The sequence below is a fragment of the Dysidea avara genome, chromosome 8, assembly GCF_963678975.1.
Source record: "Dysidea avara chromosome 8, odDysAvar1.4, whole genome shotgun sequence".
Taxonomy (NCBI): domain Eukaryota; kingdom Metazoa; phylum Porifera; class Demospongiae; order Dictyoceratida; family Dysideidae; genus Dysidea; species Dysidea avara.
In genome coordinates, this window is record NC_089279.1 from 30008109 (window position 1) to 30152287 (window position 144179).

General features: G+C 38.3%; 6 protein-coding genes and 2 long non-coding RNA genes across 14 annotated transcripts; 3 read left to right on the plus strand and 5 right to left on the minus strand.

Annotated features, from left to right (window-relative positions):
• Positions 1–30478: 30478 nt before the first annotated feature.
• On the minus strand, positions 30479–82864 carry LOC136263679 (uncharacterized). 2 transcript variants are annotated; one of them, XM_066058313.1, is made up of 4 exons: positions 82688–82864; positions 63399–63635; positions 40988–41146; positions 30479–30737 (listed from the first exon to the last, which is right to left on the minus strand). In XM_066058313.1, exons 1-4 carry the CDS (start codon positions 82766–82768, stop codon positions 30618–30620), a joined length of 597 nt encoding a protein of 198 aa, XP_065914385.1. In that variant the 5' UTR covers positions 82769–82864; the 3' UTR covers positions 30479–30617. The 2 variants fall into 2 exon arrangements, with proteins under 2 accessions (XP_065914385.1, XP_065914386.1); XM_066058314.1 differs by lacking the exon at positions 82688–82864 and adding an exon at positions 81258–81398.
• LOC136263681 (uncharacterized) lies at positions 34808–36078 on the minus strand. The gene is made up of 2 exons (XR_010704743.1): positions 35635–36078; positions 34808–35331 (listed from the first exon to the last, which is right to left on the minus strand). It is a non-coding gene; the product is annotated as an uncharacterized lncRNA (long non-coding RNA).
• Positions 82865–83175: 311 nt separating the features above from the next.
• On the plus strand, positions 83176–84946 carry LOC136264113 (ATP-dependent DNA helicase Q1-like). Its single transcript, XM_066058806.1, has 4 exons — positions 83176–83291; positions 83340–83670; positions 83730–84012; positions 84067–84946. The coding sequence occupies exons 2-4, from the start codon at positions 83448–83450 to the stop codon at positions 84899–84901; spliced, it is 1341 nt and encodes a 446-aa protein (XP_065914878.1). The 5' UTR covers positions 83176–83291; positions 83340–83447; the 3' UTR covers positions 84902–84946.
• LOC136264112 (uncharacterized) lies at positions 84902–89027 on the minus strand. Of its 3 annotated transcripts, XM_066058804.1 has the most exons (8): positions 88374–89027; positions 87893–88324; positions 87705–87836; positions 86790–87511; positions 86371–86473; positions 86012–86317; positions 85448–85952; positions 85265–85401 (listed from the first exon to the last, which is right to left on the minus strand). In XM_066058804.1, the coding sequence occupies exons 1-8, from the start codon at positions 88806–88808 to the stop codon at positions 85397–85399; spliced, it is 2640 nt and encodes an 879-aa protein (XP_065914876.1). In that variant the 5' UTR covers positions 88809–89027; the 3' UTR covers positions 85265–85396. The 3 variants fall into 3 exon arrangements, with proteins under 3 accessions (XP_065914875.1, XP_065914877.1, XP_065914876.1); XM_066058803.1 differs by having other exon boundaries at positions 84902–85952; positions 88374–89026; XM_066058805.1 differs by lacking the exon at positions 88374–89027 and having other exon boundaries at positions 84902–85952; positions 87705–87847; positions 87893–88031.
• Positions 89028–100903: 11876 nt separating this feature from the next.
• On the minus strand, positions 100904–138537 carry LOC136263693 (uncharacterized). The gene is made up of 4 exons (XM_066058329.1): positions 138383–138537; positions 117154–117384; positions 111668–111829; positions 100904–101269 (listed from the first exon to the last, which is right to left on the minus strand). Exons 1-4 carry the CDS (start codon positions 138461–138463, stop codon positions 101141–101143), a joined length of 603 nt encoding a protein of 200 aa, XP_065914401.1. The 5' UTR covers positions 138464–138537; the 3' UTR covers positions 100904–101140.
• Positions 132052–133934, plus strand: LOC136263453 (uncharacterized). The gene is made up of 3 exons (XM_066057981.1): positions 132052–132518; positions 132566–132692; positions 132743–133934. Exons 1-3 carry the CDS (start codon positions 132103–132105, stop codon positions 133565–133567), a joined length of 1368 nt encoding a protein of 455 aa, XP_065914053.1. The 5' UTR covers positions 132052–132102; the 3' UTR covers positions 133568–133934.
• On the minus strand, positions 134884–137062 carry LOC136263474 (uncharacterized). Of its 2 annotated transcripts, none has more exons than XM_066058000.1 (2): positions 136853–137062; positions 134884–136739 (listed from the first exon to the last, which is right to left on the minus strand). In XM_066058000.1, exons 1-2 carry the CDS (start codon positions 136971–136973, stop codon positions 135214–135216), a joined length of 1647 nt encoding a protein of 548 aa, XP_065914072.1. In that variant the 5' UTR covers positions 136974–137062; the 3' UTR covers positions 134884–135213. The 2 variants fall into 2 exon arrangements, with proteins under 2 accessions (XP_065914072.1, XP_065914071.1); XM_066057999.1 differs by having other exon boundaries at positions 136796–137062.
• A 50-nt stretch (positions 138538–138587) lies between the features above and the next one.
• LOC136264161 (uncharacterized) lies at positions 138588–141962 on the plus strand. Of its 3 annotated transcripts, none has more exons than XR_010704989.1 (7): positions 138588–138843; positions 140206–140337; positions 140981–141060; positions 141130–141177; positions 141224–141274; positions 141720–141779; positions 141841–141962. It is a non-coding gene; the product is annotated as an uncharacterized lncRNA (long non-coding RNA). The 3 variants fall into 3 exon arrangements; XR_010704990.1 differs by having other exon boundaries at positions 141720–141775; XR_010704991.1 differs by lacking the exon at positions 141720–141779.
• The last annotated feature ends 2217 nt before the right edge of the window (positions 141963–144179 follow it).

The window sequence follows — 144179 nt, forward strand, 5'->3', positions numbered from 1 at the left end:
GATATCCCATTTTGATTTGTACTTCCACTTTGCAACATATTCAAGAACAAGAAGCTACCACACTTAATCTCCAACCACTGTCATTAATTAACCAAGATCTCACTAGTCTGTAATTCACCTTACTGTAGTGATTTTATTGATTCATCTGTATGTTTTCTTCATTTTCCTTTGAAGTTGTACCAAGAGTTCATAATAAGGTGGAGAGTGTCTAACTTAAATGCATTCACCAAACACCCTGCTTAAAGTAACACCTCGGCCTTATTTCAGAACAAAGGCTTTACCTTCTTCAGCAACACTAATCAACAGTTTTCTACCCCCCAGTAAAGGTGTTGATTTGATGAAATGTGAACTTTACGCAGGGTGTTTGTACAGGCCATACTGGGAGTTAGACACTCTCCCCCATACAAATCAGTATTACGAACTCTTGGTTGTACAGTATAGGTAAACAAAGATAAGTTTCTCTCCCATCTTATTCTAGGATTTCTATTGACAAGGAAAATTCAATTATTTGTATACAGGCTCAAAATTGTGAAAATATAAAGAAAGTGAATTAATATTATAGTCAGTTTGCTTTTGGATATTTAATGTCTCCAACCACAACAAAAATTCGATGAATCCATGCATCTCATCACTGGTCGTCTGAACATTCTGAAAGTGATACCTCACTCAATCAACCATATATTCTGTTTATTAGACTGAATAAAGTCATGATTATAAACAATCACTTAATTAATGTTTTATAATTATCCTATTCCATTTTCCTGGAGGTTCCACTGATAAAATGCAATTTCAGCAATGATAGCAGCTAGCCAAGCTGCAAGTTGATTCAGAAAGCATTCCATTCTGTAGAATAGACCCCATCCAGAATTCAACTCAGTACTCAGGCTGAGATATCTGACAATAGTCCACTACTCTGTTAATGAATCATTGATGTTCACACAATATAGCCTCCTTGAGGTATCTGAATGTTTGCTCCTCACACACTGTACAAAATTCCTTTAGATTCTGCTTAGACTGAGTTGATTCAGCTTGTCACCATACTTGTTTCCTTTGTAGTGTAGCTATACACATACTGATTTATGCCGATTAGAAAGGCTGGGCCTCAGACTGTACATTCTAAAGTCAAGTAAGTAAAAATAACTCACATACTAGTCATGCATTAAGTTCCCTACTTGGTATATCCGAAGATGAACACACCGAGTCAGCTATTCCCACAATTAGTACTTCGTTACTAATGACAACCAACAAGAACCCACAATCGATCCTTAAATTCGTTTTATCTTTCTTGGGGTACGTTTGATTACCTGCTGGAAGTGCCACTGATAACTTGTACAGCAATGGTAAGCTGCAAGCTTCAATCTGAGAAAGCATTCCGTTCCGCAGTTTAGTCCATCATTCCGTTCCGTTCCGTTCCGTTCCGTTCCGTTCCTTTCCGTAGAATAGACCCCACCGAATATCGCACCCAAATCACTAAAGAACTGGCGCGTGTGTTCAAGACACTTTTTATCCAGAAACCCAGCAGGGTTATACGACGTAGCTAATCCAGACTGGCTGCCGCCATCGTTACGTCTCGGCAAAGAGCCTACGCCAGAGAGCACGGCAGCAAGCCAACTTAAGATTCAATCCAGTAACGACCGATATAAGAGAGCCAAAGGAAGGAGGGAAAGCGTAAATGTATTGAAGAACTTGTGCAAGTGCTGCCAAATGTTTTGGATGACTTAATGCGAGACTTAATGGATGAAGTATGTGAAGAAGAAGTAGTCTGGCGTAGCCGACCCGCGCGCGTAACGCGAGGGTCTGGTGACAGCCGCATTCAGTACCTGTGCCAGCCTTACGGAAAACTGGTGCGTCCAATCAGATCGCTTAGTGACCAATTAACAACATTCTATGACGTTATTCCGATTTGGCCACTGATTATGGCGAGCTTCTTATGTCTTTTCTACAACCAGCACAAATGTAAGGATTTGTAGAGGAAATAGACGTCATTCAAGTACAAGTACAGTAGCTGTCGCGCTCTGTTACTGGAAATTGTCCAAGTGTTTCGCGCGTATTTTCAAATTTAATTGCATTCCATCTGCACAGGTACTGAATGCGGCTGTCACCAGACCCTCGCGCTACGCGCGCGGGTCGGCTACGCCAGACTAAAGAAGAAGTGAAGGATGTAGCTATAGAGCAGATTAGTATTGGAACGCAATACATTAATGTGTCAAGAGCTAAAGAACCCACAGTGTGTACTTGCTGAGGTCAAGATGCTCCAAGAGCAGTTACACCAAGTTAGGCTTACAATCCAGAGCCTTATGCAGCAACTAGGAGAAAACCCACTACCATTCTGTGAGGATGCATTTGTTGATGACGAGTTTACAAAGTATCATACTGGCCTGCCAAATTGCAAAGTCTTGTTGTGTTTATTTGAGCATGTTTCAGTTGGTATGTTACATGAAAGAGAGACCAAATTAACACTCTTTCAACAATTTTCATGTGTTATTGAAGCTAAGGACCAATGCAGACATTGAAAAATTTATTGCATCGCTTTGGTGTCTCATGTGCAATAATTTCAAGGATCCTCAACAAATAGTTACCACATATTGATAGATGGTTGCATGGCTTGATACTTTGGCCAGACAGAGAAACTTTGCAAAAGACGAATGTATGTGATACTGTAGTACCTTTTGATTAGCCTGATAGTTATTGTAATGATACTGTAGAGAGATACGTATATATTATGCAATTAATATTCAAATTGTAATACTTTGACAGTCTTTGCAATACCACCTTCCAGTTGGAATTGTCTTCATTTTAAGGCATTTTGTGTGGAACCACTCAATCTTGCAGTCGGGATTGTCACAGCCTATCATCTCACCTTCACTGGGTTGGTTACAAAAACAATACAAATGATCCTCATCACTAGACTCAGATTTGCAATCCTCTTCTTTCTGTGCTCCACATTCTGGACGTGTGTACCAGTGTCCTAGCAGTTCAGGTAGTATACAGGATGAAAAAAATGCAGTTGCAGTTTTAAGGCAATTGTCCCACAAACCATTATCTTGTTCAACAAAGATGTCAACACTTGTACCAAATGTGCACACAACAAAATCACAGTAGCTAACACCACAAATATGAATTTGGTAATAGTATGTGTGGTCTCTGCGTAGCTTCAATTTACCATCATGCTCCATTAAGCAAGAAGCGTTGTCCTTGGTGACTGCATCCTTGATGGTGTCATCCTTGTGACTGTAAGGGCACTTGAGCTCAATAACCCCCTTTCCATGACATGTACAGGAAACAACACCATCAGGAGATGCTCCAAGATGAGGCCACTTTGGATTGATGACAAACCCCACATCCGAACTTCAAAATTTTCATGACTGGGTCCAATTTCTTTGCGGTATAATTCCCTGGCACACTTTTCCTTCTTAGTACCCCAGTCAGTTTGTTTGCTGGAAAAGGAACAAACATCAGGGTAACAGATTGATTTAATGAGGCTTCGTGATGGATTCTCAATTGCTGTACTGCAGACAACTTTCATACGTGTTGCAGTGACCCTACCACTTCTGTACTTGTACCACAATTTGCATTTAGCCTGTGATCTGGTTGCTTTTTCAATAGCAAGGGACATCTCTTCAGTCAAAGTAATGAATACTGCATCACAAGCACTTCTTAGCTAGGTCATCAAACTCAGCATCTATTAAATTTGGATTATAAAATTCAGTAAGTGGTGTTGGAAAGGTGTCCATTAAGGATTTTGGTACATAGTTGTCTGAATATGGTGGAACAAGAGACAAACACCAGGATTGGTTCCACATATGCTAAGCTTTGCAAAAAGGAGTTCCATTTCTATTATCTCTTTATGTATGTCTACTGGGCTATCCACTGAAGCTGTTGCATCTAGTTGCTCTGGTGATTTCATGTTGTCAATTGTTTCATCTAATTTCCTCTTCTTGCCTTTGGGTGATGTAAAATCGATACTTTTGATTGGATGGTACTCTGCTGACTATAGAAATGTTGGCATAATCCAATTACATGGGCCTTCTGTTGGTGTCTTAATTCTGGTGATCCTGTAGAATGTCTCTAGGTAAAACAGAATTGCAGCCACATGTGTACAGGTCTCGCCCAAGCCAGCCATGCAAGTACAGTGAGCACAGCATATATCCCCATCCTCCTCCAACACTATCCAACTGCTCAAAGGAGCTTCACTCAACTTCTGTGAATGAAGAATCTATAGTATTATAAAGAAAAACGGTCAAGTAGTTAAACTACTCTATTAAAACAGTCACAAGAGCAATATTAGGCTTGAGTCAAATATGGTCAAAAATTTTCCCAAAATGCTTTCAGGATTTTCCCAAAATTTTCATCCATTATGCTGTTTCAGTGTTCCTATTATACATTATGCTCCTAAGTTAGCAACATTTGTGACAATTATTATGGAACATTTTAATCAGTGAATGCTCTATTAGAGTATTTTACTATAAAGTGACTGTTCTATTAGAGAGTATCGATCTAAGGAGTTATGATGCATTTGAGTGTTCTCAGTTTGCTGACTGCTCTATTAGGGAGTATCGATCTATTTTTAACTCCATAGTTTGAAATATCCACCTAATATACCAGGCTACCAGCATCATGCTTGCATAGTACTCCAGCCTACGATGCTTTTTATTATGCTGGCAAATTTGACGCAGGTCTAAGCAATTATTATTACAATGATTTTAAACAAGCCAACGATAGCTAGAATATATAACAACATACTACATAAATGCATAATATATAAACATACTCGGCGAAAGATATTATCCAAGCACCTTTCGAGTACGCACATCCTTCACCCAGCCACTGACGAACTGGTTATAGGCTTCCAGTGCCTAAACTGCTTCATAGTCAAAACGCTCGTCCTCAAAACGAGGTACGAAGCCAAGTCACACATTTCCACAGGTGGTACATCGCTAGTGGAAACTCCTAGTTCACCAGAGGAAAATGGGTCCACTCCTCCAATAAACGAAATTTTAACCTGATATCGAACCTTTGCTTCACATGGCAAGCTGTCGGCATATTTAGACAATATAGACATAGAGGCGTCCTTCGACATTGCAAAAACAGCTGTACACCAATAGCTACGCCCTCCGTAGCAACCTGTTCACCAATATGGCAACTTCCTGAAAATGACGTAACGAAAATCACGTGCTGAAACATCTCTATATTATTGTATAGAGTGTGAACATACGAATCAGTAATATTATTATTATTAATTTTTTTGTTGCGTTTATAGATAGCTACTTGGTTAAGAAACCAACAACAACATGGTACATACATTATCTAACTACAACACTACAGACTACACATACTACCTATAATTATTAAAGAGAAAAGTACATTTGATTTATACGTCCCTTTGGGTTGAGACAATAGGAATAAGGAGCCTAGACGCAGGGGCACCAAGAAGCTGTAAAGCAGCTGGAGCCCTGGCGCAGGCACGCACGCAGGCACGCACGCACGCAGGCACGCACGCACGCAGGCACGCACGCACGCAGGCAGACAGGCACGCAGGCACGCACGCAGGCAGGCACGCAGGCACGCAGGCACGCACTCACACACCAAAACACACACATACATCAATTATTAGTTAATTTAATTAGTTTAACAGTTTTCTCAGACCCCACAGTTCTGAGGAGCGAGCGTTGAAAATTCAGTATGAGCAGGATATTGCAATTGATCAAACAATGGCTTAATAGCTCTGGATGGTAACTTACTTGCATGAGATACGTTGGTCAGTGTCACAGGTGTAAAATGTCCTAAGCAACCAATCTCAATTGTAACAAGCTGAGCATACAGGCCAGTACATTGAAGGTCCAATAATAATGAGCTATATATAGCGACCTACTTTTCTGCTGTTAGCAGCTGACTACTGAGAGGTTAGGTGGAATATATAGTACTTTACGGACTAACACTTGCATGATAACCAGGGAGATCAGCATAAAGCTTGTAAGATGGTAGAACTCTCTTAACCCCATTAACAAAGACCTGAAGAACAGAGTCATGGTGTCATGTGTGTCTCCCTTGATCTAGAGCAGTGGAGCAACCAATTAGAATATGATTAGATGTACTGTAAACTGGGATGAGTGGAAAAGAGCACATTTGTACTAACAATGACATTTGTACTAACAATGATATTCCATCTTGCCAGATTCATCGGAGTTGGCAATGTGTCACAACCAGCACACAATAAGAAAGGCAATTGTTTCTCAGGAAGTCCATACATCAGCTTCCTTCATATTGCTCCAGGGCAACTATATCCAGGAATATATTTTGAACGGACAGAGATTCAAGTTTGGTATTCCAGTAACTAGTGTGAGAGGAATGCAGATTGTTATGAGCATTATTCTTAAACGTGGTGGAGTGAATGTTGGCTACAGATGTCTTAGCAGCAAACAAAGCATCAAAAACAATACACCTTGGCATTCAGAAGTCAGAATAGACTGACGCAATTCAACAATCAGTGTATCCACCGAATGTTCAACTGCCTGACAGTTTTGCCGAGTTCTGGGAGTGTGGTAAATGAGGCAGATCTAACACATCTGGATGGAAAACAGTTCCAGGAGAAAAAATTGCGAGGGAGATTCAGCCATCGTTTCACTTCAGCATTGACGACTGAGCTGAGGAAATGGATGACACAGAAAGCCTCTCCACAGCTATATGAAAATGGAGAATGAAGGTAAAGTTCTTAAGAATCCACACTTTATACTCTCCTCTAATAGGACAGTTGTCAATATTTTGCAGGTATAACACAATTTGCTGTTTCAGATTGTTGCAGGCTAATTTTATGGGTGGCCGTGAATGAAATGCCAATAGTTTTGCCCAGAAATTTAGTACAATTAATACTACAGATGTTCATAGTATGTCCACCAGACTTTGAAAACTGAGTAGATGAAACAACATGTCATCCATTAAAATTAAGAGACACACAACTTGGCAGGTTGAAATTCAATACAAAGGTTTCCTGCTTTCAACACCAAAGATGTAAGAGCTTGCTGATGAGAGTTAACATTACTGTTATATCGTCAGCAAAACCTTTCACCTGATGTAGTGAGGAGGAGCACAGCTTTTGATCAGCAGCAGCAGCAGCAGCAGCAGCAGCAGCAGCAGCAGCAGCAGCAGCAGCAGCAGCAGCAGCAGCAGCAGCAGCAGCAGCAGCAGCAGCAGCAGCAGCAGCAGCAGCAGCAGCAGCAGCAGCAGCAGCAGCAGCAGCAGCAGCAGCAGCAGCAGCAGCAGCAGCAGCAGCAGCAGCAGCAGCAGCAGCAGCAGCAGCAGCAGCAGCAGCAGCAGCAGCAGCAGCAGCAGCAGCAGCAGCAGCAGCAGCAGCAGCAGCAGCAGCAGCAGCAGCAGCAGCAGCAGCAGCAGCAGCAGCAGCAGCAGCAGCAGCAGCAGCAGCAGCAGCAGCAGCAGCAGCAGCAGCAGCAGCAGCAGCAGCAGCAGCAGCAGCAGCAGCAGCAGCAGCAGCAGCAGCAGCAGCAGCAGCAGCAGCAGCAGCAGCAGCAGCAGCAGCAGCAGCAGCAGCAGCAGCAGCAGCAGCAGCAGCAGCAGCAGCAGCAGCAGCAGCAGCAGCAGCAGCAGCAGCAGCAGCAGCAGCAGCAGCAGCAGCAGCAGCAGCAGCAGCAGCAGCAGCAGCAGCAGCAGCAGCAGCAGCAGCAGCAGCAGCAGCAGCAGCAGCAGCAGCAGCAGCAGCAGCAGCAGCAGCAGCAGCAGCAGCAGCAGCAGCAGCAGCAGCAGCAGCAGCAGCAGCAGCAGCAGCAGCAGCAGCAGCAGCAGCAGCAGCAGCAGCAGCAGCAGCAGCAGCAGCAGCAGCAGCAGCAGCAGCAGCAGCAGCAGCAGCAGCAGCAGCAGCAGCAGCAGCAGCAGCAGCAGCAGCAGCAGCAGCAGCAGCAGCAGCAGCAGCAGCAGCAGCAGCAGCAGCAGCAGCAGCAGCAGCAGCAGCAGCAGCAGCAGCAGCAGCAGCAGCAGCAGCAGCAGCAGCAGCAGCAGCAGCAGCAGCAGCAGCAGCAGCAGCAGCAGCAGCAGCAGCAGCAGCAGCAGCAGCAGCAGCAGCAGCAGCAGCAGCAGCAGCAGCAGCAGCAGCAGCAGCAGCAGCAGCAGCAGCAGCAGCAGCAGCAGCAGCAGCAGCAGCAGCAGCAGCAGCAGCAGCAGCAGCAGCAGCAGCAGCAGCAGCAGCAGCAGCAGCAGCAGCAGCAGCAGCAGCAGCAGCAGCAGCAGCAGCAGCAGCAGCAGCAGCAGCAGCAGCAGCAGCAGCAGCAGCAGCAGCAGCAGCAGCAGCAGCAGCAGCAGCAGCAGCAGCAGCAGCAGCAGCAGCAGCAGCAGCAGCAGCAGCAGCAGCAGCAGCAGCAGCAGCAGCAGCAGCAGCAGCAGCAGCAGCAGCAGCAGCAGCAGCAGCAGCAGCAGCAGCAGCAGCAGCAGCAGCAGCAGCAGCAGCAGCAGCAGCAGCAGCAGCAGCAGCAGCAGCAGCAGCAGCAGCAGCAGCAGCAGCAGCAGCAGCAGCAGCAGCAGCAGCAGCAGCAGCAGCATCAGCGGAAATAGATGGTTGGGTCAAGTCTTGTGGTATCGGCCAGCATAGCACCACTCCATTGAATGTAGGTCTACTGATTGCTCTATATCACCATTATTATAGTGTAATCTACATGAGCCATCACAATGGTAAGAGGTCATGCTGGCTCTATACCAACCAGCTGGAGAGTCATCAGATGAATCAGGCCAAAAGCACTTGTGCTGTAAAGCCTTAATAAATAAAAATAAAAACACATAGATAGGAATGTCAATTGGGGGTAAATCTACCCAGAAGCTAGCCACATAACTCAGACTTCGAGAGGAAGGCCAGTAGAGGGTTGATAGCTATGTTGAACAACAGTGGAAATAATGGATTGCCTTGAAATACTCCTCTGCGGATATGAAAAGTTGTGGTGTTCCAATTGTTAATTGAAACATGAACAGAGAGCTGAGAGTAGCAACTCATAACACAAGAGACAATTGCACTAGGTATTTTAATGTATTGTAAAACCTCAAAAAGATACTGATGACAAACTGATCCAAAGGCATTCTTAAAATCCAAAAATAGCCTGGCCAGTGGATCTAGCGTTAGCTAACTGAGAGTCAATACTGAAGATGTGCTCCATTGTACCATTAATACCATAAAGGAATCCCTTTTGAATTGAGGAATCCAACAGATGATAATCTAGGACATATCTTTCCAAATAAAGTGATAATATGTGATGAAACAGCTTTCCGACCACAGAAGTCAGTGTAATTGGTCAAAAATTCACTGACCCGATTTTTGAAGCAAAGTTGATGATGAGAGATGTCTCATTGTGTAAAGACAATGATAAAACATACGTGCAGGGGTCTATAGGCTCAGGGGTACCATGCACTGATACCCACAGGGTGTACAGTACAGGAACCCTGGCAAGTCTTAGTTAATTGCACTATTAAATTACAATACAATAATAATAATTATAGCATAGTATTGTACTATTCACAGTATGTCTTATTCTCTTCGTACTGTTTTTGATGTTTAATGTTCCCCTGTTGTTCATCAGACCATCGTCTTGACTTAATTAAATTTATAAATCATTTCAAACCTCTACTGGATGCATATCAAGGTCCATACAGAGACAAATTTTATTACTGGACTGGATTACAACTTACAATAAGAGCTGTATTTTTTGGAATATCTGCCTTGGACAGAAGTATCCATTTGATCATTGCATGTATGCTGCTTTGCATTGTTGCTTACCTGCATGGACAGTTCAATCCATCTAAGAAGAAAGAGAGGAATAGTCAAGAGGGATTCTTCTTAGTAAATTTACAGGTTTTATTTTTAATAAGGATTTTGCAGCTACAAATGATGTTATTGTTGACATACTGATTGTAATAGCAGCAGCACATTATTGGAGTAATATTGACCAAACAAGTTAAAACAATTATGCCACGTGATAAAGTTCCACAATTGGGGAACATTATTAATCTAAAGTTCAAAGGAAAGCAAACTCAAATTCAAAACATTGAACTAACAAGTATGGTGCCAGAAAGAAACATTTATCATGAATTTCAATGTTTCAAGATTTCTGATTGTGCTTACAGTTGGAAATCGATTGATCATTTTTGGTGTACTCAATGTCACGCATGTACATATTACAGTTAAGATTACTGTACCTATTATAACAGTGATTTTAAAATGATTATTCTTTATATGTAGTACATAAAAATTACCATTTGAACAGACAGCTCTATGTACATTGACACAGCTCTATGCACATTGACAGGTATATAGTACCCTTCTAGAACAGAACGATATAGAAGTAAGAGACCCAATAAGTCTAAACCACAGGTATAGTATATATATACACTAGTGTAAAAATAATTTAGAAAATTAAAACATGGGAATAGAGACCGCTGAAAAAAGTAAAGAAACAAGAGCCAGCTCAACATGTTAAGCACACACAGATCTCTATTTGGACTCAATGGAACTAAGGGAAAAAAACAGTAGTTTCTCTATAAATCAGGGGCAGATAAATACTGAGAATGTTTCTGTATATATGTTTATTTGAGTCCAGATAGAGATCTCTCTGTGTTTAACATGCTGGCTTGTTTGACTCTTGTTTCTTTACTTTTTTCAGTGATTCCTATTCCCATGTTTTAATTTTTTACGTTTACTTTTTATAACATGATAATAAGAGGTTCTGGTGGTGACACAGTACTAAACATGTATATCAAGTCAGTCATCATGTGCAGTAGCTGTTTAGTAGTCAGCTAATAATATCAGAGTTAGCAAACACCATGGCCAGTGTATGACGTGCCATTTGTATCAAAACTAACAAATCTCTCTTATTTGCTAAATAAGACACATTTTTAATATGTATCCATTTGATGTAAAAACAAACTGAACTTATTATATGTTAATAACCAATCTATGGTTTACTAAATAATCCATGATTTACTAAATAATGCATGGTTTATTAGATTTACTAAATAATTTACATGCTTTACTAAATAATGCATGGTTTATTAGATTTTGATCTAGCCCTATTGAAAAAATAATAAGAAGATGAATATTTCAGTTATATAAAAGTATTTTTATTGGTTCCTTTTGACTTCATATTATCCAGTGGAGCTATGCTTCTTCCAAATTAACTTATAAGCTAAGGCTTCTTTTGTGGTTGGGGAGCTACCTAAGGTGGTGTTTAGTTGAGTGTTCTATTAGGATTTTGGAAAAAAAAATAGACGATCTCTATTATGAACCACTACCATAGTTCATGATATAAAAGTTATGTGTATATCATAGTCCATGCAGCTACTCCGTGCCAATGCTCCTTTGTTTTTGTGCCATTATAGAAACTGCATGATTTCCAAAATGATGGTGTATGATCATCTTGCTGGTTGTCACCCTATGCATCTTTCCCAAAAGGGGAAACGCTGAATAGGGGAGTGTAAATCTTTCTGAGGAAACTGAAAAGCCATAGCTGTTATGCTCAACATCAGTTGCAGTCTGCTAGGCAGTAAAAATTGTAGCTTGATTAATAAACTAGCTACTACTGTAAAACTTATTGAAAATATTTCAAGATATTTTGTCAAGGTTACATGTTTCAGCTTGACTGTATCCAACCACATACCACCAAGTTTAATTTATTATGACAAAAATCTTTAAAGTTAATATATATATATATATATATATATATGCAGTGAAACGAGAGCGTTTTGTGATGTGAATAGGTACTATACCATAGATACTTTTTGAGACTGTAAATGTTTTCCAAATCTCTTGCTATTATTAGGGACCCGCCGATTATGCTCATATTTTTACCTATTATGCTATGCTGCACTGCTCAAAAATTTACCTATTATGCTTAAATTTATGCTCAATACTTACCCATTAGGCCAATGAAACTTGATTAGCAGTTTCGTGTCATCGCCCGCATACTGTTTATATACCCACATGGAATTTCATTATTGGTAATTCTGATCGAAATACTCTAATAGAGCAGTCACTTTTACTTTAATAGAGCAATCAGCTATACTCTAATGGGAAAATCACTTGTTTAGATAGCTGAATATTCTTATATGGAATAGTAACGTACTTTAGCAATTTAATGCAATGTAGATCTCCCTATTTTTTTTTGGCAGAAATCTTCATGTTTGGGGTGGGTGTTGTGCTTTTAGAAAATAATGAATAATGAATAATAACCGCCCGCCCGCATCAATTTTTCAAAAATCTGAGCGAGAAACTGGTAATCAAGTTTTATTGGCCTTATGCTCAAATTATGCCCAATTATAGTTCTCATGCTCTGCTAATAATTTCCAGTTTATGGATAAATAATAAGTGGCTGAAGCAAAAACTTACTTGTCAAAATGCATATCACAGAAAAGATCGATATACTCTAATAGAACAGTCAGCTATGTGATTGTTCTATTAGAGTATATCGATCTTTCTGCGATTGCTATTTTTATAAGCAAGAATTCATACTGTTACAAAATATTCTACCTATTATGCTAGCATTATGCTCAATGCTTTCAGGCACCTATTATGTTCATAATTATGCCAGCATAATCGGCGGGTCCCTAGCTATTATCTTTATTTGCTGGAACAAGATGTTATTCTATTACCACATTTAAATATATATTCAAATTATGATAAGTAGAGAACTTTCCCTTTTTATAAACTCATCCTCACAAAATAAAATATTCTCAAGTTGAGTTGAGAACTGGAAGTTAAATCATGAGAATTAAAGCATTAGCAAACTATACACTGGTAATTGTAATTGCAACTTTTACAGGTAACCGTATGCATATATATAACCCATGCAAAGACTGTGTTAACAAACCATCATCATTATAAAAGCCCTATTATAGTGATCAGCATTTTGAATGAACAGAAAAGTAGTGAAAATCATAAATGTGTTTGCTTTCCTGCTATACAATTAAACTGCTTCTTTTTTACCATTTGTTATTTCTGACCATGACAGTAATTACATTTGAAAAAATATCAAACATGATAAAAAGTTGATTTGAGTGTTAAACCAAAACAACTATTATAGTGTACAAAGTGTGTACACTATAAATAGTGTATGTGTACACTTCAGCTGCACTTCAGCTGCAGTGTACACTTCAGCTGCAGTTCCATGTTTAATAAATATGTGTATGTTTGTGTTATTTGGTTGCTTGAAACTTCATAGGTACATTAGGCAGTCATGGCTGTACAGTTATATGCAGGTAAAGGATTTATAATTAAAGGTTTGCACGTTTAAAGTTAGTTGATACAGCTGACTTATATCCAAGTAAAAGACTTATGAGTATACTTGGCTTTATTATTATTATGCAACTTGCATAAACATGTTATACTGACACTCCATTTTGATTGTCAACATTGTGCATTTGGTGTTCATTTTATTGCATTTGCTGTTTGCAACAAACACTTCTTAAAGGTAATAATTTACACCTTACTGGGCTGTATATATGGTAGTAGGCAATAACTACCATATACAGTTCCAGTAAATTCTTTGATGCATCACTTCACTGGGATATTATCTTAACATCTGATGTTAGTATTTAGTCTTCTTTCTCTATTTGTAGTATGTCCTACTGTACGTGTGTGGGACCAGCAATTCATAAAAACTCTTTGTCTTGCTTGCCTCATCTCCATAATCATGGAGTTTGCTTGATGTGTGACATGATACTGTATGATCATGTGTCACAGTATAGAGCACATCTATAGGATGGCTTATTGGCTTTCTGTTGATTCCCTTGTAAACAAACTTTCCTACATTTTTTCATGATCATTACACTAGTGGAGGTGTTTCTCTTGACCCTTCCTTCCAGTTTGAATGTACACAAAACATTTTGTATTAACCATTATTGTCTAAAAGGAGCATTCATCCAGAAGCAGTTTTGCCATCATACTCTTCCTACTAACTTAATAATGTTTTATAGTAAATTACACACTAAGAACCATAGGCATGACTATATAAATAACAGTATCAGAAAGCAAAATTTCAAGGTATTACTGAGTTTTGCAGTAGCCTCTTTTACAAGAGACTTTTGTTTGATTTTAAATTTTTGGTATGTGATTTTGTATTTTGGTGTTATCAGGTAGTTTTTTTGTTTGTGGTGTGTTGTGCTGTGTTACTATACTGTTTGTTTGTTGTTGTATTGTTCTCTGTATTATTCTTATATAGTTACAGTTTTACTGTTGCAATATTCTGTATATACTCTAGGTATGGTAGACCAAGTAATTGATTGATCAATCCAAATTGATCAATCAGTCGATCATGTAATTATAATTAATATCAATATGTGTTTGATTATAGCTATTATATATGCATAAATAAAGGTTATCTATACCATAACAGGCTTAGAGTAACCCTAGTGAGATAGTGGTAGCATTCACCTACCTACCTAGATACTCCAATAGAACATCAATTCAAACATAAATAGGGAGATCTAGATGTGTGAATATTAGCTGGTACTATGCTAGCTATATAGTGCCAGCATATGTGCCAATGCAGCTAGTTCTTTTCTGCAGAGGGCGTTGAGCTGCAGTGGAAGTATCGTGACTATCTAAGAGGTCATTCATAACCTGTTGTGCTTTTTGGCCTATGTTATTCTTACATGTTTATTTATTTATTTATGCCTTTATGACTCTTGAATGTGCATTGTACGTAGACCATTCATCCTAGCTATGCACATGCAAATAGATTTGAAACTATATTCACCTTGAAAGCAAAACAACGTAAATAACACAATTGCAAATGATCGTAATTGACTTGCCCTCTATAAGTGACATACATTCTGAACCCTAATTGGCTAGTGATTTGGTCACCTTTCTTCTCTACTTGGGTTATTGAAAAACAGCCAAATTATAGGTAATCAGAGTTCAAAGGAATTAGTAAGACTGCATGTACAGGACAAGTCAATGACAAGGGTCCAATATTATATTTTAGTTATAGTTGTATTAACGATTTTTCTTGACTGGCCAGATATCAGCTCTTTCAGTTGCCATTTATAACTTTCATGGACATGCCTTTTAGTACAACCAAACTGGAATCACTGACTGCTCTATTAGCTAGAATAATAACTGCATGACTGTTCTATTAGAGTATCTCCAGTGACAATAAAATTAAGTGTGAATGCTATCCCACTAGGGACCTGTGAGAAGGCTTAAAGCCTGTGATGCAGGGAGTCAGAAACATGTGACTAAAACATGAAGAATACCCAGAAGAGATCTAGCTAAAACTAAGGCAGCCAGACCACCCATAAGCTGCAAACAAATTTAATTGCTTACACCCAGTTCCTCCTCCCCAGATAGTGACTCTTTAAAACTGCAGCTGTTGTTTTTCACAAGTGTCATATGTGGCATGGTAAATCAGTTGTGTGGTACATTCAAGAAGTGGTGATAAAATTCCCAGCAATATTTGGAATGTTTATCTGGTAATTGACTACAACATGATTTTACTGGCTATGTATAAAAGGGTACATATAAGAGAGAGAAAGGGGTATACAGCATGTTGAAATGATGCAACACTCATGAGGTTGTTTCATACAACACAACAGTTTAGCTTGGGGTACAGTATTGGGTTGTATATAGCTATATATTAAAATATTTCAGCATAATATTATGATGATCAGTGGGCTTGAATGATTTTTGTGTTTATAAACTTCATACAATTGTACCAAGCAAGATAGTTTACTTGTCAACCAAGTTGTATTGCTGTGATAAGCTACTAAAAATTTTTGACTATGTAGCTTGCCAAACTAAACAGTATATAAATGTTCTGTTAACTACTGCAATATTGATAATTCCAAGCCTATAATTAATGCTCAAGTTATAGTCAAATGCTTGTCTGCAAGATCATGACAAGTGCAATGCATTTACCCTTGCAAACCACCTGGCCTTGATATGATTGTTACCTAAATACAATGAACAGGTATCACATAAATACAGTAGCAATATTATTTTAAATGCTAATTCAGCACAATTATTAAAATCAACTTAAACTGTACATGTGTGATTTACATGTTTGAGTAACTACTTAAAGTCAGAGGTACTTGAGACTAAAGTTACCAGGTGGTACAAATCAATGGCAAGTTATTTTCACAAGTTACACAGTGGCAAGTTATATATTAATCTGCAAGTAATGGTTCCCAAAATTCATTGCCATCATCTGATTCATCTCTTTCTGCTGCTTGATTGTTTAGTTTTACATTTCTTATTGGCTTATATAGTTGCCTGTAAAGTATACTGCAGCATGGAGAGGTGTCTATTAAATGCTGTACTTTTCTTGGCAGTACATGCACTTTTATTTGGTTTGCTATTATTAATCCAAATTGTACAGCTGCTATAGTAATCAATATGTTAACTGGAATAGTGTTTGTAGCTGTATACATTCTTGTTAGAAACAATCCTTGAAGGTTTAGCAGGAAGAAAATTTCTGGAATAGCTTTGTCTTTTGTTTTAAATGGATGTAAATAGCCATGCACACTTGTAATAATGCAAAGTAACATTGTTGCAACAACCAAATGTATACTTTGATCCAATGCTGATATTCCAAAATATATAGCTCTCGTTGCAAGCTGTAGACCAGTCCAATAGTAGAACCTGTCTTTAAATGGACCATGACATGCATCTAAAACAGGTTTGAAGTTATTAATAACCTTAAAACGAGATAGGGGTCTGGAGAATATGAGAACCAAATTGAACATCATGAGGATGAGGAAGAGACTAAGACATAGTATGAAAAGAAAAATAAATTTTATTTCAAAAATTTTGATGCTTGTATCAACTGACCACATTACCATATTATGCTTACCAGGAAGACGGTTAAATGAGCTATAGAAGAACAAGGCCATGCAAACAGTCTGTAAGATCTTTGTGTAGGACAGTGTGAAAAGTGTGGCTAGTACTGGCAAGGCTCTGCGTGCTGTCAACCTCTGTATTCTGGTGGAGTAACGACTTGCTACTATGAGCAAGATGGCTATTGATATCAGATAGAAAGGAAACACTAATTGTAAATATATTTTAGCATAGCCAGTCATGCCATGATAAAAACATGTTTCAATCCCCAAATCAAGGTTTGCAATTGATACAAAAGCATATGTGAAGTTGCTAAACAGTGAATGATGTTTAGGAAAAAACACAGCACCACTTATGCTTATAATGTTTGCATAGTAAATAAATGGAGTAATAGAACCATCAGTCACAGTGAGGTTGAGAATAAAGAGTAGAAACACCAGAACAATTCCTGCTATTGCAATAGGAATGATAATCAACAAATACACATTTGAACAATGTTTACACTGTGATGAACCAAACACAGCGCTATGACCTGGTGGACAATGTCCACACAATACACCATATCGATTAAACTGACACTGTAAGTTAGGAGTGGCCAAGTTGATGTATGACTGGTGAGGCATACAGTAGTCAAATGGACATTCCAGTGACACATCATATGTGTATGAGTTGTTGACAGTATGAGCAGATATCCAACTGTTAGCAGGACGTAATATAGTTTGATCATTAATGTTGCAGTCAGTGATAAATATTATATTTCCTTGTAACAGAGGATGACATTGACAAAACCCCTCTAATGCATTCAAGATAAATCCAATGGGGCATGAAAACATTGATATATGATATACATTTAAAATCTGTTGATTGGATTCCATCTGCAAAGTATTGAATCCATTAATAGCAATGAATGATGATGATGATTTGCCTCGTAAATACAATTCACAACTCATTCTATTTCCAAATTTAATAGTGAAGTTAATTGTAGTACAGTTGTTCTGAAATATGTTAATCCTCATCAATTCAGTTTGAGTCCTACATGATGTAAATGGCAACTCATCAATCCGGACATCGACAATCGATGATGATACATTTTTAGCTATTAGTCCTAATGAGTACTGTTGACCAGGATAAGCTGGCTGTAGCTCATCAGCAGTGCAGTTGTAATCTTGTGCATTTGTACAAATACAGATTTGATTACTGATCAGGCTGTCTTTAAATGAATTATTTGAATATCCAATAAGTTGATTATTTATCTCTTGAGGATCTGATCTAAGAAATACTGATTGTTCTATCCAGTCACAATGCGAGGTACTGTATCTTTTGAAAAATAACATATTTCCTGAATTATTTTTAAAGAGAACTGAAAAATTACTGCTTTTATATGTTTCATTTACAATGATATGATTGTTCATTGAATTAACATATTGAAATGCACACACTAAGTAAAGAAGTGCATCCTTGTTTTTTGGAAAGAGTATGCCTACTTTAAATTTATTTGATGTGAAATTGATTATAGTGTTAGTCTCCAGTACAATGTAATTGGTAGATATGAGTACATTTGAATTGGTAAAGGAGAATTCTGCATGGTTTTCAATCTTGATGATATCTTTGCTTACTTTTATGAGTACACTAGAAGTGCTATTTATTGTACAGAAGTATACTGGACCTTGTATTATCATACGTGTATCTATCATATTTATCAAATATGACGAATAAATGTGTTTAAATGTTGAGTTTGTTAGGATTAATGTAACTAAGGGTTTGTTTTTTGTTAGATCAGTTCTGCCACTAAATATAATATTGGTTTTGCTTATATTGTAAAAGTTGGAATTCTTAATGTGGATAATAATTGGGTATAATATGTTCGTAATTTGCTGTGCTTTTATGGAGATAAGCCGTGTGTCTTTATTAATATTGGTAAACCGACAGTTGTTAAACTGAACGTATGTAACAGAGTTGTTATTACTTGTAACTGCTGTGCAGGAGACACCAAAGGTTAATTCAATTACATCAGATATTTTAGGAAGATGGTTCTTACTCCAGTCTTTACTTATCAGTTGTAAGTTATCAATAGCAATGGTGTTTGCACTTGCACAAGCTATTATATTAATGGCAACAGCTGCCTGCTGACAAATTTTGGTTTGAGATAAAGAGATATCGACTTCTCTGGAATGATCATGAATAACAAATGATATTATATACTTATTGGTAGGTTGAATGAATTGAAAGTGATGAAATTGTACTATTCTTATATTTGTGTTCATGGTAACATTGTGCATATGAATGAAAAGTGAGCTGGAATTAACTCGAAGCAAACTTGAAACTCCAATGGGATCATGCATACTCAATCCAAAGCCATTATAAAACTTGGCTAGAAAGCTTGAGTTTTCAATGAGAAGTTTTTCAGTCATAACAATCATCAAATTACTAACAACAACTCCTGACTTTGACTGCACCTTAAAGCCATAATCACAACATTTGATGATAATGTTCTTTATTTCAATGTTTACACTGTTGTTTATAAGAAATCTGTCCTGAGATGTTTCACAGATTATAACAGTTTCACCGTTACTACTGCCAATAAATGAATAATTTGCAACTTTATTAATTATCAATGGTTTCCTTATGTAAAATAATCCTGGCTGAAAATATAGTTGTATATTAGAAGAGAACAACTTGCCATGTTCTTGGTAATAAGTGATGGTATTTGTGGCATTTCCAGCATCAGGATTCACATGGTAGATGACAGAAGTGACTTGTGACATCGCCAAAATCCATGCTAGTACTGAGTAAGTTACCATGATCAGTGAATGTCCAAACCACGTTTGCACATATAATTATTAGTGTAGAGAACTGTCACTTTATTTGCACTACACTATCACACTTCAAATTCCTGACAGCTGCCAATATATGACTTTATATAGAACAAAAATCATTGTGTAAGCTATTATGGTGACTGTTTACAATAAATTCTTAAATAATTATTTTGCTTCTATTCAGGCATCTATTGTTCATAGACATGGTATCAAAATGTACATCACAAAGGATAGTTGTAAACATTGTTCATCTTGAAAGTTTCACTTCTATTATTGCCGTCACTAAACACAATGTAAAATGAAAAATAATTATGTTTTAGCCGTCGTCAACTTGTTATTACATTGTAGGTTCCCATCAGTACAGTGTACAGCAGCTCAGACTGCATTGTATACTGGCTCATGAGAGTACATGCTGCTTACTTACTGGAATACAATAAGCTTTCTTTCTGTTGTTCTGCATCTCTGCATATCAATTTTTATAGTGAGTTGCATGACCTTACACAATTAATCTAATGTCTCTTACCTGTGCATATTACCAAGGAAAGATGAATCATTATTGCAACAGCCTTGACGACTTAATATGTTGAACAAAATCATATGCATGCCTCACTCAACTACAGTTTAATCTGTACTGTATACTAAATATAGCTTTAAAAGCACCTTTATCTGTTTTCATGGATTTTGCAGATACAACACAGAACTACTGCTTACTCAAGATAATTCAATGCTGATTGTTAATTAATTGTTTGTACTTTAAACGTTTTTTAAAACTATTTAGTTCCAGTTTCTGTTACTTTAATCCTTTTAGCATATATATCTAGGACCAAAGGCCCAAGAATAGGATGCATGGCTTTTTTTGAAAGTCACAAAGCGCAACTCTGCTGTATATATGTATGCATGTGTGTAGGGTTAGGGTATTTATACCCTACCCTAACCCTACACACATGCATACATGCATATCTTAGTCCTAGTATTGTATATTATAGACTTAGTAGAAGTATTTGTCATGTGTGTGCATTGATTTGAACAGATTAAAGCACCATATTTAATAGACTTAGTAGAAGTATTTGCAATAATACAAGGACCAATATATTTTACAATGATTAGTGGCACTGCAAAGGAAATTCTTATAAAAATTACCATGAATGTTATTAGGTTTCAAAATTATGTGGAATTTTCTTTTATCAATTTCAATACACTCTTAAGAGCTGATTATATTACACTTGAGCCACACACAGTGGTCAATTTCACATCAAATAAGTTTGAGATTGGAATTTCAGCTCCTAAAGATATGTACAGACAGCGGTTTTTGCTGTGTGCATTTCATTACACTAACACTCTGAGTGATTATATAAGAAATGATAAAGGTTACAGGAATTATTATTTTATCATGTTTAAAAACAATTCGGGAAAATTGTTATTCAGTAAAAAGCATAGCACATCACATTGTGAATGGATCTGGCAATCAGTATTTCTGACATTGGATCCTGCAGTGGTTAACAAGCAGGTAATCAATTATTCAAACAATTCATTTACTGGGAGCCACAATACTAACCAGATTTGCATTTGTACAGATACAGGAAATTACAATTGTATAGTTGATGAGTTAAGTTCAGTATATCCTGGCCAAAACTACTCACTAAGGCTTACAATCAATGACATAAAGTATTCACCTCTCAGTGGCCGAATTGACGAGCTACCAATAACATCATGTAAAACTCAAACTGAATTAATGAGAATTGACATATTTGAGAACAACTGCACAACAATTAACTACACTGTGCAATTCAAAAATCGAAGAAGCTGTGAATTTTATTTACGAGGTGGAATATCCACAAAATTTTTAGGCAGTAGTAAATTTAACATGATACAAATTGATGATGATATACTTGACGTGTATCGTGTGTCAATGATACCCTGTCCTTTTGGGTTTGCCTTAAATTCTGTGGAAGGAATTTGTCACTGTGATCCTTTATTAAATGAAAATTTAGTTATCACTGACTGCAACATTAATGATCAAACAATATTACGTCCTGCTAACAGTTGGATATCTGCTCACACTGTCAACAGCTCATACACATATGATGTGTCACTGGAATGTCCATTTGACTACTGTATACCTCACCAGTCATACATCAACTTGGCCACTCCTAACTTACAGTGTCAGTTTAATCGACATGGTGTATTGTGTGGACATTGTCCACCAGGTCATAGCACTGTGTTTGGCTCATCACAGTGTAAACATTGTTCGAATGTGTATTTGTTGATTATCATTCCTATTGCAACAGCAGGAATTATTCTAGTTCTTCTACTCTTTATTCTTAACCTCACTGTGACTGATGGCTCTATTAGTCCATTTATTTACTATGTAAACATTATCAGCATTAACAGTGCTGTGTTTTTTCCTAAACACAATTCAATGTTTACTCAATTTACAAATGCTTTTGTGTCAATTGTAAACCTTGACTTGGGTATTGAAACATGTTTTTATCATGGCATGACTGGCTATGCTAAAATATTTCTACAATTAGTGTTTCCTTTTTATCTGATTTCAATAGCCATCTTGCTCACAGTAGCAAGTCGTTACTCCACCAGAATACAGAGGTTGACAGCACGGAGAGCCTTGCCAGTACTAGCTACATTGTTCATACTATCCTACACAAAGATTTTACAAACTGTTTGCACTGTCTTGTTTTTCTACAGTTCAATTACTCATCTTCCTAGTAAAAAATCTACTACAGTTTGGCCAGTAGATACGAAAATTATGATTTTTGAAGCAAAGTTTATTGTACTATTCACAGTATGTCTTATCCTATTTGTAGTGTTATTGATGTTTAATGGTCTTCTGTTGTTCATCAGACCACTGTCTCGCTTTAAATTTATTAATCATTTCAAACCTCTACTGGATGCATATCAAGGTCCATACAGAGACAAATTTTATTACTGGACTGGATTACAACTTTTAATAAGATCTGTATTTTTTGGAATATCTGCATTGGATAGAAGTATCCATTTGATCACTGCATGTATGCTGCTTTGCATTGTTGCTTACCTGCATGGACAGTTCAATCCATTTAAGAAGAAAGAGAGGAATAGTCAAGAGGGATTCTTTATACTAAATTTACAGGGTTTATTTTTAATAAGGATTTTGACAGCTACAAATGGTGTTATTGTTGACATACTGATTACAATAGCAGCAACACAATTTGGAGTAATATTGGCAAAACAAGTTAAAATAATTATGTCACATGATAAAGTTCCACAATTGGGGAATATTATTAATCTAAAGTTTTGCAAGCGAAAGCAAACTCAAATTCAAAACATTGAATTATCAAGTACAGTGCCAGAAAGAAATATTTATCATGAATTCCAAGAACCAATGCTTCAAGATTTTTGAATGTGTTACTAGTTAAAGAACTTGTGCATCCATGTTGGTTCACTCAACCTCATGCATGCACATATTTTATAATTATTAAATGATTATTCTTTTACAGTACAAAATTACCATTTGAACAGACAAGACTATGTATAGTAGTAACCTTCTATAACAGAGCATAAACAATTTCAACTATGGAAGCTCTGGGTGCAGTGAATTGAAGTAGCACGGCAGTAGTATACAAATTCACAAAATAAATTATTTGCCTTACTTTGTATAACAAGCTTCATAGTTAAACATTTAAAGCTAACAACATTGCCTACCACCTCTGGACCAGTCCCTTCAAAAGCTCACTGGCAAGCATTAAGGACTTCAACAGCATATAGAAGTCCCTCCACAAATTAAAGCAGATTTATTAAGTTTAAAGCAAGGGCAGTGTGAATAATAGTTGTGTGTATAGGTATTTGTGCCATTATAAAAACTACATGATTTCTAAAGTGATGGTGATCATCTTGCCAGTTGCCACCCCATGCATCTTTCACAACTAGGGGAAACATTGAATAGGAGAGTGTAAATCTTTCCGAGAAAACTGAAGAGTCATAGCTAACCACATAAACAGTATAATTAATAGTTATATAACAAATACAGAACTTTTATTCACAAAATAAAAATATATTCTTAAGTTTAGAATTGGAAGTTAAGTTATGCATGAGGAAACATTAGCAATATCATTTTCCTTTAATATAAGTTAATTTAATTAATTAGCAAAGCCCCTAAAGGGATAAAATGCTAATACAAAAATTAAGTTAGTTATTAGTTAATACATGTCTAAAATCTGCAAGGGATAGGTTATTATTGTTATTGATTTGGATGACTATTTCTTTCAGGTATCATTCTGGGGAAGAAGGAGAATTTGTAAGTATCACAAGAGGTTTGAACGTGGTAAAATTTACAAGGATGATTTGATCTAGTTGTCAAAAAGCCTATATGTGACCGGGCCTGTATGTGAAAACAGGGCATGTGGGCACATAAAATTTGACTACTTTTTCAAACCTTCACGACTCATAACTTTTATTGTTGATTTGCTATGGCTATAAAATTTTCTAGCGACATTAAACATTTAATTGGCTAAATAATACAAGTTACAGAATACAAATATTCAGTCTGTTGCAGTACTGAAATATGACTTGTTATGTGATGGGGTGTAGTTTGTGCCCACATGCTATGTTTTCACAGGCCCAGTCACATATGGTGATTAGCATTTGTAGTAAACAGAAAGTCATGAAAATCATAAATTTGTACGGCCACTATATGGTATCTCGGATAGAAATAACATTTGTGATTTCTGTATGACCATAACAGTAATGTATTTAAATAAAATTGAAACACCAAACACGCTAAGAAGTTAGTTTGAATGTTAAACCAAAACAGCTGGTGTAGTGAATGTTGTGTTTATGTACTTTCATTGTATTCTTTCAGCTGCAGTTCCATGTTTAATAAATATGTGTGTGCATGTGCTATTTGGTTGCTTGCAATTTCAGTAGGCACAGCCTCTGTAGCTCTGTAGTTATAAGGTAAAGGATTAATTAAAATACAGAAATAGATATTGCTGAAAAAACAGAAGTAACAATAGTAAAACAATTAAGTCAGCTTGTTAAACTCTAGATCTAGATATGATGCAGCATGTTAAATAATTATTAAAGCCTATCACTTGGAATTGTCACACACAAAGCTAGATGTCTATTTGGACATGAAGGATATATGGTACATATTCTGCTATCTGCTGATGGTGATACATAATCATTGAATAAGTGAACTCTCTACAGGGTGACTTGAAATGTAATTAAGCACTCTACAGGGTGATTTGGAACTCTCTATACAGGACGATTTGTTTGTAGCTGAACTCTCTTAGTCTACAGGGTGACTTGTTTTTTTTTGTTTTTTTTTCCCGGGGTATCCATCACCCCTTGCCACCACCCCTAGCACTAGATGTTGAAGTGCTAGCTAAAAGAAAGACTGAAAATTAATTGGGAAAGGATTGAATTAAGGGAAAGGCACCTGACCTTCTATCAGAGCAAGGTGAAGAGCCCTATGGCTAGCCACTATGGGAGCGTGCTCCCCTGAGACAAGCAATCACCGAACGCAGCAACGAAAAACTAGGGTGACAGTGTAGCCAGGCCATAACACTACTGTAAGGAACACCCCTTTTCAAAGACAACAAATAGGCTAGATGCTTGTAAACAACATTAGTACACCCACTCATTCCACCAAAAGTGGAAAATACTAATGGTACAAAAGAGCCCATCTCAACTTCTCTGATCCTTTGCTCATACTGTACTTTCTGCGTTTCTCCTTCTCAAATCGCTGATACAGTGAAGACACTGGAGTGGTGCGGTACGATGAGGCAGTTGGGTTAAAAACCTTGACATCAAAAAAAGCCCTCTGGTCTTGGCCACCCCAGAATCCATCAGCTGAGACGTCCAAATGAGCCCCATCCTCAGCAATTGCCATTGAATATGTGCATGTTTCACCTGAAAGGGTCTGTAATGAAGGTTCCACACACATACCAGAACACACTTCTGATAGGGCATCAGCAGTAAAGTCCCTTAATTCATTATGTCTTAGGGTGGGTTCATAGCATGATCCATGGAGAATCCCTTACCACAAATGCACTGTGTAGGCAATCCAGATAGAAGCCACCCATAGTGCAAGCAAAGGGAATCTTGTTTCTAGCCGAACTCTCTACAGGGTGACGTGAAATGTAGTTAAACTCTCTACAGCGTGACTTGTTTCTAGCTGTACTCTTTACAGGGTGACTTGTTTCTAACCGATTCAAGAGTTGCAATTGATACTTCATTATGTGAACTGAATTTGAATTGTCTTGTGTGCTTAGGAAGGACTGTTAAGTTAGGAAGGACTGTTAAGTTTGTCATGTGTGTTTAGGAAGGACTGTTAAGTTGTGTGTTTAGTTAGGGTGCATTAAGAGGACAATGGATGAAGCATTCTTGTCTCCGGATGCCAGTCAATCGAAAAAGCACCAAGGAGCTGGATCTCCTGAGAATTCTGTCATTCAGAGTCTCCCTTCATTATCAGATAAGTTAACTGCAGTAAACAAGATATCAGTAGATATATGTGGTCATTGTAATGAAACGTGTGATGCTGATGATGTAAAGGGTGAAGCATTTCAATGTGATTTGTGTGAGGGTTGGTTTCATGTTTTGTGTGAGAACATTGGTATGCATATAGTAAACATTACAAATCATTTTCCTCCCTTGCAAAGTCAATACCAAATATTGCATACTATTGCAACTATAACAAAATTTATGCACAAATCAAAATTAATGCATATATAGTTGCTGAATTTGTGAGATCATCAGTAAATGGATCAGCTAAAATTTCCAATGTATATAGTTGAAAACTCGCTTCAAAGGTTTGACTCAAGTCTCTTGCATCTACCCTGACAGCTAAAATCGGAAAGTATATTGAAGATCTCGGTGTAAAAAATAGAGAATCTGCCAGCTTTCAAGTCAATCTGGTTACAGATGGAAGCAAGTTTCAAAGTCCCTCCAGGATTCCGCTGTTCCTGTTGGCAGTTCTATTGTGAGAACTACTCCAGCCACAGCTAACACATCTGTGTCAAGTGCTGCGTATTGTAGATGAATTAGCTGACAGGGAGAGAAGGAAAAAGAATGTTGTAATGTATGACTTACCAGAAGCTAAAGACAGAGAGGCGGAAAAACTCTGTTTTAGTCTTACTCAAAACTGTGTATGATCTTGAAACCCCAATTAATAGAGTTGTACATTTGGGAAGAAAGGTTGATAACAAGCACCGACCTTAGTTGTTAGTCTGTTTTGAGTCTGCCGGCTGATGACAAGGCTATTGTTGTTTCCCGTTCATACTTATTACGTCGTCATGATTCAGATTAAAAGAGTTTTTATAGTCCCAGATAGAACTGTACTTGAACGTGAAAAGCATCAAAGATTGGCCCGTAATTCAACTCAGAGAAAGAAAATGTCGACGCGAAACTGGTTTAATAATTAGAAATGGTAGTAGCTATAATTACAAGACACCCACACACTGCTGGACAGTAACAGTAATTGTTTATTTGATTTTGTATCATACACTACAACTGATAGTATCATACACTACGATAGTATAGAGACCACAAAAGGAGTAGGCGTGGTCCACGAAATAACATCACCCAAAACCAGCCTCAATTTTCCCTGACGACGATGAGGCAGTATTGGTTAGGTAAAACTAATTAAGCCCAAACAAGCTTTCAGATCGACCCGAAACGCTTTCAACAAGTTGCTACGGAATTTTTAAAAAAAAATTATTTAACGGAATTTTCTACAGATTGACTGACTGCCTGATGCCTCCAGACAAGCGCAACTTGATAATGGCTAAGGCTACGGATACGGACTTGATTTTTTCACTGTTCGACGTCGCTTCGCCTTTTGGCATACCGCAGTACGTACAATGCATTCTTCATGGACTTACCAGTGTCCTCCTTTGTGTCCCATTCATCTTTGCTGACAGCAAAAAGTAAGCTTATCGATTTGGCGATAGCATGTGATGGCTTCCCTTCGTAACGGAAATCATCCGTATTTTTCATAGTGGCTATTTTGATTGCAGAGGTGCTTTTCGAACAGTTCTCGATTCGTACTACTGTGTAACAGGTTGAACACAGCCGACAACAAAGCGTAATGGATATTTCACTTTTCAGACGATAATTGATATAGCTGGGGCGTTCCGGCGGCACCGTTTCTTTCGGTACGCATGGATTGCAGTGGTGTTTTTCGAACTGTTCTAGATCCGAAATGCATGCTGTGTAATGGGTTGAACATAGCTGACAACGAAGCGTAATGGATACTTCACTTTTCAGACGAATAGCTGGGGTGCGCGGCGCCATTTCAGATGCGGTATGCGTGGGTTTAGCTACCAGTCATAATAATAATGAAAAAGTTTACAAACAAGTGTAGCTACACAGAAAAATTTGGAAATTTTCAACTAGCCTTTATCCTTACAAATACAAATAGATTTGAAAATACTGCAATTTAGCGTATTTTTTGTAATTATGTTTCAATTAATATGTATTATATCATAAGTAATAATACTACTACGTTACATAGGTTAAGTATACAAATTTATAATGATTCATCTTCTCTAAGTCTCAGAGTACTGGGATGGCCAGTTTAGCTATAATTTGGTATATTTGGGCTCCTGCCTCAATTATACTATATGTATTTGACCAGCCTGGAAACTGTGCATATATATAAGCAGTTCTTCAGCTAATCCATGGTGTCCTGAAATATAAATGTAATATAGTTGCATTTTATTCTCCAGCTGCACAGGTGACAGTCCAAGGTAAATTCCCTTGTTCAAGTGAACAACAGCAGTACCCCAGCTCCAAAAGTTGCAAACTGTGCTGGATTACCAGGCCAAATGATTAACCATTGGACCACTAATTATCTGCTCATCTCATCCACCCTGAATATATTACGTAAATCTTGTGTTATGCCCCGGCCCTATGCTAACATAAAATTTAAGAATTTTCTATAATACAAGACAAAATGCAAAAGAATAATAACATATCATGTAACAGATAGCTACATTTCCATGTGCAGACTAAACAATAGTGAATTTAATGTGTACTGCAATGCTAGTGTTTATGACATTCCCAACTCTAAGCGTTAGTTCAAGGTTTTGTAATAAAGGAAAAGTGCAGGCAAATTTCATACCACAGACATAGTTATTTCCAGTTGCTGATAAAATACAGGCCAATTTGGTGTGCACTGCAAAGCAAGTATATATGGTATTCCCTAAATTAAGGTTAACACCAGGTCTAGTAGGAATGACCTGCATCAAGGGAAAGGTGCAGGAGGAAATCATGTGGTATGTAGGTCCAGTATATCTGCTAGAAATCTGCCACTTACCTGTCCTGCACATTTCCTGAGCTCACAGAACTATATATGTGACCGAATTTTGGAAAATCACCCATATGGGTGCGCGTGAAATAATTAGAAATTTTCGTGTTTAGTGGGTTGCTAATATGAGCAGGACACAGTTTTGAAAATATTTCAAGAATTTTCTTGTAATTTAAGGTATTGAGAATGGCTTAAACCCATCAACAAGTAGATTAGCACTATAAAGTTTGTGATTTTAGCATTAAATATTTTAGGTGTCAAATGCACCCATATGGGTGATTTTCCAAAATTCGGTCACATATATATATAAGAAATTAGATTTTTTTCTAGTGCTGGCAGTATATTGGTTAGGTATAACCAAGCCCAAAAATGTCTTCAGTATATGTAATAGTTGTATCATGGGCCCGAGTGATTTGCCTGATATGTACACCCCGGCCCAAGGGCCGCAGCTAGACCCAAGGGTGTGGGTGTATCATATCAGGCCTAGGCAAATTATGAGGGAATGTGATACAACTGATATGTACCATGCAGGCTAATAGCTTGCTATGGTGGCTGACTAATCACCCAAGCCAATACAAAGCAACCCACTAGATTTATTATATAGACAGTCTTGTAAAATTCAATTATGGGTCAGCAGCAAGTAACGTTGTAGTTACGTTTGTTAGCATAAACAGGCAAATCCTACGGATATCACGGAAACGCTCAATTTAGCGATTTTACAAGTGTTTCAAAGTTGTTACATTGCTTAAACAGTGTTTACAAAGTTTTATAAACATCTAGAGGGGTAAGCATCACTGTAGAATGGTTACATCACGGTATGCAAAAAGTGGATGTGGTTCACAATCAAACACATGGACAAGCACTTGTAAATTATCCATGACACTAGTTCTCACCTTATACTTCCAATAGATTGATATGATTTTCTTGGGAATTTTCTACTCAGTGAGTAGCTATGTACCTGCCTGATACCTTCAGTTAAGTGTAACTCGATAACAGTTAAGGCTATGGGTTTGATTGTTTCACTGTTCAATGTCACTTAAGCTCTTTTGACTGTGGAACCTGCACATAGCTACCCAGAAAGTATGGCACCAGAGATAATGTTTTCATCCTGAACACTACGCATTGAAATTTCACAATTCCAAGACTCTAGGAACACAATTATAATTCATTAAGCATGATTTGAGTATTGATTGTGGAGCAGTACAGTACTCAAACATAGTAGACAGCATCACGGTAGTCTACATGTAAGAAAACTATAACTGATATGATGTAATATTCAAGCTGACTATATATTAATAATAGTGCAACAGCATGGTACAGTATAGATTAGTGTAATGAGCCACCTTTCATATTGAGTATGGACTTGTCTGACAACATAATTTGGCAACTGCAGACACTGAAAAATGATGTACACTTCAGAAAATTAATGGTTTAGGCTTTTAAAAATACCAAAAATCCTCCTGTAGATCAGATATACACATGTACAACACCACAGCACATATGTAAAGGTAGTACCATTTTAGCAACAATATAATCATCTCAAAAATGTAGCAATAGTAATCTCAAAGTTGCTAAACAGATACACTACATAATATAAAATCATTGCAAACAAAAATATCCTAGCTAGTATATGCAGTAACTGAAATAACTAAAGTATAGCATGTTCTGTTTCCAAACACTACTGAGTAGTATCCTCTTTGTTATCACTGTTTCCTTGGCCTTTCCTAGTAAGCAGTATCGTCAGAATTACAATTCCTGCCAATATTCCAAATGCTATCATGGCAAAGAAGGAGAATGCCTAAAAATATGTATCCATGCATACTAAGTATGTACATGCAGATGTAACATCACTATTAGACAGTTACCATATTCAAAAGTTTGTGATACCACTAGTATAATGTACATACATGCATGCATGCATACATACATACATACATGCATGCATGCATGCATGCATGCATGCATGCATACATACATACATACATACATACATACATACATACATACATACATACATACATACATACATACATACATACATACATACATACATACATACATACATACATACAACACCTGAGAGATTTGTATCTGATTTGCAAACATGATGTCTGAGGCCTGCAGGCCAGTAGGTAGAGTGTTTACAAATCCATTAGATACAATCTCAATGGTGACTGTTTTGTAGGGACCCACCTATTATGCTCAAAATTTTACCTATTATGCTATGCTGCACTGCTCAAAATTCTTACCTATTATGCTCAAATTATGCTCAAGCTTAATGCCTCATTTCCCATGTTTTGCTAATAAATTTGCAGTTATGGACACATAATAAGTGGCTGAAGCATATCTTTGCTCTTCAAAACTGCATGTGATAGAAAAGATCGATGTAATCTAGTCAGCTGTCTGGTTGTTCTATTAGAGTTATTGACTGTTCTATTAGAGTATATCGATCTTTTTCTGTGATATGTAGTTTGACCATCAAGAATTTGTAGTGTGGCTGAAATATTTTTCTTATTATGCTAGCATTAGGCTCAATGCTTTCAGGCACCTATTATGCTCATAATTATGCCAGCATAATCGGCGGGTCCCTACTGTTTTGTTACGCAGTAAGCTTAATTGAGTCTATATTATATTAATATTATGCTCCAAAGTTTGCCTATTGTCCTTTTGGGAATTTCCCTAATTTTCTACCTGTTATGCTTGCTTTTATGCTTTTGAGAAATGCATTACGCTTTATTTTGTGTGCTTTTCTTCTTTGTGTAGATTTCTTCCAATGAATTAAATGTGAATTAAGAGGTGTTACATGAACTGCAACATACTGATAATAGAAATGGCTTGAAAAGGGTTTGGGCACAAGAGTTACTAGGCATAATAGCAGGGATCTGGAGGCACCACCAGAAGCTACCGTATAGCCTAAATACTTTGAGGGAGAACAATTTCGCTGATTTTGAGGTTTTGAGGGTTAACAGTGAAAATTTTATCCATTTACACCACCATATTATAGTCTAATACATTGTGGGAGTGTGTAAGTCCACGAAAATTTAAATTAAACAGCATTGCTCAACCTTGAAAAATCTGCCCTTTGAATTATTTAGGCTATATGATATAGGCATTTTATTGTCTAATACTAGATATATCTTATTAGTTTTGTATGCAAATATGTGTAAAAATATTATGCATCGTTTCTGACTGATCTCATGGAATTCTAGCAATTGATATTCAAATGACAGCAATTGCTCAGTATATTTTGCAACTTAAATGCAGCACCATGCCATGAAGGTAAGTTACTGTTTGTGATGCCAGCTACTAATGCATTTAGTGAATGTAACTTCTCAGCAATGAGGAGAATTGAGACACATTTCCTGGCATGGGACCGACTCCTAAGCTTTAAGGCAGTCACTAGGAGTGAGTGGGTCAGTTCATCTTCTGATTCAATTCAATCAAAAATTGCATTTCTCTTAGGTGAAAAATGGATCAACTTAGTGATTTCAAAAGCCACATCAAGTGCATCATCCTTTGATTGCTTGATGGTAGAAGCAATAGCCATTTTGAGTGCATGGTAGTAGCAGTGTGTGTAAAGTGCTTGTTTCTTAATATCTGTAGTTGTTTTGCGACTCCATTTTTAGTCACATTCATATTGGATGCTCCATCATTACTCTGTCTTCTGCAGTTGGATAGTGGAAAGGTCATTCAAAGCAAAACATCCTTAGTACTGAATGTTAGCAAATTAGCATCAATGGCATCCATCACATATAAACCAATAAATTCTGTGTGGTACTGCAACTTTGAATCAACCCACAGTGTGATAGTGAACTGCTTACATAATTCCTGGTGCACTAAAAACTTCAAAAAGTTTTCAATATGTGCATAAACATCTTCCTGTTATTTTTCTTTTCTTCTTGATGGCCTTGGTCACACCTCTCACCAACATCACCTTGCAACTGTGATGGCAAAAACACGAGAGATTCATCAGTGAGTGGCACTGAGTAGGTATGTTTCAAATGCATCCTTCCAGTTTGTGATTCACTGCTTGAAGTTTCTTAGTTTACTACAGTGGTATATCCCCAGGATATGGAACAGTTAATTGTTTGTTATTTTAGTAGTTTTTCAGTAAACCCGCATTCACTGATGTTTTACTGAGAGTTTAAAACTTAGTAAAATAATTATGTTCCATATACTTAAAGTTACTGACACTTCACTATCAGTGTAACTACAGTAAAGCAGCTTAGCAAATTAGTAAACTAAGAACCTTCAAGCAGTGAGTCTAGTCAAATAAAAGCTGGCCCACATGTTTCTGGCTAGCTAAAAACTTCTTCTCATGTTCAGCTTGCACACATAAATAACAAAATGTGGCATCCTTGTCAACATCGTAATGGAGCCACATCTAGGTCTGGCACCACTCAGCTCAAAATGATCATTTCTGTCCATTCACACCATTTGCACCATTCGTTCATTCACCATTCGCATTCGCTTTCGCATTCACCTTCACCATTCATTCATTCGTTCGTTCATTCATTCATTCGCACCATTCGCATTCGCACCATTTTGGAATTTAAACAATCGTGATGGACGAAATACTGTATCATGTAACAAAAATTACAAGCAACTAGAACTACAATAACTACTTACAAAACAGGTACTACAAAAACTACTTACAGTACAGAAACTATACAATAACTGCTTACAGAATAGAAACTACAAAACTTAATAAAGTTGTTTCCATCCTCTGGACACAGAGCATGGTGCCTGAGGATTATTCTGGCATTATATCGCCATAGAGTAACTGACAAGCATTGCAGCAGTTGCCTCCTAGCTATCTTTTAGGACAAACCATTCTTAACAGTTGAACGATCAGCAATTGTAAACAATGTAGACAAAGCAAAAGGTGCCAAATGACTTGCAAACTAAAGGAATAAAATCACCTCCGTAGTTGTTAACAGTTTCTAAATAGTGGTTATCTCTTTAGCCTCCTCACCAGCAGCAGTATCCACTCAAGCCTGAGAAGCAGCACAGGAAATAAAAGAAGACTGAGTGGTGCATCTGACAGAGAAGTCAAAATAAGATGGACGACCTAAAGAGGAGTCAGGGTGGTAAACCAGAATTATCAGAAGAGGTGATGCCTTGTTCCCGAAGGACACCAGGATGGTTCTGGAGCAAGGCATGGTAAACAACAGTAACTAGAGCAATATGATGTTGGATGCATAATGGGCCATGTGAGGAACCAAGAAGATGGTCACCAAACTGGTCAATGGTAGGTACAAAGAGGTGACAAGGGAAACAGAGGAACACCCAAACACAAACAAAGGGCAATGATGAAGTCATGTGAAGAAAAGGTCAAGCCTAATGATGGTTATGGAATTGCTTGAAGCCAGCTAATGCTGGTACCAGAAGAATGGGAGACTGTATGCAGGTGTGATGGTTGAGGTGTTCAAAAGCTGTGTAAATGATTGATCATCCAGGGAAGCTTCAATTTGGAAGGATACTCTAGAAGTAGGTATGGAAAAATTTTCAAAAAAAGAAAGCACATTCCTTTCCAGAGTAGCATCAAGCCTTTCTACTAAGCAAGACAACAATACCCAGGCTGAAATACACAATTCTAGAAATATTGGATGAGAAGAGCACTGCGAGTCATGCAAACCCAAGCCTCCAAGACGAAAAGGTGTAGTGGCTTGATACCGAACAGTATCAGATATGTTGCAGCACATAATCCTACTAAGGGGTCATCCATAATTTTCAGCATTTTCACAAGAGTACAGAGAGTACTCTTTTCCATAACCCCCTCCCCCCCACCTAAAAGCGTACTATTAAAAATGTTGATATCGATCGTGAATTGTTGTATGTATGTATGTGTGTATGTCACATATGAAATTGTTTTTAGGAGTTATTGTTGCTGTTTTTACACTGTAGGAAATGCAGACAGATCAATCACGCAAGAAGTTATTTACATGTGTGAATTTGTGTGACAGTCATATACTTATTTCTTTTTAGGTCTTCCCTTTCCCATTTTGTAATTTTGCTCAGTCTGGTGTTTCTGAAGCTGGTATTTGGTAGGATAAATTTCACCATAAACAAGACATTTTATCTCAACTTTGGACTTCTTTGACTGTGAAGTAGATTCTGATTCCTCTCGTGACCTAGTTCCACTGTGTATCAGGCATGTGTGGCGCTCCTTGTCAGCTTCACTGGTAAAAACATAACGGAAATGTGCACATCACAGAAATGGCTATCTATTGGCTGTCTTCAATATAATGCATCAAATTATCATCAGTACTACAACTTGAAACACCTGTACTAACTTGCTGAGTTACAACACTTTGTACATTATCATGAGCTTCAGCACCACTACTGACGTCGTCTTCTACTGCTACAGTTTCTTCATTCACTGTGCTTGTCTGCAAAGAAAACAAGTTATAGGTAGCTGTCGTTCAATACATTGTGCAAGTCACCTATTTGTAAACACTACTTCTATAAATTAAACCGGCTATCTGGCAAGCTACAATCCTGCATGTATGAAATAGTGCTAAACCTATCAATCTAGCCATTTAGTACTGTACAGCTACGTGCTTTTAGTACAGTGAAAACAGTTTTTTACTGAAAGCGATCCTGGCTATTACCTAACATGGCCTAGTCATGGCTACCTGCATACCTAATGTACAGCTAGCTACGTGGTTTTATAGCCTGTTTATATATTGTACCTTGAAAAATGAATCAATACGCCTTGTCCTGCTCCACTTCAAGTGTTGCGCAGCTTTTTTCAGTGCTGCCACATAGTGCTCTTTGCTGTAAACAACTCGCTCCTTCCACTCTATTTGCGCGCTTCACAGCATCTGCCCTCTTCATTTTCGTATCGTTCGTCACAACAAAGGCGTTCACGAAATGCTGGTAATGATTAGTTGGTGACTTGTGTACACTATCTGGATGCCTAGCGAGTTCAAGAAGAAACTGCCTTGCCTCGAGCTGCAACTCACATTTCGCCATCTTGATACTGAAATTGTATGCGCATGCTAAATTATTTAGAATTATTTTTATATAGCGCTACTAATATCAACATTATTAAAAAGCGTACGCATTGGATTTACCCCCTCCCCCCCAGCGTACGCTCTGTACGCTTGCGAAAATGCTGAAAATTATGGATGACCCCTAAGGCAGTTGCATAATTAGTTAGAGTCAAACAAAGATAATGGAGTGCTGCTTGATATGTATGTAATGTTTATAATCCCACCCACAGTGTCACATCTTTACTGCAAAATCTCTCCTGGAAGCCATTAGAAGTCCATTGAATGAAAGCTCGGTTACATATGTTTTATAAAATGTTTAACAATCTTGCAGAAATTCCATACCATCGATATACTTTACTATCAACAATAACATCAACAAGATATCATCACTGCCACAAACTGATTCAGCTGTCCTGTCAAAAAAGCCATTTCAAATATTCCTTCATCCCAAACACAATCCACATGTGGAACAAATTACCCAGCACCATGATTGACTGTAACTCATTAAATAATTTTAGATAATTACGTTGATAGCACAATAATTGTATGATCTTGTCATATTGTACATTTGTGTATAACCTTCACTGAACAAAGTTTCACAGTAATGGTAAATAATAATAAAGATGGAAACCAACTGATATTGGCTGCACAGACTGACTAGAACTAGCTGATAAACTTTTCAAAAACTAGAGGACACTGCTGCACCATCACCAAGGTACACATGTTTCTATCACTCAAGTGAAGGACAAAATGTGGTCTGGCACTTGCCAGTAATGTTGGACCTATTCCACCACCCCTGTTGTATCTATACCAAGTAACCAGAATCAGGAATGTATCAGAATGACCAAACTTTTATTTAAGCTCACTGTGTAGCTCATGTCAGTAATGCAGCTGCATGTGTTTATTATACTTTACGTATACCATGAGGACTTTATGTATACTGTGAGGCTTATAGACATGGAGTTTGTCTTAATTACTCTAATAGAGCAATCAACTATCAGTGCAATATTTTCTAATTAAGTAGTCACTATGTAGTAGTACTTTCTGTTCTTTTATTGTTGGATTCTCCTCCTGTATTTTGTATGATTGTAACTATAGTGTTCACACAATACAACCATAGATAATATATCTATGGTATGACTTATGCTAGTGTATGTGTAGGATCCCCACCATAATGATCATAGCTTTAGCTACTGGGCCTCTGGAATAAATCCAAAGAAGAACTTAGCAATGCATAAGAGTGATTCCACTATTGTAGTCACATTGTCAACTACTACTTCACACGGATACCTACATAAACAGTTATCTACTTCCCTATAGAGCAAAAAGAGAATGAAATGACCTCCCACCACAAGCATTGGCTCAGACTCACTTGCAAGAACAGCAATTAGTTATTAGAGATTAATGAATACTGTACCTAACCAAGTAATTTATTGTGAATTGTAACACAAGCTAATCGCCTGGGCATAATCAACTGGATAATAAATAGTAAATATGGCTCAGTATTCAAACTAGCTAGTTCATTAGTATGCCATAACTAGCTAGTTTTAATGAGTCAGTGAACACTGCATGCACAGGAAGAGAATCCAAAAATACTGTTAACTCTTACTAGCTAATTGCTCTATTAGGGTAGTTTGATCTTCATAACAAACAGCATGTCACAGTAAGTCTTGAGGAAGTGAAGTACAATTAAATTATATGCAGCTGCACGAGTGAGGAGTTAAACAGTGCACACTATACAACTAACGTTTGGTCATTCCATTCCATTCCTGATTCCATTATGGTTATTACAATTGGCCCTAATAGCATAATCAATAACATTAAGTATACTAAATGCTTCATGCATGTATGTGCTATAATGTGACATTGGCTGCATGTATGTAGCTATGTACATAGCTACATACATTGAATATGGCACAGAATCTGATGCAGTGATGTAGTGGAATGGCTGAATTGTCTCATATATTATTGTGTAACCACATTCCTGATGTAGGGCACAAACAAGATGCTCCAGTAGACAATTTTGCCACTACAAATTTGAATTTTAGTGGCCGAATTGCCAAAAGAACTTACAGCCAACAAACTTCCAGTATATGAGGGAAAGTTTCGCAGCACAAAAGTTTCGCATTTCACAGTTTCAAAGTAAACCGTAAAAGTTCCCCACTAAATCAATAATTTTACAGTGTACATTATATACTATACTTAACCACAAACCCTTGGTAAGATAGTTGAATAGGGCAATGAGCTGTGGTTTATCCTATGCACAAATAAATCAGCCCAGTTTATCTTTTGTAATGCAATTATGCAGCACCTTTAAGGTATAATAATTTATATAGTTTGCAACCATACCAGCTTGTTATAGCAAGTGTGCCAGTCCCTTTTACAACACATAATAGCAAGCATGCATGACCCACTTGAACAACACCTATTGGCAGGTGTACCAGTTCCTATTGAGTAACACGTAATAGCAAAAGTGCTTGATCCTCTTTAGTAACACATAATGGCAAGTGTGTCTGTCTCTCTTGCTTTCAACCTGTTTGGTCACTACTAGAAGGCAAACCGAAAATGAAACATATGATTAATGTGGTATGGCCTAATGGCAAGTGTTCCAGTTCCCCTTGAGTAACACACAATGGCAAGTATAGCAGTCCTTCTAGTGTGCCTGACCAACACTGTTGTGGGCTTTGTGGCACATGAGGTTGCCAAACCTTGTTAGAAAATTAGAAAGAAGAAGACAGCCAGACAATAGTCAAATTTCTGATGGGAGGTAGAACATAATATTTTCTTTCCATTACTTTTTCAAGTCAGTGGAGTTTCTCAAGAGATAATGTTTAGTAGATTGCATTGGAATTCATTAAAACCCAGAATACGGAATAGCGGAGTAAGCATTATTGACATTTTATGACTATTTATACCATCTGTAACATTTATACAATACTCACCGCGTAGCAACTTCACCGAGAATGCAATCACGACGGCAGGCAGCACTAAGTCGATCCTTAGGGCAATCTTTAAATAGAATACGCACAAAACTAATCACTCTAGAATAAACTAACTAAGCTAAGTTACTTTCTAATACACTTTGCTACATAATCGCTACAAAACTATTAAGTTCTTTCTGCTATAGCTACTTGCTTCTACCAGCTATCACACTAGTAACTGCCTGAATTTATTAGAGTCATGAGGTGTAAAATGATGGGAACTTAAAGCAGCACTTAAACCTTTTAAACTTGTTTGGCGATAGATAACTAACAAAGTTGAAGAAGGTTAGCTAAAGTAGATTATTTCAAGGTAGATTTTTGGGGGTGGAGTTTTGTCACTAATAAATTTGGGCAGTTACTCGTGTATGATAGCTGGCATAAGCAGGTGTGGCAAATAGTTTTGTAGCAATTATGTAGCAAAGTGTATTAGAAAGTAACTTCGCTTAGTTAGGTTATTCTAGAGTGATTAGTTTTGTGCGTATTCTATTTAAAGATTGCCCACTTAGAGCTGCCTGCCGTCGTGATTGCATTCCCGTCGTGATTGCATTCTCGGCGGAGTTGCTACGCGGTGAGCAGACTTGATAGCACTGCTGACACGTGAGCTGACATGGTTTCAAATGAGCCTGTCAGTATGCAGCAATAACCGGAAATAATGGAAGAATACGGAATAATGGAATATAATAGAGCTGACACTAACTAGATGCGGGCGGTGGACGGGAAACAGAGAATTTATTTGGAGTCGCCTTATAGATGTTATAAATAATCATAAAATGTCAATAATGCTTATTCCGTAATTCCATTATTCCGTATTCCGGGTTTTAATGAATCCCGATTGCATTTGGTTGCTTGATGAGTCAATCCAGTTTTGATTGGATTTGTATAGTAAATAAAGTCTAGATAATGCTGGGAAAATATTTGACATTGAGGAAATTAGTTGTATACACATTCCATTTAATCAATTGTAATGTAACTCAGATCTGCCATAGTGCTCTTGTTTGTATATTTCCTGCCCAACATTTAATATAATAGAATTCCTCTTGGAAGCTCCATGCAACAAAACAATTGCATGCATACTAGTGTTGCACCGATAATCAGATCGGTTATCGGAAAAATCATATATCGGCTTGTTTTTTGTATATTGGTATTGGATCGGCACCACAATGAAAAAGGCGCAGATACAGATATGTGTATGTGCTCAGGAATACATGCTCATGTGCACCAAATGATTTTTCTAAATGCATTGTGTTGCATTTTCCTGCATCACAATGTTGCTATTACTGCTTCAGTGTACTGTTAGCTGTTGTTGTAGCAATACTGTTGCTATAAACAAGCTAAATTGGTCCTTCACAATCAAATTTCTAGTAAAAATTGCTACAAAATAGACATTCTCTGCTATATTGGATCGGCTACATTTATCGGCTTGAAAAAATTATCCAATATCGGTTATTGGAATATCGGCTAATTCTTATATCGGTGCAACACTAATGCATACCACACAATAACAGAATGGAACACCATATTAAGTGACAAGTACCCGCTGGTTCACCACAGTAATGTCAGGAAGGTGTGCAGGCTGTTCCCACACTATTTCAATAGGTTGTAAATATTGGGTAAGGGAATTTTGAAGACACAGCTCAAGGTGCTGCCCAAGCTTCTACACTGGACCCACATACCTAAGTCTACAGATATACGTACATCATATCAACTAGCATTTGTGGAATTGTTGGTTGAGGAGAAAGGAATAATTACTGATGTAAGCAGTGTTTTTCACATAGCAATTACAAGTTTGGGGCCATGTTTTTATCAACACCTCCACCCCAAGTCAAAAACTGATCTACTGTGGGAAGGTCTTTGAGAAAGCAACCAACATCCCCTACAGTTTGCTTGTGCAATGTCACTAAGTAACCAGTTGGCAGGTAGCAAGTCTGTTGGTGCATGTGGCTTCTCACTGTGTTCTTACTCAGAATTACCATGTCAACAGTGTTATATGAAGTTGAGAAGAACCTTCTAGTTAATACCGTTTAACCACTTGCATTAATTATTAATCAAATTACAACTGCTAAACTTACCGCAGATGCTGCTTCAGAATCTCTCACTCTCTTTACATCATTACAAATGTCACTGTCACAGTCATCCAGGTCATCGCTATCAATATCATTGGAATATACTGCACTAGCAACCCCTCCAGAAAAGTAGGATATTGCAAATACAACACTGATACCAACATCCTGTAAATGCAACATTTGGTGAATAAATAATATGCATGTGTATGTGCATAATTAAACATGCAACACTTATGTATGTGGTGTAAGTGCATTACTAATACTGTACCATACATGCAAAATCTGTAATAATTGAATTTGACTCTTCTATGTTTGCTGTTTCCTACACACTTTACATACAGGGACAGTTAGGGCTACAGGTTTCTCTTCTAAAGCAATAAACATTGCCAGACTTCTCCAAATGCAAAGCAGTGTAACCACTACTGCACCTTTTCTGATTATTAGATATTGTCAAGACAGATGATGGTGTGCGAAAGGAATAGGTGAGACGGATGACAGATGATGGAATAGGTGTATGATCTATGGTCCCTTCTTGAAAGTACACAGATTTTTCCTTTCATTGTATTGTCGATACCCCAAATACCAAATTTAAACAAGATCACCTGTTTCTGAAATATGAACCTCAAAATTAGGCTTTTATAATTTTTTTTTTTGTGGGGACCTAATTTTTCACATTTTTGCACACTTTGCAAAAACAGTATAAAGCAAATGCACTCAACTGCCATGAAACTTGGCGTATATTATGTATTGAGGCAAATTCACATACAAGTCTGGTACAAATCTGATATCCACTCATAAAGTGATTGTGATATCTTTATTATTCTAATTGATACACACTCATTACATGACATACTATTACATCATCAATATGCTACAGTGATTATTTGTGTAATAAAATCAATTTTTTGCCACATGTGCAGGGTAAACTGTTTACAGGAATAAGTTGAGAATTAGCCTTGTATAGGTTAACCATTAAAGCTAAAATGCTTCTGCTTAAATGAGTCATAGTGACAGCTACAGAGTTACAAAGAGAAAACCAACGTGGTGAACAGTCCTGGAGTGAGATTAAATCATGGGCCTCTACATCAAACTCCCAAACCCTTCATTTTTTGATTTCTACCCCATAAATGAAAAGTCTAGCTCAGCTAAATAATAATAATACTAATAAAAGTTTAGAATTCTGCTACATCTGCCAAATGGGAAATCTACGTTGTTCTAGAACATTCTACGTTTGTTCCTCGGATGTCTTCAAAAAAAGTGCACTACATTAGAGCATTATAAAATAAGTGACATTGGCTTAATTTATTAATCATTATTATTGTGGCTGTACATAAGTAGCAATTTGGTAAAAAAACAACAACCCAAAGTCAGTTTATGGCTACTTTGGGGTATTTACGTATAACACAAAAAGAAATGAAATTAATGAAAATAGTTAAGTTACAAAAAGGATGCGGTCTTCTAAAGCTTGGGTGAAAAAGTTGGAAAATCAAAAGTGGCAGCCAAATAGCTGCAATGATGTTAATGCCAAGTCAATCAATTGTTAAAATGGCTGTATGCATTATTAAAATTGATTGACATTAACATCATTGCAGCTATTTGGCTGCCACTTTTGATTTCACATCTCATTTGCACCAAAGATTTTGCAGGCTGCACTTTTTTACAGTTTATAATTTCCAATCGATAAGCGCTGTGCCGAGAAATAGGGTCTGGCAACGTTTGACAATATATATGACCAAGAGTTCATAATATATATATATTTAGATAAATATATCTAATCCAAAACAGCCAAGCTGTAAAAAAAGAGTGCGGCCCTCAGAAAGACTATGGTGAAAAAAGATGTGAAATCCAAGGTGGCGGCCAAGAAATGGCTGTGATGGTAGGTTAATGATAAAAATTTTACTAACAACAATTCAGGTGAATTTTGGTGCCACTTGGTCTTGGCACAAAATTCACCTGAATTGTTGTTATTAAAATTTTTACCATTAACCTACCACCACGGCCATTTCTTGGCCGCCACCTTGGATTTCACATCTTTTTTCACCATAGCCTTTCTGAGGGCCACATTTCTTTTTTTACAGCTTGGCTGTTTTGGATTAGATTTCACTTCTTTTTGTATTTGTATACCCCAAAGCCGGCCTATGGCCGGCTTTGGGGGCTTTTTTAACCTATCTATTTTTCTTTACTACAGGAAGAAGAGAAAGATGAAAAAGTTTTTAAATACTTTAACTAATTCAGATTTTATCAGTAAATGTACAAATTATATATATAATAATACATTTATTACATGTTAATTGTTCCCTACAGATAATTTGTTTGCAACTCTCTACAGGGTGATTTGTTTGTAGCTGAACTCCCTACAAGGTAACTTCTTCTAGCTGATCTTTCTACAGGGCGATTTGTTTGTAGCTGAGTTCTCTACAGGGTGATTTGTTTGCAGCTGAACTCTCTACATGGTAGTTTCTTTGTAACTGAACTCTCCACAATGTGACTTCTTCTAGCTGAACTCTCTACAGGGTGACTTGTTTCTAGCTGATCTCTCTACAGGGTGACTTGTTTCTAGCTGAACTCTCTACAGGTGATTTGTTTGCAGCTGAACTCTCTACATGATGGTTTCTTTGTAGCTGAACACTCTACAAGGTGACTTCTTCTAGCTGATCTCTCGACAGGGTGATTTGTTTGTAGCTGAACTCTCTGCAGGTGATTTGTTTGTAGCTGAACTCTCTACAACATGATCCTTCTAGCTGATCTCTCTACAGGATGACTTGTTTCTAACTGAACTCTCTACAGGGTGATCTGTTCATAGCTGAACTTTCTACTGGGTGATTTGTTTGCAGCTGAACTCTCTACATGGTGGTTTCTTTGTAGCTGAACTCTCTACAGGGTGACTTTTTTCTAGCTGATCTCTCTACAGGGTGACTTGTTTCTAGCTGAACTCTCTACAGGTGATTTGTTTGCAGCTGAACTCTCTACATGGTGGTTTCTTTGTAGCTGAACTCTCTACAAGGTGACTTCTTCTAGCTGATCTCTCTACAGGGTGATTTGTTTGTAGCTGAACTCTCTACAAGGTGATCCTTCTAGCTGATCTCTCTACAGGATGACTTGTTTCTAGATGAACTCTCTACAGGGTGACTTGCATGTAGCTGAATTGTCTATCAGATTAACTGTTTGTAGCTGAATTCCGTACAGAATATCTTGCAACGTAATATAATTCTACAATGGAGTAAGTTATAAACGTAGCTGAATGCTCTATTAGGGTGACTGTTCTATTAGAGTATCTCAATCTCGCATTTGCTACACGTAGTTGCCTTTCGAATCATAACTCAGTGGTTTGTAAACCGATTCTTCTGTACTGTAACAAAATATTTGGTCCGGGTGCATAAACTGTCCGGCCGGACCAAATATGTTCGACATAAACGGTCCGGCCGGACCAACTATGACGACAAAAATGGTCCTACCCAAGCATAAATGGTCCGGGTTACAAATTTCAAAATAGCTAAGCGAGAGTGATCCCTCCTCGTGAATAGCTAGCCGTATACCGTATATATTACCGTATAATAGCTAATTATGTTAGCTAGCTAAATGGCGGTTTTAGCCACATCTCTTTGAAGTAATGTCTTCACAAAAATCTCTCAAAAATCTCTCAATATGCCGCTATAAAGTCTTTAAACCGGCGCCAGTGCTCAGTTAACTACGTATGTGCAGCTCGCTAGTTGATTAGTATATTTTGCAAGACCCGCTCGCTTAGCTATTGACGTGGCCAGCTGGCAATACAGCTACTGAGTTTGTGATCCTGTTTCAGAACTGAGCTAGTGCTTAATCGTAAAGTAATCATGGCTTCTGTGGATGAAGAGGATAACCACTGCGGAGATGTCACAGATGAAAGTGAGACTGACTTGTTAGAAGATGTATATCTCTACCTTACAAAGAAGCAGTATCTGCATGAAGGTATTACTCAAAACCAGAAGCGCGTTATCAGAAGGAAAGCAACAAACTTTCACACAGCTGATGGAGAAATGATGTTTAGTAAAAAGAAAAAGGGCAAAAATGAGGTGCATGAACTCAGATATACATCAGAGACAGAAAGGAACAGCTGAGAATTGTACATGCTTGTCATGAAGATAAGACTTCTGGCCATCTTGGATATCGAAAGACACTGGCAAGAATCACTGAGAGATTTTTGTGGAAAGGATTATCCAAAGATGCCAAAGAAATTGTACAATGATGTGATATCTGTCAGCATGTGAATAGAAAGTTGGAAACTATTGCTCCTGCATTGAATCCTGTTCCAGTCAAGTCTCCCTGGTATCATCTGGGAGTAGATTTTGTTAGCCCAATAGCATACAAATCTCCAACAGGAAATCGCTGCATATTGACAGTTATTGACTACTTCACCAAGTGGGCTGAGGCCATAGCTACACCAGACAAAAGTGCATTTCAAGTGGCTAATAATCTATTTAAGGTATTCATGAGAATGGGGATTCCCAAAGTCATCACAACAGACCAGGGAACAGAATTTAATAACCAGTTTGATAAGCAGATGATGTCACTGCTCCAGATTGATCATAGACTAACAACTGCTTACCACCCTCAGGCAAATGGCTTGGTTGAACAATTTAACCAGACACTGCAGAACATGATTGTGAAATATGTTGATAAAAATAAAGAGCAATGGGAAAACTTTTGTAGATACCATATTTGATTCACCGAAAGCAGTGGATAAATGTAAAAGACAGTTGCAGTTTTCTACTCCCAATAAGAATTATCTGGCTCCTGTTAAGTAAAAGAGGAAGCGCAAATTGTTGAAAGGGGTTGTTTATAAAGCCAATGAAAATGTCTCCAAGAAAGCTAAGTGTGACACTGTAATGGACAAGAATGATCATGAGAAGGTTAAGGATACAGGCTCTACCAATATTGCAAAACAACAGCTAACTAAGATTTGGAATGGCAAACCATGTCATGTAGTGAAAGCATGGATAGGTAGGTATGCTGTTCACCATGGTAGTTTCCACACCCTTAAACCAAGCCAATATGTAAATGACGAAGTCATGCATACTTACCTTAAGCTATTATCAAACATTCAAGGTGATACCTATGCCATGGTTTCTCAGACATTGTCTTGTATACTCAGTCATACTGCTGCAGAGAAACATTCACACTTTTTATCCAAGGAATCACTGAGTATGTATCAGTACATTGGAGGATGCTATAACAAAAATGGTAACCACTGGGTTTTTATCGCTGTGGATTTAGAACATAAATGTTTTTATTACCTCGATCCTTATGGACCTTCACGATCAGCTCGTGGTGCATTTACTGCTGTAAAGAATTACTTCAAAAAAAGGAGTGAATTATTAGGGAAGGACTATGTAGACATTTGTAAATTTGAATTGAAGCATCTGAATAAAAGGATTCATTATGATACCTATAATTGTGGTGTATACTGTATGAAGATGGCTGAGCAGCTGTTTTTGTCAGGAAACATTGATGAAAATATTCTGCGCAGCTTGAATACTATACACAAGCACGTGTTGACATAGGCATTACATTGCTATTCCACTCAGTTGATATGTCCGAAAGATGCATAATGTGTGGGACAAGTGAAAACAGCTTAATTCACCCACAGTATGTTCATTGGATCAGATGTGATAATTGTCGGGCAATGGACTCACACCATTTGTATGAACATGAAACCAGAGGATGCCGGCAGAGTTGAAAGATTCCAGTGCCATGAATGCTTTCAAAACCTTTATAAAATTAATGATTTTGAATGATTTATGCTTTGCTTTTGTTGTATGTTATATTGTTAAATGTTAACAGGGCTCAATTACCAGTCATTAAACTTAATAATACAGGTACAGCTAATATCTTATATAATTACGCATGTCAGAGTATTTTTGAGTCAACTTTATTTTAATAGCTACCTTTGTTTTAATTGGCTACCTTTGTTTTAATTGGCTATCTGTAGCATCAACCATGATGCTTCAGATAGCTATAATTTACACTGCTAAATTCACGCCAGCAATTAGCGATTGCATGTATGGCAAACTGGAGGCGGACCGTTTATGTTCAGCCCGGATCATTCATGCACTGGCATGGGTGGTCCGGGGGGACCAGTTATGTAAGCACAAGTGGTCCGGCCGGACCATTTGTGACAGCATAAATGGTCCGCCGGGACCTTATATGCCCGGACCATTTGTGCGTTGACAGTACTACTGCAAGGACTTTCTATGATGATTATTCCAACTACATACTGATTTTCAGCTCATTGCTCTAAGCGGTTTGCCTGGTAGACATGAAAACTAATAGTTTTTTTATTCATAAAAATCGATCGCGTAATTTTGACACAGGTTGGGTTTTGTATCATATCTCCATGGTCTTTATCTCAATGCCTTTTAAACCACAAAAAGCACTCCTACGATGGTTACTCCATCTACATATCAATTTTCAACTCATTCCTCCAAGGGGTTTACCCTGTAGACGTGACAGACCTTCGACCTTATTTTACGCACATAATCGGTCATAACTCCGTGAATGTTCATCGGATTCCTACCAAAGTTGGTACTGCGATCCGCCGTAATGTGCCCTTTATGTGTGCAAAATTTCAGCCCGATTGGAGTATGCATTCATGTTTTATGGCAGCTTTTGCGAAGTATGCGAAATGAAGAAAAAAACGAAGAAATTAAAATGAAAATGTGTTCGCTCGTATCTCGGAAATGGCTGGACCGATTATCTTCAAATTTGGTATGTAGACTCCCATAACTGGCCGGCACACCTGTAGCAAATTTGATTCCAATCAGATAAGGGAGCACGGAGCTACACAGGTGTGAAAATTGCGTTTTCTTTCTTCCTGTTAATATACTCACGGTGTGGCGCGCCGGCTGCTTGTGCCGCACGACACACTATCGTGTGTCTTGATATATATATATATATATATATATTATGAACTCTTGATATGACTCAAGACACAATGATAATTTGGAGCAATTGACTTCCAGATGTTTCTGTGCTAAGAACACATGATCTCTTGATAGTAGATATAGGCATTCCAGTATCCGAGATTTTTAAATTAAAAAATTCTCCGTATATTCCCCAATAGAACCCTGGCACAAAATAACAACTCGTGTTTAACTTGGGATTGCTCCGTCGTCCGAGCTCCAATGAAGATGAAAATCGCTGTGGGGTTTGTCCACATGCTGATCATTATGAAAATCTTAGTTTTATCGTGCGCGTTACATATAAGTAAGTTTTGTGTTGTTTTGTAACCTTTTCAAGCCATGCAATGTATGTAGAATACTTTAAAACTTTTAAAAACGTACTGTTGGGTGGAAGGTAGTCACTGGTGCTTACTTTAAAGTGCGTAGTTACTTTGCTCGGGTTAGCGATTTTCAGCTCCAGAACAATTTTCTGATGGCTGTGTCATCAGCTCAAAAGTATAAACCACTTCAAAGTCGGCCAACAATGCCATAATTGAAACCACAACTCCACCTTAGGTATTGTTACATCATTGTGGCACCTCCACTTTAGTTGTTTACCTTTATAAGTTGTTAACGTGATGGTTTTACTTACTTGAGATAGCCACTTGCCTATGGGTATACACCATTGTATTGAGAAGTGTGCAGTGGGTGAAACATATTTACTCACCACAAAGCATACAAAGATCACTGAGATCCGATACTATCTGAAGTTACTCTCATTACATGTACAAACTTGCAGCTAGAAGCAACTATAGTTTCAAGATAGTCCAGATTACTAGATGGCTTCTTGATTCGATTGTGCCATTTTTCCCTTTAAAATGTATGGGGAGCCCCAGAGAAAAAATGTACCTTTTTTCAGTTTTTAAGCACTGTGCATGCCAAAGTAGCTAATTCCAACCCAACAAACTATATATTTCTGAGATCAGCAATCAATACTCTATCTATTGAGCATATAAAAAGCCCATTTTTCCAAAATTTAAAAATCGGGCTGGAATGCCTAGTAGATACTCTACAGAAAACATTTTAGTAAAAAATTAATTATTGTATATGCAAATATTTTAAAATTTTAAAATTGGATTTTGTGTGGTTGTTGTGTCCCTTTGGGCAGTGCACAAACATGAATTCTGTACAGTCTATGCTATAAAAGTACACGTACCACATTGTTAAACTAACATGTATGACCATGCTGACAATCAAGTATATATCACGTGTAGGGGAAAATCTCTTGGAAAACCCCTGTAGGTGGACTCGTGTGATATGTGGTTTAAATTGAATCAATGACTGAATGCCTGTTTGCTAACTGGATTTCATTTCATGATATTGGAGTGGTGAGGCACACTTTAACAAAGAACTGAAATGCCGTACAGCACTGATGAAGTTGAATGGATTACACTCTAGCGAGCAGAATAGTGATATATGAGTAGAGGTTAATGGAACGAGAAGTGAAGAGATAAAGCCATGTATGTAAAGTGCCGTATCCACCACACACTAATTAACCATGTTTATATAATTGGTTTTTCGACCTGTGCAGTGCCACCAAGCTGAAAACTTCTGTTAATTGTTACTAAGTAGAAGCTAATGCCAGTATTATCGCATAGTGGGATTGTTGACAAACTGTACAGACCAAATAACTATCTTGTCACTTTTGTTAGGTGACAACGGTGGCAAGAGAAGCAAAACGGTAATACGTTAACCACTGATCATTAATTATACTCGTAATTATCACCAGGAGCTCATCAAATCCTGTGGACAAGGGAGCGTGTAACTACCAATATGCGATATTCTTAATATCATGTGAATCACAGGATAGTTATACAGCAAATATACAACTCAACACAACACAACACTACTAACTACATGTTACATGAAAGTCTGTATGCACAGTCACGTGTGCACATGGGTGTTAGTGTTACATCACTACAGTCCTCCCCCATTAGTGAAACGATGAGGGGGGTGTCGGATACGATGTGATCAACGCAAGGGTACAGTGGGCTGAGCATCCACAGGATCATTCACACATGGCAAAATTGGAAGAAAGTCATCAATGTCATCCGAAGATTGATTGTCCATGATAACAGTATTGTCTGTACTGGCTCTATAGCGGATATGGTCTTGATGCCTATGAACTTGACATTTGTCTTCCGGTTCTACAAGAAAAGTAACTGATCCTGTCTGCTTAATGACAATAGCAGGAAGCCAATGTGGAGTACCATGAAAATCATACACAAAAACTGAGGAACTTACATCAAAGCTACGGTGTTTGGCATGTTGGTCATGTGCCGCTTTTTTCTGGGTCTGCTTCTGATGGACTTTTGCTGCAACATTTGGTTTCAATAAGTCCAGTGTTGTACGTAGTTTTCTACCAAACATCAACTCTGCAGGGGAAGTACCAGTAGTTGACTGTGGAGTCACACGGTAGCGGGACAAAAATCTTGCCACTCTAGATTCAATGGAACCTCCTGTGATCTTTTTGAGACCATCTTTGAATGTCTGTACGTTTCGCTCCACCAGCCCGTTTGAAGCAGGGTGGTAGGGAGGAGTGAGGACATGTTTAATGCCATTGGCCTTCAAAAACACTTGGAATTCATCACTGCAGAAAGCTGATCCATTATCTGAGACAAGGACTTCTGGTAGTCCTAATGTTGCAAAGGTTGTTTGTAATTTATCAATAGTAACAGCAGCGGTTGAGGATGACGTGACATGAACTTCTATCCATTTGGAATGACTGTCAACAATGAGCAAAACATTCGGCTAAGGAAAGGACCAGCATAATCAATGTGAACCCTTGACCATGGCCTATGTGGCCATTCCCATGGATGTAAAGGGGCTGTGGCTGGCATCTTTCTGTTACTCTGACAAGCTACACATGACTTCACTTTGGATTCAATCTCTGTGTCCAGGCCAGGCCACCACAGGTAACTTCTTGCTAGTCTCTTCATTCGCTCAATGCCCAGATGTCCAACATGTAATTCATCCAATAACAGATTGTGGGCCTGTGGGGGTATAATAACACGAGTGCCCCACAAAAAACAATTGTCATCAACACTCAGTTCTTGCCTACGGTTGAAGTAAGGTCGCTGATCGTCATTATCTGGCTTCGATGGCCATCCATGTAAGACATACTGTGTAACTGTTGCCAACAGAGGGGAGCGTTGGGTCCACCGACTAATCTGTGCAGCTGTTACTGGAGTAGAATTGAAATGATTCATTAACAAGATAGTGTCTCCTGGAGCTGGTACAGTGGATGGCACCTCTGGCAGTGGTAAGTGACTACAAGCATCAGCATGGGCTTGCTGTGGACCTGGTTTGAATTGAATTTCATAGTCATAAGCACCAATTGTTAGGGCCCAGCGCTGTATGCATGCAGATGCCATCACAGGAATAGCTCTAGCTGGATTAAAGATGTGTGTGAAGGGTTTGTAGTCAGTGTATACAATAAAATGTTTGCCATGAAGATAATGATGAAATTTCTTTAAGCCAAATATAATTGCTAACCCTTCCTTGTCTAACTGAGCATACTTGACTTTAGCGGGTGCCAGAATGTGAGATGCAAAGGCGATTGGGTGTTCCACATCATTAGCTAGTCTATGCGACAAGACTGCTCCTACTCCATTAGGAGAGGCGTCACAAGCCAAAATCAGAGGCTTTGAAGGGTCAAAGTGCATCAATACAGCATCAGACTTTAACTGGTCTTTGATCTTCTGGAACGCTGACTCATGTTCAGTCTTCCACATCCTGCGAGCATGCTTATGTAACAACTTGTACAGAGGGGCTAGGGTAGAAGCCAAATTGGTCAAAAATCTGCCGTAATAATTCACAAGACCCAAGAAGGCTTTAAGTTGTGAAACATCTGTCGGAGGTGGGACAGCAACAATGGCTTCAATTTTGGAAGGTGATGGTTTGAGGCCATCTGGAGTGATACAGTGACCCAGATACTCCACTTCTGATAGGAAAATGAGCATTTGCTTTTCTTGAGTCGCATACCAGCTGTCTCTAATCGGGACAATAGAGTGCTTAAATTGTCTAAATGATCTTTGTCTGTCTGACCTGAGACCAATATATCATCTAATAAACTGTAACATTAGGAATACCTTTCAACAAAGTGTCCATTGTGCGTTGAAACACTGCCGGTGCTGTGGACACACCGAAGGGTAATCTGGTGTATCTGAACAACCCTTTGTGAGTATTGATTGTAGTGTATTTACGAGACTCTTCAGAGAGTAGCAGTTGTTGGTAGGCGTGACTTAAATCAAGTTTCGTGAAGTGTGTACCTCCCCCTAATGTGGCAAATAACTCTTCTATTCGTGGTAGGGGATGCACCTCAGGTCGAGCTGCTTCGTTCGCAGTTAACTTATAATCCCTGCACAACCTGATACTACCATCTTGCTTAGCTACTGGTACCACTGGAGCAGCCCAGTCAGAGTACTGAACAGGTTCAATTACACCAGCTGTCAACAACCTATCTAATTCATCTTCCACCTTGGGACAAATAGCAAAAAGTACAGGCCTAGCCTTGTAAAACTTCGGTTGAACTGCTGGGTTCACATGTAAGGTAACAGTTACCCCTTTTGCTGTACCTAGCTCATCAGCAAAAACTGAACTGTGTTTGTGTAACAACTGGGATACAGTATGCTGTGTTTGTACATGATAAACACTTGACCAATCAATGTCTAATCTCAACTGTGTAAGCCAGTCCCTGCCCAACAATGTAGGACTATCCCCTTTTACTATCAACAAAGGTAATTGTCTAGCTTGCTGATTATGTTGTACAGACACATACATCATGCCCAAAACAGGAATTGTGTCACCTGTGTACATATGTAAGTGTACCTGGGAGGGTTGCAGAGGTGGTAGATTCTCAACATTCCAAACTGCCTTGTAGGTTGCCTCACTCAACAATGACACTGCAGCACCAGTACCAACTCCATTTGAAGCTCACGACCATCAACTGCTAAAGTTACATAGAATGGTGCATGTCCTGGTCCATGAATACTAAACATTGTATAAACATCTTCTTCTGGTGTGGCAGTGAGAGTAAGAGCTGCCTTAGGTTCAGACTGTGTGGATGACTTAGAAGATTGACTGGCTGAGGTTGAAGTGTTACTTTTTGTACCTCCTGTCTTAGTTGTGTTGCCTCCAGCTGCGGTGGTTTTCCGTTTACTTCGGCACACCTTAGAGATATGGCCTGTCTTCTTGCAAGCATGACAGATAGCATTCACAAAACGACAAGATGATGGATGATGTCGTTCGCCACAATGGTAACAAGGCTTAGTTGTTGTTGATTTGTCTGTCAACAAGTGCACAGAAGTGTTGGATTGTAACTTGCGTGTGTCCCGGTCTGCAGACTCCATGGTTTGAGCGAGTTCAAAAGCCCTGGCAAACTTCAGTTTCGGCTCTGCTAGCATGGCATGCTGCATTCGGCTATCGGCTATACAACAGACGAGACGATCTCTAAGCATGTCCTCTAATGTGTCGCCAAATTCACAATGTTCTGAAAGAGCGCGCAAGTGTGCCACAAACGTCGATACAAATTCACCGGCTTGCCTCACGCAGGTATTGAACTTGAACCTCTGAACAATGATGGAGGGCTTGGGAACAAAGTGTTCGTTGATCCACTTGACTATAGAAGCGTATTCCACTTTGTTTGGCTTCTGTGGCACCACGAGACTTCGAACCAGTTCGTAGGTGGCAGAGCCACATTGACTAAGGAGTGTTGCCCTCTGCTTGGCGGAATCAGTGATTTCGTGTGTTACAAAATAATTCTCAAGTCTCTCTATGTAGCTCACCCAGTCTGCCGCTTCTCCTGAGAATTCACCAATTCCTCCGCGTGTTGCCATTTTTACCTTGTCGCCAATGTGATATTCTTAATATCATGTGAATCACAGGATAGTTATACAGCAAATATACAACTCAACACAACACAACACAACACTACTAACTACGTGTTACATGAAAGGCTGTATGCACAGTCACGTGTGCGCATGGGTGTTAGTGTTACATCACTACACAATACACTACCAATACTATGGGCGAAATTCAAGCATGGTGTCCAGTGTTACTATGTATATAATTGTAGGCATTCCAGTACCCCAGATTTTTTAATTAAAAAATTCTCCGTATATTCCCCAATAGAACCCTGGCACAAAATGACAACTCGTGTTTAAGTTGGGATTGCTCCGTCGTCCGAGCTCCAATGAGGATGAAAATAGCTGTGGGGTTTGTCCACACGTTGGTCATCATGAATATCTTAGTTTTATCATGAGTGTTACATATAAGTAAGTTTTGTGTTGTTTTGTAATCTTTTCAAGCCTTGTAATGTATATAGAATACTTTAAAACTTTAAAAATGTACTGTCGGGTGGAAGGTAGTCACTGGTGCTTACTTTAAAGTGCATATAGTTACTTCACTCGGGTTAGCAATTTTCAGTTCCAGAGCAATTTTCTGATGGCTGTGTCATCAGCTCAAAAGTATAAACTGCTTCAAAGTTGGCATAACAATGCCATAATTGAAACCATAACTCCACCTTAGGTATTGTTGCATCATTGTGGCACCTCCACTTTAGTTGCTTACCTTTATAAGTTGTTAACTTGATGTTTTTACCAACTTGAGATAGCCACTTGCCTATGGGTATACACCATTGTATTGAGAAGTGTGCAGTAGGTGAAGCATATTTGCTCACCACAAAGCATACAAGGATTGCTGAGATACAATAAGACCTGAAGTTACTCTCATTACATGTACAAACTTGCAGCTAGAAGCAACTGCAGGTTCAAGATGGTCCAGATTGCTAGATGGCTTCCTGATTCAATTGTGCCATTTTCCCCTCTAAAATGTATGGGGAGCCCCGGAGAAAAAATGTACCTTTTTTTCAGTTTTTAAGTACTGTTCATGCCAAAGTAGCTAATTCCAACCCAACAAACTATATATTTCTGAGATCGGCAATCAATACTCCATCTATTGAGCATATAAAAAGCCTTTTTCCAAAATTTAAAAATCGGGCTGGAATGCCTAATAATTGAATACATCATTCTTATGCACAACAAGGATACACTGAGTGGGCTGCTACTCCATCGTCTTGTGTGAAAGTAGCAAAGCTGCTTCGATAGAAGTATCGTCGAGTTGAAGGTGAAACTTGGAATAGTCAAGCGGAGTAATTTTGCGTGATTATCGACTGTAGAAAGACTGTCTTGCTAAGCCTGTATTACTATTCCTCTGTTGTGCCATTGAACTTTGTTTCCATAGCTTCGCTTTGTCGCAGCAGAAACGTGACGTACTTGAGCAAGCGCCTTCACCTAATATCCTAATTAGGAAATTAAGTTACTTATTATAGTACATGGCAGCCGTGTTTGGATTTCGCTGTTTATGGAATTACATGCTCCCTTCTGTCTGCCGGTAGGATTCGATGCGCTCCTGTTATCACTAACATGCATGCGCAATAGTATACACTGTAACACCTTCCACTTACATCATCAGAAGTCCAGAATATTGGCTGCAGGTGGAAAAAGTCAGTAAACGAATGTGTAATACTTGTATGAAAAAAGTACTTGTTCGCACCAGATACTGAATGGATTTATGTACAGTGATCAGATCTCTCTGTAACAAGGTCAACTTTTTAAACCAGTAAATCCTCAAATGCATCATTCGCATATAAAGTTTAGGTGTTTAATGTCTGCCTATCAGTTTTTACAGGTAATCTGCATGGTCATAGTGATTTACCCACTAACAGTGGATGTGGTCATCGTACATAACTCCAGCCCCTTATATATTAAGATCAAAGAGTGTTGTAAATTTCATGTCATGTGCAGGCCATCTGGTCATAGAAGTTCACCAACTAGCAGTCGAATGTGGTAATTTGGGACCAGGCAAGAACTAAGATCAAAGAGTGTCATGAATTTCAGGTCAGTGTATACATAAAGAAAAATTGTATGTGTTTTTTGTAGTTCGCAATTGTTAGTGTAAGTACATAGACAATCAAGCTAGGGTATCATGAATTTGTATCAGATGTCTCCTGAATTCCCAGGATTGTGATGATGGGAACAAACTAATATCAGGTCAGTTTACATGTTGCACTGATATTTTCCAGTATTGACTACCGAGATTTTAGGTATATTGTATTTAATTAGCCCAGTAGTTGTGCACTTTTTTTTGATAAAACTATGCATAAAAGTTGTACTCCTTGTGACATATAATTATTTTTTGATATAGGGCCATCACATATTTGACCTTTGGTGACCTTTCTTTGCATTGAAAATTAATCTTTTTTTGTGTTTATAGTATCTCCCTGCGGCATCATATTGCACAGTTCCAAATTAACGGTGCTGCTAAAATGAACTACTTGACTTTTATTCGAAGTCAATAGGTGATTGCATTGCAAAGATACGATCATTTATATTAGCCATGAAATTCTATGAATTACTTGCCCATTAGTAATTTACACCCCAAGGGCAAAGAATTTTATGACTTATAAACATGATCATGACTTTGTAGTTGAATGAGACACTAACTTCAACAAAAGTCAATACAGTTCTTAGATCAACACCTTAATTTAAATAATGCCTCAGAGAGATTAAAGACAAGAATGATTTTCAATTAAAAAATGGCTGTAAGGGTCAAATCAGTGATGGCACTATATCAAAAAATGTATGTCACATGGAGCACATTTGTGTGGAAAGCTTCATAATTGTATCACAATGTGTACAAAATGCTTATTTTTTTGGTGCTATGCTGCTCTATTAAATGTGTAACACTGTACTTAACTTTTGCTGCATTGTAAAACCTTATGTAATAAAATATCATGCGTGTATAGCTACATCTTTGTGTACGTGCGTGTGCATGTGTGTGTGTGTGTGTGTGCGTGTGTGTGTGTGTGTGTGTGTTAATAAGAAGTGCCATGTTGTCACTGCAAAGGCTTTCTGAAATGACCTGTTACAGTGGAGGTCTTACTGAGATCACTTGATAATGGAGACTAAGAGCACAAGGCCACCCGGGTTGGAGGATGCCGAAACATCACTAAGTGTAAATCCCACTTCGACAGAGCAGCACAAGGACAAAGTTCCCAAAGTAAGGACTTTCTCTCTTAACAAGTACTGGATTTGTTCAGGTGGTGATTGGCCAATAGAATGGACGACTCTACTGAGGGAATCATTCAGGCAGGCCCAGACACACAGGAGGAGAGATCAGTTAGCTACATGCAACCTTGTTACAGTTACACAATTGCACATGTGATGAATAATAATGAAATTGTACAGACACCACACAAATCTGTAGAGTTGCTCCGCAGTGAGGTGTCTTGAAAGCAAGAGACTCCAGTCGGTCCTTGATAAGCTCAAGTCTGAGATTGCCAAGTTGCAGTCCACTGTATTGCTTGAAGAGGTGGAACAATTGAGAGTGGAGGTACGTAGCCAGACCACTAAGGTGAAGCGATTCTGGACAATGAGATGCCAGCAAATGCTAGAGAAAGGTGAATTGATGGAACAAAGGAGTGTCCTTATGTGCTCATTTGGCTGCTGCACCAACACATGGTGACACTGCTGTCATTGCCGCTGCATGAGCAAATGAAGTCATGTACCTTGCTGCATCCACTCCAAAGTCTCAACAAGGGAATGGGGAGGGGAGTCTTCCCCAAAGCTGCAGGATAATAGTGTGCTGTCAAATGGTCAGAAAGGCAAGGCTCCCCTGTTGATCTGTGTACAAATTAGAGTGACATGCTTTGGGAAGACTGGCTCCCCACATTTGAGTTAACCACAGCTCGGAACAACTGGACAGAAGAAGAGAAGCTGTGGCAATTAGCAGGCCACACTGTTTCCGGCCACTGACAAACTGGCATTCACATCAGCCACTAGAACCCATTTCTGAGGGGAAAGTGATGTATCACTGTACACAACTTTAGCTACATTGTATAATCTTATGTAATAGTGTACATATACTTTTGTGTATGCGTTAATAAGAAATGCCAATTTGTCACTGCTAACTTTGTGGGCTCTTCTAAATTGACCAGTTACATACATGTTGGCCATTTAGTCATTGCAGTTCTCTGTTACCCACTAACAGTCGGATGTGCTCATGGTACATAACTTTGGACCTATATTTTATGATGTGGTTGTGCTTATATTATAATCTCAGCTTGAATGCATCTGTCCACACACCCACATGAGCAAACAAGCTTCAAGCTACAGAACATTAGTTTCATTATATGAATATAAATAAAAGTTGCTAATGGACTGTATTGAACATTTTCTTTATTATAAACCAGTTTACTTAAAGGGGTGTAGCCCGTCACTAAAACTCTTAATGCAGGCTTACCTATGTGTTACAATAACTAAAAAGCACAATGTGACAGACCTTAATAGAAAGCTACCAGATATAGTGTGTTATTATGTCCCATTTAGAAATTAGAAGGTTTGTCTAGATAATTCGCATAAGAAAACATGATAGGCAAACTATAAAAAAATGTTGAGATACTTCTGTGAGCAATTTTTGGTTTAAAGTGGTTTCTGACTGAAGTAATTGAGTAAGTGACTGCTCTATTTGAGTATCTAGAACTTTTCCCTACAAAGTTTAGACCCTTTTTATGGTGGATTTGGTGATTTTGGAGGTGTCTAAGTTACTTAGACCCTTTCCATGTTTACTTAGACCCTTTTCATGTTTATTACGTGCACCTGCACTGGTAGCATTGGCATTGCATTGCCACCTGAAAATTAATTTTAAACCCATAACTGTTGTTACGGGTGGAGTAATGGCTTGTTTCTACTAATGAACACAGCATTTCTCTGTTACAAGCAGCTGTCAACAGTGTTAAGGTCCTACAACTACATAAAGGGTCTAAATAATATAGACTTCAGACCACAGGAGTCTAAATAATTTAGTAACCCTCAGGCCCTGTAGTAGCGTCTTCACTTCGCTCAGGCGGGTAGTTGGAAAAGGCGGATTTGATTGGATGCGGACACGGACGCAGACATTTTCAAAAGGCATTTTTACATTTATATAACAGTTATTTTTCATACCTAAGGCTGCTTTTACAGCAGCATTCACTTCCAGACCCAGGCGTCAATCTTGTCATAGCGCTTATCCATTTATAAGTGCACATGCGAAAGACTAGACCAGCATTCCACAGCATGCCAAAGACCATATAGTGTTGTACACATGCTCTAAAGTCTAATACAGAGTTATATAGTTGTAGAGATTAGCTTGTATGCCCCATGCAACTTAGCTCAGCAGGCCAAATCCACAATCTTACGCCTTTTAGTATAAGGCACAGGCGCTTATACCAAGTGTGGAGGGTTTCAAGGACCTGGCCTACAAGATTAGGTTGGGACAAGCTAGATTAATCTCTATGACTCTGAATTAGACTTCTAGAGTCCGTATACAACACTATATGGTCTTTAGAGTGCTAGTGTATCCTTCGCACATGAGCTTATATATGGATACGCGTTATGACAAGATCGACTCCTGGGTCTGGAAGCGAATGCTGCTGTAAAAACAGCATTAAGTATGAAAAATAACTGTTATATAAACGTAAAAATGCTTTTTGAAAATGTCTGTGTCCGCGTCTGTGTCCGACCGTATCTGCCTTTTCCAACTACCCCGCTCAGGCACCACAACACAGGACCATCAGGTTACTAAATTGCATAAACCCCGTGGTCTGAAGTCTAACTATTACTTAAATAATCAATTAAGAAAATAAATATTACCGTATAGCGCAAAATTTTGGCGGTGGAAAACATTGGCGAATTTGGCGAATAATTTTTCCATTCGCCAAAGTTTTACCCTCCAAAGTTTTAGCCTTAATTGTGTCTGGTGCGGCCGCCCCTTCGCATAAAGAGGAACCCGGCTCGAGTCCACTCTATGCGGAGGGGTGACCGCGCCAGTCGCCATGCAGACTAGCTATAGTATAGGTGTTGCGTGAGTTAACGTTAGAATGGCTGGTATTCTGAAATACTTTAAACCTGTGCCGACTCCATCATCGTCTTCTCCGAATCTTCCTGATCCAGATGGGCCGCTCAATAGAAAAATTCCAACTAAAGCTATTGAATTGGCTAATGCAAAAGTTACAGAGGTGACCAAAGTGCCACGTGGTCGTTCGCCATATTTTTATCTCACACCAGGTCAACGATACGAAGTAGGCAAGCGAGCTACAGAACATGGCGTAACAGCTACTCTAAGGTATTATGCTGAGAAATATCCGAAACTTCCTCTCAAAGAAACCACAGCAAGACGCTTGAAAGATTTGTACAAGGACACATTGAAACCTAAGGCGAAATCAAAGAAGGCCAAGCCGAAAGATGAGGGCTCCGATGTAGCCTCGGAAAATTCTGATGAACAGCCCACGAAAGAGACAGAACCAGAAGAGGTAAAAGAATTGCTTCGTAAGAAAACAGGGCGGCCTTTGCTGCTAGGGGCTGATATAGACACCCAAGTACAGGAATACATCAAAGATGTAAGGAGGCGGGGCTTAGCCGTTAATACTTCTGTAGTCATCGGCAGTGCACAAGGTATTTTGTTGTACAAAGATGCAAATCTTCTTGCAGACAATGAAAAAGGAGCTGAAATTGAGTTATCAAAGGACTGGGCAAAATATTTACTGAAGCGGATGGGGTTTGTGAAGAGAAAAGCCTGCAGTAAAGCTAAAGTTGATGTTGAACGGTTCAAAGAAGTGAAAGAGGATTTCCTGTTAGACGTTAAGAACATCGTTGCCATGGATGACATTCCTGCAGAGCTTGTGATTAACTTTGATCAGACTGCTCTTAATTATGTACCAGTTACTCCCTGAACAATGGAAAAGCAAGGAGCAAAAAGAGTTGAGGTAGTGGCTAAGGATGATAAACGGCAGATTACTGCAGTATTTGCTGGGTCAATGTCAGGAGATTTCTTGCCACCTCAATTAATTTATGAAGGTAAAACGACTCGATGTCTGCCTCAATATAAATTTCCTTCCTCGTGGCACATAACCCATTCAGATAACCATTGGTCCAATGAATTCACAATGAAAGAGTATGTTGAGAAGATTTTGGTACCTTATATTAACAGAAAACGAGCTGAACTGAATTTATCATCCAACCAACCTGCATTGCTCATTTTTGATAATTTCAAAGCACAGACCACTTCTTCTATGCTTAAACTGCTTGACAGTTACACAATCAATGTTGCTTTGCTCCCTGCAAATTGCACGGACAGATTACAACCACTTGATTTAAGTGTCAATAAAGCAGCAAAGGATTTCTTGCGCTCCAGGTTCCAAGATTGGTATGCTAAGCAGCTGTGTTCTCAGCTACAGGAAGAGTCAGAAACGCAAGCAGTAGATTTGAAACTATCCACAGTTAAGCCATTAAGTGCTGGATGGATTGAGTCCATGTACAATTACTTCAAGACTAAGCCTGAAATAATAAAGAATGGGTTCAAAGAAGCTGGGATCACTAACTGCTTGACGTCTGCAGATTCTGTTGCACCAAACACTGCTTATAGTGCCTAGCATATAATGACATTCTGCTGTAACTTTAATCTGATTAGTTTCAATTTGATTATATACTAATGACAATCAATTGACATGTATAACTAGTGCAGTTTGGTCACAGTGTAAATAGATTAAGACTGAAATTATTTACAATATACTACAACTCAGTATCTAAAGTGTTCTGCCAACATTACGTACGTGGGAATGGGGAAATACGATGCTTGTTAAAGCAGTTGATCAAATGTGCTCTCATTGATTCTTGCTTCAACTGTAATTTGCTTAAATTTATCCCAAATGCAAGAGCTGTTGCAAAAGCTATGGCAAAAATCCCACAGTCAGTCCCTCCCTTCTGTTTTTGGGACTGCGAGACTGTTATCTTGAGCTTCACTGACCCTACCTGGAACAGATTAGCAATCACATGTTCTGTTTCCTTGCCACAGTATTGAAATAATGAATCATAAACTCTGACTTCACCAAGCTGACAATTCAATGTTGTGGCAACTATCCAATGGCGTCTGCCTTTACAATGTATGATCTGGACTTTGTTCCTGACTAAACTTTCAGTCATTTGTAACCGTCTGTCTTGGTATAATGTCGACACTAAACCATTCAGTTCCGAAAACTGTTCTTTCAATAGTTGCTGTGCAAAATTAATCTCAATATCACACAACTCTTCTCCCATTATGATTCTTTCTGTGTCAATACACTTAACCCTTTTCCTCAGAGGTGGCGCTTCTTCTGGACCTTCATTATGCTGCTCAGGTACAATTACAACAGGTAATTCGCAAGGTTGCTCTGAGGAAACCACAAGTTCCTGTCCTTGATTTGCAGCTGCAGGCAATGCTTGTTGATTGGTAGGTCGAGTAGGTGCACAAACTTCAAACACTTCCACTGACAGTGTGGACTGGATCAGTTTCTTAGCTTTCTGGCATTCATCGGCGTTAACGGACTTGAAGATTAATTTACAAGGTATTTCTAGACCACCCTGAGGCAAATCCGAGGAGTACCTTCGAACTCCATTAATTATACAAACGAGCAATCTGCCTCTCCTAATAAATAACGAGCAAATCGTCGATATTCTTCTTGGCACATGACCTACAATTCGGTCACTTCCTCCTATTGCTTTCTTCACGGCCACAGCATACGGATCGTGACTGTTGCCAGGCTCACGCTCACATCCAAGTTCCTCGCCAATTATTGGATCATTCCATATTAGTTGGTATTCATGGTATCCGCGTATCATAGATTCCACAGAAAATATGAAGTCGAAACCCGCCATGTGGATGCTGCAGGATCAGTTGAGCCAATCACACACTCTATTTACTTCCCACCGTCACGTTACAGTCCCAGCTACATGACCTGTAAGGATATGAATTTAATATAGCTATAGTTATATTCATAGAGGCACAAAGGTTCTGCACAGCTGTTATAGTTTTGATACAGACTAGACCTCGCGGCTCGCGGAACGAGGGTGTGGCTATACCACACTATAATATGTGTTGGAGTTCAGGTTCTCCGTTCGGTGTAGTGAATGTTACGGAGAATTTGGCCGGGCTCGACTGTTTCGCTAATGTTTTACACTTGGATAGTCAGTGGAGCATTTCGCCAAAGTTTTTTTCGCCAATACCATTTTGTGACGATTCGCCAAAGTTTTACGCCACCAATGTTTTGCGCTATACGGTATATATTTTGATATGAATTGCAATTATAATGTGCAGCATGTGACAATACTCTATTGAGATTCATAAAATGAAGCCACAAAAACACTACACTGACTTTTACCCTTAACTAAAGTATGTTCTATGTTCTTTTCATAGTCTTAGTTTGGTTAAACTGGTTGATTTTAAACCTCATTGCATGATGTCAATTTTCCCTTTTCTATGCAAAACACTTGAATTTTACACTGCATACAAACACGAATTGGCACCCATATGATACAATAGTATGTGATGATTATTGGAAACATTAGTCCCCATATATTTATAGAACTTACAATGCAGCCAGCAATCATAAAATATATAAACTTTTGATTGAAAATCTCCAAGTTTAGGAAACGAAGAAGTATTACAAGTGGCTCATAGATCATTCCCATTACTGACACAAATACTAGCCAGCCAGCAGCAGATTCGTACTTATCTGTGTCTTGATATCTAACACTTGCTTGATCCTCAACATCTTCAATAGCTGACAGTGTAACTGCAGCACATATCATTATTATGAAGCACAACACCTGCAGGAATATAACCAACACAGTTAAGCTCATACATTTATAACATTTGCACTGTTTTGCCATGTTTTAATTTGTCTTTTATATAATATGGCCTATCCTCAAAGCTGGCCTACGCCAGCTTTGTGGATAGGCCAGCTATTGGCCCAATTTCTGTCTTCTATGTAAATGCAAGTGTGCTATATTGCATTACACTGTATTTGAATACGTGAGAACAAAATAGGGCAAACACTTTTTTGGACTTCTAATGAAACACACACTAGAATTACCATTGGTAGAACTAGACTTTTACTTAAAAGGTACCATTTTTATTTATAAGAAATTTAAGGGAGGTGAATGACTGAACATGTAAAATATAAACCATGGCCATGAGGTATATTGTACTTATACACATCCCGACTCCAAATTCAGAGGAACTTTACCGTTGATATACATATACTTGAAATTAACAAGGAGAAGACATCCTAACTGCCTGGCAGATGCATGTAAGCATTCAAGCATTAATTGGATAGCTGAAGGTTCAAGGCTGTCCAGGTCCAGTCATGGACTTTTTCTCCTTTCTCCACCTTTTCAAACATACTTTCTGTAACAACTCTTAATTTAATTTACTGTAAACAGGCTGTAAGACCAGGAGTCTTACAGACCTTCAACACTTTTGCTGTAAAGTCTTAATAAATAAAATAAAAATAAAGAGGAGGAGTGTGTATAATAATAGTATGCTTGTCCAACCTCTGGTCAGATTCAACTTATAGATCAGTCATAGGTACTTAACTAGGGATGAGTCTATTTTGCTTTTTTTCTCACCTATTTTTCTTTCCAGCAATTCTTTTTTTACCTACCTATTTTGCTCAATATTTTGCTTGTCAACAATCTATTTTGCTCCATAGTTGGTGTACAATGTAATAATAATAATTACATGTAATAATCAATAAGCACTGTTTACATACACTATGGTGTTTAGATATTAGTGATTGTATCTTAGCATGATTGATGCCTCCATATAATCCTTTAGTGAATTTCCTTGTAGGTCACCAAATCCTGAATTCAATAGTGAGAACACCCTTTCTGCAGCAGCCGAGGAGGGCTGTATGGTCAAGACCTTCTTTACAGCATTTGACCATAAAGGCAAATCAGTTGCATTGAGCTTCCACCATTCCAGAGCAGCAAGTTCATCACTAATACCATCCGCCTTAGCTACATAAGAAGGAAGTTCAGCCTTCAAATTTTCAAGCTCGTCATCCTTAAAGAAGGGAACAACCTGCAATGCATTTACATGAGAAACATCTGGCTTAAGCATTACTATCTTGTGCGGATTGAAAACTCTCACAGCCTTAAAAACTAAAATTTGCTCCTTTAAGGAAGAATCTAGCAGTTCTTGAAAGTAATCTAGAGCTGGTTGCATACAGCTTCGAGCATAGCTGCGATGCCTCTGCTGTGCAGTTGATTGAGTAGTGATACTGCGAATAACAGCTTCAGTGTTTGGAGTATGAGCTGCCCTGACTGCTGCAACAACAGTCTGTACTATTTCATAAGCTGTGAAACTCAGTGGCCCATCTCCTTCAAGGTTATATGTAGCCTTAACAAACACCTCCCCCCAATCAATAACAGCAGCAAGCTCAAGCTTTAAGTGTTCAAGCTTTTCACGGTCAGTTAAAATAGCTAGTAACTTTGGACGAGATGCAGGGCCTAAGTCTGTATTTTCACTTAGGAATGGTTCGATATCACCAAACTGGAGCATTATTTGCTTAAAAATTTCCCATTTGCTCCACCACCTGGTAGCACTATACGATGCCATTGCCTTTCCTGTTTGTTGTTTCCATAGAAATTTGGCTTTAATGCTATGTGAAAAAAGTGCTAGCCAATTACCAATAAACTCAGTCAGGGTTGGTACTTTGAAGTGCTCTCCAACACGATCAAAAGCATGGCTGAAGCATCCAATATCTATTACATTAGGGTAAACAATCTTCAATGTCCTCATTGCTACACTGTTAACAGATGCTCTATCTCGCATAGCAGCAATAAGATGGCTGGAAGAAATGCTGTAGAACACTGAAAGCACTTGTACCAATTCGTGTGCAATTTCTTCCCCAGTGAGAGATTTTGAAAGCAGTTGGATGGCTAGAAGCTGCTGTTGAATTTCAAAAGAATCATTTACAAAGCGCACTAAGACTGCTAATGCCTCTCCACTATGAGAGGTACCATCAAAAATGACACTCAAGAACTGACCCTGGAGTGATTGCTTAATACGTGCCTTTTCTTCTTCTAAAATAAAAGGAATAAGGTCAAACATAAATCTGCGATCTGTAAGGCGATAGCCTGTCTCCTCAAAAAGACTACGAAACTGGTCAACCTTACTTAGTGGTACACCCGCTTGAAGAAATGTTTTGACCACTTTGACTCGGAAAACCTGCTGTTGTTCCGGAAGAGTCTCACCTCGCCCATGAGCTTCTGCATTATACCTTTGCAGAGATTGTGCAATGTCTGAGTCTTTAACATTCCTTTGTTGCAGCTTTTTCTTTCCATTAGCATGTTTAGTAGACTTTAAGTGATACTCAATACTGCTCTTTTTGAGGGGTAACTCTTCCCGGCATCCTTGGCAAAAAAGCTTTCCAGTAGCTACAGTAAAGGGTTCCTTGGAATATTCGGTTACTCTTTGCTGGGGCTTGATCGTTTTTGGGTTGCTCTGCGAATTCGAATGTAATGCTCTCTTCCTGCCAGCTGGTGGATTTTTGGCAATTTTTCTCTTACGAGAGAAGTCAGATGCACTTGGTGCCTTTAGCACACTAAGCAAGGACACTCCACTAGACGTTGGCGTCGTTGAGTTGCTGGCACTTCCGGTAGAACGAGTCCTCGAAGTTGTACTAGTCGAAGTTGTTGTAACATCTGACTCGCGAGACGATTCACGGTCATCATCATTACTAACAATGCTAAGACTGTCATCTACTTCACTAACATCGCTTTCAGCACTTGAACTGTAGTCAATGCGTTCTATCACATCCATTGTAGACACTATTTCACACGTGATTATTCGCTAACATGTATTGTGGGTTCGCCTTCGGGTCAAAGTTCAGCTAGAGCCATACTCATTTAACGTACGAGTGTTAAACGTAGCTATGGTAAGTTGTTACTTGTGTTAGTTATGCAGTTACATTCACACTGTCTGAAACAGATCTGAGATTAACAAATTTTGCTTATTTTGCGCCTATTTTGCTCGATTTTGCTCCTATTTTGCTCGATTTTGCTCCTATTTTGCCAGCATTTTGCTTGTTGCTCTTGTATTCCTATTATTCCAATAATTTTGCTGGCGAAATCGACGCATCCCTATACTTAACCCTTGTTATAGAACTTTGGGTGGGCGAGATCAAAGGGAAAAGTGTACTTTAAATTTCATAAAGTACACTCTCAGCCGGCCAACTGTTTCATCGACCACAAAGAGTACTTTATTGTGAATAAAGCACTCTTTGCGGTGCAATAAAGCACTCTTTGTGGGCAATAAAGCACAGTTGCCCACGTGCCTTAGTGTAGGCTAATAGCCTACGGGGCTCGCGCCAGTATGACTAATCACCCAAGCCGGTGAAGGCTGATAGCCTCGCCGCGCTGAGTGATCAATCACCCCAGCCAATACGAGTTCTACCACTGGATTACTTTTATAGACATACCTAAATGCTTCGATGATGGGTGGGAGAAGGTAATGTTGCTGTTACGTTTGTTAATGTAAACGGACAACTCCTGGAGATATCACGGAAATACTTCACCATGTGACTCACAATAGAATCGATTGTGGGTTGCGAGCAAAACCTGCCAAAAGACGCGATGAACGTCTACTATGCCAAACTATGGTGAAATACGTGTGAGTTACTTTGTTAAACTAGTTTGTGTGCGTTCAGGCTGCTAATAGTTCGTGCAACGCTTGTTAATTATGAGTCCTAGTGTATGGTGAAGCTACACGGCTAGAAAGTTCCATAAATCATTTAAAGCATAGCCTTGCTCGTGCTATATGAAATATAAAGTACTCGGCGCTTGGCCTCTATGCTAATAAAGCACTCGGCTTCGCCTCGTGCTTTATTAGCATCTCGGCCGCGTGCCTTGTACTTTATTTTTCATATAGCACTCGCGGCTATGCTTTAACATATACTTAATGTATTACCATGGAAATTTGTAATTATTCCTTTATGTAGCAAGATATTTTTACTCTTTACTCCTCTCAGCTAGTGTTAAAATGGTATACAGGAGTTGCATTCTTGTTGCTAATGTTGCTTTGGATAAGAAAGGTAGTAGAATCCTTCAATACAAGAAAAGAAGTTTGTCTAGTCAACGAAGACGTTTGATGTATAAACAGAGGAAATCTAGAGTTTAAGTTTTAGGCTTACTTTCAGCAATGATAATGCATATTCCTCAACCTAGATTAGTGTGGATAATTCATAGGTATAGTCTACTTGTAAAGTACATCTAATCCAAAACAGCCAAGCTGTAAAAAAAGAGTGTGCGGCCCTCAAAAAGGCTATGGTGAAAAAAGATGTGAAATCCAAGGTGGCAGCCAAGAAATGGCTGTGATGGTAGGTTAATGGTAAAAATTTTAATAACGACAATTCAGGTGAATTTTTGTGCCACTTGGTCTTGGCACAAAATTCACCTGAATTGTCATTATTAAAATTTTTACCATTGACCTACCATCACAGCCATTTCTTGGCCGCCACCTTGGATTTCACATCTTTTTTCACCATAGCCTTTTTGAGGGCCGCACACTTTTTTTACAGCTTGGCTGTTTTGGATTAGATTTCATTTCTTATTGTATTTGTATACCCCAAAGCCGGCCTATGGCCGGCTTTGGGACTTTTTTAACCTATCTTTTTTTCTTTACCACAGGAAGAAGAAAAGATGAAGTAGATGTACTTTAAATATTTTATCAGTAAATGTACGAATTATATATATAATACATATATTGATTACAGAAATCTCCATTGTGGTTTCTTTGTAACTGAACTCGCTATAAGTGATTTGTTTGCAGCTGAACTCTCTACATGATGGTTTCTTTGTAGCTGAACTCTCTACAAGGTAACTTCTTCTAGCTGATCTCTCTACAGGGTGATTTGTTTGTAGCTGAATTCTGTACAGGTGATTTGTTTGCAGCTGAGCTCTTTACAGAATGGTTTCTTTGTAGCTGAACTCTCTAAAAGGTAACTTCTTCTAACTGATCTTTCTACAGGGCAATTTTTTTGTGGCAGAATTTTTTACAGGGTGATTTCTTTGCAGCTGAACTCTCTACATGGTGGTTTCTTTGTAGCTGATTCAGAACTCTCTACAAGGTAATTTCTTCTGATCTCTCTACAGGGAGATTTGTTTGTAGCTGAATTCTGTACAGGTGATTTGAATGCAGCTGAGCTCTTTACAGAATGGTTTCTTTGTAGCTGAAGTCTCTAAAAGGTAACTTCTTCTAACTAATCTTTCTACAGGGCAATTTGTTTGTGGCAGAATTTTATACAGGGTGATTTCTTTGCAGCTGAACTCTCTACATGGTGGTTTCTTTGTAGCGGAACTCTCTAAAAGGTAATTTCTTCTGATCTCTCTACAGGGAGATTTGTTTATAGCTGAACTATCGACAAGGTGACTTCTTCTAGCTGATCTCTCTACAGGGTGATTTGTTCGTAGCTGAATTCTGTACAGGTGATTTGTTTGCAGTTGAGCTCTTTAAAAAATGTTTTCTTGGTAGCTGAACTCTCTACAAGGTAACTTCTTCTAACTGATCTTACTACAGGGTGATTTGTTTGTAGCTGAACTCTCTACATGGTGGTTTGTTTGTAGCTGAATTCTGTACAGGTGATTTGTTTGCAGCTGAGCTCTTTACAGAATGGTTTCTTTGTAGCTGAACTCTCTACAAGGTAACTTCTTCTAGCTATAGCTGATCTCTCTACAGGGTGATTTGTTTGTAGCTGAACTATCTAAAAGGTAACTTCTTCTAGCTGATCTCTCTACAGGATGATTTGTTTGTAGCTGAACTATCTACAAGATAACTTCTTCTAGCTGAACTCTCTACAGGGTGATTTGTTTGTAGCTGAATTCTGTATAGGTGATTTGTTTGCAGCTGAGCTCTTTACAGAATGGTTTCTTTGTAGCTGAACTCTCTACAAGGTAACTTCTTCTAGCTGATGTCTTTACAGGGTCACTAGTTTGTAGCTGAATTCTCTACATGGTGGTTTCTTTTTAACTGAACTCTCTACAAGGTAACTTCTTCTAGCTGATCTTTCTACAGGGTGATTTGTTTGATGCTGAACTCTCTACAAGGTAACTTCTTCTAGCTGATCTCCCTACAGGGAGATTTGTTTGTAGCTGAACTCTCTATAGGTGATTTGTTTGCAGCTGAACTCTCTACATGATGGTTTCTTTGTAGCTGAACTCTCTACAATGTAACTTCTTCTAGCTGATCTCTCTACAGGGAGATTTGTTTGTAGCTGAACTCTCTATAGGTGATTTGTTTGCAGCTGAACTCTCTACATGATGGTTTCTTTGTAGCTGAACTCTCTACAAGGTAACTTCTTCTAGCTGATCTCTCTACAGGGCGATTTGTTTGTAGCTGAATTCTGTACAGGTGATTTGAATGCAGCTGAGCTCTTTACAGAATGGTTTCTTTGTAGCTGAACTCTCTAAAAGTTAACTTCTTCTAACTAATCTTTCTACAGGGCAATTTGTTTGTGGCAGAAATTTATACAGGGTGATTTCTTTGCAGCTGAACTCTCTACATGGTGGTTTCTTTGTAGCGGAACTCTCTAAAAGGTAATTTCTTCTGATCTCTCTACAGGGAGATTTGTTTATAGCTGAACTATCGACAAGGTGACTTCTTCTAGCTGAACTCTCTACAGGGTGATTTGTTCGTAGCTGAATTCTGTACAAGTGATTTGTTTGCAGCTGAGCTCATTAAAAAATGTTTTCTTGGTAGCTGAACTCACTACAAGGTAACTTCTTCTAACTGATCTTACTACAGAGTGATTTGTTTGTAGCTGAACTCTCTACAAGGTGGTTTGTTTGTAGCTGAATTCTGTACAGGTGATTTGTTTGCAGCTGTAAAAAATGGTTTCTTTGTAGCTGAACTCTCTACAAGGTAACTTCTTCTAACTGATCTTTCTACAGGGTGATTTGTTTGTAGCTTAACTCTCTATAGGTGATTTGTTTGCAGCTGAACTATCTACATGATGGTTTCTTTGTAGCTGAACTCTCTACAAGGTAACTTCTTCTAGCTGATCTCTCTATAGGGAGATTTGTTTGTAGCTGAACTCTCTACATGATGGTTTCTTTGTAGCTGAACTCTCTGCAAGGTAACTTCTTCTAGCTGATCTTTCTACAGGGTGGTTTGTTTGAAGCTGAACTCTCTACAAGGTAACTTCTTCTAGCTGATCTCTCTACAGGCAGATTTGTTTGTAGCTGAACTCTCTATAGGTGATTTGTTTGCAGCTGAACTCTCTACATGATGGTTTCTTTGTAGCTGAACTCTCTACAAGGTAACTTCTTCTAGCTGATCTCTCTACAGAGAGATTTGTTTGTAGCTGAACTCTCTACATGATGGTTTCTTTGTAGCTAAACTCTCTGCAAGGTAACTTCTTCTATTGATGTCTCTACAGGCGATTTGTTTGTAGCTGAACTCTCAACATGGTGGTTGGTTTCTTTTTAGCTGAACTCTACAAGGTGATTTCTTCTAGCTGAAGTATCTCTTTCCATAGTTGCATGAACTCCCTACAAGGTAACTTCTTCTAGCTGATCTCTCTACAGGGTGACTTGTGTGTAGCTGATCTCTATACAGGTTTCTTGTTTCTAGCTGATCTCTTGAATTCTCTTCAGGGTGACTGCTCTATTAGGATGACTGCTCTATTAGGATGACTGCTCTATTAGAGTATCTCGATCTCGCACTGGCTGCACCAAGTTGGATTTCGTGTTATAACTCCGTGGATTTAAGTCTGATTCTTCTACACCATTGATGAGCCTTTCTAAGATGATTACTCCATCTGTACAACGATTTTCAAAACATTACCCCAAGCGGTTTATCTGGTAGGCGTGGCAAGCAGTCGTTTTTATTATTAGCTAATCTCGATTGCGTAATTGTTACATACTGTTGGTTTTTTCGTTGTGTCTTCCTGGTTTTTAGCTCGATTTCTTTCAAACCACAAAAGGTTTGAGGTTCAATAGTTAACCTATTCACCCACCGATTTTCAGCTTCTTCCCATACGCGATTTACCCTGTAGGTTATTTTTCGTGAATAATCGATCATAACTCTTTGCCTGTTTATCGTATTCCAGCCAAAGTTGGTACCGAGATACGCCTTTATACCCCCCTTCTGTGTGCCAAATTTCAAGGCAATCGGATATGGCGTTCGCGTTTTATAGCAGTTTTTGTAAGTGTGCGACAAGAGGAAGAAAAATTTTTTTTTTTTTTTTAAAGAAAGAAGAACCGGCCCAAGTTGGCACTCCCATCCACCACACTCTACTCTACGCTAAGATGTTCTACTATAAAATGGGTTTAGCCTATTCCTACACCTACAGAGCTACTGAAAGAGAACCTACAGACACAGAATAGAAAAAAAAAGGAAATGGGGCTTAAACGGCCCCAAGACGCCCCTCCCCCAGTGCAAGGTCAACTGATGCTAGAACATGACCCTTAAAGGGATAACCAGGAGATTTCTGTAATCAATATATGTATTATATATATAATTTGTACATTTACTGATAAAATATTTAAAGTACATCTACTTCGGCATCCTGTGGTAAAGAAAAAAGATAGGTTTAAAAAGTCCCAAAGCTAGCCATAGGCCGGCTTTGGGGTATACAAATACAAAAAGAGATGAAATCTAATCCAAAACAGCCAAGCTGTAAAAAAAGTGTGCGGCCCTCAAAAAGGCTATGGTGAAAAAAAGATGTGAAATCCAAGGTGGCGGCCAAGAAATGGCTGTGATGGTAGGTAGGTTAATGGTAAAAATTTTAATAATGACAATTCAGGTGAATTTTGTGCCAAGACCAAGTGGCACAAAAATTCACCTGAATTGTCGTTATTAAAATTTTTACCATTAACCTACCATCACAGTCATTTCTTGGCCGCCACCTTGGATTTCACATCTTTTTTCACCATAGCCTTTTTGAGGGCCGCACACTTTTTTTACAGCTTGGCTGTTTTGGATTAGATTATGTTAGCACTCCCCCTTCTGAAATCCTAGATCCGCCCCTGAATGGTGGTAGTTACGCACACCAAATTTTCAAGAGGGTTTTATAACAATTTATTACTTTCCAGATCATCCACTGAAGTAGTCAACAGCTAAATTTCCTGCCATTTTAGATAGTTTTTAAACTGAGGTTGACTGTATCACGCGAGCTCCAAAAGGGTGGGAGGCAGGGCCATGGAAGGCAGGCAAGATGGTGATCAAAAATTGAAAAGGAACGTGTTGGGCTGAATTACTTAACATGCCAAATTAGGCTGCGTTATGGGCCATTCAGGGCTCAGAATGGGCTAAAATGAAAGGAAATTTACAGCATAGGTTATTGTACAATACCAGGGAGCTGTACAGCCACACACAGTCATCTCCTGGTTGGCCAGGGCTCCGTCAAGACTCCACACTACTCATACGGCTTACCACTGTGCTTGAAAAAAGCAGCTAGCAAAAGCAGACAACTTTACCTTGGTCGACTGTGACAGTGAAATTTGATAGTGCATTCATTAAGCTTTGTGTTTGTGTGAAAAAATCCAACTTCCTGTCTTGGGCAATAAGACCGATTTTTGCAGATCCAGTCACAATTGTTATTTCATATAGCAAAACTAAAAGTTGCAGCACCTACTTTCCTGAGGGAGCAAGGAATTTGACGAAATATTGCCAGCAAAAATGAAGATTGCACTATGCCAGCTGTCAAGAAACTCTACTCCTGTTCCTGCAAGCACTATAGTCAACCTGGGCCACAACCAATACACCACTGCAAGGGAAAGGCCCCACCAGTAGATCTACTCAGGAGATGACCCCCTGCTGCGATTTGGAGATTATTATTATTATTATTATTTAATGGACAATTAAAATACAAGATTGATTAATAGGCCAAAGGCCTTTGACAATGTCCATGTCCAGTTTCTCTCCAATATTGGTCTAGTGAGTGTTTGAAAGAAGATACTGTTTTTGCCAGAACTACTTCGTCGGATAAGTCATTCCATTGTTGGATTATTCTAAAGTTGAAAAAGTGTTGACCAATGCTTCTGCAAATTCTTTGTTTAAAAAGTTTCATCGGATGGCCCCTGGTAACACTGTCTTGTTGTAATGTAAAGATATCTTTTGGGTCAATTTGATAGTATGAGTTTAGTATCTTAAACACTTCAATTAGATCTCCTCTTTGTCGTCTACAAAAAAGTGAGTGCAAATCTAGTTCTTGAAGTCTACCTTCATAAGATAGTGTAGAGATAGATGGTATCAGCTTAGTAGCCCTTCTTTGAACCTTTTCTAGTACGTCAATGTCCTTTGCTAAATGAGGGCTCCAGATTGGGGCACAATACTCTAGGTGCGGTCGAACTAAAGTTTTGTACAGCAGTGTAAATGATGGTGCTGATCTATTCTTGAAACTACGCTTCAGTCTTCCCAATACTTGGTTAGCATTACTTGCAATTTTGTGACAATGAAGACTTGAGCCCATGTCTGGTGTGATCCATACACCTAAATCTCTTTGTTCTGTTGTTAATTCTAGCTGACTATGAGCTCCTGAGGCCTGATCATACAGGGTGTAGGTGTTGTGGTTTCCTCTACCTAAGTGTATCACGGTGCACTTTAAAGTATTAAACTTCAGTAACCAAAGTCTTGACCAGTTCGAGATAAAATTAAGGTCTTCCTGTAAAATATTGACATCTTCAGGTGTTTGGATAATTCTGTAAAGTTTAGAGTCATCAGCAAACATCTCTAGTGTACTTTGGAGTCCATCAGTTATGTCATTAACATACAGGATAAATAAAAGTGGGCCAAGCACTGACCCTTGTGGTACTCCACTTGTAACATTCACCCATCTAGAACTGCTACCATTAAGAACCACACGTTGTTGTCTACCAATCAAAAAGTTCTTTATCCATGTGAGAAGGTTGCCATTGATACCATAAGATTGTAGTTTACTTATAAGTCATAAATGTGGGACGGAGTCAAAGGCTTTGGAGTAGTCCAAATAGATAACGTCAACACCAAACCCAGAATCAACAGCAGCAGACCATTTTCTGTGACATTCTAGTAAGATTGATTGCGAGGACTGAAGTGGGCAGCTGACTGGTACCCATGGACAGAAGAAGAGCACCTTCTTTGGTACCTGCCCTACATGCATGAACATTTCAGATTGCTTTACATTTTTACTTGAATATTGTTCTATATCATGCAAACCTAATAGTAAAAAGATGTGACAATTCAAGTTAACTAAACAGCAGAACCATGTAAGCTAAAGCATATTGTCAACACATGTCCAAACTATTTGTATTTCGTGCTAGTAGTACGTGTCCTATCACATAGAAACTGTAGCATGGTCTACATATATTGTATTGCAAGCAAAGGATTAGCTTAACACACAGGTGTACACTTCCTGACCCCAGGTTACATATTTTTATAATTTAGGCAAGCAGTTAATGTCATACAGAATTGAAGTTACTAAAGAGGTGGCACTTACTCTAATAAAACACATGGACAAACACACAGACAAAAGAACATGCACCCAATCGGCTTGCCCATGCCTGCCCTATACCTATCTAATACTTTTTCAACAGTCCATATGCTGTGAAGCAATACCAGGATGCTATGAACTTACTATAAGCAAAAAAGTTAAGTTAGAAAATGTATGCACCAAAAGGTAGACAAAAGCAGAAGTTTTCTCTACATCATGGCCTTCAACACACTGTAGCGTACAAAGGAATGTATGTAGAAGCTTGCAATAAACTTTGCAATTTATCCAGATGGTGGGAGTTTCATGTTGCATATGAATCATGTCAATACATGCACAGATTACTGAGTAAGCACTGTCAATAGCTCACATATGAAAAAGTGTGTCACGAAAAGGTGGCACTGAGAAGAAAAAAAGTTGTCATGTGTCATGGGCAGAAATCAAACCCTGGACCCTTGGGTTAACAGTTCAATGCACTAATGCTTGTACCTGTGGCTGGATTCAAACCCGCAGCCTACACTTCCAATGACCACAAAAGCTTCAGGGTGGTGCTATACCAGCTGAGCTGTTTATCGTGTAGTTAGTAATGGAATGCAGCTGACAGGAATGTAGTCCAAGTATTTTTCTAGACCAATGCCTTCAACACTGTATAGAGAATGAGTGGAAGCACATAGTGATTTGTAACAACAAACTTGGAGTTTCCAGATGATGAGCACTTAATTTCATTAAAGTGTCATGTTGATACATGCTTTGGTTGTCAAGTTAGCGGCATCCTGAAGTAGATAGACAGACAGACAGCTTTTCAGCTTTATATAATATGATTAGCATGATGTGCATTAAAAAAGGACTCGAGAGTGAAAAGCAGATGAATGATATGGCCTCCAAACACACAATGTAGAACAATTAGTACTCTTTCCCAACTGATAATATTTCCTGAAAAAAACTGCAGGATTGTCTACTTCACCTTTCTAACCCAAGGACAAGTAGATAACATTCATAGACTACTGGATTTAAATAATGGCCATGGAATTTATCCAAGGGTGGCATTTATGCTCTATCTGTAAGGGCACAGTGCGGCTGTTATTCAAATGTGGCTACTATTAAAGGTGCCACATTTAACCAAGTAAATACGGTATGCATATTAATTAACATGAAACTGTAGGCTTGCGCCAATTATTCCGGCGTAATTTCGAGCATAATAGGCTAGCAAAAGCATCAAGCATTATGCCAGCATAATACTTTAATAGGACAATTTTCAAGAACTTTAATCAAAACGCGCAACGCGCGCGCCAAAAATACTGCACAACATGAACACACTGCACGTTATTACTGCATTTCATATCAAAAACCTTGCAGTGTTACTATTTCTTGACTGATTATTCACACTTTATGGAACTGAATAAGATCGAAATACTCTAATAGAGCAGTCACTTACTCTAATACAGCAGTCATGAAATGCAGATATACTCTAATAAAACAGTCAGCTCTCGAGCATAATCTTGATTTTGAAAGAATAATTTTGAGCATAATAGGCTGGATTTTTGAGCACTGCTTAAAGGCATAATAGGCAATTTCCAAAGCATAATTAGCTAGCTCAAGCCTACATGAAAGCCAGTGACTTCTTGTCACTGGGGAGGGTATTGCTATGTAACAGAGCTGTTCAGCTTGTTTGAAGACTACCAGAAATTTTATTCTGCATTCTCAGTCACAATAGATCACCAAAGTGTTGAATTTTATTTAAACAAAATCTTAACAACTATCCACCTGATACTAAAGGAACAGCCTATTTGACATTAGTTAGACCCATAATGGAATATACTGCCCCAGTCTAAGATCCATATTATAAGTTAGAAAAAGTACAAAGAAGAGCTGCACGATGGATTTTATCTGAACACTCTAGAACTACCAGTGTTACATCATTATAATCCTCTCTTAATATACCCACATTACAACAGCGTCATCAAGGTTACAAAATAATTAACCATACACTACCAATCTTCATCCCTTCACATTACCAAAGAACCTAATTTCATACACAACACCATTTGAATCACTTCTGCATCCTGCCACAAGCCACCATTAGCATTACAGTTTTTATCCTAGAACAATAATATTAAAGACTGCAATAATTTCCCAATAAATATTATAGACAAGGATGAATTTATTTGTTAATTTTTGAAGGATTTTATTTTCAAAGAGGGCCTTCTCTTTGAAAATAAATTCCCATGTCTTCAAAAATAAATTCTCATAAGTGAAAGCAATGATCCAACTTTTGGCAATTTAATTGTACATTCCTCGAGGTTTAGCTTGGTTAAACTGTAACAATACTGTTCCAATAACCAGAAAACAGGAGATTCAGAATAGGAATTGATGCTGTCTGCTCTAAAACCTATGCCTAACTATGATCAGGCACAGTTGAGCCAGTGAATTTACTCCACTCCCCTAGTCTAGGGTTTCCACTCAAAATAGGAAGGTGCTTCATCTTGTTGTTTCTGGAGATTTTCACACAGATTTACCTTTACAATAAAGCATCCAGGTGTTATTGGATTTTTTTGCAGCATTCAATATTAGCATAATTTTAGCATGTGCAAATATCCAAAAAGTGCATGATCACCTGACCAAAAACCCCTTATATAGGATTTCCACTGCAAAATAGGATGATGCCTTAGCCTTTTAATTATTTCTGATGATTTTCACACAGACTGACCATACGATAACACAACCAAGTGCAAATATATTATTAAACTGTCTATTTCCTTCAATATCAGTGCAGTTTTAACTATAAATACCCAAAAAGTGGTCACATGGCCAACAATCCCATTACAGGATGTGCTATAGCACTGCAATATGTAGAAGTCTTTAATAAGGTAAGAAATATACTGGTACCACCTATGACTATATAGATCATCCTAAACTGCAATCATTTTTCAATTAAGCTGTCTAGTGTAACTATTATGGAAGTTTTGGTCACATGACCATGCACTTTTATGTTTTTGTGTGTTAAACTTATGCTGATACCCAATGCTACAAGCAATCCAATAATAAATTGGCACTTGTTTGCTTTATCTTAAAGGTCAGTCTGTGTGAAAATCTCCAGAAACAACAAAGGAAGCACCTTCTTATAATGAGTTGGGAATCCTACCTAGTCTTAATTCTCTGCAGTGTGCATGGATGGAGATTATTCCATCAGTAAGTCAGTCTTTTGCAAACATCCATGTATCTTCAAACTTTGTGACATAAATTTCCATTTATTTGTAATCCATCCGGACTTTGAAATATGCCCTCTTCAAAATTAAAAACCTTCAAAATTCAGGTTTTGCAAAATTTTCTGCTTTGAAAGTACTCCACTATACGGTAGATAATGTCTGTGCTACATGGACTGTACAATCATGGGTACGTTGATGGTAGGCATATAGAAATGAAGTGAAATATGTCTATAAATAGCTATACTCATTTGTTTATTTTAGAGGGATTGCAAGAAAATGACAATTAAGGATTTTTATTATGTAATGCAGTACAAATCTATTGAGAGATGTTATACTGATTATTAATTTAATTCTTTTTAAAAAGTCATTACTACTATTAATATATTTTTAGCATTTAAAAAAATTGAGAGATATTGCATAATCCTGGGCTAGTCTTACAAAACCGTCCCTATACACATAAAACTCAATAGTGGCTATGTGTCTTTCATTGTGGGTGTGTGCTTTGTAGTTTCTTGACCGTGCGACTCACTACCAAGATTAATGTATGTATGGTAACCACGCATGGGTTATTTTCGTATGGCTATCAATTCTGTATATATAAGTAAGTAAGTAAATACAGTGTGCATTCTAGTGGCTTACATCACAACTATGAATTTTAGCGTGCTAATTGAGTAGTTTACACACTCAGCGCCTCATAACCATTGTGGTACAGTGGGGGTATCCTGCATATAACTAAGTTATGCACTGTACAAGGGACATGGAATGTGGAATGGGATGGTAGTTAAAGAAATGCACTCTAGAATCTGCAAATCCATACAGACAACACTGACTGTCCTTGGGGGGATGAATGGCAAAGGGTTGAGGTTCAATTTGTGTGTAAAGGCAGGAGCTCATAAGCGCCACAAGGCACAAAGGAACATAACACTCAGGATATAGCTGTATTCTATCTTTTGTTAATGAACATGTCCTTATAAAGAGAGCAGTAATTTCCTGGGCTGTGCTTGGTTATGTTAACAGGTGCTAGCAGTTAATATGCAGCCATAGAGTGTCAGTAATACTGGTAGGGTAATTAAAAGAATGATTTCAACATAGCTCTGTTTCTGGTCCTCTGCAGCACTGAGAGCTTACAAATATATGGTTACTTAGTTCACTGCTTTGACTCTTTTAGATTAGACTCATCATGGCTTCCTTTGAAAATAAACAGCTTGAAGGTGATGATGCAATAAACCACTGAGTAGCAGTGAATATGCCCTACATGGACTTGTGGCTTATTGTCTAGCATCCCCCACATCATTGTATTACACAGTGCAGTGTATATCTCAGCTTTGGTTTGATTAATCAGCTAGTAGCCAATTTCAGAGTTAATATAGATTATTGAACCAGATTAATAATTACATAATTATACAACTAAAAGTTAACTATGTACACTATTGAGAAATTTCTATCTCTTCCTCCTGATAGCTCTGCCAGTGTGTTCTGTCAGTGTAGTGTAAAGTCAACTACGCATATTTATTTCATCAGATCTATCTGAGAAGACACTAGTGGGGCCAACAGGGACAAGGGGCAGAAAATAAAAGTACAGCCCTGCATTTTAACTGGGCCCAAACAGGCCAAGATAGGGGAAAATTGCTCCATTTACCGCTTCTTGGTAACTTTTTTTATATAGCAGGTAGCTGTTCAGGATGTCCTTTGCACAGATACTAGTCTTTAGGGTAGTTTGTACTAACTACCAATGAACACATGTGTCCTTGGACCTTTAGGCAAGTTAATGCACTGTAAGAGTGTATTGTCTCTTGGTACATAATTACTTTAGTGACTGAAAACTTAAAATACTAAGTGACCTTACATTAAATTTATCACAACAAAGGAATTATATTTTATTCCATTATTCCACATTAATTACATTAATGTTTAACAACATCCCCCTGCATAGGTAGCTAAGCTTTGGGTGGTGTTAGAGTCTAAACACTGGACTGAACTGGAATACTGGAATGGACTGCTGGACTGACAATTTTTTATGGCAAGCAAAATTAAAACATATGTTTAGGGTGAAATTCTACTAGGTTAGATGGTGAAGTGCTGCGAATGGCTACAAGGCCAGATATCATTGTAAAACTTCACCACAAAGTGCCTACCTAGCTCACAAAAGAGCTCAAGACAACTCGCACAGTAATGATGTCATAATTGATACAGTAAGTCATCAATATCGCTGCATATTAACTTCATTATAGATCACAGCACTATTCAACCAGGATAAATTAATATTGTAGCTCCAGACGTTTCTGAAAATCTGCATCACAGAATAGCCCATTTTCACACAAGGGCTAAGGAATGTGACGGTTAATAATTGTGCACACCCGGTGTCCTTTGAAGCCTATGGGGGTGAGGTAAGAAATCTTCACGGGAGCCTAAACCATACCATTTATTCTTATTATGAGAACGAAATTGTAATCTTCAGGTTGTTAGCATCACGATGGTATATAGTTTCCAGCGAAGATTCGCCGTGTTGTAAAGCGGAAAGAAGCGACTTTAGCATGGTAGAAGACTCTAGTGACTTTGTTTTCAGCACCTAGAAAATCTACTTAGTGAGATAAACTTTGTTACGTTTCTACAACGCTGGGAACAGCGCTATGCAAAAATTATCGCAGAAATAGGCGATCTTTCATTGCTGTAATTCTATCAATACTATAGGCGATTATTTCACCCGTTAAAGTAGGTTTAGTATCCATTTTTTGTTGCCTAACGTTCCTCAATACTTATAAGAGTAAAAATACCTTGCTTTAGGAAAGATGCAGCCTTAAAATTTAAGATATCACTACCATTTGACACAAGATCCCTGATTTCTCGATCACAACACACAGCGTATCTTTCCAATTTTCACGTCATTGTAGTACAGTGGCTGCTATAAAAGTACGTTCTTATAATAAGAATAAACGGTATGGTTTGGGCTCCCGTGACTGAAGTGTAAAGGTCCTAATCCCATAGGTTTCAGTACATTTCAAGGACATCAGATGTTGCGCAACGTGTATTCATTACCATACCGTGAATACTTCAGGTTGCGTGGAAAGTTGCTAATCTAGCTTATCTATGCTAATATACAACTTTAAAGTGTTTTATGTGGCTTCACATATCACCTTATACTGGAATCTAAAACCAAACCTTGAAGCAAAATGTGTATATGTTTCAGGTGAGTTTCAGTACAGTATATAAAACGTTACATATCAAGCATGTACTTGATACTGTTTGCCAAAGACTGAAACCATAAGGCCCCTATTCGGTGATTATTAGTTTCTCATCCAGCCTTTCTAATTATTATGATGCGGGCGGGAGGGTATTACCATTATGCCATTATTTTATAATATTAACACACTGATGTACAGACCTTGTCCAAATTGTCTTTCTTTCTTACTACAAACATTTCCTTCACCAGCTGATTCTAATTTTCGTAATCGCCAACTATTTTTAGGCAGTCAACTGAAAGCCTGCTTTGATGAAGTCGATAGAGCACGATTGCAACTGGCACTGCAGCAATTTGCCAAGGAAAACAACAGTTCTCCTGGTGATATATAGCGCATTGTAGCGTTCATAACAAAAATTATAACAGTTTAGTATCATGTGTTCTTCTGAGCATGCGCAGAGTAAATAATGGCTTACCATGCGGCAGCTCAAGAAGGATGCGGGCGGTGGATGAGAAACTAATAATCACCAAATAGGGGCCTAAACTATACAATTACAATACACTGTACCATGAGGGTTCTAAATATGACAAAATCAGTACTACCAGAGTGTAAGATAACTAAAACATTTACCAATCACTATTAGCTATATGCTCTTGAGTTAATTTGTTTTTTGTCCTTGTACTCCTTGTTTGCTTTTTGCTTCTGGTACTTGGTTGTTAGCTATAATATTGTACGTTTTAAATTTGTAGGGCACTGCTTAAAAAACAGTTCATAGAATTGATGCAGTTAGCTACCCACTTATCATTAGACATTAAATTAGGCCAAACCAACTAGATTTCAATTATTTTCTAAAATATTAATGGTAGGGCAGTTAGGAATTATTGCTGTTTTGTAAGCAAACTTAATAGCTGCAAATCCACTAGCCACATATATTTTGTGGCACTTCAAGCAAGCGTACGGAGACGCCTGTGAATCATTGGTTTGGCCGGCCGATTATATAGTCAGCTATATTAAATTTAGCGTACCGCGCATGTTCCACGCAATGCTATTTCCATTATTCCATACCAGGTCTTCAGGATAGCGGTACCAGGATTAATAAACGCCATTGCTTCTTTCAGTCTTTCTCTCACAACAGCACACAATATAACCGGAAAACGAAGTAACAGCCTTTTCAAAGAGGGGACAAACCCACGTGAACGGATACTGAGGATTTCCAAATCTTTGCAGCACTAAAGCGCAATGCGTTCATGTGCACGCCTATCACATGAAATTTAAAATTCCTATAACACGCCATGCGACCAGTGAAACAGTGACACACGAGTATAAAATCTATCAACAAACGACTTGATTGAATGATCATAACTGTTGGTCCGGTCTAAAGGATCTAAACCGTCGAATGGGTAAAAGGCAGGAAGTGACGTGGTGGATCACGTTTTTCCGCTTTGCTTTCAGACATATAGCAAAGATTTACGCAATAGAGCGGTGACACCTGACGTCACAGTCGCTTCCTCGGGGCAGAAAATGTATCACGCCACAGGATAAGAGTTATGTTCGAGCGAGCGAGACTACGTTTTGAGCGTTCGATTGGTGTTGAGCAAACGAGTATGTAGTTGTGTGATAACTAAGCTGGTAAGTTTATAATGGGTTTAATTCCACGTAACTACTGTGAGCTTACAGACAGCAATTGGGTGTGGCTTCGTACACATCTAATATTACAATTTCCCAATAATTATATTAAAGTGGGTGTGGCTCACAAAAGTACTTATCCTGCTGCAAGACTAGACTATGTACAACGTCTCAGGTACTGAACAAGTACAATTGGAAGATACTCCAGAGAGAATAATACTTGATGTAGCGGAAAAGATGGGCATAGCAAACCTCAAGCCCAAACAACTTGAAGCGATTTCTGCATTTTTGTCTGGAAGAGATGTTTTTGTATCATTGCCTACAGGATACGGGAAATCCATAATATTTGCTCTTTTGCCTGCAATGTTTAATAGAATAAGAGGTATGAACTCTTAATGATGCTAAACACACACTGACACATTTATTACATTGTGCCTCTAGATTGCAATGATAGCCTGGTCGTGTGCATCAGCCCTTTAGCATCCCTTGAAATGGATCTTACGGAGAAATTTAGAAGCAGAGGGATAAATGCTGTGTTTGTCGGTGAGCAGCAAAAAGACTGGGGTCAAAGAAGAAGAGTGTTGGATGGAAATGTTGAAATTGTGTTCACCAGTCCGGAAAACATTATCTGCAATAAAATGTACAGAAACATGTTACGCAGTGAAGTATACAAGAAGAGACTAGTGGCTTTGGTTGTTGATGAAGCACATTGTGTGAAAACATGGTGAGTTGTACATGTGTGCTTTTATAATATAGTGCTTAAAAACTACATTTGCAGGGGTGATGAGTTCCGAACAGAATTTTCTAAGATTGGAGAATTGCGCAGTTTAATTCCTACCTCTGTAAACATCATGGCATTGACAGCAACAGCAACTTCAGAAGTTCTCAAAGTTGTTACAGAACGTCTGTCACTTGATAACCCACTCATCATTGGATTATCTCCCAGCCAAAGCCATATATTCTACAATGCAGAAAAGCTTCCAGATATTGCAAACTATTGTAGAGAACTGAGTGCAAAATTGAAGATCAAACGCCTCTCTTTTCCTAAAATATTGATTTTTTGTCGCAGTTATGCTGACTGTGGTACAATGTACCGTATTTTAGAAGTACTGATGGGACCACACTTCACTGAGCCATATGGTAGTCCTGCCAAATTCCACTGTTTTAGGCTTGTAGATATGTACACCAGGGCCTCTACCAGCAAAATGAAACAGAAAGTTTTGAACTCATTCGTCACTGTCAACGGAAAACTCCAGGTAGTGATAGCAACAACAGCTTTTAGTATGGGCATAGATTGTCCTGAAATCAGGACAGTAGTACATTTTGGAACACCTGGTACTGTTGAGGAATATGTACAAGAGAGTGGTCGTGCTGGTAGAGACCATAACCCTGCAACAGCACGTATGTTGTATGGAAAACCTCCAAAAGGTACATCAGTGCAAATGAAATCTTATGGCACCAACAAAAGAGAATGTAGGAGAAAGCTTCTTTTCAAGAACTTTTTGTTTAGCTCTGAAAACAGCGATGATATCCAGTTATGTAAATGTTGTGATAACTGTGCCAAAACTTGTAAATGTAGTGATTGTAGTAGTGGTGATAACATTGTACAGTAATTAAATTTACAATAACTAAATAAAAGTTAATATTACAGTGAGAAAGATCCAGACAAAATTACGATTATGAATGTTTACATATTATACTATCAATCTTTTCCTTTAGCCACTTGTCCAGCTTTTCCTTGTTGATCTGCTCTAAATGTCCCTTAGGCAACTTAAAGCTGCTGTGTGTCCTTTGGTCTTTCTTGACAAAAACTTCCTTCTCTTCAAGTGTCCGTAAAACTATGTTAAAGTCCTTCTCATTTGATTTCTTTTTATGATGGTCACTCTCTCTCTCTACTCCCAATTCTCTAGCAAACTGACGACAAACATCACTCACAACACCAATAGTGTTTGCTGCTCTCTGGATGGTACCAAAGCTGTTGTTAGGACCAAGGTTTCTTAGAATCCCTTTTAGCCTATTATTCAAATGTTCCATGTGCAGGTCTGAGGGGATGTTGCATCCTGCTCTGCCTTTAGTATTAACAAACCGCCCCCATTTCAGCTGTGCTACTAACCTGGGGGATAAAATATGCAATTGACTAAGAAGGTTTACAGCTTCACCAGAATAATTCTTGCAACCACCAGACTTGAAGACAAACAGCAGGAATCGCCAATACATTATCACTTTGTCACCATCTCCCTCCCTGATGGCATCGTTGAATCCACTCCATAACAACCCTAAAGTTAGCACTTCTGTGGCATAGACATGCACACTGTCTACAGATTGGCATGGTTGTCCAGGACGCCTTGTTTGCCTGGGTTGACGTTGCCTTGGTTGACGTTGCCTTGGTTGAGGTGGTTTAGGCTTCGGTAGCTCAATTTTAACATACTGCTCAACTAAAGCAGCAGCCATGTCATAGACCATTTCATAATCATTGGAAGTCAGGATGGTCTTGGCAGCTGCTACGACATGAGCATCTAGGACAACACCTAAAAAATCTTCACATGCTCTCAAATTGTCTTTGGGATCAGTAGGAATATTGGTTCTGTTAATCTCATTTTTAAGCTGAAACAGAGTGCCCTTCTGTGTAGCTGACTGCTTGGAGTAAAGCCATTTCCATATTACCTGTGAACAAAATTGTAAAATATAAACAAGCTGTTTTCACAGTAAGAAATGAATTCTACCTTGACAAGAGTCATATTAGTATGCCAGTCATCAACTACAGGTACAAGTCCTTCCAATCGGTCCAGCTCATTCTCAGAATGATGGCGTACAGATTGGGCAGTACGCTCACGAGCTGCTGTTAACTGGTCTCCACTGCAGCAAATTGGATGAAAATTGTACTCAGTGTATGTCAGTGTATCTCCTGCGTCTGCAAAAGTTATTGTCACATTGTTAGTTTGAGTAGGCACATATCGATGTATCTGATCCATGATTCTTGCCATCTCATCGATCTTGTTTTCATTAAGATTAATGACTCCCAGTGGGACCTGATATACGTAGATTAAATCCATAAATCACAACACAATACACATATTCATACCACAGTAGATTTCATTGACATTTCTTCACTGTACAGAAATGGAATGTGCCATAGTACATCTTTCTTCTGTGTTGAAAATTTCTCCATCTGCTGTACAAGTATCCTAAATAAGCAAACAATAGCAACCCTTTTGTGTATGCATATATATATATACATTATTTTTTATAGCAAATAGTATAATAATAATGACACAGCAAGTGTATAAACACTATTGTAATTAGCTGATTCGGCTCTCCACCAATCGCAGTTCAGTGGAGATAGCAGGATGCTCTGATGGCTGCAACTTTCTGCTCCCTCAAACAGCCAGCACAGCAGAACATAATAAAGAAAATGAGATGGTACAACACATCCAGGAGAGTGAACACACACACGCACGCACGCACACACACACACAGACACACTAATGAATACCAACATACCTTGAAACTAGTACTTTAAAGTGTTCTTTTATACTACACAGGTCATTAAGACTTGGTAAGATATCTTCAGGAGTGATGGCTACATTTTGTGGTGGAGCATTAGAGTAAAGAGAAAGGTCTATCCAATCTTTAGCTGCATACATATGAACACAGTGTAACGACTTGGTTTGATGATAAATACGCTGGAAGCTTGGACGGAAGTTCTTGTCCACATTGTCTATAGTAATCTTGAAACCTGACCAAGCATTTGATTGTACTGTCACTACATCCCCTAATGTGGCTCCTTCATTTGTGTTGACTGGTGTTTGTTGTCCAACTGTGTCTTCATTTGCACGAGCTACATGATCAATAGTTACAGGTTGTCCTGGTAAACTGTGTTCATCATTGGGTGATCTCACTGGACTATAGGCAGGAGCAATATAGGACATGTCTAATTCACTGATAGAAGTATCAGGCTGGATATATGAATACTCATTAAAAGTAAGTGATGTATCCATTTCTATATGTGATGTATCAGAAGCCGGCCAGAAAGACTCAGATTCTTGTGATTCACCACTACCATCAGCAACGCTACCATCAGTAAAACTATGATCAACAACACTACTATTCACAGACACTTGTCTACTAAGTACTGATGATCTGCTGGGTGAGAACTCAGCAGCTGAATCTTCACACTGACCAATGTCAATGTTGCCAATTGTTTCATAGTTAAAGGACCTTTCCTATAAATATAAAATACAATTAAACGGCATTCATAAACTATAGCAACTCTGTATAACTGACTCTAAGACATTGACAAACTATTTTATGGAGAATGTGCTGTTCTTAAAAAAAAATTATATAGTAATGCACAAGGTCGGGTCAATTGAATGGTTAAATGCAGCTCAAGTAGGTATATATGTTCATGAAACCTACCTCTATATATTTCTTCAACTCATCCGCCCAAAACAAAACCTCAACATCATGGTCTTCTGACAGACGGTTCACCAATGCAATGGTCCGCTTGTGGGACAGGCAAACCATTAAAGGTTGCAAGCATTTGTATACCTGAAATTATACTTGATCGTATATTTTGGTTAGACATAGATTCTGTATGTCCATACCTGTTTATTAGCGCCATTGGCATACAACATAACTGATACGGCTCTTTGGACAAGGGCCATGTGAGGTGATCGACTTTTAATGATGACTCCAATAACAAAGCAGAGCAGGGTCTTGCTAACATGGGGTAAGATAAACTTCACTAAGGCAACCAAAGTAGGAAGCTTCGCTTTGAATTCTAGAAAGATGGTTTCCCAGCTAAACTGTTTAACAGCTTCATTACTGTCACGCATCATTGAGGGTATTCTTGTGCTGCATATATCAGTGAGCTCATTACAGATCTTTCTCCCAAAAGCATTACATGAGAATGCACTGGTTTCTTCAGCATTCACCAATGAACTAGCAAGTGATTTATAAGATCTGTAAACCAACTTCCTTACACATGTTTTGCGTAGTTGGTCATCAATGTTATATGTGCGTGGTCCAATTACAACCTATAAAAAGCTTGTATATAATACTGATCAGTAAGGCTATTAAACATACCTTGACATCTTTTGATGTTGAACTTGGTTGGGAGATTGAGGTGTTTTGACAAACTACTTTGTTTGGTGCCTGCAATTGGGAATTTAAACTAGGCCTTTTCTGTCCCACATGCGCTGTCGCTGAAGGTGACTGAGTATTGACTGACAATCTTGTCAACTTCCTTGTGATGCCATCAATCTTCTTTTTCAGATCTTTCTCAATCCGTTCAACAGACTTAGCCAGGTTGTTACAGCAGTTACACAAGTAAGCATTACTGTTGCACTCACAATAGGAAGACAATGGTCTTTCAGTGTACTCTAGACTTATCCTTTCCAAGACTCTCTTGGCTTCTGAACCACCTGCTCCATACAGCTTCTTCCGCTTGTGCTGAGAAGAGGTGTCATCAATTGGCGACTGGCATAGGCAACACTTATCACTCTGTCCATTCGCCATCATTCACGAGGTGACTTTGTCATTCGCGCGCCAAAACTACGCAAGGGAAAGGCGTACAAACTCGATGAAGACATCCTTGGGTCGTTGTCACCTCTTTAGTTCGTGGTCCAGGCCAATCAACGCTCACCAACCAAGGGGTGATTTGCCTGCAGAACTTTTCTATTGTAGAGTCCCCAGACCCTTTCGGAGCAGGCGCTTATAATTTCCAATCGATAAGCGCCGTGCGGAGAAATAGGGTCTGGCTACGCGAGACTAGAAGGGGGGGGGCTTCAGCCCCCAAGGCCCCCCCCCCCCCCTGGATCCGCCCCTGCATAATTAGCTAGCTACAAACTTTCTAAATCCACTCCTTGTAAGATCACATTTTTTTTCGAAATTTTTTTACCAATCATAGCTATTAATGAATCAATGAAATTCTCCTTTCCTGCCATGCAATTAGCTAACACCCAATCAGTCACCGTGCAGTTGTTATTAGCTAATGACTTAAGGGTGTGTTTGGGCAGAAATTGGATCATTGATGAGAGGCCATGCAATGGCCTGCTAGCATTTCTAGACGTTACTGGCAGTGCATGCTCACTCAGGGGCATATTCCACCAAGCCATTATTAATGGGTGTGGCCAGTCAACGAGGCCAGGGAGCGAGGCAGTCAGGGATCTACGGTGCACCAGATTAGTTTGTCAGTGTCACCTTTACAGTTTACTTTTTGTAATCGCGTTTGTATTTGTAGAGTTGAGATTGAATACATATAAATACGCAATAACAATTACTCAAGGCAAGGCATTTCATCTGACCAACTGGTGACATATACCATCCTGATTTTCATCTTGGTCGTCCTGCCTATTTTAATCTCTCCGTCAGGAGTACCACTCAGTCTGCTGTCATATCTTCTGCTTCTTAGGCTGGGGTGGCCGCTGCTGTTGGTGAGATAGCTAAGGACACTCAATACCAGGACATTGTGAATGATAATGAAGGAGATTTTATCCCTCTTGTATGTGAGACCTTTGGTGTTTGGTCACCATATGCCCTATCAATTTTAGGATCCATAGCTGACAGAACAACTGTTAGAAACGGTTTGCCTCGAAAGTTTGCTAGGCGCCAACTTCTCCAGCAACTGTCTGTGACTTTGTGGAGGTACAATGCGAAAATGATACTCCGCCAGCATTCGCTTACTTCTGAGGACGAATTTCATGACTTTGACATTCAGTGGTTAAGTTACACTGTAAGTATGATACCAGAGCTCTCAACTCTCACTCATTCTGCGTGAGTCTCACGCATTGAAGCAAAATCTCACTCTCTCACTCACAACACCTCAAAACTCACGCATTAATCTCTCAGACTCACAGCATGAATCTCGAATCAAAGCAGCACTTTCTTAGCATCACGTGATCACTCGTAAGGGTCTTGCATGCTTGTATGCATGAGAGTGATTATATTCACATATGTTAGGGTTGTTCAGCCACTAACCATCAACAGAAGCCACGTAAACAGAAAGTTTCCCATTGCTATTATTGACTCATTGGACACACCATAATATAGCTAGCTATATAATTAACTGACTTCACAATATTATTTTTAATTATTATTAGCTATACTTAGTCATTTCCATGTTGTGTAGTTATTGTATGTATTTTGGTCATTATCTGTTATAATCAAAACAGAGCCTTGTTATAAATGCAGCCCTGTAGACGCGGTGCTCAAATCTGCAAAGAAAGCAACATCAGAATATAACAGGGCACATGCACAGCAGCAGCAAACAATGAATTATATAATAGCTACGTATACATTATGCAATATAATCCCTTTCTGTATGTGATTAAAGTCTGTATGATTTTTGTCCAAAAATCATGAATTTTGATCAAAATTGCATCTGAGAATGTCTTGAGTTACAAACTTTTCTCATACCCCAGACCCCCTTAAGGCAAAATCCTTTGCATTTAGGAGTATGATTGACACACTGCAGGTGAGTCTCCTATCCTCTACATAATCTCACTCATTTTCATACCAATCTTACTCTCATTTTCACTTATGTTCTCACTCAAAGTGATTTCCACCAGTTGAGAGCTCTGAGTACGCAGCTAGTAATAAGTATATAGTTAGGTAATAAGTAGTAGTATGGTGTAGTTTTCAGTATGTACGTGTGTTTCAGTACTTTTGTAAAAAAAAATTACTCACAACTGATTACACTTTTGTCATACTCGCGGAAGTGCGGTCGCAGCTACGTAATTATGTTTCTTTTGTCAATTTTTTTTTACTGAAACACACATACATATACTGAAAACTACACCATACTACTACTTATTACCTAACTATACACTTATTACTAGCTACGTACTTAACTTAACCAATGTCAAAGTCAGAAAATTCGTCCTCAGCAGTAAGCGAATACTGGCGGAGTATATCATTTTCACATTGTACCTCCACAAAGTCACAGACAGTTGCTGGAGAAGTTGGCGCCTAGCAAACTTTCGAGGTAAACCATTTGTTCTGTCAACTATGGATCCTAAAATTGATAGGGCATATGGTGACCAAACACCAAAGGTCTCACATACAAGAGGGATAAAATCTCCTCCATTATCATTCACAATGTCCTGGTATTGAGTGTCCTTAGCTATCTCACCAACAGCAGCGGCCACCCCAGCCTGAGAAGAAGCAGAAGATATGACAGCAGACTGAGTGGTACTCCTGACAGAGAGATCAAAATAGACAGGACGACCAAGATGAAAATCAAGGTGGAATATGTCGCCAGGACGAGGAGGTTGACAGCATGGAGAGCCTTGCCAGTATTAGCTATACACTGTTCAAGTTGTTTGCACTGTTTTGTTTTTCTACAGTTCAATTACTCATCTTCCTAGTAAAAAATCTACTACAGTTTGGCCGGTAGATACAAAAATTATGATTTTTGAAGCAAAGTTTATTGTGCTATTCACAGTATGTCTTATTCTCTTTGTAGCGTTATTGATGTTTAATGGTCTTCTGTTGTTCATCAGACCACTGTCTCGCTTTAAATTTATTAATCATTTCAAACCTCTACTGGATGCATATCAAGGTCCATACAAAGACAAATTTTATTATTGGACTAGATTACAACTTTAAAAAAAGAGCTGTATTTTTTGGAATATCTGCCTTGGATAGAAGTATCCATTTGATCACTGCATGTATGCTGCTTTGCATTGTTGCTTACCTGCATGGACAGTTCAATCCATTTAAGAAAAAAGAGAGGAATAGTCAAGAGGGATTCTTCTTACTAAATTTACAGGGTTTATTTTTAATAAGGATTTTGACAGCTACAAATGGTGTTATTGTTGACATACTGATTGTAATAGCAGCAGCACAATTTGGAGTAATATTGGCAAAACAAGTTAAAACAATTATGCCACGTGATAAAGTCCCACAATTTGGGAATATTATTAATCTAAAGTTTTGCAAATGAAAGCAAACTCAAGCTCAAAACATTGGACTAACAGGTATAGTGCCAGAAAGAAATATTTATCATGAATTTCAGGAACCAATGCTTCAAGATTTTTGAATACGTTACTAGTTGAAGAATTTGTGCATCATTGTTGGTTCACTCAACTTCATGCATACACACATTTTGAGAATACTTATAATTTTTAAATGATTATTATTTTTTACAGTACAACTGAAATTACCAACAACTCCTATACACATTGCCAGCTATGTATAGAAGTAACCTTCTATAACAGAATGTATCAACTATGGAAACTCTGGGTGCAGTGAATTGAAGTAGTACAGCAGTAATACAGTATACCAATCCAAAAAATAAATATTTGCTTTACTTTGTATAACAAGCTTCAAAACTAAACATTTAAAGCCAACAATATTGTCTACCACCTCTCCAGTCCCTTCAAAAGTTCACTGGCAAGCATTAAGGACTTTGACAACATATAGAAGTCTCTGCACAAATTAAAGCAGACTTATTAAGCTTAAAGCAAGGGCAGTGTGAATAATAGTTGTGTGTATAGGTATTTGTGCCATTATAAAAACTAAATGATTTCTAAAATGATGGTGATCATCTTGCCAGTTGCCACCCCATGCATCTTTCACAAATAGCGAAACATTGAATAAGGGAGTGTAAATCTTTCTGAGAAAACTGAAGAGTCATAGCTAACCACATTAACAGTATAATTAATAGTAATATAACAAATAAAGAACTTTTATTCACAAAATAAAAATATATTCTTGAGTTTAGAATTGGAAGGTAAGTAACATTAGCAATGTCATTTCCCTTTTATATAAGTCATTTCATTTCATAGCAAAGTCCCTAAAGGGATAAAATCCTAATACAAAAATTAAGTTATAGTTATTGGTCAATTAATACATGTTTAAATCTGCAAGGGATATGTTATTACTGTTATTGATTTGGATGACTATTCCAATCGTTCTGGGGAAGAAGGAGAATTTTGTACGTACAGTATGTATCACAAAAGGTTTTGAACGTGGTAAAATTTACAAGGATGATTTGATCTAGTTTTCAAAAAGCCTATAATATGGGATTAGCATTTGTAATAAACAGAAAGTCATGAAAATCTTAAATGTGTATGGCCACCATATGGTTGTACCTGCTGCCACACACCCAACAAGCCCCATGATTTTGGATTTTCTCCAGAGCAGAAATGTTTTTCTGAGTGTGAGGATTCCAAACAGAACTTGCATAATCTAAAACTGGTAGGACAAGTGCTCTGAATGCCTTTCTCTTGGCTGAAAAATTACATGTGTACATGTTATGATGCAACAAATTTAAAGTTCGAGAAGCTTTCAATGAAACATGCGAGACATGTTTATTCCAAGATAGTTTAGAGTCTACAATAACTCCTAGATACTTGACAGATGACGAACACTGAAGAAGGTGGTTGTTCAGGTAGTAGGAATGATGGATAGGTGAATGTTTATTAGAAATACATAAAAACTCACATTTCGAAGGATTCAGCCTCATTTGTCATGTGGAACACCAAGATGATATTAAATCCAGATCTTTTTGTAAATTTTACAGTCAGCTGTGGAACCCACTGGGCAGTAAATTGCAACATCGTCTGCAAAAATCTTCATAGGAGATGAGACAACTGGTGATACTCCAGATAGGACAATGGACCAGTCCGAAGCACAACCATTGATCACTACACATTGCTGCCTAGTAGTAAGAAATGATGAGAACCGCTTTAGCATAGATATCCCAACACCGTAAGCTTTAAGCTTCAGTAAAAGGCATTGATGAGGCACGGAGTCAAAAGCCTTAGCAAAATCAATGAAAATACAGTGGGTACAAAGATGATTATTTAGGTTAGATGCCCAATCATTAATGGCAGACAGCAACAATGAGGTAGTGGAGCACTTTTTTATGAAACCCAAACTGAGCATCACAAAGAACTTGATGGAACTCCAACAACTCATAAAATTTGTTGAAAATAATCCTCTCAAGCACTTTAACTATAACACAAATTAAACTGATTGGTCGATAATTGCTAACAAGATGACAATTGTTTATTACCTTTTTGATAAAACTACCATTTGTGATTTCTGATCATAACAGTAATGTATTTAAATAAAATTGAAACACCAAACATGTTAAGAAGTTAGTTTGAATGTTAAACCAAAACAGCTAGTGTAGTGAATGTTGTCTTTATGTATTTTCAATGTATTCTTTCAGCTCCAGTTCCATGTCTAATAAACATGTGTGTGCATGTGCTATTTGGTTGCTTGCAATTCCAATAGGCACAGCCACTGTAGCTCTGTAGTTATAATAATTAAAATACAGAAATAGATAGTGCTGAAAAACAGAAGTAGCAATAGTAAAACAAGTCAGCTAGATCTAGCTATGATACAGCATGTTAAATAAGCTAGATGTCTATTTGGACACGAAGGATATATGATACATAGTCACCCTGCTATCTGCTGATGGTGATACATATATCATTGAATAAGTGAACTTTCTACAGGGTGTAATTAAACACTCTACAGGGTGATTTTACTCTCCACAGGATGACCTGTTTATAGCTGAATCCTCTATACAGGGTGATTTGTTTGTAGCTGAACTCTCTTAGTCTACAGGGTGACTTGTTTTTTTTTCCCCGGGGGTATCCAGCACCCCTTGCCACCAGCCGTAGCACTAGATACTGAAGTGCTAGCCAAAAGAAAGACTGAAAATTAATTGGGAAAGGATCAAATTAAGGGAAAGGCACCTGACCTTCTATCAGAGCAAGGTCAAGAGCCCTATGGCTAGCTGGGCAGCCACTATGAGAGCGTGCTCCCCTAAGACAAGCCATCACTGAATGCAGCAGCGAAAAACTAAAGTGACAGCGTAGCCAGGCCATAACACTACTGTAAGGAACACCCCTTTTCAAAGACAACAAATAGGCCAGACATTTGTAAACAACATTAGTACATCCACTCATTCCACCAAATGTGGAAAACACTAACAGTACAAAAGAACCCATCTCAACTTCCCTGATCCTTTGCTCATACTTTCTGCATTTCTCCTCCTCAAATCACCAATACAGTGAAGACACTGGAGTGGTGCGGTATGATGAGGCAGTTGGGTTAAAAACCCTGACACCATAAAAAACCCTCTGGTGTTGGCCACCCCAGAACCCATCAGCTGAGACGTCCAAATGAACCCCATCCTCAGCAATTGCCATTGAGTATGTGTGTGTTTCACCTGAAAGTGTCTGTAATGAAGGTTCCACACACATACCAGAGCACACTTCTGATAGGGCATCAGCAGTAAAGTCCCTTTTTTCATTATGTCTTAGGGTGGGTTCATAGCATGATCCATGGAGAATCCCTTACCACAAATGCACTGTGTAGGCAATCCAGATAGAAGCCACCCATAGTGCAAGCAAAGTGCATCTTGTTTCTAGCTGAACTCTCTACAGGGTGATTTGAAATGTAGTTAAACTCTCTACAGGGTGACTTGTTTCTAGCTGTACTCTTTACAGGGTGACTTGTTTCTAACTGACTCAAGATTTGCAATTGATACTTCATATGTGACCTGAATAATAATTGAATTGTCATGTGTGTTTAGGAAGGACTGTTAAGTTGTGTGTTTAGTTAGGTGCATTAAGAGGACAATGGATGAAACATTCTTATCTGCAGATGCCAGTTAATCAAAAAAGCACCAAGGAGCTGGATCTCCTGAGAATTCTGTCACTCAGAGTCTTCCTTCATTATCAGATAAGTTAACTGCAGTAAACAAGATATCAGTTATATGTGGTCATTATAATGAACATGTGATGCTGATGGTGTAAAGGGTGAAGCATTTCAGTGTGATTGGTTTCATGCTTTGTGTGAGAACATTGGTATAGTAAACATTACAAATCATTTTCCTCCCTTGCAAAGTCAATACCAAATGTTGCATACTATTGCAATTAGTGTTATGCATGAATCAAATGCATAGTTGCTGAATTTGTGAGATCATCAGTAAATGAATCAGTTAAAATTTCCAATGTAGTTGAAAACTCACTTCAAAGGTTTGACAAGTCTTTTGCATCTACCTGACAGCTCAAATTGGAAAGTGTATTGAAGATTTCAGTACAGAAATAGAGGATCTGCTTTCAAGTCAATCTGGTTTACAGATGGAAGTTGACCAAGTTTCAAAATCCCTCCAGGACGCTGCTGTTCCTGTTGGTGGTTCTATTGTGAGAACTACTCCAACCACAGCTAACACATCTGTGTCAAGTGCTGCGCAAAGCATTGTAGATGAATTAGCGGACAGGGAGAGAAGGGAAAGAACATTGTAATGTATGACTTACCAGGAGCTAAAGATAGAGAGGCTGACAAACTCTCTGTTTTAGCCTTACTCAAAACTGCATGTGTAATTGTGTATGATCTTGAAACCCCAATTAATAGAGTTGTACATTTGAGAAGAAAGGTTGAAAACAAGCACAGACCTTTGTTAGTCTGTTTTGAGTCTGCTGATCACAAAGCTATTGTTGTTTCCCGTTCGTACTTATTACATCATCACGATCAGTTTAAAAGAGTTTTTATAGCCCCAGTCCCAGATAGAACTGTACTTGAAAAGCATCAAAGATTGGTCATTCAACTCAGAGAAAGAAAAAGTTGAGACGAAACTGGTTTAATAATTAGAAATGGTAGTATGATTATGAGACACCCACACACTGCTGGACATTAACAGTAATTAATTAGTATAGCAAAGTACGTAATGTATAATTTGTTTATGAATGTACAGGTGCAAACCTTTCACTGTGAAAAAGGTGGGATATAAGATGGTATTTCCAGTGGCTTATTGAATACAAATAAGCCTTAATATAAACCCTGTATTATACTCATGTTATACTTTAGTATAATGCATACTATACTATTAACATATATGGTTTCAGTTTATTTACTACATTACCTGAAACAGTTTATATTGAATATAATTCCCACACTATACTATCACATATATGGTTTCAGTATGTTTAACACATTAACTAAAGCCTTACATGAGATTGTTAGTATAATACAGGTTATATCAAGCTTTTTTGTATTCAATAAGCCACTGGAAATACCATCTTATATCCCTCTTTTTTCACAGTGTTTATCCTTACAAATACAAATAGATTTGAAAATACTGTAATTTAGCATATTCGTAATTCATGAATTATTGTGCAATTTGGTAATTATGTTGCAATTAATATGTATTATATCATAAGTAATATTAACAGATAGCTTCATTTCCATGTGCAGACTAAACAAAGGTGAATTTAATGTGTACTGCAATGCTAGTGTTTAGGACATTCCCAACTCTAAGCGTTAGTTCAAATTTTCTGTAATAAAGGAAAAGTGCAGGAGAATTTCATACCACAGACATATTTCCAGTTGCTGATAAAATACAGGTCAATTTGATGTGCACTGCAAAGTAAGTATATATGGTATTCCATACATTAAGGTTAACACCAGGTCTAGTAGGAATGTCCTGCATCAAAGGAAAGGTGCAGGAGGAAACCATGTGGTAAGTCCAGTATATCTGCTAGAAATCTGCCACTTAACTGTCCTGCACATTTCCTGAGCTCACAGAACTATGTATAGGAAATTTGTCTTTTCTTCCAGTGTTGGCAGTATCGGTCAAGCCAAAAAATGCCTTCAATATAATAGTTGTATCATGGGCCCAAGTAATTTGCTAGATATGTACACCCCAGCCTGAGGGCTGCAGGTCCGAGGATGTGGGTGTAGATATCAGGCAAATCACAAGGGCACATACAACTGATAGGCGCCCCTATACAGGCTAATAGCCTGCTATGGTGGGCAACAAATAACCCAAACCAATATGAGGCAACCTGCTGACAGTCTTGTAAAATGCGATTATGGGTCAGCAGCAAGTAACTTTGTAGTTACGTTTGTTAGCATAAATGGGCAAATCCTATAGATATCATGGAAATGCTAAATTTAGTGATTTTACAAGTGTTTCAGAGTTGCTACATTGCATAAACACTGTTTACAAGTTTCTAAGCATCCAGAGGGGTAAGCTTCATTGTAGCATGGTTACCTCATGATATACGAAAGGTGGATGTAGTCCGCTATCAAACATACAGACAAGTGCTTGTAAATTTCCCATGACACTAGTTCTCACCTTAAACTTCCATTTGTCAACTTATAGGGTGGTAAGGGCATCAAATCGCCTCCACCTGAGTGCTGTAGGATGCTAAATCGGGTGCATGGTTTTCATCACATGAGCAACAATAAACTCCCACAATCAACTTCTTACAAAAGCAAACAAACGTTACCACATAAACCAATGCCAGCCATGGTTTAACTTAAGTGTACCATGGCAAGCCAGGGTTTATGAGATATGTACCCTGATATTTGCCTTTGAAGTTGGGTGGCTTCATGGTACATACGACCCTAAATACTTCCAATAGATTGATATGAAATTGAATTTTTTTGGAATTTTACACTCAGTAACTACCTGCCTGATACCTTCATCAAGTGTAACTTGATAACGGCTAAGGCTATGGGTAGGGTTCCAACTCAAAATAGGAAGATGCTTCTATTTTTTGTTCCTGAAAATTTTCACACAGACTGACCTTTAAGATAAAGCAAACAAATGCTAATTTATTATTTGATTGCTGGTAGCATTGCACAAGTTTAACACACAAAAATATACAAAAAGTGGTCACATGACAAAGAATACCATAATAGTTACATTGGACAAAGTAATTATATCTTAGGTCATAATTAGTGTATTTCTTACCTTAATGAAGGCTTCTACATCTTGTGATGCTATAGTACATCCTGTATAGCTGTAATGGGATTGTTGGCCACTTTTTGGATATTTACAGTTAAAACTGCACTGATATTGAAAGCAACTGACAGTTTAATAATGTAATAGCTAGCACTTGTTCATTTATCTTAAGCTCAGTCTGTGTGCAAATCATCAGAAACAATGAAAAGAGCTGAGGCATCATCCCATTTTGCAGTAAAAATCCTTATAAAGGGATTTTTGGTCACATGACCACTTTTTGGATATTTACAAATTATTATGTTAAAATTATGCTGATATTCAATGCTACAAACAATCCAATAACAAATTAGCACTTGTTTGCTTTATCTTAAAAGTAAATCTGTGTGAAAATCTCCAGAAACAACAAAATGAAGCACCTTCCTATTTTGAGTGGAATCCCTACTATGGGTTTGATTGTTTCACTGTTCAATGTCGCTTCAGCCCAATAAGTGCCTATTGACTAGTGAATCCCATACTTAGCTACCCAGAAAGTATGGCACCAGAGTTAATATTTTCATCCTGAACACTTGCTCCCACCATCAATTATTGACTCAAAAGTGAAGTGACCATTACGCACTGCTTTCGGCAATGTTTACCCCATTACGCAGTGAAAAACTTCCTTTGCAATCAATCCAGTCACCCCAAAAACACAGATGATTCACATGCCCCAACTATCAGTTACTGACTCAAAAGTGAAGTGGTTATTACATTTCATGTTTAGCACATTAACAGCATTACAAACGAAGCAAAGCGCATCTGCAGTCTCCATGCTATTCTTGTTTAAAAACTGCATAGGGAAGCCATCACGCTACCGCAAATCAACACCTTGGGCTGTCAGCAAAAAGAAATGGGACACAAAGAAGGACAAAGGTAAGTCCATGATGTGTGCATTGTATGCACTGCAGAATTTTACAAAAAAAAGGTAAACAAGGAAAAATTAGGAATTTCAAGTTCGATTATAAAAATTAGGGATCATTATATAATAGAAAAATGTAGGGAAACAAGGGAGGTCACTTACACCTGCAGATGTATTAGAGGAGATTTAATCCAGATTCCCTATACTTCAGTCATCAGGGGTGTACCGAGGGGGGTTTCAGGAAACCCCTTTGGATTTTACACACTACTTGAAACATTAAGAAGTTGAAACTTCAGGTTTCAAGAATCTGGAATCTATCATGGAACAGGATGAATTTTAAACTTTTATCTTAGTTAAATATAGTTTCTCACCTGACAACAATACTTATAACATTGTTCTGAATTATGATTTTGGTGAAAAGATGGAGATACTCTAATAGAACAGTCAGGTGAAGTAAACTACTCTAATATAACAGTCCCTTAGCTGTAGTGGAAACCCCTTTTCAAAATTCCTGCGTACGCCCCTGGTCAATATGTGGTCATGGGTATAGAATGAATTAGGGATTAAATGTTCACTAGACACTAGTACATCTGCAGGTGTAGGTGACCTCCCTTGTTTCCCTACAGTACTTTTTCAACCAAACTTATAATAAAATTCCTAATTTTTGTTACAATATAGCTATGCATTGAAATTTCTCAATTCCAGGACTCTAAGAGCACAATTATAATTCATCAAGCATAATTTCATTATTGATGTTGGAGCAGTATACAGCGCTCAAACATAGTAGACAGTACCATGGTAGTCTACATGCAAGATAATTATGACAGACATGATATAATATTCAAAGCTGACTATATATTAATAATAGTGCAACAGCATGGTACAGTATAGATTAGTGTAATGAGCCACCTTTCATATTGAGTATGGACTTGTCTGACAACATGATTTGACAACTGCAGACACTGAAAAATGACGTACACTTCAGAAAATGAATGGTTTAGGCTTTTAAAAATACCAATAATCCTCTTGTAGATCAGATATTACATACATAGCTCCACACCACACATGTAAAGGTAATACCATTTTAAACAAAAATATAATTATCTCAAAAAATGTAGCAATAGTAATCTAAAAGTTGCTAAACAGATACACTACATAATATATAATCATTGCAAACAAAAATACCGTAGCTAGTATATGCAGTAACCAAAATGGCTAACGTATAGCATGTTCTGTTTCCAAACACTACTGAGTAGTATCCTCTTTGTAATCAGATGTGTTACTATTTCTTTGGCCTTTCCTAGTAAGCAGTATCGTCAGAATTACAATTCCTGCCAATGTTCCAAATGCTATTATGGCAAAGAAGGAGAATGCCTAAAAAAATATGTATCCATGCATACTAAGTATGTACTTGCAGATGTAACATCACTGTTACCATGTTCAAAAGTTTGTGATACCACTAGTATAACAATGGCGGATCCAGGATGGGGCATTTGGGACAAATGCCCCCCCCCCCACACACACACACACACACACACACTTTGTGAAGGAACCATACTTCTTTTGATTGAAATACTAAGTCCATAATATAGATAAAAATATGTATAAATTGCTAACATTTATTGCAAACTCACCTAAAACAAGTCAGACTGTCACCCAGCACCTTCATGCATACTAAGCGCCTCTAAAATAATTATTGTGTTGGTGGTATTTAAGACATTCTAGCCTTTAAGAGGTGATTATTTGCTACCTTAAAAATACAAGAGAATCAACTCTCCAAAACCATCTATATTAGTTTGTTTGTGACCCTCCGCCCCTGTATAATGTACATACATACATACATACATACATCCACACATACATACATACACACAGACATACATACATACATACATACATACATACATACATACATACATACATACATACATACATACATGCATGCATCCATACATACACACATCCATGCATGCATGCATTCATACATACATCCATGCATGTATGCATCCATACATACATACATACATACATACATACATACATACATACATCCATCCATCCATCCATCCATCCATACATACATACATACATACATACATACATACAGACATACATACATACATACATACATACATACATACATACACACAGACACACAGACACACAGACACAGACACAGACACACACACACACATACATACCAGCGTTGAAACCGGGTCACTACTGCTGACCCGGTTGACCCACTGACCCGGATTTGACCCGGATGTGACCCGGATTAATTAAAGCCGAGGCGTGCGATAAGAGCTATGTTTCAACTAGTCTCAAGCGAGCGAACAAGACTACGTTTTGAGTGTTCGATTCGTGTTGAGTAAATATTGCAACTTCAGCCTAGCTGTAGGTTGAAGACCAAAAAAAAAGGTCACCTACTGACAATAGCTACCCCTCATCATAGATACCCTCAGTTTCGTGCTACATACTGGACTTACTAATAAATTGGCGTGGCTGAGCGTATGTTGGTAACGCGATAAGTGGGCGTGGCTCACGAAGAGCTACGCGATAGCATTTATAAGTTTCCACGTCGTCAAACGAACAATTTCGTTTCTCACGTGATCCAATCTGGGTCAGACCCGGATAATTTGTAAACCGGGTCGGACCTGGATGATCCAGAGAAAATGTGACCCGGTTGACCCAACCCGGTTTCAACGCTGATACATACATACATACATACATCCATCCATACATCCACACTTACATACATACACACAGACATATATACATACATACATACATACATACATACATACATACATACATACATACATACATACATCCATCCATCCATACATACATACATACATACATACATACATACATACATACATACATACATACATACATACATACATACATACATACATACATACATACATACATACATACATACATCCATCCATACATACATACATACATACATACATACACACAGACATACATACATGACATACAACACCTGAGAGATTTGTATCTGATTTGCAACCATGATGCCTGAGGCCTGCAGGCCAGTAGGTAGAGTGTTTACAAATCCATTAGATACAATCTGAATGGTGACTGTTTTGTTACGCGGTAAGCTTAATTGAGTCTATATTATATTAATATTATGCTCCAAAGTTTTCCTATTGTTCTTTTGGGCACTTCCCTAATTTTCTACCTGTTATGCTTGCTTTTATGCTTTTGAGAAGTGCATTACGTTTTATTTTGTGCACTTTTCTTCTTTGTGTAGATTTCTTCCAATGAATTAAATGTGAATTTAGGGTGTTACATGAACTGCAACATACTGATAATAGAAATGGCTTGAAAAGGGCATGGGCACATAAGTTACCAGGCATAATAGCAGGGATCTGGAGGCAACACCAGAGAAGCTACTATATAGCCTAAATATTTTGAGGGAGAAAAGTTTTGCTGATTTCGAGGTTTTGAGGGTTAACAGTGAAAGTTTTATTCTTGAAATATTTACACCTCCATATATAGTCTAATACATTGTGGGAGTGTGCAAATCCACGAAAATTTAAATTAGGCAGCATTGCTCAACCTTGAAAACTTTTCCCTTTGAATTATTTAGGCTATATGGTATAGGCATTTTATTGTCTAATACTAAACATATCATATTAGTTTTGTATGCAAATATGTGTAAAAATGTTATGCATCGTTTCTGACTGATCTCATGGAATTCTAGCAATTGATATTCAAATGACAGCAATTGCTCAGTATATTTTGCAACTTAAATGCAGCACTATGCCATGAAGGTAAGTTACTGCTTGTGATGCCAGCTACTAATGCATTCAGTGAATGTAGCTTCTCAGCAATGAGGAGAATTGAGACGTATTGCCTGGCGTGGGACCGACTCCCTTCTGGTAAGCTTTGTAAATACTCAAGGCAGTCACTAAGAGTGAGTGGGTCAGTTCATCTTCTGATTCAATTCAATCAAAAATTGCATTTCACTTAGGTGAAAACTGGATCAACTTAGTGATTTCAAAAGCTACATCAAGTGCATCAATCTTTGATTGCTTGATGGTAGAAGCAATAGCCATTTTGAGTGCATGGTAGTAGCAGTGTGTCTAAAGTGTTTGTTTCTTAATATCTGCAGTTGTTTTGCAGCTCCATTTTTAGTCACATTCATTTTGGATGCTCCATAATTACACTGTCCTCTGCAGTTGGATAGTGGAAAGGTCATTCAAAGCAAAACATCCTAAATGCTGAATATTAGCAAATTAGCATCAATGACATCCATTACATATAAACCAATAAATGTGACCGGGCCTACGACTATAGGGCATGTGGGCACATAAAATTTGCCTACTTTTTCAAGTTTCTATCGCCCATAACTTTTTTATACCATCACGCTATGGCCTTGACATTTTCAGCATGCATTCAATAATCAATGGGCTTTATAAAAAAAGTTCCAGAGTGCAAATATTCTACTCCTGTACTGAGATATTCCCTAATGTGTGAGAGGGTGTAGTTTGTGCCCACATGCCCTATTTTCGCAGGCCCGGTCACAAATTCTGTGTGGTGCTGCAACTTTGAATCAACCCACAGTGTGATAGTGAATTGCTTACATAAGCCCTGGTGTACGAAAAACCTCAAAAAATTTTCAATTTGTGCATAAACATCTTCCTGTTGTTTTTCCTTTCTTCTTGATGGCCCTGGTCACACATCTCACCAACATCATCTTGCGACTGCGATGGCAACAACATGAGAGATTCAACAGTGAGTGGCACTGAGTAGGTGCATTTCAAATGCATCCTTCCAGTATGTGAATCTAGTTGCATAAAAGCTGGCCCACATGTTTCTGGCTAGCTAAAAACTTCTTCTCATGTTCAGCTTGCACACATAAGTAACAAAATGCGGCATCCTTCTCAACATCATAATGAAACCACATCTAGGTCTGGCACCACTCAGCTCAAAATGATAATTTCTGTCCATTCACACCATTTGCACCATTCATTCATTCACCATTCGCATTCACCTCCATTCACCTTCGCATTCACCTTCACGATTCGCATTCACCATTCATTCACTCACTCACTCACTCACTCACTCACTCACTCACTCACTCACTCACTCACTCACTCACTCACTCACTCACTCACTCACTCACTCACTCACTCACTCACTCACTCACTCACTCACTCACTCACTCACTCACTCATTCATTCATTCACCATTTGCATTCACACCATTTGCATCATTTTGGAATTTAAACAGTCGTGATGGATGAAATATTGTACCATGTAACAAAACGTACAAGCAACTAGAACTACAAAAACCACTTACAGAACAGAAAATATACAATAACTACTTACAGAATAGAAACTACAAAACTTAATAATGTTTATGCCATCCTCTGGACACAGAGCATAGTGCCTGAGAATCATTCTGACATTCTATCGCCATTGAGTAACTGACAAGCATTGCAGCAGTTGCCTCCTAGTTACTTTTTGGGACAAACCATTCTTAACAGTTGAATGATCAGCAATTGTAAACAATGTGGTAAAGCAGAAGGTGACCAACACCAAATGACTTGCAAACTAAAGGAATAAAATCACCTCCATAGTAATTAACAGTTTCTAAATAGTGTGGTTGTGGAATTGCCTTAAGCCAGCTAATGCTGGTACCAGAAGAATGGGAGACTGCACGCAGATGTGATGGTTGAGGTGTTCAAAAGCTGTGTAAATGATTGATCATCCAGGGAACCTTATAGTTCAATTTGGAAGGATACTCTAGAAGCAGGTATCAAAAAAGAAAGCACATTCCTTTCCAGGTAATGACAGAATAGCATCAAGCCTTTCTACTAAGCAAGACAATAATACCCAGGCTGAATTACACAATTCTAGAAATACTGAATGAAAAAAGTGCTGCGAGTCATGAAAACCCAAGCCTCTAAGATGAAAAGGAGCTAGTAGTGGCTTGATACCGAACAGTATCAGATATGTTGCAGCACATAATCCTACTAAGGCAGTTGCATAAGTTAGAGTCAAACAAAGATGGAAAGCAACCAATATTGGCTGCACAGACTGATTAGAACTAGCTGATGAACTCTTCAAAAACTAGAGGACACATCACCAAGGTACACATGTTTCTATCACTCAAGTGAAGGACAAAATGTGGTCTGGCACTTGCCGGTTATGTTGGACCTATTCCACCACCCCTGTTGTATCTATACCGAGTAACCAGAATCAGGAATGTATCAGAATGACCAAACTTTTATGCTCACTGTGTAGCTCCCTGCACCATGTCAGTAATGCAGCTGCATGTGTTTATTACAGTTTATGTATACCGTGAAGACTTTATGTATATCGTGAGGCTTATAGACATGGGGTTTGTCTTAATTACTCTAATAGAGCAATCAGTTATCAGTGCAATATAGAGCAATCAGCTATCAGTGCAATATTTTCTAATCAAGCAGTCGCTTTGTAGTAGTATACTTTCTGTTCTTTATTGTTGGATTCTCTTCTTGTATTTCATATGATTATAGCTATAGTGTTCACACAATGCAACCACAGATATTATATCTATGGTATGACTAATGCTTGCGTTTATGTAGGATACCCACCATAATGATCATAGCTTTTAGCTACTGGACCTCTGGAAAAAATTCAATGAAGAGCTTATCACACTTTATGATTGCACTATTGTAGTCACATTGTCAACTACCACTTCACATGGATACCTACATAAACAGTTATCTACTTCCCTATAGAGCAAAAAGAGAATGAAATGACCTCCCACCACAAGTATTGGCTCTGACTCACTTACAAGAGCAACAACTAGTTATTAGATATTAATGTTAATAATGTACCATGAAACCACCTAACTTCAACGGAGAATTCCAGGGTACATGTCTCATAAACCCTGGCTTGCTATGGTTTAATTTAAATGTACCATAGCCAATGGCCTTGATATCTGATGAGGTAATGTTGATTATTTTTATAAGAATCCTGGCAGTATTCGATTGTGGGAGTGTATTATTGCTCACATGATGAAAACCATGAACCCGATTTTGCATTGTACAGCACTCAGACGGAGGTGCTTCGACACCCTTACCACCCTGTGAGTTGACATACGGAAGTTTAAGGTGAGAACTAGTGTCATGGTTAATTTACACTAGCCATTACGTACAGTATGTTACCATTTCGGTTTTTATCGTAATTTCGTGTAATTTTGCTCTTACTCTCGCTCTTACTGTGTTCCTAGGATTAGTAACAGCACCCCTAGGGTTAGAAAACGCCTTTAGGATTAGGAACAGCGCCCTTAGGATTAGGAACAGCGCCCTTAGGATTAGGAACAACGCCCTTGGGATTAGGAACAGCGCCCTTGGGATTAGGAAAAGCGCCCTTGGGATTAGGAAAAGCGCCCTTAGTATTAGGAAGAAGCGCTAGTAGGATTAGGACAACGTTTTAAAACATTAGGTTAGGGTTAGGGTATGGGTTAGATATATAGCTACAGTCTTTGAGCAGGCTGTAGGACCAGGTGTCCTACAGACCTTCAGCACTTGTGCTGTAAAGCATTAATAAAAATAAAAAATAATATATATTGATTTACATTTGTGACATTTAGACTAAATATGGCAAAATAAGAAAAGCTATCGGCTAGCACCGGTGGTACAGTGGTTAGGAACACTGCTCTTCAGGCTGGAGGTCTGTGGTTCGATTGCCCGTTATGTCAAGTTTTTATTTCATTTTCTGTACCTTTTGGTGTCATATTTTTTCTAAGTTATAATGGTAACATACTGTACCTAACGGCTTTTGTTAATTTACAATCGCGTGTCCGCGTATTTGATTACGTACCATGCCCACTTTTCGTATATCATGAGGTAACCACTCTACAGCAAAGCCTACCCCTCTCGATGTTTAGAAAATGTTGTAAACAGTGGTTAAACGATGTAGCAACTTTGAAACACTTGTTAAATCGCAAATTTGAGTGTTTCCGTGATATTCATAGGATTTTCCCCGTTTATGTTAACAAACGTAACTGCAACATTACTTGCTGCTGACCCATAATCGAATTTTACAAGACTGTCTATATAATAAATCCAGCGTGTTGCCTCGTATTGGCTTTGGTGATTAGCCGCCCACCACAGTAGGCCACATGGTACATATCAGTTGTATCACGTGCCCTCGTGATTTGCCTGATTACCCTGTTAATACTGTACCTAACAAAGTAATTTATTGTGAATTGTAGTACAAGCTAATCCCCTGGGCATAATCAACTGGATAATAAATAGTAAATATGGCCCAGTATTCAAACTAGCTAGTTCAATAGTATGCCATAACTAGCTAGTTTTAAGGTGTCAGTGAACACTGCATGTACAGGAAGAGAATCCAAAAATACTGTTAACTCTTATTAGCCAAATACTCTATTAGGGTAGTTTGATCTTCATAACAAACAGTATGTCACAGTAAGTCTTGAAATAGTGAAGTACAATTAAATATATGCAGCTGTATGAGTGAGGATCTAAACAGTGCACACTATACAACTAAAGTTTGGTCATTCCATTCCATTCCATTCCTGATTCCATTCTGATTATTATAATTTGCCCTAATAGCATGATTAAAAACATTAAGTAGCTATACTAAATTCTCCTACATGTATGTGCTATAATGTGACATTGGTTGTATGTGCATAGCTACGTAGATTGAATATGGCACAGATGCAATGATGTAGTGGAATGGCTGAATTGTCTCATATATTATTGTGTAACCACATTCCTGATGTAGGGCACAAACAAGATGCTCCAGTAGGCAATTTGGTCACTACAAATTTGAATTTTGAGGCTGAATTTCCAAAAGAACACACAGCCAACAAACTTCCAGCATATGAGGGAAAGTTTCGCAGGGCAAAAGTTTCGCATGACAAAAGTTTCATATTTTCAGTTTCAAAGTAAACCATAAAAGTTCCCCACTAAATCAATAATTTTACAGTGTACATTATATACTATACTTAACCACAAAACCTTGGTAAGATAGTTGAATAGGGCAATGAGCTGTGGTTTTAAACTATGCACAAATAAATCAGCCCAGTTTATCTTTCGGAATGCAATTATTCAGCACCTTTAAGTTATAATAATTTATATAGTTTGCAACCATACCAGCCTGTTATAGCAAGTGTGCCAGTCTCTTTTACAACACATAATAGCAAGCATGCATGACCCCCTTGAACAACACCTATTGGCAGGTGTACCAGTTCCTCTTGAGTAACACGTAATGGCAAAAGCGCTTGATCCTCTTTAGTAACACATAATGGCAAGTGTGTCTGTCTCTCTTGCTTTCAGCCTGTTTGGTCACTACTAGAAGGCAAACCAAAAATGAAACATATGATTAATGTGGTATGGCCTAATGGCAAGTGTTCCAGTCCCCCTTGAGTAACACACAATGGCAAATATAGCAGTCCTTCTAGTGTGCCTGACCAACACTGTTGTGGGCTTTGTGATACATGAGGTTGCCAAACATTGTTAGAAAATTAAAAAGAAGAGGACAGCCAGACAATAGTCAAATTTCTGATGGAGGTGGAACATAATATTTTCTTTCCATTACTTTTTCAAGTCAGTGGAGTTTCTCAAGAGATAATGTTTAGTAGATTGCATTTGGTTGCTTGATGAGTCAATCCAGTTTTGATTGGATTTGTATAGTAAATAAAGTCTAGATAATGCTGGGAAAATATTTGACATTGAGGAAATTAGTTGTATACACATTCCATTTAATCAATTATAATGTAACTCAGATCTGCCATAGTGCTCTTGTTTGTATATTTCCTGCCCAACATTTAATATCTAGAATTCCTCTTGGCAGCTCCATGCAACAAAACAATTGCATGCATACCACAAAATAACAGAATGGAACACCATATTAAGTGACAAGTACCCGCTGGTTCACCACAGTAATGTCAGGAAGGTGTGCAGGCTGTTCCCACACTATTCCAATAGGTTTTAAATATTGGGTAAGGGAATTTTGAAAACACAGCTCAAGGTGCTGCCCAAGCTTCTACACTGGACCCACATGCCTAAGTCTATACAGATATTCATCATATCAACTACCTGCTGGAAAACCGTCAATATACGCACAATAGTACTTTTGTAATAAAACGCATTTAAAAACTATGGGTAAAAAATGCAAGCTCCAGAAAAAAATTATGCAAGTTTTTATCGCCTCACTGTTGGGCGAATTAAACTTCCAATGGATAAATCCTGAGTATCATCGCGTTCGCCTGTTCATAGGGAGTACAAACATCTATGTTTCATCTCCATACAGGAAAAGATTTCAAAGTTACAGACATTTGTTTACGTTGCGGTGACAAAAGAATTTACCGACGATCGTTTGTCAGTGAATTTGCTTTCCTTCGCGAACACAGAAGCATGCCTGGGGCAAAAACTATACCTTGGTGGATGCAAAAATTCATGGCGAACACAATGAGCTAAGATTCAATTCCGTACGCCACTGTATCAGTATGTTATGATGGTTTATGTAAGCGCCTGTAGATTCTTTTCTTGATAACTTCTGTACATATCAATTTATTTGCTCATTCGGCTGTCTAGTACTGTATTTCCAACGCTGCTTAACTTATCAAGCTGAAACTTAGCTAGTCCATTCCTCTGTCCCTGTAGAAAACAAAGAACAAGTTGGTGATCATCTGCTGGGGTGCTCTCATGGTCCCTTGAGGATCCAGCGTCATAATACTTTAGTGTCTGTTGTACACCATGCCTTGCTCCAAGATCACCCTGGTGTTCTTAGGGAGCAAGGCATTCCATCTGACCGATCTCGTCCTGGCGACATATACCACCCTGACTTTCATCTTGGTCGTCCTGCCTATTTTGATCTCTCCATCAGGAGTACCACTCAGTCTGCTGTCATATCTTCTGCTTCTTCTCAGGCTGGGGTGGCCGCTGCTGTTGGTGAGATAGCTAAGGACAACCAATACCAGGACATTGTGAATGATAATGGAGGAGATTTTATCCCTCTTGTATGTGAGACCTTTGGTGTTTGGTCACCATATGCCCTATCAATTTTAGGATCCATAGCTGACAGAACAACTGTTAGAAACGGTTTACCTCGAAAGTTTGCTAGGTGCCAACTTCTCCAGCAACTGTCTGTGACTTTGTGGAGGTACAATGCAAAAATGATACTCCGCCAGTATTCGCTTACTGCTGAGGACGAATTTCCTGACTTTGACATTGGTTAAGTTAAGTACGTATAGGTAGTAATAAGTATATAGTTAGGTAATAAGTAGTACTATGTTGTAGTTTTCAGTATGTACGTGTGTTATGATCATCATAAAAATAATTTTAAAAAGAACAAGTAAAATGCAGTTTGAAAATTGTGCGTATATCGACGGTTTTCTAAAATTAGGTCACATTTGTGGAATTGTCAGTTGAGGAGAAAAGAATAATTATGTAAGCAGTGTTTTTCACATAGCAATTACAAGTTTGGGGCCATGTTTTTATCAACATCTCCACCCCAAATCAAAAACTGATCTACTGAGGGAAGGTCTTTGAGAAAGCAACAACATCCCCTACAGTTTGCTTGTGGAATGTCACTAAGTAAGCAGTTGGCAGGTAGCAAGTCTGTTGGTGCATGTGGCTACTCACTGCGTTCTTACTCAGATTTACCATGTCAACAGTGTTATATGTATGTGAGAAGAACCTTCTAGTTAACACTGTTTAGCCACTTGCATTAATTATTAATCTATTTGAATTAAAATTACATCTGCTAAACTTACCACAGATGCTGCTTCAGAATTTCTCACTCTCTTTTCATCATTACAAATGTCTCTGTCACAGTCATCCAGGTAATCGTTACCAATATAATCACTGAAATATACTGCACTAGCAACCCCTCCAGAAACATAGGATATTGCAAATACAACACTGATACCAACATCCTGTAAATGCAACATTTGGTGAATAAATAATATGCATGTGTATGCGCATAATTAAACATGCAACACTTATGCATGTGGTAAGTGCATTACTAATACTGTACCATACATGCAAAATCCATAATAATTGAATTTGACTCTTCTATGTTGCTGTTTCCTACACACTTTACATACAGGGACAGTTAGGGCTACGGGTTTCTCTTCTAAAGTAATAAACATTGCCAGACTTCTCCAAATGCAAAGCAGTGTAACCACTACCGTGCCGTTTCTGATTATTAGATATTGTCAAGACAGATGATGGTGTGCAAAAGGAATAGGTGAGACGGATCACAGATGATGGAATAGGTGTATGATATGGTCCCTTCTTGAAAGTACACAGATTTTGCCTTTCATCGTATAGTCGATACCCCAAATACCAAATTTAAACAAGATCACCTGTTTCTGAAATATGAACCTCAAAATTAAGTTATTATTTTTTGTGGGGACCTAATTTTCCACATTTTTGCACACTTTACAAAAACAGTATAAAGCAAATGCACTCAATTGCCATGAAACTTGGCATATAATAAGGAAGTATTGAGGCAAATTCACATACCAAGTCTGGTATAAATCTGATATCCATTCATAAAGTGATTGTGATATCTTTATTATTCTAATTGATACACACTCATTACATAACATAATATTACATCATCAATATGCTAAAGTGATTACTTGTGTAATAAAATCGCCACATGTGTGGGGTAAACTGCTTATAGGAATAAGTTGAAAATTGGTCTTACATAGGTTAAGCATCAAAGCTAAAATGCTTCTGATTAAATGAATCATAGTGATAGCTACAGAGATACAGAGAAAACTAAACTAGTGTAAACTTTCAAAATATGTATTCTAATAGAACAGTCACTGACCATATCAAACTCCCAAACCCTTCACTTTGGTCAGCTGCTCATCTCATTTAATTTCTACCCTATGAATGAAAACCTAGCTAAGCTAAATAATTATACAATTAAGTACTAAGAATAATACAAAACGCGGTTAAAATTACGTCATAAATAAATAAATAAACAATTAATAATTAATGTTTGAGAAAACTACGAGGCCTAGAGACATAAACTAACTGGGGATTGATTCACCTGTGAATGAAGGCACAAACGTATAATCGTTGCGCCCGTTTGTGCTGATGACTTGACCATACATGTAATTCTATATAAAGCCCAGTACCACACCCTTGCTTAATTACAGATTGCACAAAGAAGATTAGTGAATGTCCGTGAAGTCACTTCAGGAGAGCGAGAGGCCACTTTACATGTAAACAAGAAGATTACAAATGAGTTTTTATGTTTGTAACGTCTCAAATCTCCATGCCAGCTACCAGTCACATAAAATATTTAATTAATTAACAATACAAGCCGAAAAACATTAAAACACATGCCACGTTCTTTACAATATAAAATACAAGTAAACAATCTTGTCTTGTGCAGCTGGCATGGCAATCTTCCTTTGTGTTGGTGTCAGGAAATTCAACACATGCTTAATCTTTTTTGCCTTCACCTGGCTTAGCTACTAGGTTCTGGCTGGCTTGGCTATCTTCCTTTATCTGGTTCATCTGGCTTGCATACTCCTACAGTATTGTGTAGCTATCTCCTGCAAGTTGTGTATGCATAATTATAGTGTGTCACCCATCACTGTGCCATTGCTACACCACTGATGAACCTTATTTAGCTCTAGTTGATGTTGATAATTTTCTGTATATTGGTTAATAATTTTTATCTATTGATGTTGCCTATAATGTATTGCTGCATACAATACTGCAATAATGCATAGTTCTCTCCTGTACGTTTTGTATACATACTTACATGTAACACTTTCACACCGCAGATCAAAGGAGCCGCCCGGGCTACATTTCGTATGTAGCCCAGCTAGCCTGGCTACATACGAAATGTAGACCAGGCTACAACCTGGCAGTGATTATATAGACGTTGATGCTGAAATCGATTGTGGGGATAGATTAATATTCACATGATTAGGATGCACGGCTTGGATTTCGCTATGAAAACCACTCAAACGGAAAGCATTTTGTAATCCTCGCCATCCTACGAGTTGAAAAACGTTGGGCTAAGGTGAAAACTAGTGCTACAGCTTGTTCATTCGATCTTTTCCGCACGTTTTCGAATACGGACATGCCCCCATCACGAAGCTACCACTCTGCATGGAGTAACCACTCTACAAGCAAGCTTACCTGTCTAGGCCTTTAGTGAACTGCATAGTTTTCCCATAAACGATTCAATAGCACTGATTAAAACATTAAACTCGCGTAACGGAAATTCTTCGTGATATCTCTAGGATATGTCCGTTTATTATAACCGAACGTAACCAGAACGTACTAGGTGCTGACCCATAATCGAAAATTTTAGGTGTGCATATATAATACATCCAGTGGTTGCACTCGTATTGGCTTGGGTGGTTGATCGCCCTGCATAGGCTATCAACCTAACAAGTGTTACATATTAGCTGTAACACAGGCATTCGGGCTTTGCCTGATATGTATGCCCGACTGCCCGAGGGCCGCATTCATGCCCATGTTACAACTATTACATATACTGTGTACACATCACTGTGCCATTACCACATCAATGATGTACTGACTCTTAGCTACTGGTGGCCTAATTAGTTACGATGCCACTATTGTGTTATATCTGTCACTACTGTGACATATTGAGTTGATTTGGGGATCGTACCTTCACCACCTAATAGCCTCACCAGGGGGCTGTCACATTGGTGTATGTATGTGACGTGGTCCTAGTAATAATAATAATAATAACAAAAATTATGTCATAAATAAATAATGAATAAATAATTAATGTTCTCAAACACTATGGGGCCTAGAGATCTAGACATGAACCAAGTGGGGATAGATTTGCCTGTGCACAACTGTATAAACAGTATGCCTGTTCATACTGATGACTTGACCATACATGTAATTCTATATAATGCCCAGTACCATACCCTTGCTTAATATAACAAGTGCAAGAAAAAATTAGGAATTTTCCATATGAGTAGGGACTGTAGCAAAAAAAAGCACTGAAACAAGCCGCTGAGACAAAACACAACTGAATTATTGCATTATAATCCCTACTTTAACCATACATCATAGCAGGCTAAAGTAGGGATTAAAATGCAATTGTTCAGTTGTGTTTTGTCTCAGCGGCTTGTCTCAGTGCTTTTTATTGCTGCAGCCCCTACTCATATGGAAAATTCCTAATTTTTTCTTGCACTTGTTTGTGTACTTTTTTTTGTAAATTTTTATTGAATAACTGTATTTAGTAATTCCCCCCTCTGCAATTCTCGAAATACATAGCTAAACGTTCCTAAGGATGCGGATTTTTAACAAACCGCTTTAAACAACACATTACCCACAGAAGTATCTTTTCAACTGTTTTATATAGTGTGTCTACAGTATTATTTTCCACTAATTCTCTCAACAGAGCCTCAGGGCTGCTCTTACTTTTAGTTCGCGTAAGTACGGGTCACACCTACTTTCTAGACGACCAGATACGTGAGCCTATGAGGCCTACTACAGTGTTTTTCAGTTGTAGTATGCCTGAAAAGTGCTCTGGGAAAGCTACCCATAGAGTTTGTAGAAAGGCACCACATACAACTGGTTTTTAAACTCAGAAAAGAAACCACCTTTGAGCCAAAGCAAACACTCTAATCCGGCTTACGCGTGTAGTGGCGATGTTGAACAGGCAGCAGCATATCCCGAGGTGTATCCCAACATTAAAATCACGTGCTTGCTACAATTACGCTACACGTTTATTCCAATATGTTGGGGCGCTGTGGTGTGCGTGCTTTGATGGAAGCCGTACCCATGAGAGATGGCCACAATAAAGAAGGATCAAAGATAAAACAGTAAGACAGTAGCGCACACATCGTAGGTATTTAATATTGTGAAAGGTTTTTTCTCCACAAAATTCAAAGCGTTTCTGCCAAAGAAGCAAGGCTGTAGGTGTAGCCAGTTTTCCACTACGCTTGACTGAACGCATCAGTGAGGCAGGCAGTGAGGCAGTAGAAAATTCGCTACAATAATGTTTTTTTCAAAATTTTGTAGCACCTTATCGAAAACGTTTCGGGTCATTCTGAAGACACATTTGGGCTTATACCTGACCAATACTGTGAAATGGCCGTGAAGGATTTCTGAAGATGATTTTGGGTAGATTTTTCTTTGTGGACCATGCGCACACCTTCATCGTCCCTACTATACAGTACTATTGTACTGTATGATTGCGACCAGATTTGCGAAAAGGTACCTTTTTCACACACAAAATTTGACCCATTTTATGAATTTTACAGCTTCATAACTGTTTGATCATGGAATACAATTGCTTGAAATTTTCAATAAATGTAACTACAGTATCTGGCTACACTTTGATACTAAGAGCAAGTTAATCAGTATAAGGAGTCAAGTGTTACATAATTTTGTTTGCTGGTATGTAAAATGTGTAGAAAAGGTACCTTTTCGCAAATCCGGTCACAATTACAGATTGTGTGAAGGAGAAGATTAGCAAACATCCACAGAGTGATTGCAGGAGAGCCAGAGGCTACTAGTACTGGACCAAATAAGGATATTTGTGGAAATGTTGGGAGTGACAGTGAAGATGACCTGCACTCAGACGAGGCAATTAGAGGGCAAGCTGACGGTATAAGATATGCAGTATTCAGGTGGTGACTGACCAATAGAATGGACGACTCTACCTATGAGGGAATCATTCAGGCAGGCCCAGACACGCTGGGGGAGAGGTCAGTTAGCTACATGCAACATTATTACAGTTACACAATTGCACATGCGATGAATAATAATGAAAGTGTACATGTGACTACAACCATCACTGTCACTGACGCACCACACAAGAGTTGCTACGCAGTGAGGTGCCTTGAAAGCAAGAGACTCTATTTGGTCCTTGAAAAGGTCAAGTCTGAGATTGCCAAGTTACATATGAATAATCAATTAAGAAAATAAATATTACATATTTTGATATGAATTGCAATTATAATGTCTAGCCTGTGACAATATTTTATTGGGACTCATCAAACAAAGCCACAAAATCGAACTTTACCCTCAACTAAAATATATTCTATGTTTCTTTCATAGTCATAGTTTGATTATTAATCTGGTTGATTTTAAACCTCATTGTATGATGTCCATTTTCCCATTTCCTATGCAAATACTTGAATTTTACACTGCATACAAGGGTGAATTGGCACCCATATGATACAACAGTATGTGATGATTATTAAAGCATTAGTTCCTATATATTTATAGAACTTACAATGCAGCCAGCAATCATAAAATATATAAACTTTTGATTGAAAATCTCCAAATTCAGGAAACGAAGAAGTACTACAAATGGCTCATAGATCACTCCCATTACTGACACAAATACTAGCCAGCCAGCAGCAGATTTATATTTGTCTTCGACTTCTATCCCAATTACATCCTCAACATCTTCAATAGCTGACAGTGTAATTGCAGCACATATCGTTATTATGAAGCACAACACCTGCAGGAATACCAACACAGTTAAGCTCATACATTTATAACAGTTTCACTGTTTTGCCATGTTTTAATTTGTCTTTTATATGTGGCCTATCTCCAAAGCTGGCATAAGCCAGCTTTGTGGATAGGCCAGCTATTGGCCCAATTTTTGTCTTCTATGTAAATACAAATACGCTATATTGCATTACACTGTATTTGAATACGTGAGAACAAAATAGGGCAAACACTTTTTTGGACTTCTAATGAAACACACACTAGAATTACTATTGGTAGAACTAAAGTTTTACTTGAAAGTTCATTTCTAAGAAATTTAAGAGAGGAGAACGACTGAACATGTAATATATAAGCCATGACTATGGCTGAGGTGTATTGCACTTATACACACAAATTCAGAGGAACTTTACTGTTGATATACATATACTTGAAATTAACAAGAAGACATCCTGACCACCTGGCAGATTCATGTAAGTGTTCAAGCATTATAGTATGTTCACGTTGAGCTGAATCCTGAAAAGCAGCTAAAAATTAAAAGTAGATTTTTTTCTCAACAAAGTTAACATATCAGCCAACCAGATGATTATCGTTAACAGTAAAGGTGTCAACAACAGACATGTACAGTTTGGCTCCATTACAAGTTCGGGAAAGAACTGTAATCCACACTGTACTTATATGGCTTCCATATAGGAAATGTATTGTTAAAATTTTAATTGGCTGTAAATATTATGTCAAACATCTGAACAAAAAGATTTTGAAATATTTTTAGCGGGTCAGGCAGTACTACAAATGAGCCAAATTTCAAGATCGTGTGTAATTGCATCCATGAGTTATTAAGTGTTTTTGAGGATTCAGCTCAATGTGAACATACTATAATTGGATGGCTGCAGGTTCGAGGCTACCTAGGTCCAGTTATGAATTTTTCTCCTTTCTCCACCTTTTCAAACACAATATTTTCTGTAACAACTGTAAACAGGCTGTAAGACCAGGAGTCTTACAGTCCTTCAGCACTTGTGATGTGAAGTTTTAATAAATAAAAATTAAAAGGAGTGTGTATAATAGTATGCTTATCCAACCCCTGGTCTATAGATTAGTCCTAGGCCTGTTAATGTATTACCATGAAAATTTGTAACTATGCCATTTATATAGCAAGATATATTTACTCTTTATTCCTCTCATTTAGTGTTAAAATGAGTTGTGTTCTTGCTGCTCTTGTTGCTTTGGATAAGAAAGGTAGTAGAATCCTTCAATACAAGTAGAGAAGCTTGTCTAGTCAAAGAAGACTTTTGCTGTATAAACAGAGGAGATCTAGGGTTTACTTTCAGCAATGATAATGCTGATTCCTTGACGACCTAGATTTGTGTGGATAATTTATAGGTATAGACTACTTGTAATGTACATGTATGTATTGACCACATTTTCAGGATAGAAAACTTTTGTATGAGCAAGACTATAATTTCTTTTATTTACGCCAACAATTGAAGTCACTGATCAAAATAATATTGTCATACTACATTACATAAGTCCATTTGCATATATACAATAATGACTTGTTATATCACCTTGTGGTTTCTAGCTACATGTAGGGAGTACAGAACTATATTGGCCATTTATTCGGAGTTGCTAGATGTACTGTTTGTGCTATAGTGCACGAGACTTGTACTGCAACAGTATCTAAACTATTGAAGCAGTATATACATATCCCATCCAAAAACAGCTTATAGCTATAAAAAAAGTGCGCATCCAAGTAAAGCAGAGTTAATTGCAACAAAAAGTAATGATATCATAATGTGGCCATGTGCGAGGTGTGCAAGTTGTAAAATTATATTAGCTAATTAGATAATACAATGTTATTGTTAAAGTGTTAATGAGAACTATGTGATGCTGCTAGTTTTTAAGTGTGTGAGCATCTTCATAAATGCCACACAAATTTGATTCTCAACAAAGCAATGTGTATAGATTCTCTGATAGCAATAAATAATTTGAGTTTGGCCGCCTTTCCTTTGTTAAAAACTAGCAGCATCGCATAGTTCTCATTAACACTTTAACAATAACATTGTATTATCTGATTAGCTAATATAATTTTACAACTTGCACACCTCGCACATGGCCGCATTATGATATCATTACTTTTTGTCGCAGTTAACTCTGCTTTACTTGGACACGCACTTTTTTACAGCTATAAGCTGTTTTTGGATGGGATTTCAATACTTTTTGTTAGAATAAGCATACACTGTTGATAACAGTAGGTGGGTTTCCATGGTTTTTACAGAAACCCCAGATTACAGTGACAGAATATTAGAATATAACTGTAATTTTAGTGGCCAGGGCCGCCCACAGTGGGAGGGTGGGTAACTGGGGCATTCTGCCCCTGGCCCCAGCCTGAAAGAGGTTCCAGGAGGCTCCAGGAGGCCCCATCAAGGGCTCCTTGAATATCTGTTTAAAAGATCGATATACTCTAATAGAGCAGTCAGGATCTAGATACTCTAATAGAGCAGTCACAGTATTCTTCAGAGGAGCAGTGTAGCAAGTTATAATTAAGGAAATATGATTGGTGATGGGAAGCTATTGTCATTGTCAGCATGTAATGACCTTTTTTGTCTTTTTGGTCTTCGACTTACAGTTAGGCTGAAGTTGTGATTCATTCAGGGTGGAACCCTTCCTTTCCCCTGGGCCCCTCTTTAACCCTTTGCCTTGGGCCCCCTAATTTTTCTGGACGGCCCTGTTAGTGGCATGCAACTGCAGTCAACTAACACCCATTTTAACTAGTAAACCCTTAGTAACACTTTGCCTTTCATCTAGTACTGCATTAAAATGATTAAGATACTCTAATTGAGCAGTCACAAAACAGCTGTAACACAGTAATCAATATTTAGCATAGTTTCATCGGATTGTATAGTTTAAATTACTAGCTACTTACAGACTTTACAATATAAAAATACAGTACTTGTAGAAATGTGACTGTTCTATTAGAGTATCTCGATCTACTTCAAGCATTGACTAATTCAAGCTAAGAAGACACGCCCCTGCCCATATCAATAAGAGCTCTTGTGAAATGAAATGAGAATAGTAGAGAAATGGCAAGTATGTACAGAGACAATAGAGGGGCATGTAATTATGTCCTGTTGTAAATAAGCGCCTTTAAAATTTGGTAGTGGTTACTGAACCGAAAGGTTTTTTATTTTCGCGTCTAGTAGTTTCCTCGAGCATTCGACTTTAGGGGACGTGTCTAATAGTTTCCCCGAGCATTCGGCTTTAGGGGACACGAAAAATAACACTAGCGTTAGGGTTAGGCTCGGGTTCAGCTTTGGTTTCTTCTTCATCTTTACGTTACGTTCTTCTACTGTATAATAGCGTATATGTGACCGGATTTGTGAAAAGGGGTCTTCCACACACATCCAAATTACCAACTTTGATGACTCGTGACTACAGATTGGAAAATGCTATAGAGTTGAAACTTGGTCAGTAGTGAGCACCAACATAGCTTAGTAGATGGATAAATTTTCACATTAGTGCATTACTTGAGCACTTAGATATGGCCTTCTGAATTCATAGAATTGGATGTGTGTGGAAGACCCCTTTTCGCAAATCCGGTCACATATAGTGAGACTACTATGTGAGTAGCATTTATAAGGTAGAAAATTAGGGGTAGTGGGTAGCTAGCAGCGGTAGCACAGTGGTAAACCCACTGCCTATAGTTCCAATAGTCCAGGGTTCGAGCCCAGGTTGAGTTTTGTGGTTTTTTTTCGTTTAGTGGCCCTTTTTTGTCAAGGTTTTACTGTCGGTTCAATAGCGAGTACGGCTTATTGAACCGACTTTCGGTTTAGTAACCACTGCCTTAAAATTTATATTACTACTAAATAAGCACACCAGAATAGGCTTACAAGGCTGTTGTCTCATTTTTTGTCTTTTCGTGTTGAAGGGATTTAGTGCCACTGAGACACAATTGGTGAGTTTAACTATACAAGTATTTGTGCTGTAAAACTTAATTGTAAAAATGCGATTAGCACATACCATGATAAAACACGTATTTGTACAGTAGAGTCTCTCACGATTATTAGACATTGGACCAGGTTAAAAATTTTACTGCTATATTTAGAGGTTGTAGCGTTTGTGTATCTTAATAAATAATCCTCCATGATCACTAATAGTACAGTGAAAACTGGTCATTATTCAGGTAGGGACAAAGTTTTCTGACCTAGCTTATTAAAGAGGACACTGCATTTTGCACCTTAAAAATGGTAAGAAGCATGCTTTTCTAATGGTAAGAAGCACTGCTTCAGACGTAGGCAGTTGGCTGTCAGCCCAAAGTGTAACAATTTCCACTTTTGGTCCTTATAAGCTCCTGAAGAAGAAAGTGATGAAGTCATTATCCATAGGATATATATTTTTCAGAGTATCCGTTTCGGTTCTACTATATAGTAGCCAAGCATAAGACAAACATAACACAGCATTCCAGTGGTTTAGTGGTGACTATAACACTGCCTGAGTTAAACTGTGGTGAGATTTGAGACTACCAGAATGCCTTCAACACATGAAATACCAAATATCTAATGCCTGGCTTTCATCCACAGTGGACCTGTCTCGGTGGCCACTTGTAGAGAAGGGAAACAGCTGCCACACAGTCTTGCGAGCAAAACAGTTGCCATGCCCCTTAATTATCAATTTTTAAAATCTTGAGTAAAATTGTGCGTGTGAGCAAGTGCGATGTTGTGCTTCGGCAGTGCCGTGTATATGGTTGCCATATCAGAACTGCCTAGCAGTGACACATCATGAGTATTTAAGTCACAATGCGTTACTTTATCATCCATCTAAATACAATCTCTGAATGTGTCATTTTGTGTACAGAACAAGAAGTGACCTGAGTAAGGCTTCAGTGTATATTGTTAACCATTAATATTGTTCACCATTGTTAACCATATGTGCAGTGAAGCTTCACTTAGTGACCACCTCTTTAATAAGACCACCTTGTTATATTGGCCACCTCTAGTAGGTCCCAATATAGTTAAGCAGTACTTTATGAGTCCTTATGACCTCATTAATAAGGCCACCTTGTTATTCAGGCCAAATTTTTTGGTCCCAGAGCTGGCCCTATTAATGAGGTTTCATTGTACTTATGTGAATTTTTATTTTTCATAACTTTTCTTCTTCAGGTTTACTGATGGGAATTATGAAACATTGTTGACTGGTCCGTACATAATGTGGTGACTTGAAATGCTAAAGTGTTGTAATGTGTTGTAATGTGTCCACACATCCACACATCTTAGAAATAAATATAGTTGTATTCTCTATAAATACTCAGTTCCATTGTGCCACTTGGTCATAAGTGGGTTGAGTATGGATCGTCCAGGACATTTGGGTCACATTTTGTTGTCTTGGATCTCATCCACTGACAGAATATATACAGAATCAGATCACATGTATAAATTACGGTGGAACTTGTTTATTGCCACCTTCACTCAATAAGCAGGTAGCAGTGTATAAATTCTCAATTTGGAATTGGTTTTTCAAGAGAGGTTGTCTTTCTATACTGGTGGCCATTAAGACAGGTTGGAGTGTACATACTAGAGATGCTCCACTTAGTGTCGTTGGACAGTGATGCAATGGAGACTATGTATTGTTGCATTTAAATACTGTACTATTATATTGCAACTCTAGCACATATTTATAACAAGAATGTATGTTAACTGTTTAGACATACTGGAGCCACACCCACTCATCTGGATCTACAAATGGAGTTATACCAACTTGTTGTCATTGTACTTGCTCGTTACTCCCGGATGAATATACATGCCGTCATGTGAGGCTTGTTACCACTGGAGAAGATTTTCATAGCAGTTATATTACAGTCATTATTGTACAATTCTTACATTATTGTTGTGAAAACTGTTTGGTGTTCATGTGACCTCTGTATGTTGTAATTACATGTTACATGTGTAATTTTGAGTGGGGGTGCTATAAAATGCATGGTGACAATTGTAAATTATCAGGTGGTTTTGCACACTTCCTTTTAGGCTAGCTACATGTACTAATTACTCACAGCTTGTGTCAACAACTGGTAACCGCAGTTGTGCTCTGTGTCATTCCTTAAGCCGCACCCTTAGAGAGCAAATTACGTGGGGGCGACGAAATTCAAATTTCAAAACGAACGATGGTATGCAGCACCATAGATTATAGACTATAATCTATGGCAGAGTCTATAATCTATGGCAGCACACTTCATTGTGGCTACATGCACTGACTAACTACCCACAGTGCCAGTTCATCAATAACCAGTGACCGCAGTTGTGCTCTGCATCATTCTTTAAATTCCGAGTTAAATTCTTACAGAGAGAAAAAATTACGTGGGGGTGACTAAATTCAAATTTCAAACTAGCCATTCTCGAAAACATAATTATGTTTCAATCTCAACAAAACTTTTAGAACAGTTTAAAGACACATTGCCCTACATGCCAAGCGAGTATTGTGGAAAACAACAATATGGGTTTTGCATTTGGCCTCTTGGTCAACTGAGGACGACTGAAACTTCATTTGGTGCTGAAATTACGAGTGTAGGATAATGATGTATGGTGAAATCGATGATGTGAATCTTGAGGCAATCGAGATAGTACTAAAGCGATAGCAGGGCAATCAATGTTCGGAATGCACAAAGGAACACAAGGCATGCACCTTTGGTTACGTCTAACCGCATGCGAAAAAAACCCACCAAAAAAACTAACATACCCTTTGATGTTGGCAATCTCGATCACGAAACAATCGGCATGGATTTGCTTCACTGCTTGTGTAGTAGTTACTAGTGACATGATGAGTTCAACTCTAGAGTTTCAGCGCGATAGCGTAAGTGACAGGTGAGTTACAGGAAGGCAGAATTTGACAACGTTTGTTCCTGTAAAATCCTCACGTGTAGTGGTCGCGTCATTTATTGTCTGCGGCGCGCGTTTCTGCTTTACTGGCCGTGCGACTCACTACTGTGAGTCTTGATATTTTCTACATGATGAACAACTTGCAGCAGGGTTCAAGTCTAAAGGTTGGTTACCATATAACCATAAATTTCCTGCTCACTGTTTGTGGCTATATACTGGGGTCTTGATGGGAACATATGAAACAAAGCTCGCCAGTATTGCAATGACTGTGCTGCAGCCACCGCAAGAGTTGGGAGAGGTTCAACCATTCCACCTGTTCTGGCATTGCATGAAGGACAATTTGCATATGGAAACAAACACTGCAGGTAATATAAATGCTGGAAATGATCAACACGAAGAAACCAAGAATGACACCTACATGTATACAACATGTTGTCTTGTGTCACTAAAACATCTGCAATGTGTCGTGTAGTAACAAAATAATGAAGGTGTACTTTTGCTGTCATGTTCATTCCCAAGGTTTGCTATATTTAATGAAATACGGGAAAATACAGATGTATGTGTAGCGAACTGTTTATTCACCTGGACTATTATTGCAGGGATAGTTGCAGGCTTCTAGTTCACATTTTTTGAGCCAATCATGCTGATAGGACTGAAATCATACCAAGCTGGCAGGCCTGCACTACTGTTGATAATTCAATTACACTAATAGTAAACTGTAGTATTAAAATCACACGTTGCGTCGTATCACATGATCTAATATGTGACTGGAGCTGCAAAAATAGGACACATGGGTACGTAAAATTTGCCTACTTTTTCAAACTTTCATGACACACAACCTGTTAAGGCATGTTGGTATTGCCATTTCAGCACTTCGTAAACATTTAATTGGCTTTAAAATGAAGGATACAGAATGCAGATATTCTGTCATGGTGCTGAAATATGGTCTGATATGTGATGGGATGTAGTTTGTGCCCACATGCCCTATTTTTGCAGACCTGGTCACATACGTACATGATGTGGAAATGAAGGACAGAAAATGGTACACAATTCTCTGAAGTAAACCATTTTTATGTATGTGCTATGTTGTAGGAATGACTATTCCACAAGTACCTCTAAAATAAAATATTTAAATTTCAGTAGGTACATTTTGGGCCAAAACAACATTAAATAACGTTAACAGTAACACATTTGTGGTTAGTTGAAGATATCAGCTAGTGATTAGTTTTGTCTGTTACTTAAATTAGTAAGTGTTTAATCATTTTCGAAAAATTCCATGGCATCACTGTAAATGTAATAATTTTACTTTTACTCACATATCCTATACCACAGCAAAAATAGTGTCAATACTACCTATACGTAACCTGATAGCTAAATACATAGTCACCAATTATCAAGAATCCATATTTGTTATTTCATATAGCAAAACTATAAGTTGCAGTACCTACTTTCCTGAGAGAGCAAGGAATTTGATGAAATATTGTCAGCAAAAGATGAAGAAATTGCTGCACTATTCCAGCTGTCAAGAAACTCCATGCACTCCTGTCTCTGCAAGTACTGAACAAGCTAGTCAACCTGGGCCATGACCAATACACCACTGCAAGGGAAAGGCCCCACCAGTAGATTCTTACTCAGGAGATGACCCCCTACTGTGATTTGGAGATTGGTTGCCAGGACTGAAGTGGGCAGCTGACTGGTACACATGGACAGAAGAAGAGCACCTTCATTGGTACCTGCCCTACATGCACGAACATTTCTACATTTTTACTTGAATTTTGTTCTATATCATGCAAGCCTAATAGTAAAAAGATGTGAACATCCACGTTAACTAAACAGCAGAACCATGTAAGCTAAAGCATAATGTCAACACATGTCCAAACTATTTAGTGCTAGAAGTACGTGTCCTATCACATAGAAACTGTAGCATGGTCTATTATATTGTATTGCAAGCAGCAAAGGATTAGTTTAACACACAAGTGTACACTTCCTGACCCCAGGTTACTTATTTTCATAATTTAGGTAAACAGTTAATTTCATACAGAATTGAAGTTACTATGAAGAGGTGGCACTTACTCTAATAGAACACACAGACAAACACACAAACAAAACAACATGCACCCAATTGGCTTGCCCATGCCTGTCCTATACCTATCTAACATGCTACTATATACTTTTCCAACAGTCCATATGCTGTGAAGCAATACCAGGTGCTATGAACTTACTATAAGCAAAAAAAGTTAAGCTAGAAAAAGTATGCACTAAAAAGGTAGACAAAACCAGAAGTTTTCTCTACATAATGGCGCTCAACATGCTGTAGCATACAAAGGAATGCATGTAGAAGCTTGCAATAAACTTTGCAATGTATCCAGATGGTGGGTGTTTCATTTTACATATGAATCATGTTGATATATGCACAGATTGTCGAGTAAACGCTGTCAATAGCTCACATATGAAAAAGTGTGTCATGAAAAGGTGGCACTGAGAAGAAAAGAAGTTGTCATGTGTCATGGGCAGAAATTGAACCCTGGACCTTTGGGTTAACAGTTCAATGCACTAATGCTTGTGCCTTTGGCTGGATTCAAACCCACAGCCTACACTGCCAATGACCACAATAACTTCAGGGAGGTGCTATATCAGCTGACTGTTTATTGTGTAGTTAGTAATGGAATGCAGCTGACCAGAATGTAACCCAAGTATTTCTCTATACCAATTCCTTCAACGCTGTATAGAGAACGAGTGGAAGCACGTAGTGATTTGTAACAACAAACTTGGAGTTGCCAGATGACAAGCACTAAATTTTGTTATAAAGTTCCACGTTGATACGTGCTTTGATTGTCAAGTTAGCGGCATCACGAAGCAGATGGACAGACAGATAGACAGACAGCTTTTCATATTATGGATTAGTATGATGTGCACTAAAAAAGGACTCAAGAGTGAACAGCAAATGAAAGGTATGGCCTCCAAACACACAGAACAACTAGTACTCTTTCCCTACTGAAAATAGTTCCTGAAAAACACTGCAGGATAAACTACTTCACCTTTCTAACCCAAGGACAAGTAGATAACATTCACAGACTACTGGATTCAAATAATAGCCATGGAATTTATCCAAGGGCGATGGAAATTATCCAAGGGTAGCATTTATGTTCTATCTGTAAGGGCACAGTGTGGCTATTATTCAAATGTGGCTACTATTAAAGGTGCCGCATTAACCAAGTAAATATGGTATGCATAATAATTAACATGAAAGCCACGATGTGAGTGACTTCTTGTCACTGGGGTTGGTATTGCTATGTAACAAAGCTGTTCAGCTTGACTACCAGACATTTTCATATATTTTGCATTCACAGTCAATAGATACCAAAATGTTGAATTTATTAAACAAAATCTTAACAACTATCCACCTGATACTAAAGGAACAGCCTATTTGACATTAGTTAGATCCATAATGAAATAAACTGCCCCAGTCTGGGATCCTTATTATAAGTTAGAAAAAGTACAAAGAAGAGCTGCAAGATGGATTTTATCTGAATACTCTAGAACTACCAGTGTTACATCACTATTATCCTCTCTTAATATACCCACATTACAACAGCATCATCGGTCATCAAGGTTACAAAATAATTAACAATACACTACCAATCTTCATCCCTTCACATTACCAAAGAACTCAATTTCACACACAACACCATTCGAATCACTTCATCCTGCCACAAGCCACTGTCAACATTATAGTTTTTATCCTAGAACAGTTAAAGACTGCAATAATTTCCCAATAAAATGGATGAATTTACTTGCTAATTTTTGAAGGGTTGTATTTTCAACGAGGCCCTTCTCTTCAAAAATAAATTCCCACAAGTGAAAGCAACAATCCAACTTTCAGTGATTTGCTTGTGCATTCCTTGATGTTTAGCTTGGTTAAACTGTAACAATACTATGCCAATAACCAGAAAACAGGAGATCCAGAATGGGAATTGATGCTGTCTGCTCTAAAATCTATGCCTAACTATGATCAGGCACAGTTGAGCCAGTAAATTTACTTCACTCCCCTAGTCTAGGGTTTCCACTCAAAATGGGAAGGTGCTTCATTTTGTTGTTTCTGGAGATTTTCACATAGATTTACCTTTACAATAAAGCAAACAGGTGTTAATGGATTTTTTGCAGCATTCAATATTAGCATAATTTTAGCATATGTAAATATCCAAAAAGTGCGTGATCACATGACCAAAAATCCCTTATATAGGATTTTCACTGCAAAATAGGATGATGCCTTAACCTTTTAATTGTTTCTGATGATTTTGACACAGACTGACCATACAATAACACAAACAAGTGCTAACTTATTATTAAACTGTCTATTGCCTTCAATATCAGTGCAGTTTTAACTGTAAATACCCAAAAAGTGGTTACATGGCCAACAACCCCATTACAGGATGTGCTATAGTACTGCAAGATGTAGAAGTCTTTAATACCAACTGTGAATAGATCATCCTAAAATGCAATCATTTTCGATTAAGCTGCATGTCTAGTATAACTATTATGGAATTTTTGGTCACGTGACCATGGACTTTTTATGTTTTGTGTGTTAAACGTATGCTGATACCCAATGCTACAAGTAATCCAATAATAAATTGGCACTTGTTTGCTTTATCTTAAAGGTCAGTCTGTGTGAGAATCTCCAGAAACAATAAAGGAAGCACCTGGAGTGAGTTGGAAACCCTACCTAGTCTCAATTCTCTGCAGTGCACAGGGGTGGAGATTATTCCATCAGTAAGTCAGTCTTGTGCAAACATCCATGTATCTTCATAGTTTGTGAGACGAATTCTGTTTATTTGAAATCCATCCGGACTTTGAAATATGCACTATATGGTAGATAATATCTGTGCTAGATGGACTATACAATCACGGGTACGTTGATGGTAGGTGTATAGAATGGAGTGAAATATGTCTATAAAATAGCTATGCTTATTTGTCTATTTTAGAGGAATCACAAGAAAATGACAACTAAAGATTTTTATTGTGTAATGCAAAAATCATTACTAATATTAATATTTTAACAAAATTGAGAGATGTTGCATAATCCTGGGCTAGTTTTACGAAACCATCCCTATACACAATCCCATGTGTCTTTTATTGTAGGCGTGTGCTTTGTAGTTTCTTGGCCGTGTGACTCACTACCAAGATTAATGTATGTATGATAACCACGCATGGGTTATTTTTGTATAGTTACCAATTCTGTATATTGCCTTAAAAGTGAGTAAGTAAATACAGTGTGCATTCCAGTGGCTTGCATCCGCAATGATGAATTTTAGCTTGCTAATTGAGTAGTTTACACACTCAGTACCACATAACCATTGTGGTACAGTGGGGGTATCCTGCATATAAATAAAATATGCACTGTACAAGGGACATGGAATGTGGGATGGAAAAGTAGCTAAGGAAAGAATCTGAAAATCCATACAGACAACACTAACTGTCCTTGGGGGGATGAATGGCAAAGGGTTGAGGTTCAACTAAAAGCAGGAGTTCATATGCGCTGCAAGGCGCAAAGGAGCATAACACTCAGGATTTGGCTGTGTTCTATCTTTCGTTAATGAAACATGTTCTTATAAAGAGAGCAGGACTGTGCTTAGTTATGTTAACAGGTGCTAGCAGTTAATATGCAGCCATAGAGTGTCAGTAATACTGGTAGGGTAATTAATAGAATGATTTCAACAATAGCTCTGTTTCTGGTCCTCTACAGCACTGAGGGTTTACAAAATATATGGTTACTTAGTTCACTGCTTTGACTCTTTTAGTTTACAAATAGCTTAGACTCATCATGGCTTCCTTTGAAAATACTTGAAGGTGATGATGCAATAAACCACTGAGTAGCAGTGAATATAGGATGAATGCCCTACATGGACTTGAGGCTTATTATCTAGCCTCCCCCGCATCATTGTACTACACACTTTGGTTTGATTAATCAGCTAGTTAACTATTGAGAAATTACTGGTTTCTATCTCTTCCCCCTGATAGCTCTGCCAGTGTGCTCTGCCAGTATGGTTTGTAAAGTCAACCAAACATCTTCATCAGATCCATCTGAGAAGACACTGGTAGGGCCAACAGGGACAAGAGGCAGAAAATAAAAAGTAGAGCCATGCATTTTAACTGGTTCTCAAACAGACCAAGACAGGGAAAATTTGTTCCATTTACCGTTTCTTGGTAACTCTTTCATATAGCAGGTAGCTGTTCAGAGCAAATTTGATGTCCTTTGCACAGATACTAGTCTTTAGGGTAGTTTGTATTAACTACCAATGGACACATAAAACCATGTACATACTATATATGTGTCCTTGGAAAGTTAATGCACTGTAAGAGTGTATTGTCTCTTGGTACATAATTAATTTAGTGAATGAAAACTTAAAATACTGAGTGACCTTACATTAAATTTATCACAACAAAGGAATTATATTTTATTCCATTATTCTACATTAAGTACATTAATGTTTAACAACATCCCCCTGCATAGGTAGCTAAGCATTGAGTGGTGTTAGAGTCTAAACACTGGACTGAACTGGAATACTGGAATGGACTGCTGGACTGACAATTTTTTTTATAGTAAGCAAAATTAAAACGTATGTTTAGGGTGAAATTCTACTAGGTTAGTTAGATGGTAAAGCAATACAGTGCTTGCAAATGGCTACAAGGCCAGAAATCATTTTAAAATTTTGCCACAAAGTGTCTACCTAGCTCACAAAAGAGCTCAAGACAACTCGCACAGTAATGATGCCATAATTGATACAGTAAGTCATCAAATCACTGCATATTAACTTCATTATAGATCACAACACTATTCAACAAGGATAAATTAATAGTGTGGCTCCAGAAGCTTCTGAAAATCTGCATCACAGAATAGCCCATTTTCACACAAGGGCTAAGGAATGTGGTGGTTAACATCCGGTGTCCTTTAAAATGTATTAGAGCCTATGGGGGCGAGGTAAGAAATCTTCACAGGAGCCTAAACCATACGTTTATTCTTATTATGAGAATGAAATTGTAATCTTCAGATTGCTAGCATCACGATGGTATATAGTTTGTGAAGATTCGCTGTGTTGTAAAGCGGAAAGAAGCGACTTTAGCATGCAAGAAAACTCTAGTAACTTTGTTTTCAGCACCTAGAAAATCTACTTAGTGAGATAAACTTGTTACTATGTTTCTACAAGACTGGGAACATCGCTATCATGTGGCAAAATTTTAATTGCAGAAATAGGCAATCTTTCATTGCTGTGATTCTACCAATACTAGGTGATTATTTCACCCACTAAAATAGGTTTAGTGGCATGTTTTGTTGCCTAACGATCCTCAATACTTATAAGAGTAAAAATACCTCACTTTAGGAAAGATGCAGCCTTTAAAACTTAAGATATCACTACCATTTGACACAAGATCGCTGATTTCTTGATCACAACACAGCATATCTTTCCAATTTTCACGTCATTGTTGTAGTGTAGTGGCTGCTATAAAAGTATGTTCTTATAATAAGAATAAACGGTATGGTTTGGGCTCCCGTGAAGTGTAAAGGTCCTTAGGTTTCAATACATTTTAAGGCCTCCTAAAGGACACCACATGTAATAAATTAATGTTCATTACCATACCATGAATACTTCAGCTTGCGGGGAAAGTTGCTAATCTAGCTAATATATAGCCTTTAAAATGTTTTATGGGGCTTCACATATCACCTTAGGGGTAGTCTGTTATGACTGAACTCGACTATAGACCATGTGCGCGCTAAGGCGTGGCACCTTATTACATCATCAAAAATATTACGTGAAATACGCATCCGCCATTTTTGGAGGGCAAAAGACTTAGAAGGTGACTCGAGAATGTCTTCAGAATATTTCCATTCATTGGAACATTTAGCTCAAAGAGTATATTTAGAGAACCTTAAGATCGATGGCGAAGTTCTCCCCGACCCGTTCTCCATTTCCCAGGATTTATGGAAGGATGACATGACGCAGTGGCCAGATTTGCTGTATGGAGATGTGTACTCGTATTTGATAGAAACGAAAGGACCATATACCAAGGAGAAATTGAGAGCTTATAAGTCTCTTGATGCATTTAATTATTTCGTTTGTGGACACGTCCGCACAGTCTACTGCCATTGCTTGGAAAATTATGTTGTCCTAAAGGCCTTTGTGAATCCTAGTCAGAAGACCCCAGATAAACCCCACTCAGCCTGGCTGGTTGTGCATAAGGAAAGTGCTGAAGTAAAGACTGGTCACTGCACATGTATGGCAGGGTAAGGTTTGCTTGTTGTGTTTACCATGAATCTAATAATTTTTGCAGTCAAGGTGAAGTGTGCAGCCATGTTGCTGCAATACTTTTTAAGATTGAAACTGCATGCCGATTAGGACTTAATAAGCCATCTTGTACCTCTACAAGCTGTGGATGGAACAACTGGTATAAAGAAAATGTTGGTTTACAGCTTTAATATGTGTGCATTTTAAATTTTTGCAATTCCAGATTAATCCAGCTGAGGTCAGAAAAATTGATTTTGTTAAACCAAAACATGCGTCTAAAAGAAAAGGACAAGTCAACAGCCAGCCAGATGCTGTGGCTAAGCGTATGAAAACAAATTCACCACAGATTCCCTCAGAAATTGTGTACAATGCCATGTACACTGCAGTACCTAATGCTTGCTTGTTTACAATTGTCCCTAAACCAGATCATATACTTGCTCAACCAGCTACTGTCTCTGTCACCCTGTCATCAACTGTAACAGCATCATCATCACCGCTAGTCATTCAATCAACTGTTACTTCTCTGCCCGTCACTCAGTCGACTGTCACATCACTGCCCGTCACTCAGTCGACTGTTACTTCACTGCCTGTCACTCAGTCGACTGTTACTTCGCTGCCCGTCACTCAGTCAACTGTTACTTCACTGCCCGTCACTCAGTCGACTGTCACATCACTGCCCGTCACTCAGTCAACTGTTACTTCACTGCCCGTCACTCAGTCAACTGTTACATCGCTGCCCGTCACTCAGTCAACTGTTACATCGCTGCCCGTCACTCAGTCAACTGTTACTTCACTGCCCGTCACTCAGTCAACTGTTACATCACTGCCCGTCACTCAATCAACTGTTACTTCACTGCCTGTCACTCAGTCAACTGTTACATCACTGCCCGTCACTCAGTCAACTGTTACATCACTGCCCGTCACTCAGTCAACTGATACTTCACTGCCCGTCACTCAGTCAACTGATACTTTACCACCGGTCACTCAGCCGACTGTTACATCCCATGTATCTACTGATACTATGTCCAGCGTGTGCTTACTTCCCTAATCTCTTATAGATTTATAAGATACACAATACAAATTGCTGAATAAGGAGTTGTTGCTAAAGAAAAGCCAAGAAATATTTAGAAGTATTTCTTTTACTGTCAACCAATGTAAAATCATTGAGCAGGTGACAAGGTCTCAAAGGCAGAGCACCAAGTGGTACAACCAAAGAAGAGGCCGTATCACTGCTTCTTCGTTTCATGACATTTTCATTTTTAAAGAAAAAAAAGATCCTGTTAATCTTCTGAAGAGACTGCTTCAACCTCAGGACATTTCTCATGTCCCTGCTATCAAATGGGGAATCGAGAAAGAAGATCTTGCAAGGTCAGCATATGTTGCAAAGGTGTCACCATTGCATCAGGGCTTTGAAGGGAGTTTGTAAAAGACAGAATAAGGAATAGCGGAATAACGGAATAACTCGCATCACAACGAACGGGCATTTATATGGCTTATGCAATGTTAGGGTGATTGTACTGTTACAGCTGTGAACTCATCCTTCGTAGATATCCTTACAATGTTAGGGCGATTGCGTGTACTGTTACAGTTGTGAACTACACTGTTTCGTCGCTCATAGCCGTCCTAGCGAAGTGATTACTATATGCTCTTACTACTACTGTATGTAGCTAAGTATCATTGTGCTAGTACAGCTAGAATATACAGTAGTTAGCTATTAGTTTCGTTTTAAGTCTAGGACATCTATGAGTGACAAAGCAGTGTAGTTCACAGCTGTAACAGTACACGCAATCACCCTACATTGTAAGGATATCTACGAAGGATGAGTTCACAGCTGTAACAGTACAATCACCCTAACATTGCATAAGCCATATAAATGCCCGTTCGTTGTGATGCGAGTTATTCCGTTATTCCGCTATTCCTTATTCCGTCTTTTACAAACTCCCGGCTTTGAATGCAGTTCTAGTGGATTGATTGTTAGCTGTCGTTATCCACACTTGGGTGCAAACCCTGATGTATTGGTTAGGTGTGATTGTTGTGGTGAGGGTATACTTGAAATTAAGTTCCCATTTTCAGGCAGAGAATGCCATCCAACTGAGCTTCAAATCAGAAAGAATTCTTTCTTGACTGAGTTTGGACTTCTGCGTAGTCACAAATATTTTGCACAAGTACAAGGGCAGCTTGCAATTTGTGGCAAACAATACTGTGACTTTACTGTGTGGACACCACATGGAATTTTGGTGCAAAGAATAGAGGAAGATACTAACTTTACAGAAGGTTTGCTTAAAAAACTGACCAAGTTTTATGTTGAGCACATGCTACCAGAGATCATGACACACTCTATTGTGGATGTGGGTACTGATGAACCAAATAATTCCCAGTCTACTTTTGCAGCTAGTGGATCATCAGATGTAAAAGAAAAATATTGATATTGTCGTAAGGGAGAAAAGGGAAGGATGATTTGTTGTGACAATGATGACTGCAAGATTTCTTGGTTTCATTTCAGTTGTCTTAAAATAAAGCGAGCTCCAAAGGGTGACTGGTTTTGTCCGGACTGCAGAAATTAATTACTTTACCATGGATACAGTTTTTTGTATATACACACAATTTTGCTTACTGTAAGATTAGTTGTAGTACAGTATATAATTTATTTGCATTTCATTATTCTATGATTCAAACAGCATAAACAAATTAATGTCAAACTAAAGGTGGCTGCATGTTGCAGAGTGCAGCACATACAAATAGAATATTGTCTATGGTAGCAAACTCATTGTCTTGACGTGCTTTAACCAAAGTGATAGGTAGTGTACATTGCAGTATCTTGAAGTTCTTAAGTCTCCCTATTGCACGTTCTACATGGATTCTTACTCTTGATAGTGCTCTTGCTGTTTCAACTTCCTTCTGTGAAAGTTGTGCCTTTCCTTTGGTAAAAGGGGGGATTGCCAGGGAAGCACCACGAAGAGCTAGAGGTTCAGTAATGTTGAATCCACGATCATCAAGAATTAAATCACCATGCATTAATTTATAAAGGAATCCACTATGTGCAGTAATATGTTTATCACTGGTACGTCCTCCCCAACATCTTGAAACAAAAATAATTGCTCCTGTTGGACTGATTGCAATTAAAAACTTTACAGTGTTGTGATGTTTGTAGTTAGAGTAAGTCTCGGCTCTTGCTGACAATGCACTTGGATGCTGTATAAAAATTTCGGAGCAATCTATAATACACGTGGTACGAGAGTACAATGGCTTAAAACAGTCTGGTAAAGTGCTCCGAATCATCCCTCGATCTGGCCATTTCACAAGTGGGGTGAGCTGAGTGGCCATTGTGTCAATCCAAAGGTGAAAATTTTTGGATACACGAGTCATGTCAATGTTAAATCTATACCCCAAATCTTGATTAGTCATTGCTGGCCTTAGCTTCATCAGAACCATCAAAAGTTGATCGCTTGGGTTTATCCCACATTGCTCATAGGGTGGCATAACACTTGACAATAAGCCAAGCAAGGTGGTAAAGGCTACATATGATGGCAGACCAGTATAGAAATGTATTTGCTCATCATCGTCTTTCATCTGTAGAGAAGGGCTGTGTGCTCGTGATGCAATTTTCAATTCTTCTTTTATCATTGCATTGATTTCCTGCTGCTTATGAAGACTATTCACAAGTGACTCATTTTGTTCCTTCAGTTCTTTTATTACCAGTTGGTGGTGGTGAAGACTATTTACTAGCAAATCATTCTGTTGCTCCAGTTCCTCAATAGTTTTCTGTTGCTGACAAATGGTTGCTGCAAGCCTAGCTGGCTGATGTCTAAGATAATTCTGTGTTAATTCCGATAACTTCATTGGTTGATGTAAACAAGCAGATTGGTTGCTGTCTTGAAGCACTTCAGTATCATAATCTACTACCATTTCATCTTGTGCCATATCTACTTGATTCTCCAATTCATTTGCAGCTGCACGTCCACGTCTTGGATTCCTGCGTTTCCTCACCGTCTCAGCATTCCTTGGGATCTCATTATTTTGACTCTCTATTTCATTTGCAACTGCACATCTACGCCTTAGATTCCTTTGTTTCCTCACCGAAGCATTCCTTGAGATCTGGTTTCGTCTATGCAGCCTCCTACTTCTAGCTTGCTTGCTGTTTTCTGTTGTAGTGTCTCTCTTTTTAAAGGTAAATATAGATGGCACATAATCTGGATCCCATTTCAACCTGACAGGTTTTCCTGTAAAGGCAGAAGAATAAAACTACTTTCACAAAGATGCGAGGGAGGAACTGTACCTGATATAAAATGCTCCCCACAGAGACGGGAATGCTCAGTAGGCTGCCATGACTCACGACGAAGTGCTTGTATCCACAGGTTCCTTCGTTCTGAATTCTTTGGAAATGTGTAAAGTTTCACTTTCTTCAACCTACTACAACGATTAGTACAGTCTATAGCGCTGCAACTTGACAGCATTACTCTATTCGCCAATAAGTCTTTTGCCCTCAAAAAATGGCGGATGCGTATTTCACGTAATATTTTGATGATGTAATAAAGTGCCACGCCTTAGCGCGCACATGGTCTATACTGGAATCCAAAACCAAACCTTGAAACAAACTGTGTATATGTTTCAGGTGAGTTTATGAAAAACAGTACAGTATACAAAATGCTGTACGCATATCAAGCATGCACTTGATGGAAACCATAAACTATACAATTACAATACACTCTGCCATGAGGGTTCTAAATATGACACAACCAGTACTACCAGAGTGTAAGATAACTAAAACATTCACCAATCACTATAATTATGTGACCCAATTTTGGAAAACCATCCTTTTGGGTGCATGCAAATTTTGCAGGAAAACTCAATTGAAACTTTCAGCATTTTTTAAAAATTAATTTTTTTACACATTTGGATAATGCAACTATTAAGCCTTCTCCCTGTGAAATTTCACACCCAAAGCTTCTTTCTGCTAGGAGATATGGATGATTTTATCACACCATGTAGTGATTTCATCATGCGTGGGACACCAATTAACTTACCAATGGGGTGATTTGTTCAGGTGCTAGAATAGTTAAAACTATAAGTCCTAGACAATGATACATGGCATTTAATTGAAGAAAAGGACCAGGAACACTTGATTAAACTATCAGAAGTCTCTTTATAACATTTTTAGACAGTAGGAATGGAATTATTTGTAAACAAAGTGATTTGTCACAATTTGTCATGCTTAATCACTCACAGAATTCAATGCATTAATATCAGTGAAAAACTACTTTGTAATGTGTTAGACAGTAAATGGACCATATCTCTGGAACCCTTCAAGATATCAAGCTGAAATTTTGACACAAGATAGATAAACACCCATTTCCTCATTTTAGCTACAAAAGAGAAAATCGACCAATGTGCCAAAAAGGATGGTTTTCCAAAATTGGGTCACATATATACTATTGATACTGTATTGTTAATTTGTTTTTTGTCCTTGTACTCCTCGTTTGCTTTTTGCTGGGTAGCTATTTGGTTGTTAGCTGTATATAGCTATAATATTGTATGTTTTAATTTAATTGTAGGGCACTGCTTAAAAAACAGTTCATAGAATTGATGCAGTTAGCTACCCACTTATCATTAAACATTAGACATTGAATTAGGCCAAACCAACTAGATTCCAGTTTCAACTATTTTCTAAGATCTTAAATGGTAGAGCAGTTAGGAATTCAATTGCTGTTTTGTAAGCAAACCTAATAGCTGCAAATCCACTAGCCACATAATATTATTATAGTAATGAAAATTTTGTGGCACTTCAAGCAAGCGTACGGAGACGCCTGTGAATCATTGGTTTGACCGGCCACTTATAGTCAGCTATATATTAAATTTAGCGTACCGTACATGCTCCACGCAATGCTATTTCCATTTTTACGTACCAGGTCTTCAGGATAGCGGTACCAGGTTTGACTAACGCCATTTCTTCTTTCAGTCTTTCTCTCACAACAGCACACAATTTAACCGGAAAACGCCTTTTCTAAGAGGGGACAAACCCACGTGAACGGATATGCATTTTATTTATACGCAATAGAGACACCTGACCGGCCAACCTATTATCTTAAAGTACATGGACAAATAGTCCAAAGGTACATGGTGCGTTAGTTTGGACTATCGGTCCATACGAGCACTAGAGTAGTGTACGGTATTGGAATACGGGGTGATTAGCAGTATACTAGCTACGCTGCTTTAGGCTTCCCACAATCAATCGTGCCACAGTGTTCTGTGCTGAATACTCAGCGAGCGAGTCCATCTCGGAGTCGATTGACCTGGACCAGTTGGATTTGAGTGATGCTTGTGTAGGTACGTGTTTAGTTTTATATAGCTACTTTGTGCCTTTATAGCTAAAGTGAAGTTCTTATGCACTTGTCAATTTCATGCCCCACCCCCCCACCCCCGGGGAGGGTGGGGGAATACAGGGGATTTGACAAATCGTGGTGTCAAATTCCCCACTGCTGGGGCAAAATCGGTTGTCAAATCCCCACTATGTCCCCACCCCTATAGGTAGGGGATTTGACGACACCTCAAGGGCGACTAAGCACATATTTCATGCATGTAACTAGTAATAAACTTGCCCTGTATAGCTATAGCAAGTGCGATTTTATTGTTTAGAAATGCAACTACCGAAAACCGGTCAGTGAATTGGACAAATGTCAATTGCCCCAGGGGTGGGGACAAGAAGCAATGTCAAATCCCCACCTGGGATGTGGGGACGCCCGGGGGTGGGGGGGTGGGGCATGAAATTGACAAGTGCATTAAAATGTAGTACAGGCTCTGTCTTCTGTCCCTCCAGTCACTGACTAGTATCAAGCTGGGACTACACTTTGCCATTTATGTATTTATTTGGTATTATTTCCCACCAGCATGGAGCATTTTTAGATGCTTTAATTTGCACCAATGAATGTTCAGCCCCCTACCACTCACCCCTACCCTCCACACAGGCCTGTTAAGTCCAAAGCTGTCCTAACGTAGGAACCATGATTGAACTATCCTCCTGCCTATGGCTTAGTACTTTTACTTTGCGCTGTTTTCTTTTGTTTCTTTTGTGCAGCTTTGGTGAATCTATCTTCATGCTTTAATCCTTTGTGATGACGTTTCACTTTCTCAAAATTTTTCAACTATGCTACAGTAATCTTTTAATCTTTACTGGGCTGCACTGAAAATCAGTATTCAGTTACTGAGTGGATCCCCTGTTAAAGAATTACAATTACAATCTACCAAAGATACTGCGGGTTGCTACACTTGATTTTCAACCAATATCTCATGCTGCTAACATAATAAGCACTATAAATACTGATGTGTGAACATAATTTTGTCACAAGCCATCAATTAAAAATATACTAGTCAGTGATTATAATTTATGTGATGCATTCTAATTTTATTTCAACATTCACACTGCACTATAATTTTCTTACTTGCTTGTACAGTAATTATTAATTATAGATGTGAAAAAACACAGGCATGTGAATGCTAGTACTAGTGAATACATATTGTAGTGTATGTAGTTAAAGAATGAGTCACTTCCATACAATAGATCCATGCATGTGTACTGCATGCGTGTGTAGCATGTGCATGCGGTGCGTACGTGTGTGCGTGTGTGTGATGAGCATGTGTATGTGTGAGTGTGTAAAGTTGTATGTCTGTGTCTGTCCTTATCTCCCACAGCAGGTGATAGTCCAGGTGGGACTCTTTAGGTGCCCACACCTTCATCTGTGTGACATGGTGCAGCCTCCTGCGGGTTACTAGTACATAGCTACTGGGATATTCGAGCCTATCTAGTGAACCAGCACTGTGTAGGTATGTGTGTGTGTGTGTGTGTGTGTGTGTTGTGTGTGTGTGTGTGTGTGTGTGTGTGTGTGTGTGTGTGTGTGTGTGTGTGTGTGTGTGTAGTGTACATGTAGTGAGTGTGTATGTGTGTGCGTACGTGCATGTGTGTGTGTGTGTGTGTGCATTTGTGTGTGTGTGTGTTTGTGTGTGTTGTGTGTGCTTAGTGTATGTGTGTAGTACGTATGCAGTGCTTGTAGGACATCTGACATTTTCCGGCCAAAATTGGTGTTTGTCCTTGCATATTAGCAAGGATTGTGTATGTGTGTGTAGTGTAGTGCGTGTGTATATTGTAGTGTATGTGTGTAGTGTAGTGCGTGTGTGTGTGAGAGTATTGTAATGTAGTGCACGTGTGTAGTGTAGTGCAGTGCGTGTGTATATTGTAATATACTGCATGTGTGTGTAGTGTAGTGTAGTGTGTGTAATGTAGTGTAGTGCGCATGTGTGTAGTGTGTGTGTTTGTCCATGAATATCCGCATATTCATTGAAGGGTTAGTAGGAAAGGCACACAACTGTTCATGTAATTGAAGTGTTATGCAGATACCCTGGGTTGGTATTTGACCATTAATGTGGTAGCTATTTCATATTGTGTTTGCTGTGCTAATTTTAATCACAGTGTGGCTACAAGGAACTACGAGCATGATATCAGTGATGTGTGATGGTCTGGTGTCACCAGCATGATGCAAACTCTGTAAGGTGGGTGTGTTAGAAGTATTGTTGCTATAGTAACCATTGATGATTGTCAAATGTTTATGATTTACATAGCCGGTACCAGCTGTGGGACACATAACCAACCTACGATGACTTATCCAGGTATGCAAAAAGGTGTGTCCACAATGACCATATCATTCACTCCTAGGTACAGTTTATCAAGAAAAGTGAAGAGGGGAGCAAATCCAGCAATTGTTCAGTGAGTTGAGTTTTTTGGCTGTGCAGTACATAGCACGTCTACCTGTATGTAAATCAACAGTTTGTTTCTGTTTCCTGTCCTATGAATGTTTGGCTTACATACTTAATAAATACTTAGGTTTAAAGGAAGAAAATTCATCCCTCCTGGAGGAGATTGAGTGTTGCGCTCAACTAGACATTGGGTGGCCTGCAGTTCAAATCTTGGGGTAGGAGGAATTTTTTCCTTTCTTTGTCCCTTTTCTGTTACACCTTATTGTTAGGTAGGTAATCATTTAAAGTCTCCAGTTCCTGTTAGGTTAGGCAATCCAAAGGCTGCAGCACATGTTACTGTCAGACCTTCAGTGCTGGTCACTGTAAAGCTCAAATAACAATAACGTACCTCTACACACATTGCATACTTGTGTGTTGTCAAAAGAAATTGTGTGTAACTAATGCTTTCCTTGCAGTTGAGCTACGTGGTTAGTTGAGACTCAGTCAATGCCTGCTCACAGAAATGATTTGTGTAGGTGAGCTGTACTAGTGCAAGACATATAGGCGCATTAAATGCATAGTTTTTTCCCCATGTAGCTGTTGAGGATTGGCAATGTGACAGATGGTAATAGCTGCTACGAACAACCTATTGTACTTACTTATGCAAATATTTTTATTTTTTGCTTGATGTGATATTTACTATATTTTGACTTTTTAATTATGTCAGGTTAACTGGTAGTATATAAAAGTCAGTGGTACAGGGGTTGAGTCACTAACAACTGTCACGTGGGAATATATTGTTTAAGGCAATTTACATTGTATTTACTGTACATTCAACTAACAGAAATCACACGCACATGACCATAACAGCAATTGCAAGTGTCTGAGCTTATTCACTCATATGTATCATATAGCATGAGGAAAAAAATTAATATTGGTAATGTGACATTAGTGTATATAAGTTGTATATGCACAGAGTGGAGTTTTTGATCTGGCAACAGTGAAATTCACTTAACAATGTTTAAAGGCTATGATGTATACAGAACAATCAGTCAAGAATGAAATATAAAATAAACTATACTGTAATGAGGAGTCATGATCAGTGCATGGTATTGGTAAGCAGGACTGATGGCTGCTCTATAATTGTAAATGCCTGAACGTCTACTATAGATCTGATACATTATGTACGTGTGTATGTATTATTAGATTACAAACCTGTACATTGTGTAGGGTTGACATACATATAGCTTGAACTTAGTTTCCCAGAACATGTACATGCTTTATTGATCATGATCATTGATCTTTATTATTCACATTTCCATTACTGATTGTGTAAAAACTGTAAAGCAAGCAAATGTAGTAACAGTGTAATAGTGTATCAGTTCCTAGTACTTTCTACTGTGACAATTTAGTAGATTCTTACAATTGTTATTATCCTTCAAAACATTTAATCATGGTACTTATACTGTCTAGTTATAATTATATATTCAAACAAGCTGATCAAGGTGAATGGATCACATTCGGCCAATAAGTTGCAAGTATTATAGTTACGAAGACACATTATGTAGATAGAAAATGTATATATAATAGCATAAGGACCATGCATGCATATGATACATGGCTTTTTTTATTTTTTACATGCAAATATAATTATGACATGAAAAACTAGGTATATAGCAATAAGTAGTCATGAGTTGTTTTGTTATGAATCATGATCAATTATCACATTTTTAATTGCATCATGATTTATGGTGGTACAGTACATTATAGTAGCTATTACTTGGTCTATACACTTTTGTCCTCCAAAATGATCAATCCAGCTGGTATGAATGCATAGCCAGACTGTATGATAACATAATTATTCTGAATATCAATTCTCATATCCATTAAACACCAAAATTGTGTAATGTTGGTGTCAGTATAACAAGTTACTGCAAGCTGCATACAAAGCCAGCAGCTATATACTCTATTGACACTTATCCTCTGCTTTGCTTCAGAATCATTATTATGCAGCCACACGCAGTTGTGAGAATCTCCTAAGTTGTGTGAACAACCTGTATACTATTATATTACCACATAAGCTGTATAGTCATGTCAACCTTGTGTTTCAAACAATGCACATCTCTATAATATTATCTAATAATACATACGCATGTGTATGAATGTATCACAATTCAGACGTATGTAGGGATGCGGCGATTATGCTGGCATAATTTCGGGCATAATAGGTATGTGTGGAAATCAGGAATTATGCTAGCATTTTGAGGTGATTATAAAGCTTTAACAGTAGGAAAATCTGCAGATTGTACAATTCCGTTAAAAAAGATCGAGATACTCTAATAGAGCAGTCAGAAACTCTAATAGAACAGTCATTGAATATTATTTACTCTAATAAAGCAGTCATATTGAAATGAAATTCTCTAATACAGTAACCAGCTAAAGAATTCAAGACTATTTGAAGCCTAAACATCAATGAAAATGGTCTGATACAGCAATAAACTGGCATTATTAGCCAATTATGGTGGCATAATTTTGGGAATAATGGGCAATTCTCAAAAGCATAATAGGTGATTTTTTTGAGCACTGCTCAAAAGCATAATGCTCAATTTTTGGAGCATAATAGCCTCATGCCTAGACGTATGCCATTACAGATTTGCCATCAGTCCTTGGTGATACTGCTTGCCAATACTATGCACTGATTATAATATGACTCCTCATTGGAGTATTCAGTTGAACCTGTCTTAATGGCTACCTGTATAGAAAAACCACTGGTACCTTTCTAAAAAGACCAATTAACTTTAAAATTTTCAACTGAAGAAGTTGTACTCCAGGCCAATTAATTCACCTGTTTTAAAGCAGTCACCTGCCTACTGAGGCCAACAATGTTGGCTTGAAATTAGACATGTATATACATTGATTGCAATTGATTGTTCCGG

Excerpts from the sequence above, each read along its gene's own strand:
- LOC136263679 (XM_066058313.1), bottom strand. The coding sequence starts at position 82,768 with ATGGCGTTTATTAATCCTGGTACCGCTATCCTGAAGACCTGGTATGGA. Across the intron at positions 63,636-82,687 it reads CATTGCGTGGAACATGCGCG|GTGTTGTGCTTCATAATAAT; the intron begins GTACGCTAAATT and ends ATATTCCTGCAG. Across the intron at positions 30,738-40,987 it reads ATTCTGAAGCAGCATCTGCG|GCATTCTCCTTCTTTGCCAT; the intron begins GTAAGTTTAGCA and ends ACATATTTTTAG.
- LOC136264113 (XM_066058806.1), top strand. The coding sequence starts at position 83,448 with ATGTACAACGTCTCAGGTACTGAACAAGTACAATTGGAAGATACTCCA. Across the intron at positions 83,671-83,729 it reads AATGTTTAATAGAATAAGAG|ATTGCAATGATAGCCTGGTC; the intron begins GTATGAACTCTT and ends TTGTGCCTCTAG. Across the intron at positions 84,013-84,066 it reads GCACATTGTGTGAAAACATG|GGGTGATGAGTTCCGAACAG; the intron begins GTGAGTTGTACA and ends CTACATTTGCAG.
- LOC136264112 (XM_066058803.1), bottom strand. The coding sequence starts at position 88,808 with ATGATGGCGAATGGACAGAGTGATAAGTGTTGCCTATGCCAGTCGCCA. Across the intron at positions 88,325-88,373 it reads CAACATCAAAAGATGTCAAG|GTTGTAATTGGACCACGCAC; the intron begins GTATGTTTAATA and ends AGCTTTTTATAG. Across the intron at positions 87,512-87,704 it reads AGTTGAAGAAATATATAGAG|GAAAGGTCCTTTAACTATGA; the intron begins GTAGGTTTCATG and ends TTATATTTATAG.
- LOC136263453 (XM_066057981.1), top strand. The coding sequence starts at position 132,103 with ATGTCTTCAGAATATTTCCATTCATTGGAACATTTAGCTCAAAGAGTA. Across the intron at positions 132,519-132,565 it reads CACTGCACATGTATGGCAGG|TCAAGGTGAAGTGTGCAGCC; the intron begins GTAAGGTTTGCT and ends TAATTTTTGCAG. Across the intron at positions 132,693-132,742 it reads ACAACTGGTATAAAGAAAAT|ATTAATCCAGCTGAGGTCAG; the intron begins GTTGGTTTACAG and ends TTGCAATTCCAG.
- LOC136263474 (XM_066057999.1), bottom strand. The coding sequence starts at position 136,973 with ATGCTGTCAAGTTGCAGCGCTATAGACTGTACTAATCGTTGTAGTAGG. Across the intron at positions 136,740-136,795 it reads TGGGGAGCATTTTATATCAG|GAAAACCTGTCAGGTTGAAA; the intron begins GTACAGTTCCTC and ends CTGCCTTTACAG.
- LOC136263693 (XM_066058329.1), bottom strand. The coding sequence starts at position 138,463 with ATGGCGTTAGTCAAACCTGGTACCGCTATCCTGAAGACCTGGTACGTA. Across the intron at positions 111,830-117,153 it reads TTATGATTGCTGGCTGCATT|GATGTTGGTATCAGTGTTGT; the intron begins GTAAGTTCTATA and ends TTGCATTTACAG. Across the intron at positions 101,270-111,667 it reads ATTCTGAAGCAGCATCTGTG|GCATTCTCCTTCTTTGCCAT; the intron begins GTAAGTTTAGCA and ends ATATTTTTTTAG.